This window comes from Dryobates pubescens, chromosome 7, assembly GCF_014839835.1.
Source record: "Dryobates pubescens isolate bDryPub1 chromosome 7, bDryPub1.pri, whole genome shotgun sequence".
Classification (NCBI taxonomy): Eukaryota; Metazoa; Chordata; class Aves; order Piciformes; family Picidae; genus Dryobates; species Dryobates pubescens.
In genome coordinates, this window is record NC_071618.1 from 44,718,677 (window position 1) to 44,824,416 (window position 105,740).

The 105,740-nt window shown below is 50.1% G+C and overlaps 2 protein-coding genes across 2 annotated transcripts; both read right to left on the reverse strand.

Moving 5' to 3' along the window:
• Nucleotides 1-8,408: 8,408 nt before the first annotated feature.
• On the reverse strand, nt 8,409-42,091 carry DHRS12 (dehydrogenase/reductase 12). The gene is made up of 10 exons (XM_054163133.1): nt 41,979-42,091; nt 40,952-41,085; nt 36,467-36,549; nt 29,671-29,763; nt 27,836-27,917; nt 18,928-18,989; nt 18,031-18,135; nt 16,538-16,628; nt 14,177-14,314; nt 8,409-8,556 (listed from the first exon to the last, which is right to left on the reverse strand). Exons 1-10 carry the CDS (start codon nt 42,032-42,034, stop codon nt 8,429-8,431), a joined length of 972 nt encoding a protein of 323 aa, XP_054019108.1. The 5' UTR covers nt 42,035-42,091; the 3' UTR covers nt 8,409-8,428.
• Nucleotides 42,092-52,366: 10,275 nt separating this feature from the next.
• TMEM272 (transmembrane protein 272) lies at nt 52,367-78,545 on the reverse strand. The gene is made up of 5 exons (XM_054163132.1): nt 78,514-78,545; nt 73,444-73,523; nt 64,454-64,513; nt 56,178-56,260; nt 52,367-52,823 (listed from the first exon to the last, which is right to left on the reverse strand). The coding sequence occupies exons 2-5, from the start codon at nt 73,499-73,501 to the stop codon at nt 52,461-52,463; spliced, it is 564 nt and encodes a 187-aa protein (XP_054019107.1). The 5' UTR covers nt 73,502-73,523; nt 78,514-78,545; the 3' UTR covers nt 52,367-52,460.
• Nucleotides 78,546-105,740: the final 27,195 nt, after the last annotated feature.

Consider the following 105,740-nt stretch of genomic DNA (forward strand, 5'->3'; position numbering starts at 1 on the left):
GAATGGAATGGAATGGAATAGAATAGAATAGAATAGAATAGAATAGAATAGAATAGAATAGAATAGAATAGAATAGAATAGAATAGAATAGAATAGAATAGAATTAACCAAGTTGGAAAAGACCTTTGAGAACATCAAGTCCAACCTCTCACCCAGCACCATCCAATCAACTCAACCATGGCACCAAGTGCCTCATCCAGGCTCTTCCTGAACACCTCCAGGGACGGTGACTCCACCACCTCCCTGGGCAGCACATTCCCATGGCCAATCGTTCTGTGAAGAACTTCTTCCTAACATCCAGCCTAAACCTCCCCTGGCTGCCTGGGAGAAGAGACCAACCCCCACCTGGCTACAACCTCCCTTCAGGTAGTTGCAGAAAGGCCCCAGCCTCTCACTCAGAGCTGGGACTATTCAGCCTAGAGAAGTCAAAGCTCTGGGGAATTTGATCAATATATATAAATCCCTGAAGTGAGAGTGCAAAGAAAGCAGCCAGGCTCCTCCCAGTGGTGCCCAGTGACAGAATCAGGTGCAGTGAGCTCAAACTCAAACACAGAAGGTTCCCTCTGGACCACCACAAAGACTTCTTTTCACTGTGAGGGCGACTGAGCGCTGGCCAGGAGGGCTGTGGAGTCTCCATTGTTGAAGCTATTTAAATGCCAACTGGACATGGTGCAGGGCATCTGACTCTAGGTGTCCCTGCCTGAGCAGGGGAGTTGGACCAGATGACCTTCAGCAGTCCCTTCCCACCTCAACCATTCTGTGATTCAAAGACCACTTAGTGCCTGTGTCTGCTGCATGGGTTAGAAAATAATAGAGAAGTCTCTTTCTTTACATCTAAAATGCCAGGGCTAATAACAAAGTAATAAATGGTTCCTAGAGAACAGAGTTAACCAGGTTGGAAGAGACCAAGATCATCGAGTCCAACCCATCACCCAACACCAACTAACCCATGGCACCAAGCACCCCATCCAGGCTCTTCCTAAACACCTCCAGTGACGGTGACTCCACCACCTCCCCTGTGTCTGCCCTCAGCAGTCCCAAAAAGGTGTGGGAAAGAACAGCCAAAATTCCCTCTTGCAGCACACAGGAAGCAGGTCTACAAGGTGAGGGTTTGTGGGGCTGTGTCCTTTCGGGGGGACCAGGCTTGCAAAGATGATTTAGAAGACTTTGTTTCTCTGTGTGACCATTGTGTGCAACAGTAACTTGACCCTTTTTTCAGGCTGGCTCAACCTGCCGAGTTCCTCCAGTGCTGACCTCTTGTGTAATGCTGAGGAAGAGGCAGACTTCTTTCACTTCAAGATTGTGTGTGAAAAATACAAGGGGGGAGGAAAGTGGTTCCTCTTTGGACAGTAACTCAGAGTTCTGGGATTCAAGTCTGAGATTAACTCTGTGTTGTCATGTGGGACCTATTTTCCCAGGTTTGGGGGATTTTCCATTGTGACCAAGCAGACTTTGCTTGCTGCAGGACAGCACTGTGCTGCTGGGAACAGAAAGGGCTTGAGTTCAGAGGCACTGGAATTGGTGCCATGTGGGGACATTGAACTCAAAATGAAAACAAGAGGGCATAGTCTACTGGCAAAGTCTTTGCAGAAGCAGAGATGCCAAGAGAGAATGCTATCACCACACAAACAAAGCCAGCAGTATAGGAATGGACATTCATTAGAACTGCACAAAGCAAAAGCATGCCCTGTCCCAGCACTGTAAGCTGACCAGCAGCCCTGGTCAGCATCCAGAAGCCACAAGGGCTGTGGAGTTGTTCCATAATGGGCTGATAGAGCCAGCCTGAGAAGATCTGACTTTGATTTCTTGTTGTTGGTTAGAACTGGCCAACAGTGTCCATCTACCTCAAGCAGTGCTGTGAGAAATGTGTAAGCCATTTGACATTCCAGTGATGGGGAAGAGACAAATCCCTTCTGAGCTGATGATGCAGGAGAGGTGCCAGGCCTTCTGAACACAGAGGTTTTGTGCTTGCCACTCACTTGTTGCTTAGGCATTCAGTAACCTGATTTTATTACAGGGTTTATCACTTTTGTACTTCCCAGCCTCCTTGACACACTTTTTCCATCCCTGTTCCCTGCCCCCTTTGCAGATACTGACCCACACCTAACATTGTCTGACAGGTCAGGGCTTCCCTCAGGCACAGCAGACCCACTTGGTCCTGTCCCAAGTAAAGCTGACGGAGTTGCCACCATCAAGCAGTTGAGAATGTTTCTGTGCAAAAGATGAGCTGCACAAACTTGACTCATCCTTGTCATAACTCGTCTGGGGTTTTGGTGATGGAGCCCTGGAGCAGGCTGCCCAGAGGGGCTGTGGAGTCTCCTTCTCCACACACATTCAAAACCCACCCGGGTGCATTCCTGTGTGGACTACCCTAAGCGGTCCTGCTTTGGCAGGGGGTTGGACTCGGTGATCTCTGGAGGTCCCTTCCAACCCCTCATGTTCTGGGATTCTGGTTTCAGGCACGATTGGCTTTTTCCCAGAGGCTGAGCATTGCTGCTGGCTCTCTACCTGGTAACTCCCCTTCAGAGCAGTGCCCAGCCTCTTGTGGCCTTTGCTTGCTTTCAGCAGAGAGAGATTTTGCATTTAAAGAGGTGATCACCTTGGCTGGTGTCTTCCAGGAGCACTGCTCGAGAACGTGACCATCTTTTCTGCTAAGCATCTTGCAACACTTTCTAGTTCTGTTCCATTGTGTAACTGAACAAACTGTGGTGGTTTAACCCCACTAAATTAATTTCTATCAGCCTCTGGCTGTTGCTTTCTCTAGGTGTGTGTCCATTTGCCTGTTGCAGGGAGTTTGGCTTATTGAGTTTTGACTGAGTTTTCTCCTTCCCTGTCTGTGGGTTGGCATAAAACTGCCAGTGACTGCATGGGCACGTGGGGGTCATTCCTTTGCCAGGACAAACTCCCAGCAGGGAGTGAGGAGCCAAGGGAAGGAGGGTGTTTGGGCAGCAGAAGAGTTGCACAATGTTCTGCATCACTCCAAGGCTCCCTGCTGATTATGGATTCTCAGGTGGAAAGTAAAGGGAAGGTACTCAAGATGATTTTTAACCACCAAGGAAAATGCCTCTTTCTGGGAGCTCCCTGAGGTTTGCACCAGTGCAGTTCCTCTTAGTCCTCTTCTCTAACAACGATTTTACACCACTGGCACTGCTGACACATTAGAGGTTTGAGCTGTTTCTCGTAAGGGCAGGCTGAAAACCTGGGCTGCTGCAGACCTTTGGCCAAGCTGACGCTGTGTGTCTTTGTAAGGCTGTGCCTTAGCATTTGCCTTGAGGAAGAGATGTTTCCTGCACAAGAGTACATGCTAATGTTTATCTGATGGCTCCCTCTAGAGAGAGGAACATAAACACTGGCCTGCTTCACAAAATGAAGTGCTTGGATTTGGCCACTTTCAATCCCAGAAGTGTTTGTGTTCCCCTGTGTTTTCCAGGCCTTCTCTCTCTCTGCCTAGAGCTGGGCTCCGCAGCTGGCTGCAGGGACACAGTTTTCAAGTCATCTTGTCTGCATTTCAAAACTACCTCCTGGAAGCAGCCACTGGATCTGTCCAAATGCACCCAGAACCACCTCTCCCCACAAAGCAAGAGATGCAAACCTGATGGGCCAACAGGCAAATACTCTGAGCAGAGCCAGAAGAGATCTGAAGCTTCCCACTGCTGGCCAGAGTGGGAACAGCTGGTTTGCAAAAGCCAGTAGGTGGATGCTGGTCAGCACTCACTTCTGAGGAGCAGGATCTGGTGGCATAAGAAGGGGCATTTCATTTCTGCAGGGAGTGAGTGAGCAATGCACACAGGGAAGGGGGAAAAGGCACAGCAAAAAGGAACCTGGATTAAACTGGCTGGAAGGTGTCCAGAGAAGGGCAACAAAGCTGGGGAGGGGTCTGGAGCACAGCCCTGGGAGGAGAGGCTGAGGGAGCTGGGGTTGCTTAGCCTGCAGAAGAGGAGGCTCAGGGGAGACCTTCTTGCTCTCTCCAACTCCCTGAAGGGAGGTTGTAGCCAGGTGGGGGTTGGTCTCTTCTCCCAGCAACCAGCAGCAGAACAAGAGGACAAAGGCTCAAGCTGTGCCAGGGGAGGTTTAGGCTGGAGGTGAGGAGAAAGTTCTTCATAGAGAGATTGCCCATTGGGATGTGCTGCCCAGGGAGGTGGTGGAGTCACCATCCCTGGAGGTGTTCAAGAGGGGATTGGATGTGGCACTTGAAGCCATGGTTTAGTTAGTCATGAGGTGTTGGGTGACAGGTTGGACTTGATGATCTCTGAGGTCTTTTCCAACCTTACTGATTCTATGATTCTCTAGAAGACTAACTCCATGTTCACTCTCTGCTGAGTTAAACATTGGTGAATGCAACCTAGCACTGCTGTGGGCTTACAAAAATGAAAAAGAATCCAAAACTACAGTTAGCTGTTGATGCCTGGCCCAGGGCTGTGCCCCACCAAATACAGCATGTACACTGAGGCTGCCAGCACTCAATCATAGAATCAATAAGGTTGGAAAAGACCTCAGAGATATCAAGTCCAACCTGTCACCCAACACCTCATGACTAACTAAACCATAGCTCCAAGTGCCACATCCAATCCCCTCTTGAACACCTCCAGGGATGGGGACTCCACCACCTCCCTGGGCAGCACATTCCAGTGGCCAGTTGAAGCCTATAGGAAAACCTAAGCAGGGCATGTTCAGCATTCCACCCCAGCCTCGTTTAACATGTAGGTGTGTCCCTGCTTGCATCTTGCTCCTAGTGAGTGGAAGAGTGTAAAGATGGAGAGTTAGGACAGCACAGAAGCTGGCAGTCATATTGGTGCAGGTGCAAACAGTAGGTGTTAGGGAAGAAAACTGAGTCTGCAACCAGTTTTGTAGGGATGCAGGACTTATGTGAATGAAAGACACTTTTCCAGTCCATCTCCTGAATAGCATAGCATAGAATAGAATAGAATAGAACAGAACAGAACAGAACAGAACAGAACAGAACAGACTAGAATAGACCAGGTTGGGAGAGACCTTCAGGATCATCGTGTCCAACCTATTATCCAACACCACCTAATCAACTAAACCATGCAACCAAGCACCCCATCAAGTCTCCTCATCAAGTCTCCTCCTATCAGTTTACTCCAGAAGGGTGAAGTACAAATGGGAATGCCCAGCTGTGCCCAGGGGCTGGCAAACAATTGTTCATCTCTTTAATCAGGAAGTTGTTTTGTTTTGTTTGGGTTTGGTTTTTTTTACATAGAATAAGCACAGCCCAGAAATAGAACTGAGAAGAGGAAATGCAGCTCACAAAATCATCTGGGACCTGGCACACTGAGCTTCTGAAGTTTCCACCCAGAAACACTTCGGTGCCCCTGCACCACTGCAGTCAGTCCTGCTGCGCTGCTGGTGGGCTCTGCCGGTCCATTAGGACAGGGGGAAAGGCCTCCACAGGAGGCTGCGGGGCTGCATTCCCCTCCCTGCAAAACTCCGGGTGGAAGCCTGCTGGGTAGGGTGACAAAGCGAAGGGAAACGTGGACACCTTCAGAATGTGAAAGATTCAGCAACAGAGTCAGAGTTGTGCAGGCCTGAATGCTGACAAAAGAAGTGTTGGGCTGAGGGTGGAAAGGGAAGGGCAGGGAGAGCAGCGGCCACGCTTGCTTGGCTCCTATAAACCCGCTGTGCACTGCAAGTCCTCAGCACGCACTACTTAGCAAGAACTTTTGCTGCCTTCTGTTCCTGGGAATCCATCACTGGATGCCATTTTTCTCGTGCCTCTGAAATTCTGTGGGTGCCACTGAATGCATTTGCTCACTCTGAGTCGCAGGAACACAAAGCATCTTGCTGTACAGCCACGTGCTGCGCTTGTGCCTGGAGGAAGGGCTGAAATAAAGCACCACTGGGGCTGTAGCTGCAAACTGGGGGAGACTCCAGAGGATGTTTTTAATCACTGCCCTGTGTTTTCATTCTCTTTGTATCAGAAGTGCTCTTAAACCACAGTGTGCTGGGACCAGACTTTGATTACAGCAGTTTACATACCCTTGGCTTTGTTTTAAAGCTGTGACTAGGAAGAAAAACATATTCCAGTATATCAGGAGTACAGAATGTGGACTAAACTACATGTTATATATATATGTGTGTGTGTGTGTGCATATATATGTGCATTTGGGGTTGTTTTTATGAGCTATTTCAATATCAGCCATTAAACTTTTCTTCTGCACTGCAGAGCTGAGAAGCAACTTGACTTAAATACTCCAGCATGCCAATGTTTTTATTAGCCTTGCAGCTAGTGGGTTGAGAAAAGCAGCCCTCTGTGTGCTTCCAGCCACACTCTTGTTTCCAGTAGCTGTATTTAGCAGCTTGAGCCATGTGAAATGCTAGCACCAGACTTCTAGGAAATAAATGTCTGTACAAGCCTTGTTGCTGGTCTCTTTCACTGTAGTGTGAGAAGGAGTTAAGTTTCTAGAATGAAGCAATAGTTTGAATGCTGATTCAGCCCCTTCAGGAAGAGCTGTGACAGCCTGACTTGGCTCAGCACTGCTTATCATGGGAAAGCTCATTTCAGGGCCTCTCTGACAGTAAAGCCTTTATTTCCAAGGAGACTGGATGAAAAGAGACTTTTCTAAACTGATACTTACCAGGATGTCTTTGAACAAGTGAATCAGGCAAGTGGGGTATCTTCTGGGAAACTTGAATTATGTAAAGCAGGCATAATGAGTGCCCTTCTTCACATCAGCATGACCTTCAGCTACCAGCCACTAGTAGGGCTCAAGAGTCTGTCCTCCTATGAGGGCAGACTGAAGGAGTTGGGGCTGTTCAGTCTGGAGAAGAGAAGGCTCTGGGGTGACCTAACTGTGGCCTTCCAGGATCTGAAGGGGGCTACAAGAAGGCTGGGGAGGGACTGCTCAGGATCTCAGGTAGTGCTAGGACTAGGGGGAATGGAATGAAGCTGGAGGGGGGGAGATTCAGGCTGGAGGTGAGGAGGAAGTTCTTCCCCAGCAGAGTGGTGAAGCCCTGGAATGGGTTGTCCAGGGAGGTGGTTGAGGCCCCATCCCTGGAGGTGTTTAAGCCCAGGCTGGCTGAGGCTCTGGCCAGGCTGATCTAGTGTGGGGTGTCCCTGCCCATGGCAGGGGGGTTGGAACTAGATGATCCTTGTGGTCCCTTCCAACCCTGACTGATACTATGAGACTAAGAACACCCCTGCTATATTTGTGTCTAGTTCTTTTCCCCCTACCTTACTAGTCCACAGCCATAAGTAAAACAGTAGTGCAGCCTGCTTGGCTTTTGTATGCAGTGTGCTATCAAACACACCCAGTGCAGGAGAAAATGTGTGACCACTGCTGTTAAGTCTCAGCTTTGCAGTAAATCTGAAATATGCAAGAGAATGAATGTCTTGCTCAGAGCTGACCATCTTCAGCAGCAGCAGCAGCATGCTGGAAGGTAGGTGCTACTTCTTAAGCTGCATCCAGTACCTCACTGCGAAGAGGCTGCTTTCTCTCTGGTCATTTACAGTGAGAATTCCAGAGAGAATGCCCACAGGTCAGGTAAGATGAATCCCATCCTCTGTGCCTGGAAATAAACAGCTCCAGGCAAAATACAAAACCCCCCAGCAGGAGGGGATTGCTACTCTAAAACCTGTGCCCCTCAGTGTTCCCTTCCCCCTCTTCATCCACCCATAACAATAATCTCTCAGAGGAAAGGCAAGCACATGTGGCTGAGCATGCTCTCCTTCTTCATGCAGTCATTTCTTCACTGGCTCCAGCCCTGGCTGGGTGTGGTATGTGCTGAAGCCTCCCCCTCGACGGTGTCGTGACATACCCGCCGGAATGTTCAGCCCTGGCTCTATAAAGACATCTGGCAGCGTTCCTAAATTCATCCTGTGTAAGCAGGAGGAAGCAGACCCCTTCTGCACTCCAGCACTGCCTTGCAGGACCTGCAGGCTGGGAGGCAGCCTTCCACTTAACCCAAGCAGGCAATGCAAGAGAGCTTCTGCGCTCCAAGTGATAGGTTTGAGCTCCGCCGCCCTCACGCAGCGAAGGAAGCCCCCAGCCTGTCAAGCACAGCCTTAAACCTGGCTTAAGACATTTACTGCTTCATTCCCCAAGCCCTTCACCAGGCTTACTGCAGACACACTCCTCTGCCTCTCTCTGTGCCCAGTGCTTTAAATGAGTGTTGAGCACCTTCACAAAGCCTAGAGCTTCACTTTAATCCCTCCTCATTCTGCTTCCAGTTCAGAGGAACAGACTCCCCCTGTGCCTTGAGCCAGCAGGTGCACATTCCCGACGGGAGAGACTCGCAGCAGCAGCAGCAGCATGCTGCAGGCAGCACTCTCCCCCGTGCTGGGAACACCTGAACACAATTTGTTTTCCCCAGGCCTGCTCCATCCCACTTGCCCCCGAGCAGCAGGCGCTCCGCAGCGCCGGCCCTGGGTAAGGAGCAGCTTTCTGCCTACGTTCGGCCAGCAGCGGCACTAAGTTCCTGCAGCAGTGGATCTGAACTTCTGGGAGAATTCTTCCAGCACCTCCATTAGCTTCTCCTCCTCCTCTGGTGGGCTGTGGGTGCTTGCCAGGGGTAGGTGTGTACTGACTGGTTGCCTGTCTGGAAGGCAAGGAACACAAATAAATTGTTGTGGGTGCATTAAGTTGCTCCTCTAGCACCAAGGAGATTGTTTGCTAGGCTCCATACTGCCCAAGCATACCTTGAAGCCAGGAAGCTTACCTTCTAGATGTCTCTTTAAAATGTCTTCCAAGCAGAAACTAAACTAATCTCATTGTCATTCTGGAGCTAGAGTGACTGTCCTTTGGCACAGCATGACTCAGACTGGGCAGCAAGACCTCGCTAGCAGCTAGGAACAGTATAAAAGAAGGCCTTAGTGTGGGGCTACCCTTGCTCACTGGCACTACTGTAGATACAGATCAGCAACCCAAGATTGCTGCTGCAGGTACAAATTGCTTCTGCAGCACGAGGCAGGATTTTTCCTTCCTTCCTGGGCCGTGTATGGAGTGGTACACAAATGCCCCAACCAAACTTGGTGCTTTGGTTTGTTTGCAACTTTCAAACACTTTCATCTTTTAAAATAATCATTACATTCTAAATGCTGAAGGACTTCAGTCAATTGCCCAGATGCTGTAAGCAGCAGCTGTCTGTGAGGGTGCCTGGCCACACTTCCTCAATCTGCTGCTAGAATAGAATAGAATAGAATAGAATAGAATAGAATAGAATAGAATAGAATAGAATAGAATAGAATAGAATAGAATAGAATAGAATAGACCAGGTTGGAAGAGACCTTCAAGATCATCAAGTCCAACCTATCACCCAGCACCATCTAATCAACTAACCCATGGCACCAAGCACCCCATCCAGTCTCTTCCTAAACACCTCTAGGAATGGTGACTCCACCACCTCCCTGGGCAGCACATTCTAATGGGCAATCACTCTCCCAATGAAGAACTTCTTCCTAACATCCAGCCTAAACCTCCCCTGGCACAGCTTGAGACTGTGTCCTCTTGTTCTGGTGCTGGTTGCCTGGGAGAAGAGACCAACCCCCACCTGGCTACAACCTCCCTTCAGGGAGTTAGAGAGAGCAAGAAGGTCTCCCCTGAGCCTCCTCTTCTGCAGGCTAAGCAACCCCAGCTCCCTCAGCCTCTCCTCCCAGGGCTGTGCTCCAGACCCCTCCCCAGCTTTGTTGCCCTTCTCTGGACACCTCCCAGCACCTCAACATCCTTCCTAAACTGAGGGGCCCAGAACTGGACACAGGACTCAAGGTGTGGCCTACCCTTGTACTCCTTGCTCACTCCCCAAAAGCACAGCATCTGGAGGCTAGGAACCTTAGGACAGTGAAGGCAGATGTCTGTGAAACTGCTGCCAGAACTCTGGTGCAGCACTGGCAGTCTGCTAAAGTCCAACTTTGCAGCAGCCAGCTGAGACTAAAAGAACAAGCTGTTGCAACTCTGGTCAGCAGACTTCCCTGAAACCTATCAGGCTGCAATCAGGCTTCCCAGGGGAGCAGAGCTGTTTGTTCTCCTCAGAGCAAATGTTGTAACTGGCTGCACACACCACATAACCTCTGCCCATGGAAAAATGAGGAGAGAGAAACATTCCCTTCTCTGTCACTGACCATGAACTGCTTCCTACCTAACTGTAATGCTTCCAGCAGCCTGGGCTAACGTCTGGGAGCTGTGTGTGCAAGCCAAGGCCAGCATCATGGAGAGGCTGACTCCAGCCTTTGCAGAGCAGGACTCTGGCAAACACTGTTCATTTCTTTTGGCAGATGCAGAGAGCTGTGTGTGTGACTTGTTGTGCAACTCATGCTCTCACTTCCCCTTTTTTTCCTCAGGAAAAAGAAAATAATTCTGCCTTTGGTTTTCACTCAAAGTGAGCAGAATAAAGGAGAACAGAGGGGACAGAGGAAAGGAAATGGCTGCCTAGGACTAGAACATCAGGATCTGTGTTAAAGGGCTTCAAGAAGGCCCACATTAAGCTGTGGGAGAGAGCAATAACTGACTTCATCATTTGATAAGCACAGGACACAGACATAGGACTTCTGTGGCAGCCCCAAGAGCAGTCATGCCAAGACCATAGCTCTCAAAAGTCAAGAGCTGTAGCTACAGAGCCAAGGAAAGTTCCCTGTTCACTACAGCTGAGGGTAGACAAAAGCCAAAGGCAAGAGCCTGGTGGAATTATGATCTAGAGAAAGAAAAACTGAGCAGAAGCATTAGGAGCAGAAGAAGGTGGTAGGAGTATGAAGAAGGCAAAGCCTGGCTCTACAGGCTGAGATGGTTGGGGCTGTTCAGCCTGGAGAAGGATCCAGGGGGACCTTATAGCCACATTTCAATATCCAAAGGAAGGCTGGGGGGGGACTGTGTAGAAGGCCTGGTAGTGACAGGATGAGGGGCAATGGTTTGAAACTGGAGCAGGGTAGATTTAGGTTAGACTTAAGGAAGAAGTTCTTTAGAGTGAGAATGGTAAAATAATGGAACAGGTTGCCCAGGAATGTGGTTGAGGCATTCAAGACCAGATGTGATGTGGCCCTGGGCAGCCTGATCTAGTTGGGGGTGTCCCAGGTCACTGCAGGGGGGTTGGACAAGATGACCTTTGAGGGTCCCTTCCAACCTGCTGCAATCTGTACAGACTGACTAGCTGGGATGCAGAGTTTCTGCATGCACCACATGAAGAAGGTCTGGTTAAATATCTGTCAATCAGCCTTCTTCAAGGGGACAGAAGGGACAAAGCCAACACAGCTCCAGGAATCTGACCTTCCTGCATCCTCTGCCTAGAAGCTCAGTGCCACATCCAACAGAAGAACTGAGCTTCTGTAAGCAGTTACCTTGTAAGCAATTTCTCCTTCTGGGCTGACCTGCATCACCATTAGGACATCTATGCTTCCAGCTGCTCCTACTGAGATGCCTGTCATCTGTCTAGGGGGAAAGAAAGCCTCTGCCCTGACTTTCCACTCCCTATGCTTACAGTGCCAAAAACGCCACTCTGCTCAAGCCTCTGCCCAGCACCAGAAAAAGAGGCAACTGGCAGTTTGAGCTAGCACAGAACGGAAGGAAGAGCCTCTCAAAGCAAAGCCAGCTCCCACTGCTCTGTGAGAAGGATGCTAGCACCAGAAAAGATGCTGTCTGACTGCTGTGATTCACCTTCCCTCGGCACAGTCCTGCACACAGCCATTCTCCTTCTAACTTCACCCCCCAAGTACTCCCTAAAGGAAGAGCTTTGAAGTCTCTATGAGATACTTCAGAGGACAAAAGCAGGAACATGAGCTGGCCAAGCCACTCTCCATTATTTTTCATCAGTCCTGGCTCACTGGAGAGATCCCAGCTGACTGGAAGCTGGCCAACGTGGTACCCATCCACAAGAAGGGCCGGTTGGATGAGCCAGGGAATTACAGGCCTGTCAGCCTGACCTCAGTGCCAGGAAAGATTATGGAGCAGGTCATCCTGAGTGCAATCACGCAACACTTAGAGGATGGCCAAGGGATCAGGCCCAGCCAACATGGGTTTAGGAAGGGCAGGTCCTGCCTGACCAACCTGATCTCCTTCTATGATCAGGTGACCCGCCTGGTGGATGTGGGGAGGCCTGTGGATGTAGTCTACCTGGACCTCAGCAAGGCCTTTGACACCGTTCCCCATAGCAAACTCCTGGCCAAGCTGTCAGCCCATGGCTTGGATGGGAACACACTGAGATGGGTTAGGAACTGGCTGGAGGGCCGAGCCCAGAGAGTGGTAGTGAATGGTGCCACATCCAGCTGGCAGCCAGTCACCAGTGGTGTGCCCCAGGGATCAGTACTGGGCCCCTTGCTCTTTAACATCTTTATTGATGATCTGGACGAGGGCATCAAGTCCATCATCAGTAAATTTGCTGACGACACCAAGCTGGGCGCAGGAGTTGATCTGCTGGAGGGTAGAGAGGCTCTGCAGAGGGACCTCGACAGGCTGGGCAGATGGGCAGAGTCCAACGGCATGAGATTTAACACATCCAAGTGCCGGGTTCTGCACATTGGCCACAGCAACCCCATGCAGTGCTACAGGCTGGGGTCAGAGTGGCTGGAGAGCAGTCAGGCTGAGAGGGACCTGGGGGTGCTGGTCGACGGTAGACTGAACATGAGCCTGCAGTGTGCCCAGGCAGCTAAGAGGGCCAATGGCATCCTGGCCTGCATCAGGAACAGTGTGGCCAGCAGGAGCAGGGAGGTCATTCTGCCCCTGTACACTGCACTGGTTAGGCCGCACCTCGAGTACTGTGTCCAGTTCTGGGCCCCTCAGTTTAGGAAGGATGTTGACTTGCTGGAACGAGTCCAGAGAAGAGCAACAAAGTTGGTGAGGGGTTTGGAACATAAGCCCTATGAGGAGAGGCTGAGGGAGCTGGGGTTGCTTAGCCTGGAGAAGAGGAGACTGAGGGGTGACCTTATTACTCTCTACAACTACCTGAAGGGAGGTTGTAGACAGACGGATGTTGGTCTCTTCTCCCAGGCAAGCAGTACCAGAACAAGAGGACACAGTCTCAGGCTGCGCCAGGGGAGATACAGGCTGGATGTTAGAAAAAAGTTCTATACAGAAAGAGTGATTGCACATTGGAATGGGCTGCCTGGGGAGGTGGTGGAGTCACCATCACTGGAGGTTTTTAGGAGAAGACTTGACGGGGTACTTGGTGCTGTGGGTTAGTTGCTTGGGCGGTGTTGGATTGGTTGATGGGTTGGACGCGATGATCTTGAAGGTCTCTTCCAACCTGGTTTATTCTATGTATTCTATGTATTCTATGTATAACATAAGCCATTGTGCCCTGTGCTCAGCACTGCTCAGGCCACACCTTGAGTCCTGTGTCCTGTTCTGGGCTCCTCAGGTTAGGAAAGATGTTGAATTGCTGGAAGGTGTCCAGAGAAGGGCAACAAAGCTGGGGAGGGGTCTGGAGCACAGCCCTGTGAGGAGAGGCTGAGGGAGCTGGGGTTGCTTAGCCTGCAGAAGAGGAGGCTCAGGGGAGACCTTCTTGCTCTCTCCAACTCCCTGAAGGGAGGTTGTAGCCAGGTGGGGGTTGGTCTCTTCTCCCAGGCAACCAGCACCAGAACAAGAGGACACAGTCTCAAGCTGTGCCAGCGGAGGTTTAGGCTGGGTGTTAGGAAGAAATTCTTCCCAGCAAGAGAGATTGGCCATGGGGATGTGCTGCCCAGGGAGGTGGTGGAGTCACCATCCCTGGAGGTGTTTAGGAAGAGCCTGGATGGGATGCTTGGTGCCAGTGGCTTAGTTGATTAGATGGTGTTGGGTGATATAGGTTGGACTCAGTGATTTCAAAGATGTTTTCCAACCTGGTCAATTCAATTCTATCCTATCCTATCCTATCCTATCCTATCCTATCCTATCCTATCCTATCCTATCCTATCCTATCCTATCCTATCCTATCCTATCCTATCCTATCCTATCTTATCCTATCCTATCCTACCCTATCCTATTCTATTCCATTCCATCCCATCCCACCATCCCATCCCATCCCATCCCATCCCATCCCATCCCATCCCACCCCACCCCACCCCACCTCACTCATTCTCTGCCTGCCCAATGCTCACTTGACCCTTCGCCTCGGAGCGATATTGAGCCACATTTTGCCCTTTGAGGAGGGGTTTCCTGGTGGAGCCTTCCTCTCCTCCCAGGCCAGCTGGGGACCAAACAGTTCAGACAGCTTAGGGATCTCCCCTGCTACACAGGGTGAGACACTGCTGCCTTACCTTGGAAGAACAAGCCGCTTGGGAACCTCGCTGCTTCGGAGGACACTGCCAACCACACCACGGTATCAGCTCCCTGGGCCTCTGTGCGCAGGCTGCTCCTCATCCTCTCGTAGAAATCTGGCATTGATGATCTCACAGCTAGAGACAATAGCAATGGAATGATGGCCTGCTGAGTGAGACCCTGTGTGGTCAAAAAGAACAAGACCAAAAACCCCACACAACCAACCCAAAACCAAACCAAAACCCCCAACCCCCACCAGAAAGAGCAGTTTGAAGTTGCCAGTCTGAGTGCAGGAGGGAGAGAAGGCAGCTCAGGGGCGGTGACAATGAGCATTTCCCCACAGCTAGGAGGATGATGACTTCTGGTGGGAGAGTGCTGAACTGCCAGATGACCCACCAGTTGTTTTCTTAGGTCCTAATACAGGGACAAAACTAGTGGGAGCTGAAAACAGGACCAGCAAGAGGGTCCTGAGCCAATTCCATTCTAAACTGCAAAGAAGTACAACATGGGGGGGACAGGAATGGAATAGAATCATGGAATGGGCCAGGCTGGAAGGGAGCTCCAAAGGTCATCCAGTCCAACCTCCCCACAGCCAGCAGGGACAGCCCCAACCAGGCCAGGCTGCCTAGTGCCTTGTCAAGCCTCACCTTGACTGTCTCCAGGGAAGGAGCCTCAACCACCTCCCTGGGCAAAACCAATACCATTCTAACAGGATTTTTATCTCATTTCCAAACCAGTTTTAGCCAGCCAGTTGCAGCATTATATGGAAAAACCCTGTATGGTGAACAGAACCTGAACCAACCAGAGAATTCATGTCCAAATCCAGTTTCTTTTCATTTTGTCCAACAGGTGATGACTGAAAGCCCATCCCACGCAGTGTTTCTCTTGGGAGGGGCTGAAGAGTCCTTGAACTAAAAGGTGGGGGAACTTTATGGTTCATTAGGTTTGAAATCCACCTCCCTTCAGGTAGTGGCAGACAGCAATAAGGTCTGCCCTGAGCTTTCAAACTGCCCTTGCCAACTAAATACCCCAGGGTTGCTTTTTCTTTAAAATAGATTCAGTTTTGCACATCCTTTGTGGCCCTGAGCCTCCTCTTCTCCAGGCTAAGCAACCCCAGCTCCCTCAGCCTCTCCTCACAGGGCTGTGCTCCAGACCCCTCCCCAGCCTCATTGTCCTTTGGACACCTTCAAGTCTCTCAATGTCCTTCTTAAACTGAGGAGCCTGGACACAGGACTCAAGGTGTGGCCTGAGCAGTGCTGAGCACAGGGCAGAATGACCTCCCTGCTCCTGCTGGCCACACTCTTCCTGATGCAGGCCAGGATGCTATTGGCCTTCTTGGCCAGCTGGGCACACTGCTGGCTCATGTTCAGCCTACACTCCACCAGCACCCCCAGGTCCCTTTCTGCCTGGCTGCTCTCAGCCACTCTGACCCCAGCCTGTAGCTCTGCATGGGGTTGTTGTGGCCAATGTGCAGAACCCAGCACTTGGATGTGTTCAGTCTCCTGCCCTTGGACTCTGCCCATCTGTCCAGCCTGTCCAGGTCCCTCTGCAGAGGGATCAACTCCTACCCCCAGCTTGGTGTCATCTGCAAACTTACTGATGATGGACTCAATGCCCTCACCCAGATCATCAACAAAGATATTGAACAGGATGGGGCCCAGCTCTGATCCCTGGGGGACACCACTGGTGCCTGGCTGCCAGCTGGCTGTGGCACCATTCACCACCACTCTCTGGGCTCAGCCTCCAGCCAGTTCCTGACCCAGCTCAGAGTGCTGCTGTCCAAGCCACGAGCTGCCAGCTTGGCCAGGAAAGCCAGAGGCTGGAAACACACTCTGGAGTGCAGCATGCATACTGGGTAACTGCTGCTGGCCTGCCTGCTGAGACACTGTCACTCCAGAAGTGCTGCAGCTCAGACAAGGGCTGCTTGGCCAAATGTGCTGCTTCTCCATGGCAGTGAATGCATAGAGGAAGAGCAGAGGAGCACAGTGATGCATGCCCCACTCTCCTACATGCCCTCCCAAATTCCCAGGGGCTACATGTTGGTACTTGGAGAGGCAGAAGCTCTATCTGCTCAACAGTCCCACTGCAAATGTAACTTCAAGGTTAGCTTAAAGCACTATGGCTCTGCTGTGCAGGGCTGGAACCATTCATTGCCCATTATTATTCTCTGGGTATACACAGATAGCAAACACTGTGCAGAGCAAAGCTACCAAGGGGGTACAAAACTACTTCAAGCAGCAGTTTGGGGCCAAGAAATCACTGCACCTGCTGGGCAAATCTACCAGAAAGCTTCGTTTCTCTCAGCTGTCAGACCGAGCCTGGAAAGAAACACACTCTAGTCAGCGTGAAGCAGCTGTTACCTGGAGTGTCTGCCCAGCCAGGGTGCATCACAGAGAAATGGATGTTCCTGTGAGCCTTTGCCCACTGTTCTGTCAGGACCACTTGCTGCCTCTAGGACAGGGCACAGAGAGTGAGAGTAGCGTCAGGGTCGGTAGCCTGCCCACCAAGCTAGCTCCCAGGCAGACAAACTACACCAAATGTGCTGTAAACCCCAAGGCATTTCCAAAGGGCAGAACTCCACCCTTCCCCCTCCTGACTGGATTTACTGGGCAATTGTGTCAGGGACCACTGTGGTCACTGCAATCCACAGCCCAAACAGGAGCTTGCTTTTGACGTGGTTGCACTGCTTTTCCTGACCACGTTTACCTGCAGGCAAGATGCTCTCTTACCTCTCCCAAAAGGGGTGTAAAATATATGCTAATAAATGCTCACACACAGGCCTGGGTAGCATTGGAAGGTGTAGATGGAAATGCTATTCATATCCACACAAACCAGTGCAATGCATATAAAATTGCACAAAAGCCATAGGCTGGGCTTAACACAGAAGCTCAGGAAGCCAAAGCTTCACACAGACCTCCCTTTAAACCAGGCCAACAAACCCATGCCTTCATGCCCCCCCCTTGCCTTTCTGCATCCAAACCAATGTGATGCAACATCACATTTGGCTTGGCAGCTATAAGCCCAAATTAGGCTGCTCCAGGCCTAATTGGCAGCATTGCCAAGGCTGAACTCCAGGCCTCAACACCCCTGCAAGGAGGTAACAACCTGCATGTCCTCCTGGGAGCAGGGGGAGGGGGACAAGGGAAGAAAGCTGAGTCTGCAACCAGTCTTGTAGGGATGCAGGACTTAGGTGAAGGAAAGACACTTTTCCAGTCCAACTCCTGAATAGAGTAGAACAGAACAGAACAGAACAGAATAGAATAGAATAGAATAGAACATAATAGAACAGAATAGAACAGAACAGAACAGAACAGAACAGAATAGAATAGAATAGAATAGAATAGAATAGAATAGAATAGAATAGAATAATGTTGGAAAAGATCTTTGAGATCACTGAGTCCAACCTATCACCCAACACCATCTAACCAACTAAACCATGGCACCATGTGCCTCATCCATCTCCAGGGATGGTGACTCTACCACCTCCCTGGGCAGCACATCCCAATGGCCAATCTCTCTTGCTGGGAAGAACTTCCTAACACCCATCCTAAACCTCTCCTGGCACAGCTTGAGACTGTGTCCTCTTGTTCTGGTGCTGGGTGCCTGGGAGAAGAGACCAACCCCCACCTGGCTACAGCCTCCCTTCAGGGAGGTGGAGAGAGCAAGAAGGTCTCCCAGGAGCCTCCTCTTCTCCAGGCTAAGCAACCCCAGCTCCCTCAGCCTGTCCTCACACAGCTGTGCTCAAGGCCTCTCCCCAGCCTCATTGCCCTTCTCTGGGCACACTCAAGAGCCTCAGTGTCCAAGGTGCACAGCAGAGAGGTGCTGGGCTTTGTTGCCAAGCCCAGGGGTGTACCTTGTTTTGTGCATACACCATAGTTCCATCAAAGGCCCCGTTTGCCGACTGCAGGTCAGAGAGGTTTAGTTTTTGAACCAGCATGCCCCCAGAAGAGACAGTTATCTGTAAGCAAAGGGGTGGGAAGCACATGGATGGGAAGCACATGGATGCAAACCAGAGGAATGAAAAGCAAACAAGTGAAAACCAGGACCAGGCCCTCCCCACGGTCACACTCATGCATGAAACGTGGAACACCTCGAGGGAGCAGGATGCCTCTGCATGCTCTTTGAACGCTGCTCCTGCTCACGTGTGGGGCAGAGCTGGAGATGAGGTGGAAGGGAAAAAATGCCTTTTTAAAGCAATTTTCCCTCAAAGCAAGGCTGTCTCCTTCAGGAGACTTCGTGCTTCTCCCTTTTGAGAGGTAATCAGGAGAAGGAAAACTGCAGAGCAGCACTGTTTGCTGGTTGCATGTTTAGCATCTCTAGAGGGCAATTAGCAAACAGGAGACTGCACAAAACGTGACATGGTTCATGTATAAAAGAACAGAGGAAGCTCCTGCCATCCTGCCATCCTGCCATCCTGCCATCCTGCCATCCTGCTCTACACCAAGGTCTGTGAGCCTCTTTTAAGCCCATGCTCCTGTTACAGGTATTGTGCACCGTGCTGCAGGGGATACCTTGCTCTAGGGAAATGTAAAGGGGAAGCTTCCAAAGGCAGTGTTCCACTCTGATTTCCAGTGGAAAGGTTGAGAGTAGCAGGCAGTGGCTTTGCCTTGGAGAAGCAGGTTGTTGCTAGCAAACTCCAAGAGACTCCTCCTAGAGATGCTTCCAGCATAATAACGAATCCTGTGCTGCTGGCACAGGCCTGAAGGCAAGAATAGCAAACCCCCTCTTGTCAGCAGCATTGCAGACTCACCACCCTGGCATCAGCTGCTTCTTCCAGGAGGGGCAGCAGGGCAGTTGTCAAAATGTATGTACCTAAAAGACAGGCAGGCACCAACATTAGCTTCTCTTTTTGAAACAGCTGTTTTTAGAATAGAATAGAACAGGATTAACCAGGTTGGACGAGACCTCTGAGATCATCAAGTCCAACCCAGCACCATCTCATCAACTAAACCATGGCACCAAGTGCCTCAGCCAGGCTCTTCCTAAACACCTCCAGTGATGGGGACTCCACCACCTCCCCAGGCAGTGCATTCCAATGGCCAGTCTCTCTGTCTGTGAAGAACTTCTTCCTAACATCCAGCCTAAACCTCCCCTGGCACAGCTTGAGACTGTGTCCTCTTGTTCTGGTGCTGCTTGCCTGGGAGAAGAGGCCAACCCCCACCTGGCTACAACCTCCCTTCAGGGAGTTGGAGAGAGCAAGAAGGTCTCCCCTGAGCCTCCTCTTCTCCAGGCTAAGCAACCCCAGCTCCCTCAGCCTCTCCTCACAGGGCTGTGCTCCAGACCCCTCCCCAGCTTTGTTGCCCTTCTCTGGACACCTTCCAGCAACTCAACATCTTTCCTAAACTGAGGGGACCAGAACTGGACTGGACTGGACTATTCCCTTCCCTTCCCTTCCCTTCCCTTCCCTTCCCTCCCCTTCCCTTCCCTGGGGGTGATGCTAGTGAAGAAAGAGGGCATGCCCTTCCCCTCCATGTGTGGCAGACGCACAGGTAACTGCACCTGGTCATGAGCAACAGAAGAAAACTGCTTCACACTTGCACTCCTTAGGCCATTCCATACACACTTAAGACTCATCCATTTTTGCCTTCTCACTGTGAAATCCCTCAGAGGACACAGACACTTTGGATTTGTGTTGCACCCAACCCCCTCCTCTTAAGCCCCCAGCATGACTATCGCAGAAGATAAAGAATCCTTTCAGGGGAAAGAACATATTAACATCGCATGCCCAAGGCTGAGCTAAGATTACTTGGAGCAACTTAACTGTGTCCTCTCCCACTTGAGTCGAGCTCATCTGGCACAGACTGGTAGGCACCACACCAATCCATTCCATTTCAGCTGTTACCAGGACCAGAAAAGTCTGTTGTTCAAAACACTGCTCCGCTGCCAGGGTGCTTGCTCCGGACACACCTAGTGATGCCTCACCCGCCCAGGCCCCACGCAGGGAGTTCTGTTTGTTTACAGCTCTTCAGAGATGTTTTTGCTTTTCCCCTTTAAGCTGTGTTTAAAAAACCCCTGTTTAATTCAAACAGAATCTATCCCCATTCAGTCTAGCGTTTCTGTGCCAAGCATGATACTTCTCCCACATCTCTTCGCACATGGCTCTGGTTCAACAATTCTGTGTCGGCGATGATCGATGTTTCCCCCCCGTGAGCTACCGAGGCCATGTTTCTCACCAGACATGAAGACTTCAGCATGTGTCTGTATAACCTCCCTTCCACAGAGGCAGCAGATCACACACAGTTAAAGTACAGCATGTTTAGAAATAGGCTACCCAAACAAAATGTGTTCCCCGCTCGGTGAACACACTGCTGGGCTCCCCCGCCGCTCAGAGCAGCCCTCAGCTTCTCCACATAATCAGAGGGAGAGCCACATGCACCCAAAATATGTAAACCCCTGGCAAATCAAACAAAGCCAATGCACAGCAGATGAGTGAATGCAGCCTGTCTTAATCAGAAAAGGCAAGCCAAGGCAGTTGCCAGTGCACAACGAGAGCCTCTGCATCTCCCATGGCGGTAGCAGGGAGACTGACCGATGACATCACCAGGAGAGGAACTGCTGCTGATTGTCATGGGAGACTGCTGAGATGTAAAACAAAGGAGTAACTTCAGTACAAGCAGAGAGCCTGGATTACATCTGATTTGCTATGGATGCTTCAAACACAAAGTAACATCATGTCTTGGTTAAATAAGCTGCATCCCCTAAAGGCACAGCTGCAATGCAGCAGCCAGGACGACGGTTGACTTTACTGTCCCACAGATTAATTTCCTCTCTGAGGGGCTTCACATTGACTTGCTAATTCTAAAGGGATGCAAGGGTTGAAGGCATTAACATTGCCTCATTAACAACTGAGTTTTGTTTTGGTTTCCAGCTGGATGAGAGAAATGGCCAGTGCCAAAAATCCTGCTTAAAGCAACTTCAGCTTCTCAGGAGTTCACGCACTTAGTTAAACCTACAAACTAACTGCAAAAGCAGTCTCTCCTCTCTCCCTTGAGTCTATGAAGAAGTCAACAAATCCCACAGAGCCAGGGCATCTTTGTGCCACACAAACCCACTCACTCATTTGCTTCCAGACAGAGTGCAAAAAGAGCAGTCTGGATCCCAGCTTCCTATGGCCAGCACCAGCACCTCGGAATACAGACACAACGCGTCAAGGCGTTCAGACTCCAGCATTTCATTTCTGCCACCGCTAAGTGTTCCCCCACCTGCTGTCCTTGTTTGAAAGTGTTGCAGTACAAACTCCAGGGTCATTTTGAAAAGATATATACTTGGGTAGTATCAGTTCTGCTTTGCAGGGGCTGGTCTGTCAGCCAAAACAGGCCGGACAAGGGGCAGCACCTCAAAGATGTGCAGTTTTGGGCCCCTCACTACAAGGACACCAGGTTGCTGGAGAGTGTCCAGAGGAGGGCAACAATGCTGGTGAAGGGTCTAGAGAACAAGTCTTATGAGGAGTGGCTAAGGGAACTGCTATTGTTTAGTCTGAAGGTGAGAAGGCTGAAGTGAGCCCTCATTGCTCTCTACAACTACTAGAATAGAATAGAATAGAATAGAATAGAATAGACCAGACCAGGTTGGAAGAGACCTTTGAGATCATCAAGTCCAACCTATCACCCAACCCCTCATGACTAACTAAACCATGGCACCAAGCACCTCATCCAGTCTCCTCCTAAACACCTCCAGTGATGGTAACTCCACCACCTCCCTGGGCAGCACATCCCAATGGCCTATCTCTCTTTCTATGAAGAACTTCTTCCTAACATCCAGCCTAAACCTCCCCTGGCACAGCTTGAGACTGTGTCCTCTTGTTCTGCTGCTGGGTGCCTGGGAGAAGAGACCAACCCCCACCTGGCTACAACCTCCCTTCAGGTTGTTGCAGAGAGCAAATGTGTGTATAGGGCACTTCATGATATGGTTTAGTGGCCAGAGTGGTCTTAGGCCGGTGGTTGGAGTCAATGATCTTAGAGGTCTTGTCCAGCTGAAACAATTCTATGATTCTAACAGTAGAACAGACACACCTTCAGAAGATCTGTTGTTGTGTGGAATACATCAGCAGCAGTTGAAACCTCCACACCTCTACTCATGCAAAAGCTGAAGAGTTACATTCAAACAAGCATAGGAAGAGTGCAAAGCGCAGGCAGCGCAGAGGCTGGGCGCAGCCCTGTCCCTCCTGGCATGCATCCTGCCCAGCACAGCTGGACTGCAGCATGCAGGAGGACATAAATTCATTGCTAACCAGAAGGGGAAGCCATGAATGAATGCATTGTGTGCCCCACTCGTCACAAAAACCCACATTGCATTCACAGTCTGAAACTAGACCAGGAGCTTCTCTGGTTTTACTAAAGAGGAGAAAGAGTTTTGCAAGGAAAGAAGAAACTGCATTCCCCTCTCCTCCTCCTCCAGGAAATCAAGACAACAGCCACACTGCTTAACCATGAGCTAATAATGAATTGATTATTAGTTGCTAATAATTTTTGTGCATCATCAAAGGAGAAACTTCCTCCCACTGAGCCTGGTTAAAAATGACAAAGCACACCAAAAAATGACAAAGCACACCAAAAAATGACAAAGCACACCAAAAACCTTTGATGCTTTATTAGTGCTGTGCTCTGACTGTGCAGACTGGTTCAGGGTGTGGGGGGGGGGTGTTTGGGTTTAACTTGTTTTAAAAGACAAAGAGAGAACAAAAGTGCATGGAGGGAGAATAGAATAGAATAGAATAGAATAGAATAGAATAGAATAGAATAGAATAGAATAGAATAGAATAGAATAGAATAGAATAGAATAGAATAGAATAGAATAGAACAGAACAGAACAGAACAGAACAGAACAGAACAGAACTGAACCAGGTTGGAAGAGACCTTCAAGATCATCAAGTCCAACCTATCACCCAACACCATCTGATCAACTCAACCATGGCATCAAGCACCCCCTCCAGTCTCTTCCTCAACACCTCCAGTGATGGTGACTCCAACCCTCCTGCCAAAGTAGGTTCACCTAAAGCAGGTAGCACAGAACAGCATCGAGGCAGGTTTTGCCTCCACCACCTCTCTGGGCAGGCCCTTTCAATGCTCCACCTCAACAGAAAGAAATGTCTCCTCACATTCAGATGGAACTTCTGATGTTCAAGTTTGTGCCCACTACCTCTTGTCCTGTCCCTGGGCACCACTGTAACACAACTGGCCCCATCCTCCTGACACCTACCCTCTGAGTATTTGTAAGCACTGCAAAGACAGCTGTCTTCTCCAGGCTGAAGAGCCCCAAGCCCCTCAGCCTTTCTTCTAACACTGGTGGTCCAGTACCCTAATGACCTTTGTAAGCCTTTGCTGAACCACCTCAAGCAGTTCCCTGTCCTTCTTGAACTGGGGAGCCCAGACTGGACACAGTACTCCAGATAAGGCCTCACCAGGGCAGAGTTGATGGAGACAACAATCTCCCTCAGCCTGATGACCACACTCCTCCTGATGCATCCCAGGACACCATTGGCCTTCTTGGCCACAAGGGCACGTTGCTGGCTCATGGTAATCCTATTGTTCACCAGGACTCCCAGGTCTTTTCCCAGCAGGTCAACCCCCAACTTGTACTGATACATGGAGCTATTCCCCCCTAGGTGCAGTACCCTACACTCACCCTTGCTGAACTTCCCAAGGTTATTCATCTGCCCAGCTCTCCAGTCTGTGCAGGTCACACTGGATGGCAGCACAACCTTCTGGTGTGTCACCCACCCCTCCCAGTTTGGTGCCACCAGCAGACTTGCTGAGGGTACACTCCATGCCCTCACCCAGGTTGCTGATGAATACATTGAGCAGGACTGCCCTTCTCCTGCCACTGAAAGGGATGTTGTCTACATGGCCCAAAAACTTGGCTCCCACTGGGTTAAGGGTGGAAAATGAAAGCTTGGGAGTGGTACTGTGTACCACACTTCCCTTCCAAAAGGAGTATGTGCTGTGCCACAAAGGAGGCCAGCAGGAGGAATTGAGGAGCTTGCTCAAAAGCAGAGGAAGGCAGAAGGGGATGAATAACCCTTCAATCACTGCCTTGCACAGGCTTTCATCTTGCCCTTGCTGAACTCTGCTGAGGTGAGGAGTTGACTAGAGAAACTTCCTGGACAAACTACAGCCCTCTTCCATGCAGTAAGTTTTGACACAGTACTTGCTGGCCAGGTTTTCCTCAGTTAAGGAGGCTCTTGGGATTGATGCACCATTCCTTTTAAAGATAAACATCCTCTCAACATTTTCTTTTCTTTGGAAAGCAATCCTGTCAATTCTGTGTTGAAGCCAGCTTCATAAAACAGGAAACCATCTCAATGCAGTGCTATGAAAACCTTTCTGCAACGACACAGCCACTGCTCCATCACACACCAGTCAAGCAGCTTTATCAGAGGGTGGATTGGACAGCATGGGTCAGCAAGCTGGGCATTGTGCAGAGCATGGCCAGTAAGAACAATGAGCATGGCACTTCATGAGGACACACTGGGTTCATACACCCTCCCTCCACATTTATGTTTACGTTTTAGGTCAGGCTCAATGATCTCCAAGGTCTTTTCCAACCTGGTTAATTCTACACACTGGCCACAACAACCCCATGCAGTGCTACAGGCTGGAGTCAGAGGGGCTGGAGAGCTGCCAGGCAGAGAGGAACCTGGGGGTGCTGGTGGAGAGTAGGCTGAACATGAGCCAGCAGTGTGCCCAGGTGGCCAAGAAGGCCAATGGCATCCTGGCCTGCATCAGGAACAGTGTGGCCAGCAGGAGCAGGGAGGTCATTGTGCCCTGCACTCATCACTGGTTAGGCCACACCTTGAGTCCTGTGTCCAGTTCTGGGCCTCTCAGGTTAGGAAAGATGTTGAGCTGCTGGAAGGTGTCCAGAGAAGGGCAACAAAGCTGGGGAGGGGTCTGGAGCACAGCCCTGTGAGGAGAGGCTGAGGGAGCTGGGGTTGCTTAGCCTGGAGAAGAGGAGGCTCAGGGGAGACCTTCTTGCTCTCTCCACCTCCCTGAAGGGAGGCTGTAGCCAGGTGGGGGTCAGTCTCTTCTCCCAGGCACCCAGCACCCCTCAAATCTGCTCTTTAAAACTAATTTCCAAAGAAAATGATGGTTTCAGCAGAAGTCATATTGTAGAGCCACTCCCTGTTTATAACATCTAGCTAATTGATGATGTAATTATTGGAGAGCCAAGTGTTTTGGTGGATTCCAGAAGAGTTTTTTCCCCTTGGTGTTCTATCTGGCAATTTGTGGTAAACTGTTGGCGAGGTTTTCAATCTGCTAACATTCAGCTAAGGGCAGGCAGCCAGCACCACACTCAGTGAAGTTTTCCATCTGCCTGAGCTTTGCAGTATTATTAGGAACAGTGTTGTTTCAACTGTGAAAAATAAGTGGGAACAGAAACCACCCCAACTTTTACTTGTGCAGGTTTCCATGGCTCATTCCCCTGGTAAAAAGCAGGTAAATTGGCTTTTCTTCTGTCCAACCCCAAACTGACATTCTTCCTTGACCTGGTTATCTTTCCAAGCCTTCAATTTATGGAGTTCCAAGGAAGAGACATCTCTGAGTCTGCTTCCCAGGTACAAGATCAGGAATGAAGATTTTAGTGTACTGCCTGTGAGGGTCAACTCCACCACGCTACCAACACCTGAGAGCATAAGGAAAGAGCTAATGAGCACCAAAGACAAAACAAAGGTTCACATTTCCCTTGACTTACAAAGCTCAGTTCAGTAAGTGTTCCTCTGTGTCCTGGGAACCCAGGCTTCAGTGTAGCTGGTTTGCTTGCAGTTATACTCAAGCCCATTCTTTCACAGAGCACCTCTCATCCAGAAGCCTCAAAGCTCCTTAGAAGGAAGATGGGTATCAGAGTCTCCTTTTCACAAGCAAGGAGGCCATCTCACCAAGGATCAGGCACTGACCTTGTGGCAGACAGAGCTGGCATCCAGGCTGCCTGACTTCCCAGTAGCTCAGCAAAGCCCTCAGATTCAAAACACCAGTCAAGTATGAGTAGGGAAGAGAACAACAATATCCATACAGGTTAGGCAGCTTGCCCCAGACGGGCTGCACCATGGCAGAAGGGTCTCTTATTTCCTCTAGCCCTACCCCTTCTTGCACAGCAAGTAAATGTATATGGCTATGTTATTAACACATCAGAGCACATCAGGCTGAAGAAAAGATGCATGCTAGGAGCATCATTGATTTGTCTCTGGGTGTGTTTTAGCACTCCCTTGGCTGGTAAGGAGCAAGATGTGCTGTGCAAAAGCAAAGGGAGGCAGGCTGCAAAACAGAGGAACAAGAATTGTTCCAGCTTCATTTCCAGTGCAGGCTGCTGTTGCCTCCCACTTGCCTCCCAGTGCTGACAGTTTTTCCTCCAAAATTACTGAATGCTGCTGATCTGAACAGTCTCTCCTGGGAGTTTTACTGAAACAAACAGAATCTATCTGTTTGTCTTCACTCTTTTAAGTGGCAGCTCTTAAGGCTGCAAAGTCCACCAGAGGAAATGATGCTCATCACTCCCCAGCTCTTGGGTGTAACCCTGAGTACAGGGCAACACCACACAAAGTAAAGATACACACAAATGAACTTTGCCTACCAGGATCAGCAGCTCCCCAGGAAGTGTGCCCACAGGAACCCAAAGGATCAACCACAGATGAACAACTGAACATTCCTTTACCAAACTAGAGCTGAGATCCAGGGTAGAAGCAAACAGTGAGAGGAAGATGGGAGGAATACCCTGCATGTGAACATCTCAAAATGGTTTGTGAAAGAAAAGCCATTCTCTTCTTTCTGCAGAGCTCAAGCAGCCATGAGTTATTGCTTCCTTGCTGTTAATGAGACAGACAACAGCAGATTTACAGAAGAGAGGTCCTGAGCCCACATCACCCTCAGGTTTCAGCTTTTCTGGGGAAAGGGGAAGAGGGAATTTAGTTTGTTCTCTCAGACTACATTCTAGTTTGCAGCCAACCTATAAATCAGCCTTATCTTTTGCAGGGAGGTCTTCTGCCCTGTGCTCAGCACTGCTCAGGCCACACCTGGAGTCCTGTGTCCAGTTCTGGGCTCCTCAGGTTAGCAAAGATGTTGAGCTGCTGGAAGGTGTCCAGAGAAGGGCAACAAAGCTGGGGAGGGGTCTGGAGCACAGCCCTGAGAGGAGAGGCTGAGGGAGCTGGGGTTGCTTAGCCTGGAGAAGAGGAGACTCAGGGGTGACCTTATTGCTCTCTCCAACTCCCTGAAGGGAGGTTGGAGCCAGGTGGGGGTTGGTCTCTTCTCCCAGGCAACCAGCACCAGAACAAGAGGACACAGTCTCAAGCTGTGCCAGGGGAAGTTTAGGCTGGAGGTGAGGAGAAAGTTCTTCACAGAGAGAGTTGTTGCCCATTGGAATGTGCTGCCAGGGGAGGTGGTGGAGTCCCCATCCCTGGAGGTGTTCAAGAGGGGATTGGAGGTGGCACTTGGTGCCATGGTTTAGTAGTCATGAGGTCTTTGGTGACAGGTTGGACTTGATGATCTCTGAGGTCTTTTCCAACCTCATTGATTCTATGATTCCAAGAGTTATTTTCCCTTTCTTCTTCCCTGGCATAGCAATGGTCCCATGCCCCTGAGCAGGAACACACACCTCATGAACCCAGCTGTGAAAACACACTTCCATACTCAAGATCAGTGTATCTCAGAGTGAGTCCCATTCCTACTCACCCAGAGTGTTTGTTGCAAAGTTTTTTTCAAGCCCATCTTCAGTTAATTCTCTGTTATTCACCATGCATCCTGCATTGTTGATCTGTAACAAGAGGACACAGTCTCAAGCTGCACCAGGGGAGGCTCAGACTGGATGTTAGGAAGAAATTCTACACAGAGAGAGAGATTGCCCATTGGAATGTGCTGCCCTGGGAGGTGGTGGAGTTACCATCCCTGGAGGGGTTTAGGAGGAGACTTGATGGGGTGCTTGGTGCCATGGGTTAGTTGATTAGATGGTGTTGGGTGATGGGTTGGACTCGATGATCTTGAAGGTCTCTTCCAACCTGGTTAATTCTATTCTATTCCATTCCATTCCATTTCTATCCTATCCCATCCCATCCCAGAGAACTCCTGTAAGCAAAGGTAATCTACACAAACACCTGCAAAGCAAGCCATGCATACAAGCAGTCTGCTCTGGTTTGCTGTCTTCTGACACTAAACACAAAGCCCCAAACTGTTCCAATAAACCATGCTATGCCAGGCCACACTACTCTGGCACTGACCACAGAGGCTTTTCACCAAAGAAAGGATGCTCAGAGAAGAGGCTCAGAGATGCATTACACTAACAGCCCACAAGCTTCTTCATGCCTTACTCCATGATTTTAAACTCCTCAAGAAAAGCAGCATGCAAACTGTAGGGCAGGTCTTAGACCATAAACACATGCTATGATTTGTTAGTCTCACCTGAGAGACCACACTGGCCCCACACCATCCACACTGTGTGGTGATGCATTCTCTGCTAGGGGAAAATTCACTGTGGGAAGCTGTGCAGCACACAGCAGAACACCCCCTGGGAACTCCCATCCTCACCAGATTCAATGAATTAGCTCCCAGTTTGGCAGATTAGCCAGGTCAGCAGGGTGCTGTGCCCTGGTTAGCCCTGAGAGGAGCAGAGAGAACCAGCAGAGGTGCTTTATACTGACTTTGTGCCCTGCTTGGAGGGATGCCAGCTTTTCTCTCTACCTGGCCATCCTGCACCCCCTGACTGCTCCACACAGCATGGATGCACTGCAAGGTAGAACCTTGTGAGGAGTCAGAAGGTTGAAAGCTGTATGCAGCCAGCACAGGCCCAGGCACTTCCTTCTCTGCCTTATCCTCAGCTTTTCTTTCCCACTTTGAAAAGAGATTTGCCCTTCCACCCTTCCTGCTCATTCACTGCCACTCCTCCTCTTAGACTGCAGAAGAGGAGGCTCAGGGGAGACCTCCTTGCTCTCTACAACTCCCTGAAGGGAGGTTGGAGCCAGGTGGGGGTTGGTCTCTTCTGCCAGGCAACCAGCACCAGAACAAGAGGACACAGTCTCAACCTGTGCCAGGGGAGGTTTAGGCTGGAGGTTAGGAGGATGTTCTTCCCAGCAAGAGAGATTGGCCCTTGGGATGTGCTGCCCAGGGAGGTGGTGGAGACCCCATCCCTGGAGGTGTTCAAGAGGGCACTTGGAGCCATGGTTTAGATAGTCATGAGGTGTTGGGTGACAGGTTGGACTTGATGATCTCTGAGGTCTTTTCCAACCTCATTGATTCTATGAGGGACAAAGCTATTAGTAATCAAAGTCAAACAGAAAATGAATGCTAAGAAGAGATGCAGCTGAAAAAAAATGACTGCCTTCCTCTTTCTGTAAGCTGTCTGCATGTAAACTGAACTGGGCAGAAGCAATCAGACCACAGTGACCACCCCAAAACCACTTAGAGACAAAGCAAGCAGAGAGCTGTGGGCAAAACTGTGAAAGCTACGCTGCCTTTTGGACACATGCATGGGCTGTGCACCAAAGAAAGGGAAAGGACAGAGGCATGAGACTTACCAACACATGCAATTTGTGGTCATTTTTGAACTTTTCAGCAAACTTCCAGATCTCCTTGGGGTTAGAGATATCCAAAATGTGCAGGAAAAGATTCTACAGGAGAAGGAAAAAAGAAGAAGAAGAAAAGGTAAGTTACACTCAGCAGGGACAGGGGGGAGAGCTGTCTAGGTGAAAAGGTTCTGAGAATCATAGAATTGCTCAAGTGATTTATTACTCATTTCAGCACAAAGCTCCATGCATCCAGGCCACTCCTTTGCATAAAGCACAACTCCTCCTCCTTCTCTTCCCAACTTGCCTTTCTTAAAGAGCCTGCATACAGGCTGGGCAGATGGGCAGAGGCCAAGGGCAGGAGATTGAACACATCTAAGTGCCAGGTGACCACAACAACCCCAGGCAGTGCTACAGGCTGGGGTCAGAGCAGCTGGACAGCAGCCAGGCAGAAAGGGACCTAGGGGTGCTGGTTGACAGCAGCTGAACATGAGCCTGCAGTGTGCCCAGGTGACCAAGAGGGCCAAGGGCATCCTGGCCTGCATCAGGAACAGTGTGGCCAGCAGGAGCAGGGAGGTCATTGTGCCCTGTGCTCAGCACCGGTTAGGCCACACCTTGAGTCCTGTGTCCAGTTCTGGGCTCCTCAGGTTAGGAAAGATGTTGAGATGCTGGAAGGTGTCCAGAGAAGGGCAACAAAGCTGGGGAGGGGTCTGGAGCACAGCCCTGTGAGGAGAGGCTGAGGGAGCTGGGGTTGCTTAGCCTGGAGAAGAGGAGGCTCAGGGGAGACCTCCTTGCTCTCTCCAACTCCCTGAAGGGAGGTTGTAGGCAGGTGGGGGTTGGTCTCTTCTGCCAGGCACCCAGCACCAGAACAAGAGGACACAGTCTCAAGCTGTTCCAGGGGAAGCTTAGGCTGGGTGTTAGGAAGAAATTCTTCCCAGCAAGAGAGATTGGCCACTGGAATGTGCTGCCCAGGGAGGTGATGGAGTCACCATCCCTGCAGGTGTTTAGGAAGAGCCTGGATGAGGCACTTGGTGCCATGGTTGAGTTGATTAGATGGTGTTGGGTGATAGATTGGATTTGATGATCTCAAAGATCTCTTCCAACCTGGTTAATTCTATTCTATTCTACAGCCATTCCAGCACTCTGGTCACAGCTCTCTAATGCCAGTGAGATCACAGCTCTGCACCCATGCATGGATTCCTGTTTCCTACGTTGTGTGTATTCATGTGCAGGCAGCTGAGAGGGTCTCCCAGTCACATTGCTTTCACAATGCATTCCTGCATACACACTCCATGTCCCCCTCACTCCACCATTCTTCTGTGCCTGGTCTCTTTTTCCCACTGAAAGCTTTAAGCTCTCTTCACTAGCTTAGCAAACTTCTTGGCAAAGAATTTTTTGCTCTACTCTGTCATTCCTGCTTAGCCATGCTCACTTCCCAGGGAAGGTGAAAGAGACCATAAGGGCCAAGTGACCAAGGCCAAAGTGAAGCCAGGTGCACATTCAGGTGTTGAGCTACAGGATGTGTATGCTACTACTTCCCTTTTACTGGAAGGATTTAGGAGAGCACTACTTGCACCCTTATGCCCTTCACCCTCTGTAAGCACTCCTCATGAGCTCATCTCTCACAATGTCATGAATGCCTATGTGGCACTAGTCCAAGGTCCAGACAAACCTCAGCAGACTCTCCACAATACCTTAAATCTGAGTCTCCAGCAAGTGACAAACCTCTCAGGATATCAGGCCAAGACTGCAGATGGGCACCTCCATCACCCACAGAAGGGAGCCTCCAGCCATTATCACCCAGCACTTCTTCCCAGTGGCAGTAATAGTTCAGGCTCATCTGTTTCCAACACCTCCCCCGACAGAGCTTGTTCTCCCCCATCTGTTACCATGGCACTTCACCTATCCTATCAATGCACATCTGCAGGCAGAGGACAAGCCTCCCTTCTGCTGCCAGCAGTCACAAGATTCCAATCCTCCCCATCACTGAAGTCTATACACCACTCATTCAGGCATGGCTTTCAGCTGTCCCTCCTTCCATGCACTGTGGGCTTTGTGCTCTTGTACTCTCTGCAAGGACCCTGCCATCTCCTCTTTCTGTTCCCTGCAGTTATGCAGACTGGTCACATCCTGCCATTGCTTCACCTGGCAGCCCAGCACCTTGACCACAGCAGAACTCAACAGACCAGGCCCCAGGCTCAGGAAAGAACGCCAGTCACCGCTTGCAGCCCAGCATCTGCCACATCGTTCCTCTGGAGCGGTGTCTGGGCCAGCCTCCCATGAGCCAGGCACAGTCACTGCAAGCAGGGCAGGAGAGTAGGCTTTCAGGTGCACCAATGCACCTCTCCAGCTGCCTGTGTGTGCCTTCTGCACCCCTTCCACAGTAACTGCTTCATTAACTGCTAAGTGCTTGTTAGCCACCCGAGTCACAGCAGCCTGCAGCCATGAACATGCATGTAGCACAACACAGAAGAAAAACAAGAAAGGGAGAGAAACATAGATCAAAGTCATCACTTTCTAAACCACTGAAGCTGGAAATGCTTCCTTCTCTCCAAAACATCAAAAGCCTTCTGCTGTTTGTTACAGGCAGCTCGGCTGCTGCGTGCAGGCTTGTGTTCTACCTGGGAGAAGCGCAGTGGCATTGAGCAGCACACAAAAGGCACCTCAGCTCCTACTCTTCTCCTGGAGAGCACTCAGTCTCAAAGATCGGCCACAGACTGTTGTGATGCCTCCCAGGGAGAGGCAGTTTGAAAGCAAATCTGCAGAGGACACGTTCTCATGCAACACAGCACACCATCATTAAAGGCTATCCTCTCCGTCCAAGTTGTGTCTTTGAGCACTCGTTATAAAAGCGAAGGAGAGAAGCGAAGAAGCTGAGACAATTACAAGGCATTGTTCCCTGCCTGTCATTCTGCTGCCCCGCAGATAAATGACAAACAGCACAACTGTCTCCCCAACCACTGGATTTCAGCTCCTGAGTTGGGGTAGGTCAGAATTTTGTCATGATAATGAAGATGTTGAGATGCTGGAAGGTGTCCAGAGAAGGGCAACAAAGCTGGGGAGGGGTCTGGAGCACAGCCCTGGGAGGAGAGGCTGAGGGAGCTGGGGTTGCTTAGCCTGGAGAAGAGGAGGCTCAGGGGAGACCTTCTTGCTGTCTACAGCTACCTGAAGGGAGGTTGTATCCAGGTGGGGGTTGGTCTCTTCTCCCAGGCAACCAGCACCAGAACAAGAGGACACAGTCTCAAGCTGTGCCAGGGGGGGATTAGGCTGGATGTTAGGAAGAAATTCTTCCTAGAAAGAGAGATTGGCCATTGGGATGTGCTGCCCAGGGAGGTGGTGGAGTCACCATCCCTGGAGGCGTTTAGGAAGAGCCTGGCTGAGGCACTTGGTGCCATGGTTTAGTTGATCAGATGGTGTTGGATGATAGATTGGATTTGATGATCTCAAAGATCTCTTCCAACCTGGTTCATTCTATTCTAGAATGTTCATTTCCTACCAATAACTTGACACAGCTCTGGTGTTTCTAATTGGATGCTCCTCTAAAAGCATTCTAGTTTTAAAGCTACTCCCATTAGATCATCTAAGGGTGCAGAGGAGCTGAAGCCTTTTGGGCAGATGTTCAATGCTACAAGTGATTTCACAGACTGGAAAACACCTGCATCACCACTTATCTGCTCAGGACTCTCACACTGGCTCAAAGAAAACAACCCAGAGGCCTGCTCCCTATACAAGCCTCAACAGTAGCAAGGGCATTTTCAAAGTGAGACCAAACATCCTTGACCAGATTTCCAGCAAGACAGCAGGAAAAGTTGCCAGTTTCCAGGTCTAGGCAGAGATGCCTGCAAAGCAACTGCATTTCAGCACTGAACTCTGGTGTGTGCTGCTGTGGAAGACAACAAAACAAAACCAAACATAACTTTGGCATGCACTGCAACAAGATCCCCCACCAGATAATCAGGAAGAGCAAGCTGAGCCTGGGTACAGCTTGACAAGTTGCAGCTAAAGCATTTTATTATCTCCCTGGATTGCTTCTGAATGAGTACTTATAAAGAAGGATGTTCTTGTGGCCTCCTTATTAAAATGACTCTTCCTAGCATGCAGTCTTCCATCCCCCAGGGCACCTTGCACAGCTCATCTAATACTTCACTGAATGCTGCTTTCTGTACGAGTGCTCTGTCCCCAGGGTCACAGAGGACTTGTGCAGAGCCCTCAAACTCTTTCATGACTACAGAAACTACAGGCTTGCAGCCTGCTGAAGAGTGTGAGTGCAGTAACTGCTGCTTCTGGAGGAAGAATGCTGCTTCTGGAGGAAGAATGCTGCTTCCCTCGAGTTTGTGGGGTTTTTTCCTACAAATGACAGAAAACAGAACATGAAGGAACCTCCAGAGGTCAGACTCACCCCTCTTCCCAGGCTCTCTGACTGCAGTCAGAAAAGGAGGTAACAGATAATCACCAGTCTTACTATAGCCATGGGATTGCACAGTTACAGACAGCTGGAAAGTGTCTCTACATAAGGACTGATCTAATTCACTCCATTAAGGAAGTGAAGGGCAGTGCTGGTTGTGTCACACCAGGGAGCTGAAGCCAAAGAGCAGGAATTCAGCCAACATGGTATCTCTAACCATAAAAAGTCTTCAGAACTTGGGATCAACATGAAAACAACTTCCACTGGAAGCCAATTCCCATGTCCAAGAGCCAGGCCACTCTCTAAAATGAAGATAGCTTCCCCAACCAAGTGCTGTGGGATAAACCTAGGCAGGCAGATAAGCCTCATACAACCACTCACTCACTCCCCTCCCAGGGGGGTAGGGGAGAGACTTGAAAGGGTAAAACAGACAAAACTTGTGGGTTGAGTTCAATAGGTGAAGCAGGGCTATGTGTGCAAGCAAAACAAAGGAATTAATTCACTGCTTCCCATTGTCAGGCAAGTGTTCAGCAGTCCCCAGGAAAGCAGAGCTTCATCACATGCAACAATGATTTGGAAAGCCAAACACCATAACTGCAAACATCACCCCTTCCTCCTACATCCCCTGGTTTTTATCCTTGAGCACAACATCATATGGTGTAGGACACCCCTTTGGTTAGCTGGGGTCAGCTGTCCCACTGCATCCCCTCCCAGTTTCTTGTGTAGCCCCAGCCTGCTCAGCACGAGAACCAGAATGGCCTTGATGCGGAGGGAGCACTGTTCAGCAGCAGCTAAAGCATGGATTGCCAACACTGGTTTAGTCACAAATCCAAACCACAGCACCACAGGATCTGCTATGAAGAGAATTAACTCTATCCCAGCCAAAACAAACAGGAGAGAAGGACAATGACTGCACTACTCATAGAATCATACAAGCAATAGGGTTGGAAAAGACCTCAAAGATCATCAAACCCAACCTATCGCCCAACACCTCATGACTAGACCATGGCACCAAGTGCCACATCCAATCCCCTCTTGAACACCTCCAGGGATGGTGACTCCACCACCTCCCTGGGCAGCACATTCCAATGGCCAATCTCTCTCTCTGGGAAGAACTTTCTCCTCACCTCCAGCCTAAACTTCCCCTGGCACAGCTTGAGACTGTGTCCTCTTGTTCTGGTGCTGGTTGCCTGGGAGAAGAGACCAACCCCCACCTGGCTATAACCTCCCTTCAGGGAGTTGCAGAGAGCAGGAAGGTCTCCCCTGAGCCTCCTCTTCTGCAGGCTAAGCAACCCCAGCTCCCTCAGCCTCTCCTCACAGGGCTGTGCTCCAGACCCCTCCCCAGCTTTGTTGCCCTTCTCTGGACACATTCAAGTGCCTCAATGTCCTTCTCAAACTGAGGAGCCCAGAACTGGACACAGGACTCAATAAGTGCACTCTGCTCAACAATTACATAGAACAACAGAGGTATACTGTAGAGTGATGTATGCAAGAGAAGGCAAGAGCAAAGGAAGAGAATTTAAGAAACAGAGATGTAAAGTATGTAGAGGATGCACCCTTAAACTTCAATGCTGTAAACTCACAAATGTTGTTGCAAGAGTGTTGCAATGCACTAACTTTTAAAACCCTTTAGCCACATAGTCAGGAATTATAAGTAGGACATCACCAAAGATACCAACAACAAACATTAAATAAAGCTACGTTCTGGTGGTGATGTTACTGCTCACCAAAACCGTCACTTAGTGAAATTAAATCACTCCAGAGCATACACTGGGTCTGGAACTGGCTGGAGGGCCGAGCCCAGAGAGTGGTGGTGAATGGTGCCACAGCCAGCTGGCAGCCAGGCACCAGTGGTGTGCCCCAGGGATCAGTGCTGGGCCCCAGCCTGTTCAATATCTTTATTGATGATCTGGAGGAGAGGATTTGAGTCCATCACCAGTAAATTTGCAGATGACACCAAGCTGGGGGCAGGAGTTGATCTGTTACAGGGTAGGAGAGCTCTGCAGGGGAGCTGTGCCAGGGGAGGTTTAGGCTGGATGTGTTGTGGAGAGGGTCTATAAAAATGTTAGGAAGAAATTCTTCCCAGCAAGAGAGATTGGCCATTGGAATGTGCTGCCCAGGGAGGTGGTGGAGTCACCATCCCTGGAGGTGTTTAGGAAGAGCCTGGATGAAGCACTTGGTGCCATGGTTGAGTTGATCAGATGGTGCTGGGTGATAGGTTGGACTGGATGATCTCAGAGGTCTTTTCCAACCTGGCTAATTCTATTCTATATGGATGATAAACTACATAGGAAATGCTATTAAAAACCACAACAACAAAGCCACACAATACTACAGCTCAAGGCTTCCGAAGTCTTTCACACGAACAGCCTGAGAGCAAAGAAAAGACTGGAAACAACTGACCTGGTTGCCGGTTTCCGCCGCTATCTCTCGCCTGGCGGCCTCAGCCCGTTCCTCGCTCCGGCAAACCAGATGAACCGTGCCACCTGGTGGATTGCGACAAGAAACACACGGAGTCATTTATTAGGTAACTCCTTGGGGCAGCCATCAGCCAAGAGGGAGGGCCAGGAAGGTCTTGTTTGGCGTTAGAGTCTGATACCATCCAAGCACGTCTGAAAACCCTTTTGTGATTGCGTTCTGGCTTGTGGGCAATCTACAGCCTGCCAGTAGCAGCGGCAGCGGTGAGCAGATGACCACCAATATACCCCAGGAGCTTCCCAGCAGGCAGAACGTCAGCCAACAGCCTCACTTCCCTGCTGACAAGAGCTGAAAAGTGCCTTTTTGTAAGGGCAGCTGAAGTTCAGGCCTGTGGAGCCCTCAGGGCTCCCGGGATGCCTGTTGATGAGCTGGAAACGGGGAGCTGGTTACAGCCATAGCACCCCAGAGCAGTCCCAAGTTCACCAGCCTTGGACCATCCTCAGGGACAAACTCCCCCCAGAAGGCAGCAGCCTAGCAAGAATGCTAACCAGGTCTGCCAAAAGACTGAGGTAAAGGTCCTTCAAACAAAAGGTTTAAGGCACACCAAAAAATAGATATAATAAGAAAGCTGAAAGATTTGTGCTTGGCTCTGGTCCCTGTGAAGGCAGGCAGGCAGGATGGAGAAAGCATCAGGCTGTAGCAGGGTCCTCAGACACGGCTACATGTGTGGCAAAGGACACTGCACTGTCCTGCTCAAGCCATTTTCTGCCACCCCTGCACACCATGTTTAGCCTCGATAGAACACCAGGACTATGCTGGAAAGTGAAGCTAAGGCATCTGCATTGTAAATGCTTCCTCTGGCACATGCTTTCAAGAGTTCAGTTAAGGGATTCAAAAGTACAAATGACTGGAATGAAAGCCAGGCATCAGAATTCTTCTCAGCAGTGGGAGATATGGCAAGGATCACGGCCACAAGCCACATCTTCAGAGGCACAAATCAGGCACTAAGAACAAGGAAGTTTTCACTACTTGTCATCTAAGCAGATCAGGGTGCTCCAAGAGGATCATTTCCACCCTCCTGAGTTTCAGGATCCAGTGAGTCAAAGCAATGGCTGTCTCAGTCTAGTGTTGGCAACAGTCCTGCTTCAAGTGGGATGCTGGACAAGATGACTTCTAAAGGTCCCTTCCAAACCAACCCTTCTATGAAAAGAATATAGAGGGCAAGGCTCCTCTCAAAGGCCTGAACCCTTACCATGAACTCATAAAATAGCCATATTAAAGAGTCTTCAGAAGAGGACTATAGGACAGATAGACATAATTCTGTCTTACTACACACAATGTGTTCATCTCAGTCACAGGAGCAGCTGAACTCTTCAATTCATCTGTTGTTAAACGTGTTTTAGGGATTGCCAGCAGCCCACCATCACCAGGAGGCTTAAGCAATCTCAAAAGACTGATAATAGAAACAATAGTGACAGGTCACTCTTCTAGCACCCAAACCCCAAATGCAAGACACCAAGTCTACCCTAGGGACAGAAGAGTCACACACTGCACAGTCCAGTCTGCAACGAAGGTGTTTCCACAGAGCACCACTGCAGCAAGCGGAGTTGGCACACAGCTGAGACAGGCTACAAGCCTCCAGGCTCTTCTGAAACTTCTTCCACTGCACTGCCAGCATGGGCTGGGTTGCTTTTACCAAGCACACAACTGCAGGCAGCAGTAGGAAACTCATGAATCAAGGATAGTCATACAAATGACACTTCAATGATGTTTCATCTTCGGTTTATGTTATGCATGTGCAGGGAAGGGACCACACACAAGACAGGCACTGAATACATTAAGATCAAAATGAAAAACATTGAGATCAAAACCACCTTGAGTCCTGTGACCAGTTCTGGGTCACTCAGTTTAGCAAAGATGCTGAGCTGCTGGAAGGTGTCCAGCGAAGGGCAGCAAAGCTGGGGAGGGGTTTGGAGCACAGCTCTGTGAGGAGAGGCTGAGGGAGCTGGGGTTGCTTAGCCTGGAGAAGAGGAGGCTCAGGGGAGACCTTCTTGCTCTCTCCAACTCCCTGAAGGGAGGTTGGAGCTAGGTGGAGGTTGGTCTTTAACAAGACCAGAACAAGAGGACACAGTCTCAAGCTGTGCCAGGGGAAGTTCAGGCTGGATGTTAGGAAGAAGTTCTTCCCAGCAAGAGAGATTTGCCGTTGGAATGTGCTGCCCAGGGAGGTTGTGGAGTCACCATCCCTGGAGGTGTTTAGGAAGAGCCTGGATGAGGCACTTGGTGCCATGGTTTAGTTGATGAGATGGTGTTGGGTGACAGGTTGGACTCAATGATCTCAGAGGTCTCTTCCAACATGGTTAATTCTATTCTAAAATGAAAGGCAGTCTTTGCCCCAGAGAGAACAGGTACAACAAGTGAGAGAAAAGGCAATCAGAGCAGGCAGTGTCCAGTGCTTGCCTCTCTGGCCATTCCCATTGTGACTGTAGGCTTCAGCTGCAAAGGAGAGCTTTAACTACAGATCTTAAGGCATTTAAAGATGCATATTTGCAGATGGTTAAGGAGCTCTACCCAAAAAGCACAAGTAATGTGTGCAGGTACTAATAAACATGGAAGCTTTCCAGCTGATCAGGAACACTTTCATAGCCCACAGTGGAAAAGGTTCCATGAAAACAGAAGTGGATTTTAAGGGCTTTGAGTATGAAGTTTTCTCTTGTTAAGGACAGAGGGAAGTTTTGGTAGGACCTATGGGCCAGGAAAGGGATTGAAAGATTCTTTCCATGGTAAAGATTGAAATTATTTGTACCTAAACAACACATGGGCTGGGTGAAGTCTGCATAAACTGGAAGTACAGTGCAAAAGACACACAGGAAAGCCCCAAACTTGCCATACCCATATGAACCTTGGTGATCCTGTGTGACACCAATACAGAGGAAAGCTGAATTCAGGCTAAGGAAACTGTCATGAAGCCTGTCAGCACAACGAGCTAAAGGTAAGGCCAACACAACTTGTTTATTCTTTCACTGAACCTGAATTCCTTCCTTTCTTGTCATGGTGTGCTTGAGAAGATGCAACTAGAAGCCAGAGCCCCAACAGCTGGTGCTGGGTTTCAGAGTGCAAAGATAGGATCAGGAAGACACTGAAGTCATTTTAACTTCTTAGGCAGTGCAACACACATCCAAGGTATCAGACTAGCAGTCTGACCCCAAGGCTGCTCTTTGGGCTCCAAATACTAGTCATGGTGACCAAATCCTGTGTGGATCTAGTCAGCCTGACAGCTTGCAAAACCTGGCCAACATCCATGGATGAGAGAAACAGTCAAAAGACAAAACCATGCTTACATGAAGCCATTCTACATAATGGCAGCAGTGGGAAGCTGAAATCACATACTGGCACCGAGAGGAGTCTTTAAACCCAAGGCTCTTTGATGCTAATAATTTTGAATTCATTTAATCAAGTTGCTACTTTCCTTGATAAGATAATTATGAAACCTAAGCAGGCAAAGAGAGAGCAAAGAGCCCCAGACTCCTCCCTTCCATTCCAGATGCCAAAACTCCACTCACTCTTGCACAACAGGAATTATTTTGTCAGCTCTGAGAGGGATTAGGGTTACCCTTCAACAGCAGCTAGTTTCAGTCATACCATTGCCTGGCTTACAAAGAGCAACATCAATAAGTTATTATATCATTAAGCTCAAGTACAACTGTGTTTCTCCTTTTATACTCTCATCTCAGCTTAGCAAAATCAACTGCTTTACATAGAATACATACATAGAATAAACCAGGTTGGAAGAGACCTTCAAGATCATCGCGTCCAACCCATCAACCAATCCAACTCCGCCCAAGCAACTAACCCACAGCACCAAGTACCCCGTCAAGTCTTCTCCTAAAAACCTCCAGTGATGGTGACTCCACCACCTCCCCAGGCAGCCCATTCCACTTTCTTTCACTGTATCATGAAAGGTACCATAGAAGATGATAATATGATGATCAATCACTGGTTTGAAATCATGCATTCTTCAAACTAGTTCAAACCAAACCAGGCTGCTGCCTTAAACAGACCTTGATCCATCATCAGCAACCTTAGATGCCACCAACACTGGCAGTTTCAGTCCATATGCACTTGAAGAACACTTTGCAGCTCTTCTCCACTAATTTTATTTCATAATCCCAGTTTTAACACCACTGATCACAATTAAACCTCTAACTCACACTAACAGCCCTCTAAAATAACATGCCTGACTCCCCCATCCCCAAAAGTTGTGTAGAATAGAATTAAACAGGTTGGAAAGGACCTTTGAGATCACCCAGTCCAACCTATCACCCAACACCATCTGATCAACTAAACCATGGCACCAAGTGCCTCATCCAGTTGCTTCTAAAACACTTTGTCTTTGTGCTGGAGGGCCCAACCTGCTTCCTTCCATCTCCTCTGTAACAATCCCTCAGGGCTCCTCAGGACAGCCTGGCTCACCTCTCCTCGCTATCTCTGTGGCTGTGGCCTTGCCAATGCCACTGTTGGCACCAGTGACCAGAAAGGATCTCCCAGCCACGTTCACCTCCACATCGTCTGGATTGAAGTGCCTGGATGCAGACTCATAGCCGCACCTGTGTAAACCAGAGACACGTGTGAGAAACTAGAAGCCAGTACTTCCTAAAAGCACAGGGGAGGGTTGAGAAGTGCTCACTCCTCCCGGCCCAGCATACGCTAAACTGCTCTACTCCATCACTTCCTACTCTTGGGACAGTCCACGCACAGCGCCAGTGACACAGCAACCAGCGGTGCAGCAACAGCTCAGGGCGTTCTCCTGCCGCAAGCACCAAGCTTTCCACCCTCGGGCAGTGCCCCAGCTGCAGCCCTAGGGCGGCTGCCCGAGTGGACCCAGGATGCGCCGAGGCAGCGCCACCGAGCAGCTCTGAACGACAAGGCATTAACTTGTCTGCCCAGGCTGGGTAGCTTCGATTACAACCCTAACAGCGAGTGGACCAGGCTGCGCCGAGGCAGCGCCACCGAGCAGCTCTGAACGACAAGGCATTAACTAGTCTGCCCTGGCTGGGTAGCTTCGATTACAACCCTAACAGCGAGTGGACCAGGATGCGCCGCGGCAGCGCCACCGAGCAGCTCTGAACGACAAGGCATTAACTTGTCTGCCCAGGCTGGGTAGCTTCGATTACAACCCTAACAGCGAGTGGACCCAGGCTGCGCCGAGGCAGCGCCACCGAGCAGCTCTGAACGACAAGGCATTAACTTGTCTGCCCAGGCTGGGTAGCTTCGATTACAACCCTAACAGCGAGTGGACCAGGATGCGCCGCGGCAGCGCCACCGAGCAGCTCTGAACGACAAGGCATTAACTTGTCTGCCCTGGCTGGGCAACTTCCATTACAACTGTACCAGCACCCTGGAAGGGTTAAGCGCCCGCGGGCGCAGAGAAACGCCCCCAGCCGCCCCGCCCGCCCCGCTCCGCAGCCCCGCACAGCCCGGGGGCAGCCGCCAGCCGTACCTCGTGTACTCCCGCAGCCCCTTCACGAACCAGACGGTGTTGCGGTACCAGGACATGGCTGTCCTGCTGCCGTCGCCACAGCAGTGCCGGCCCCGCCTCTGCCCTTACATAAGGCGCCCGGTCCGGCCCTGCCCGCCCGCGCTTAGGTAAGGGCCGGGCGCGGCCCCGCCGTGCGCTGCCCGCGGCCGCCGCTGCCGGCCGTGCGCACGAAGGGGAGAGCGGTTGCGAGAGAGGGCGATGTGTGTTTTGGGGGGGTGGGATTGTGCACCTGTCCTCCCTTACAGCGGTTCGTGGAATGCTTTTTCGTTTCGCTTCCTTTTACCCCCTTGTGCTGCTTTTAGACGTTCGATCTGCGAGCATCCCCGGCCCTGACAAGCGGTCAAAGGGACCCTCTGCAGAAACGAACAACTGTGTTGTGCCAGACCAAGTAGCATCATGTGTAGCAAACACAACCATGAAATTTCCAGCTCCTACTAACAGGGCGAAGCATAGCAGTAGGAAAAAGTGCACAAGTGGACATTGCAGTAGGGAGGGTGAAATGGACGGGAGGATTCAGTCCACCAAGTTTGCAGATGACACCAAGTCAGGAGAAGGTGTCAGTCTGTTAGGAGAGCTCTGCAAAGGGAACTTGGCAGGCTGGACAGATGGGCAGAGTCCAACAATATGAGGTTTAACACACTGGCCACAACAACCCCATGCAGTGCTACAGGTTGGGGTCAGAGCAGCTGGAGAGCAGCCAGGTAGAAAGGGACCTGGGGATACTGGTTGAGAGTAGGCTGAACATGAGCCAGCAGTGTGCCCAGGTGGCCAAGAAGGCCAGTGGCATCCTGGCCTACATAAGGATGAGTGTGGCCAGCAGGAGCAGGGAAGTCATTCTGCCCTGGACTCAGCACCAGTTAGGCCACACCTTGAGTCCTGTGTCCAGTTCTGGGCCCCTCAGATTAGGAAAGATGTTGAGTTGCTGGAAGGTATCCAGAGAAGGGCACCAGAACAAGAGGACACAGCCTCAAGCTGCACTGGGGGAGGTTCAGGCTGGATGTTAGGAAGAAGTTCTTCCCAGAAAGAGAGATTGGCCATGGGAATGTGCTGCCCAGGGAGGTGGTGGAGTCACCATCACTGGAGGTGTTTAAGAAGAGGTGTGCTTGGTGCCATGGTTTAGTTGATCAGATGGTGTTGGGTGTTAGGTTGGACTTGATGATCTCAAAGGTCTTTTCCAACCTGGTTAATTCTGTTCTACTCTACTCTATTCTATTCTGTTCTGTTCTATGCTATTCCATTTCACAGTTGTGTCTGTGAGCCTCTGGATATTAGGATTTTTCACACAGTAATGAACTCAGAATCCCAGTATTTTCTTGCAGCACAAGAGCTTGTCAGAAGCGCCTGCCAGGCCTGGACTGGACTGACATGTCAAACAGGCTTTAGAGCTGTCAAAGAGGAAGGGGTTTTTAAACAAATAACTGACTTGCCTCCCCACCCAGCAGCTGCAAATACTGATTTCTGTTAAGGGCTGTTGTTTTTCAGCATGTTTCATATTTTCTTCTCAGGGGACTGATGTAAAAGTAGTACTGAAGAGCTGAAAAGCAATTCTATATTATACAAGATGTTTAAGAGCAGCTTCAAGGCCATCTTGCCAAGCTCTTTTAATATGAGAGAGAGAGGGGCTAAAATCTCCATCTTAAGGATGAGCAGCTCCTTTGCTTGCTTCCTACTGGAGACCTGGCAGAGTGTTGTGCATTCTCTCCTTTCTTTGCACTTACCAATTTTCTAATTAAGCCTCTGTGCCTGCCCCCATTAAATCAATCAGAGCCCTGCCGCTGATTGCAGTGGGAACAGGAGCAGGCATTAAGGGCCAGATTTGCAGGAAAGCTCAGCATCTATAATTGGGGCCAGGTTTTCAAAGCCAGTAACAACCATGAGCGAGTTGCTGTTGGTGTGGGAGCCTCTTCCAACCCTGCATTTGCCACGCTGGCCCCAGGTCTGGGGGCAGAGCGCTCAAAGGCTCCAGCTTTCCTCTGCCCCTATCAGCGTAGTAGCAATCAAGAGCTGTCAGCAGCCTGGGGAGAGGCAGTCGGCACTCTGCCTTTTCCCTGGCTGAAGCGGAGGGTTTGGCAAGTGGTGGGAGAGGAACACCCGGATCCTGAGGTCTCAGGGAGGTGTCTGAAGTGCTTAGGCTGGTAGCACGAGGAGACAAGCACAGGCTGCTCATCCTAAATGCAGGGAGGGGTCAGGATGCTGGCCTTCGTGGTGCTTTTGTGAACAGTAGGGTATTTGTTTTGTTGTGTGCTCTTATACCCAAGGAATTACAAAGTTTGCCAGCCACTGTCATCAGCAGTGCTGCTTCCAATGAACAGGCTTGCCCCAGACCAAACAGCCTTTTGTTCTCCAGAAACAAATGTGGCAGTATGTAATCAGTTCAGCTCAATCACTCCATTTTACTGAGGGGCCAGTAACAGGAATCTCTCATTTTCCCTTCTCATAAGTACAGGTTTGCTCCACCAACTGCTCGGGGCCTCGGTCTCTGAGAGCCGGTGTGGCCTCCCAGGTACAGGCATGTCCTGGCAAGGAGGTGGACTGTCAGGTGTTCCCCCAAAGTGAAAGAACTGACTGGGAGAGGCAGCTCAAGCTGCTGCTAACCTGTGTGAAATACTTCATTCATGCTTTAGCATATAACTTCTCCCTTGCAAATAACCACCAGACCTGCTTCTTAAAGATCTTAGTTCACATGTTGCTGGGCAAGGGGTTGGGTTTGTTAAAGCCCATGAAAAACAATGAAGCAACCCTTTTTCTGATATATTCTGAAGAGAAATTTAATCTATGGAATAGAATAGAATAGAATAGAACTGAATTGAATTGAATTAGCCAGGTTGGAAAAGACCTTTGAGATCATCGAGTCCAACCTATCACCCAACACCATCTGATCAACTCAACCATGGCACCAAGTGCCTCAGCCAGGCTCTTCCTAAACACCTCCAGGGATGGTGACTCCACCACCTCCCTGGGCAGCACATTCCAATGGCCAATCTCTCTTGCTGGGAAGAACTTCTTCCTAACATCCAGCCTAAACCTCCCCTGGCACAGCTTGAGACTGTGTCCTCTTGTTCTGGTGCTGGTTGCCTGGGAGAAGAGTCCAACCCCCACCTGGCTACAACCTCCCTTCAGGGAGTTGGAGAGAGCAAGAAGGTCTCCCCTGAGCCTCCTCTTCTCCAGGCTAAGCAACCCCAGCTCCCTCAGCCTCTCCTCACAGGGCTGTGCTCCAGACCCCTCCCCAGCTTTGTTGCCCTTCTCTGGACACCTTCCAGCACCTCAACATCTTTCCTAACCTGAGGGGCCCAGAACTGGACACAGGACTCATACAAAAGAGTCTGTGTGGCTTAGGTTCAAACGTGGGGGCACAACCAGTCCCTGATGTAACTATTCATCTCAGCGAAATTGCAGCAGGGCTGATTGTAATTGGCATAACTGATAAATGTGAAGTGCCTTCACTTTTGAGCTCTGATCACACACACTCCTGTGCTTACACCGGTCAGTACCTTCCTCCCTGCACTTCTATGCAAATGAGACATTTGGTAGATCACTGTTATCAGCATGCAAAGTGATTTCCCAGAGCTGTGTGCAGTGACCTGTTCTGGCAATAGAACTCTGTTGTTTTTAGCAGATTTCTTGTACTATGCAGCACCAGGCAGCACTCATCAGCCTTTTTTATCTTTCCTCAAACAGTACACTTCCTAAACATGTTCTCTTTTCCCTCTGATGACCTGCACCTGTGGGTCTTAGTGATACTTTAGTGATACTGTGATACCTTAGTGATACTGATGCCTTAGTGATACTGTGATACTGTCTTTCATGTACTCCAGTAGTGAACAGGAACCTCAAAAATTCATAGAATCAATAAGGTTGGAAAAGACCTCAGAGATCATCAAGTCCAACCTATCACCCAACACCTCCTGACTAACTAAACCATGGCACCAAGTGCCACAGCCAGTCCCCTCTTGAACACCTCCAGTGATGGTGACTCCACCACCTCCCTGGGCAGCACATTCCCATGGCCAATCTCTCTTGCTGGGAAGAACTTCTTCCTAACATCCAGCCTGAACCTCCCCTGGCACAGCTTGAGACTGTGTCCTCTTGTTCTGGTGCTGCTTGCCTGGGAGAAGAGACCAAGCCCCTGGCTACAACCTCCCTTCAGGGAGTTGCAGAGAGCAAGAAGGTCTCCCCTGAGCCTCCTCTTCTGCAGGCTAAGCAACCCCAGCTCCCTCAGCCTCTCCTCACAGGGCTGTGCTCCAGACCCCTCCCCAGCCTTGCTGCCCTTCTCTGGACACCTTCAAGTGTCTCAATATCCCTTCTTAAACTAAGGGGCCCAGAACAGGACACAGGACTCAAGGTGTGGCCTAACGAGTGCTGAGTGCAGGGCAGAATGACTTCCCTGCTCCTGCTGGCCACACTCTTCCTGCTGGAATGTAAGCCAAGAAGCAACAAGGTCAAACTGCAGTCCTGGGGTAGCAATCCTTTTTGTCTGCGTGCAGAACGTGCAGGACTCTGCAGCCTCACACAAAGTCCCTATCAAAAAAACATCCAGGGAAGATGAATAACCAGAGATGAGATTCAAGATAACTTACAGAAACTGATCTGGGGTTGAATGTTGTATGATGTGTACAAGCCATCCCTGGTTTAATCTGGATGAGGGGATTGAGAGTACCCTCAGCAAGTTCTGATGGTACAGAACTGGAGGGGTGTGCTGCCATCCAATGTGACCTGGACAGGCTGAGAGCTGGGTGCAGGCAAACCTCATGAAGCTCAGTAAGGACAAGTGCAGAATCCTGCACCTGGGGAGGAATAGCAGCAGGCACCAGCGCAGGTTAGGAGCTGCCCTGCTGGAAAGCAGCTCCATGGAGAAAGACCTTGGAGTGCTGGTGGGCAGCAAGTTCTCCATGGGACAGCAATGTGCCCTTGTGGCCAAGAGAGCCAATGGCATCCTGGGGGGCAGCAAGACAAGTGTGTGCAGCAGGTCTAGGGAAGTCCTTCTCCCCCTCTACTCTGCCCTGCTGAGACCACACCTGGAGTACTGTGTCCAGTTCTGGGCTCCCCAGTTCAAGAGAGACAGAGACCTGCTGGAGAGAATCCAACAGAGAGCCAGGAGGATGCTTAGGGGACTTGAGCATCTGCCCTGTGAAGAGAGACTGAGAGCCCTGGGGCTGTTTAGGCTGGAGGAGATTGAGAGGAGAGCTCATCAATGTGTATAAATATCTGAGGGGTGGGTGTCAAATGGAGGGGGCCAAGCTCTTTTCAGTGGTGTGCAAGGATAAGACAAAGAACAATGGGTACAAGCTTGAACATCAAAGATTTCAGCTCAACAGGAGGAGAAACTTCTTCACAGTGAGGGTGACAGAGCCCTGGAACAGGCTGCTCAGGGAGGTTGTGGAGTCTCCTTCTCTGGAGACTTTCAAACCCCACCTGGATGCATTGCTGTGCAGACTGCCCTAAGTGACCCTGCTCTGGCAGGGGGGTTGGACTGGATGATCTCTGGAGGTCCCTTCCAACCTCTAACATCCTGTGATACTGTGATCTTCATAGACCTTTGCCTGTAAAGTCAAAGCATGTGGGCTCATTTACACCAACCTTCCATGCTCCAGGATCTGAGATGTTCAGAACAGCTCTCAGCACAACCTAGAAGTGCTCCTGCTGCTTTATTTTTTTCTGCAGAGTCACCCTGTGAGTTTCAAGCCTGTTCTGGAGCCTTGTGAAGCCCAGAGCAAGTGCTGTGTGAGAGAGAGCTGCTTCTCCAACAGCACCCCATCCTTCTATATACTCCTGAGGAGATGAGCTCTGTGGTATGCCTGATACTCATCTTTCCTCTCTTCCTTGGGCCAGCAGGCAGGAGCTGTCTTGTGTTCAGCATCTGAAATGATGGAGCCTGAGATTTTCCTGTCTGGCTGCAGCTTTTAAAATAGCTGTGGGAAGCTGCTCCCAAGAGCTCTGGAATATTGTGCCCACTGCTAGAGAAGGCAGAGCAGTGGGTGGGGAAATGTACTGTGGGCAATAAGCTGTAAGGAGTGTGATTTATTTCATGGCTGCCACATTGTATTTATGGTAAGTGTATGTCTAGAGTCTGTGTGTGTGTGTGCAGAAATGGGTTTGTGTCTTTCTATTATTAGGCTTGTGTAGTACTCTCAACCAGCAAGCTAGCTCACCCACTGCAATAATGCAGTGTCTTTCCTTTGACAGCTAGCAGTAGACCTTTGCAGTCCAAAGAGCAGATGCAACAGTCAGAGATGGCTTCCTGCATGGTTGTCAATACGTATTAGAGGTCATAATGACTGTCTGAAGGGTGTGTTTGGTACAGTTCCCAGAAGACATTTCTCTTGAAAAAGGGGGAGGTGGGGGGCCAAAAAAAGCAAACCCTAACAATAGCAACAGCTAAACCCTAACAATAGTAACAGCTCATGAGATTTTATTACAAAGAGAGCATTCCCAATCTGTCATTTTAGTCTAATGGCAACGTACCAAATGTTTTCATACATAGAATAAACCAGGTTGGAAGAGACCTTCAAGATCATCACGTCCAACCCATCAACCAATCCAACACCACCCAAACAACTAACCCACGGCACCAAGCACCCCATCAAGTCTCCTCCTGAACACCTCCAGTGATGGTGACTCCACCACCTCCCCCAGCAGCCCATTCCAATGGGCAATCACTCTCTCTGTGTAGAACTTCTTCCTAACATCCAGCCTGAACCCCCCCTGGCGCAGCCTGAGACTGTGTCCTCATGCCAAGGTGTGGGTTATATCTTCAATCTTTTGATGCTTGGGTCTTCATGACTTAATGCCCCCACAGCTCTTTGCTAAGGAGCTGTACCTCCTTCTCCAGGGACTGAGCAGATCTCTTGGACACCAGCAGTTTCTGGCATTTAAAAGCTGCTGCTTGCAAGTTAAGGTGCTGTGGACCATGCTCATGCTCCTAGCTTGCCTCAAAGTGAAATAAAGTGCCTTCAGTTCAACTGCTTTTGTCTGGACTTAAGCTGAGTGCTGTTATTGTTGTTGTTATTATTATTATCATTTTAATTTATTGAGGAGAAAGTTCTTCCAAGCAAGAGAGATTGGCCATTGGGATGTGCTGCCCAGGGAGGTGGTGGAGTCACCATCACTGGAGGTGTTTAGGAAGAGCCTGGATGAGGCACTTGGTGCCATGGTTGAGTTGATTAGATGGTGTTGGGTGATAGGTTGGACTCCATGACCTCTGAAGTCTTTTCCAACCTGGTCTATTCTATTCTATTCTATTCTGTTCTGTTCTGCTCTGTTCTATTCTATTGGATTGGTTGATGGGTTGGACGCGATGATCTTGAAGGTCTCTTCCAACCTGGTCTATTCTATTCTATTCTATTCTATTCTATTCTATTCTATTCTATTCTATTCTATTCTATTCTATTCTATTCTATTCTATTCTATTCCATTCCATTCCACTCCACTCCATTCCATTCCATTCCATTCCATTCCATCTGATCCAAGTGATGGAGAGAGTTCCACCTGCTGTTAGGCTATTTCTTAAACACTTTGGCATCTTAATGAATGGAAGATGCTCTCCACTGAAGGTAAAATCACTTAGGTCAGGAATGAGCAATGAGATGCAGGAGGCCAAATGCTGAGCCAGTGAGGTGTTTTGAGTGGGAAGGAGGAATTTCAGCATTCCACCATTGGCAGCAGTTGTGTTTCAGAAGTGTGTAGTATGTAGTGGAGCAGCTCTTGGCCTCTGATCTCTCCCAGATACAGCCTGAGGCCCACAAATAAACCCAAATATTTCCATTGGTCATATCTCCCTGCATGTAACTGAGCATGGCAGACAGCAGTGTTAGTCATTCCCATTCCATGGATTTCTGAGCAGGGACAGCCTGACTGTGACTCCCCCTGAGTGGCTCCTGCAGAACAGGGAACTTTGACACTGGTGCTGCCCTCTTGTCAGATTATTTTACCCTTTGTCCTACCTTCTTTAGCTTTCTGGAAATAAACAGTTCTTAAAACCAGAGCTTGAGTTAAAATTCTTGTGGACCAAATGTGCCCTTGGTTGTCAATGCAGCAGCCTCTGAGATGGAGAGAAAGGTTGGAGGTGGCTGCCACAGATGTCACGCTGTATTCAGCCCAAGTCCCAGGAAGGAAGGTTGCTTCCACAGCAGAGCCTGTTCAGCTGCAGCCTGCTGTTGAGGTCTTATGGATCTCACCCTTCCACAGGCAGTATTTAGCTTTCTCTAAAACCATAGGCTTCAGCTGTGGGGTTTTAACAGAAAAAATACCTAAACCACACATCCTCTTCCTGTGCCTGGGGCCACCCTCATGCTCAAATAGAGGGCAGCCCCTTCATTTTGACCATGTGAACAGAAATGCACACAGGCAAAAGCAGAAAGAGCACTTCTACACTGCATGCATCAGCACAAACAAATCTACCCATTCTGCCCTGCACTCAGCACTGCTCAGGACACACCTTGAGTCCTGTGTCCAGTTCTGGGCCCCTCAGGTTAGGAAAGATGTTGAGATGCTGGAAGGTGTCCAGAGAAGGGCAACAAAGCTGGGGAGGGGTCTGGAGCACAGCCCTGGGAGGAGAGGCTGAGGGAGCTGGGGTTGCTTAGCCTGCAGAAGAGGAGGCTCAGGGGAGACCTTCTTGCTCTCTCCAACTCCCTGAAGGGAGGTTGTAGCCAGGTGGGGGTTGGTCTCTTCTCCCAGGCAAGCAGCACCAGAACAAGAGGGGACAGGCTCAAGCTGCAGCAGGGGAGGCTTAAACTGGATGTTAGCAAGAATTTCTTCCCAGCAAGAGAGATTGGCCATTGGAATGTGCTGCCCAGGGAGGTGGTGGAGTCACCATCCCTGGAGGTGTTTAGGAAGAGCCTGGATGAGGCACTTGGTGCCATGGTTGAGTTGATTAGATGGTGTTGGGTGATAGGTTGGACTTGATGATCTCAAAGGTCTCTTCCAACATGTTCTGTTCTATTCTATTTTATTCTATTCTATGCTATGCTAAGCTATTCTATTCTATTCTATTCTATTCTATTCTATTCTATTCTACTCTACTCTACTCTATTCTACTCTACAGTTATGCCATGGTTTAGGTTCTGGATTTGGCCCCATTCCTGGGTGTAATTTTGACACAAGATTCAGGTATTGTATAAAGAACCCAAGAACCACCACTTTGCTTTGCAGTGTGCCCAAAGCAGTGGATTTGGCTGCTTGGTTTTTTTCCCAGTCAGTTAACTGAGCACTGCCCTAATGTTCTGAGCTTCAGTTGCTATACCAAGAGTGAAAGGACATTTTTTAAGGCCACACAGGTAAACTGAGGGTAATTTAGATGTCATGAGGCCATGGCTACAAATGTGGGGCTGTGCTGAACTGCTCTTTGCAAAAGCATACACAGGATCATGAGAGAAAGTGAAATTGTGTCTCATACTCAGTAGCTTGCTGTTTTGTTCTGCTGAAGACTTACATGTTGGCTTGGCTCTCTTCAAATATATTGGAGATCTATATATACACACACACACACATATATATATATATATGGATATGTTCAGACAATCTCTTTTAGCACCAAAATTAGATAGAGATGCTTCCTAATCCAAGTTTGAAAGAGACCTGAAGGCCATATTCAGACTGCTTTTTGTACATGCCCATATTGCTCTCATAGCTACTTATTGGCTGGTCTAACAGCACACTGGATAGATCTCTAGTGAACACCTAAGTCACTGGCAAAGTCATAGAATCAATAAGATTGGAAAAGACCTCAGAGATCATCAAGTCCAACCTGTCACCTAACACCTCAGGACTAACTAAACCATGGCTTCATGTGCCACATCCAATCCCCTCTTGAACACCTCCAGGGATGGTGACTCCACCACTTCCCTGGGCAGCACATTCCAACAGCAAATTACTCTTTCTGGGAAGAACTTTCTCCTCACCTCCAGCCTAAACTTCCCCTGGCACAGCTTCAGACTGTGTCCTCTTGTTCTGGTGCTGATTGCTTGGGAGAAGAGACAAACCCCCCCAGTCTGAATACAGCCCTTTATTTCCTTGTCTCAGCTCCCTCATGTGTAATGCAGGGATGGTGATACACCCCAGCAAGGCCATGGAGGTGTTCAGATCCCAGTGAGGAGGACAACATGGCTATTTTTGTAGGCAAATATGTACTATGCTGAAAGAATGTAGTTGTTTTAGAGGGGGTTGCCCTCTGCAAGAGATTATTCCAGATAGACCATCCAAGAGTTAAAATGGGACCATGGAAGTCAGCAAGAATGCACCCTGGCTTCTGGAGCATCAATTGGCATTGATTGTGCTGTACTCCAGCTTAGCCATTTCCAGATGGTGCTGGAGTTTACCATTTCCTCGTGCAGCTGGCTGCTACCATACACAGATACAGTGCAACAAAGATGTACACAAGGCTGAACTAGTGCCTGTTCATCGTTGTACACTCTTTCCCAGACATCTGTGACTTTATTTATGTGGCATTTAGTCTTCCTCAGAAGAGTACCTTTGCCTGGAAAAGCAATATATGCAGCAGCTACAGAAGACAAGGAGAAAGAGAACAGTGTGGCTGAGAATGAGGACACCAACGGCAAAGATGTACAGGGTTTTGTCACAGTAGTCCTGAGGCTGATGGAAAGGTGGGATAAAATTTGGCAGGTACACAGAAAAAACCCAGTAGTTCCCAAGAATGAACCAGAGGAAGAGGAAAAGGCTGAGGGTTAGGTGGATGTAGTACTTGTGAGCATTCTGCCTCCAGGGATACTCGTCGTCATCGTCGTCATCAATCACAACAGACTTGGAAAGCAGCTGCCTCATCCTGGTTGAGTCATACAGCAGGAGAGTCACCTGGAGGCATTGGGGGAGAAAAAGGGAATAAGTACATTGGCTGTGGAAAGTCTGAGCACCTTCTGGCCACGGCCAGCCTTTGGGCCAAGTTAAAACTGAGTGGGGGGAAATCACCTAAGAGAAAACGGAGGAGCCACAAACGGGGCAGATCCTGCTGGAAAACAAAGCAGTTTCCCCCTACAGTTTATTCACCAGTGAGATTCAGGCTGGATATTGGGATAAAAACCTGCCAGTGGCAAGCATGGAAAGGCATGAGAACAGATTGTGTAGGGAGATGGCAGCAGCTCCCACGCTGGAGACTTTTAAGAACAGATTAGAGTAACTGCTAAATGACTTAAGTAGAGTAGTTCCTGCCTTGTAGTGGGTGGACTTGTCTCTTCTAACTCTGTTTTCCATGGCTGTATAGGTGAATCATCTTCAATTGAAATATGAAGGGTCTAGACTTCAACCTAAACCCCTGGTAAAGTGTTTCAGATACCTGGAATGATTCTGTCACATTTTCTTCAATTAAGTGTAATTTTCTTGCCTCCAGCCAGGACCAGCAGAGGAATAGGTGGAGAACCTTGATACCAGAGGGTAGTGAAGGTCTGGTCTCCAGGGAAATGCTGTAGGGCTGATAAGCAATGCTTGGATTTCTGCTTTAGTCTTGGCAATACAAAGTATGTAGCTAGGCTGACTGTAGGGTAGAGAAACTTCCAAGCTCATTTCCCTGCTTGAAATGAGAGAGAAGAGCACCCTTGTTTTACACTCTCCCTTCCCCATTAGTCAGTGATTAATGGTGAGAACACTGGCTAAGGAAAGCCACTTGGATCTATATTCTGCCTGGTTCCTATTTTAGCCCATACGCTGCATTTCCTAGAGGCAAGGGTTAGCAGGAGGGTCTGGGGGATCTGGGAAGAGGATCATCTTGCTCTTCCCTGTGAAACTGTTTGATTGTTTACAAATTGTTAAATGCTTGTTCACAAACCCAGCTCTTTTTCTAGCCCAGATCTTGGTATCAGTTTGTGAGGAACAGAGATTGAAGTCCCAGCACCAGCACATGTGATAAGAACAGTTTCCACTGGGTAGCTTCACACCCAGCTATGCCCTCAAAATGGTCTGTCCATTCAAACCATCAAGGCATCTTCTCAACTGATCATTCAGGCAGGCTCATAGCACACAGAAGGGCTAAAGCTACCTGGCCAGTGTGTCTAAGGTTTCCACGTGGGGGTCTGTGACTCGACCTGCAGTGCTGTGCAACTCACTGGCTTTGAAGTGAGCTCAGCACATATGCAGCTGCCTCTGCTCAAACTTCACCGAGCTCAGCAGCAGGCATGGGGTTAAATGGCAGAGGATCACTGGTGTTGAGGGAATTGGAGAAGCCTCCCAAGTGGATTTATGGCCTCTCCAGAGGCTGTTCAGTTGCTTTTGTGAACATCTGCAGGTTGCCATTGCCTTTTGAAAGATTGGTGGTGGTAAGGACACAGATGAGCAGCCCACAGCTCTGGGCTGGTGACTTGCCATTAAATTATGTCCATCACAGAGCAGCATTCATTCAGGCTTCATCCTATACCCATTCTCTGACCATATAACTCTCAGAGGCCAAGCAAAGGTACAGCTCAGTGAAGCTGGTGCAGTGTGATGAACAGAGATGGGACAGGAGGAATTTGGCCACAGATCAAGCACTATGAGATGACATACAAGTTATGCCAGTCAAATTCTGACCAAGTGTACTGCCTGGCTGCAAGGTAGGCACTCCTGCTGCCAGCTGAAGCCAAATTCAAGACATTATTTGACATCAGCAGGGATATTAACTGACCCACTTAGCACCATATTATTTGGGGTGAGAAAAACAGGCTTTGAACCAGAAATAGCTAAGAAACAATCAACATTTGTGATGAAGGCTGCAATTCATTAGCATGAAATTTGCCTTTCACTTCTTCTCTAATCTGTTCTCAGCTGTTGTTGAATGAACCTTTGATTATACAGATGAGTCCACTGGTGTGATCAAATGACTGAGCATCTGATTGCAGAGCTCAAAGCACAGCAAATTTCTTATAACAAGATTAAGAACTTTCTTTTTCCCTCCAGTTACTCACTGACCAAAGGTCCTCGGGAGGGTGATTCATATCCCACCAATACAGTTTGGTTACCACTGTGACAGATTGCAGGGAATGCAGAGGCCTGAGAGGAATATTCTTTCCCCCTTCTTTTTATCCTGGCAAAGAAAAGGACTAGAAACAAAGGGGAACACAGCTAGGTCTTGCCTGCAGCATTTTTTGGCTCCGATATGCAGTGCTGTCAAGCCAGAGCCTAGCACATTTCCTTTCAAGGGACAAGCTGCCTGTACTGAAACATTAGGCCACAACCTATAAAGTCTGCTCTGCCTGCTTTGCCAGTGCTGGGCTCCTGGAAAGGCAGGCTGGGTGCCAGGTTGCTGCTGCCCCTGTTAGCGATGCAGGATGGGCCAAGCTGCCAATACAGACGTTCCCTCCAGCAGCGGCACTTGCTGTTCTTAGCCCTTCGTGCCCCAGAGGTGCAGCTCCAAAGCTTTCCTTTCAGCTCTGCCCCTTTTCCTTCCTTTGACAGCAAAGAACAGTTTTGCCTAATCCTGCTGAGAAGCTTAAAGTAGCTCTGCAGTCTGTTGTGACAAGCCTCTTCCCACCCACTGGCAGCCAGTTAAGACCATCTGCAAAGGGACTGTGGCAGCGGGGTGATCCTTCATCCTAGAGCCAACAGCTGCAGCTTTATAGTGACCAGGGTATAACAGGGATATGAGGGTGTTCCTACCTGTCAAGAAACCAGTCTCTGACTCAGTGAAGATGTAAGTCCACTAGAAGAGAGGTAGCTGTGGTTGGAAATGCTGTGCCTACCTTGCTGCTGTAAAGCAAGAACGTTTTTCATGTGAAAGCAAGCCATGCTGCTGCACAGCCACTGCTTCTGGCCAGGGACTTGGGAAGGACTATGTGCAAACACCTGTAGTTTTATGATATTCCCAGAACTAGGAGAGTAACTTCACTGTCTGTTCAGCTTCTGTGTCTGGAAACACAGGGAAAAGGTCTGGGAGGCTTGAAGGACTGCTTGTGGAGACAGGACCCCATTCACCACAGGCACCTATGTTATGCAGTAATTTCCCTGGGTTGCACAGGTTCTGTGATGCAGGAGAAGGTCACACCACGACGTAGGACAACACTGAACTCATTAGCATCCCACTTGACTGATGGATGCTTCAAGTGGTGGAACAAGCACAGTTCAGTCTCCATGGCACTCTTCACTACTGCATGCACATAGCTGTCTGGAGCCATCATCATGTCTTAGCTAGCGAGGCAAAGTCTAGTCACACAAAGTATTTTTCACACACAGAAGGCACATTACCTTTAAGCTGCCAATCACACCACCCACCAACAGATAGAGTGGAATTAGTGGCTGAACTGGGCAGTCTTCCAAAAACTTCATTCCTGAACAGCAAAAATTAATGTTTGTTATCTCAAGTGATCAAACAGTTCAACAGGCTGCACACAAAAAGTAAAGACAGTGGAAGTGAAGGGCAGTGCCTGGACCCAGCACCTACTGACAAGGGGGCTGGATTTGCAGAGGGGCTGCATTTCCCACTGCAGGACTGAAGATGATGAACAAGCAAGAAGGGAGGTTGTAGCCAGGAGGGGGTTGGTCTCTTCACCCAGGCAACCAGCACCAGAACAAGAGGACACAGTCTCAAGCTGTGCCAGGGGGAGTTTAGGCTGTAGGTGAGGAGAAAGTTCTTCCCAGAAAGAGAGATTGGCCATGGGAATGTGCTGCCCAGGGAGGTGGTGGAGTCACCATCCCTGGAGGTGTTCAAGAGGGGATTGGATGTGGCACTTGGTGCCATGGTTTAGTTAGTCCTGAGGTGCTGGGTGACAGGTTGGACTTGATGATCTCTGAGGTCTTTTCCAACCTTATTGATTCTGTGACTCTATGAAAAAGCAGCAGGAAGAGAGCAAAGTAGCAGCAGCATTAACTGTTCCAGCATTGCTGACTGGAGCCACAAACACAGGTTATTGGCTTCAACTACTCCCTCTTTGCATGGCTGGCTGAGCTGGACAGGAAAATTTCAGCAGCAGCAGAAAATTCAGTGAAAATCAAAACTGTCTGGGAAAAGAAGGAATTCCCATAAGCCTCTCCAAGGCCTTCCCTGTTCATTAGGTCCCATGACTGGGGCATGTTCTCGAGTCAGATGCTCTGAATATAGAGAGCAAGTGCCTGTGGGAGCTCCTGGAGCCGTTTTAGCTTCCCAGGCAGCTGATAGGAAACCACAGAAGCTCAAGTTTCCAGGCTGTTTGGGTTGCTGGAGGCTAAAAGCGTTGGTTGTTATGGAGCCAGGAATCTTGGCAACTCTAAGATCCACTGCTAGAAAGGGAAAGATGTGTAAGTCTGAGGGAAGGGAGTGCATGGTGCTGTAAGGACGTTGCTGGCAGCAGGCACTGGAGGCTGTGGTGCAGGTCTGTGGCAGTGAGACTCATCTGCCCAAATATAGATGTCTGCAATGCAGACCTCCATACCTGAACTGGTTCCCCAGGCTCTCCTTGCAGTCAGCAGGGAGTAACAGGCACTTTACAAATTCAATCCATCTCACCCCAAGATATGCATTTACTGCTGGTCAGAGGAGCTGGGTGCTGGAAGTGCCTCTTTCTCTCCATGGCTATGCAAACAATCTAGGCAGCCAGCTGTAGACCTCTCATGAGCTGCCATTCCTCTCCTGCCCAAGCCTCTTACCCAGTGCCATCTTTAGGCACTTTTAAATTGTCTATTACACTATAATTTTATTGTTATTGATTCCATGTTTCAGGCCTTCTCCTGATCAGTTGCAGAGGGTGGAAGGCATTTCCTGCTTTATTCTTGACGTGCAAGGTCCTTTTCAAGGAGAAACTGCCTTTTTCTGAACAATCTGAGTTAGCAAGAGGCAGGGCACTGCAAGCAATGTGCTGGTCCTAGTGCTAAACACCTCTCAGGGGGAATGCCAGGAAGGGTCAGGAGAGAAGTACCAATAGAAGGGGGGGTTAGGATAGGATAGGATAGGATAGGATAGGATAGGATAGGATAGAATAGAATAGAATAGAATAGAATAGAATAGAATAGAATAGAATAGAATAGAATAGACCAGGTTGGAAGAGACCTTTGAGATCATCCAGTCCAACCTATCACCCAACACCATCTAATCAACTCAACCATGGCACCAAGTGCCTCATCCAGGCTCTTCCAAAACACCTCCTGTGATGGTGACTCCACCACCTCCCTGGGCAGCCCTGTTTGTGACATTGGGTAGCTGTAATTTACTTTAGCTTGCTAATTTACCCACCAAATCCTCTGCTATTGCTGGTTTAGTTGATTAGATTGTGTTGGATGATAGGTTGGACTCAATGATCTCCAAGGTCTCTTCCAACCTGGTCTATTCTATTCTATTCTATTCTATTCTATTCTATTCTATTCTATTCTATTCTATTCTATTCTATTCTATTCTACTCTACTCTACTCTACTCTACTCTACTCTATTCTATTTAGCACATTGCTGGTGTGCTGAACCTCTCCTGTGCTCTTTGCTTAGCATAATAGAGGTGTTCTGGGTTGTGGCTGCTTGCTACAGATCTTGCTTAAGACACAGGACACAGGAAAGTGTTTTGTGATCTGCTGTGTGTAAGGCCTATGGAGTCCAGTTGAGTCCAGTTGACTTTTCTGCACCAAGTATTTGTTACCTGCCTGCTCATAATGGACAAGGACTGGGCTTAGATGGATTTGGTCTCTCTCCCTTTTTGTCCCATAGTGCAAGGCTGTACATTTTTTTGCCCATTTTGCCACTGTCTACCACTGAGACTTGCTCAGACTCCCAGCTTTGCAGGGGTGGGCAACAGGGGAGCCACCACAAATTACACAGCATGCAGAAAGCAGCTGCAAGGGTTTCCAGAGCCCTTGGGCCTGTAATAGCCTGCCACAAAAGCAGCTGGCCAGGGATCTCAGGGAATATCTTCAGTTTGGAAACCTTGGTAATTACTGTTTCAGTGTGTTACTGAGATTTTGATTGGGGGGGGCGGGGGGAAAGTCAAGAAAACATGCTTGCTATTTTTTTGTTGTGGAGTTATGATTGTGATTCCCAGACAAATCTGTAATGGAGGCCTCTCATATATGTAGAATAGAATAGAATAGAATAGAATAGAATAGAATAGAATAGAATAGAATAGAATAGAATAGAATAGAATAGAATAGAATAGAATAGACCAGACCAGGCTGGAAGAGATCTTTGAGATCATCACATCCAACCTATCACCCAACACCATCTAATCAACTAAACCATGGCACCAAGGGCCTCATCCAGGCTCTTCCTAAGCACCTTCAGGGATGGTGACTCCACCACCTCCCTGGGCAGCACATTCCAATGCCCAATCTCTCTTTCTATGAATAATTTCTTCCTCACCTCCAGCCTAAACCTCCCCTGACACAGCTTGAGACTGTGTCCTCTTGTTCTGGTGCTGGTTGCCTGGGAGAAGAGACCAACCCCCACCTGGCTACAACCTCCCTTCAGGGAGTTGCAGAGAGCAAGAAGGTCTCCCCTGAGCCTCCTCTTCCCCAGGCTAAGCAACCCCAGCTCCCTCAGCCTCTCCTCCCAGGGCTGTGCTCCAGACCCCTCCCCAGCTTTGTTGCCCTTCTCTGGACACCTTCCAGCAACTCAACATCTTTCCTAAACTGAGGGGACCAGAACTGGACACAGGACTCCAGGTGTGGCCTGAGCAGTGCTGAGCACAGGGCAGAATGTGACATGACAGCAGTCAGTCTTGGGAAGGGTTTGACTGACAGGCAGTGGTACCCTGTAGACTTTGGGAGAACATTGCAGGCAGATAGGGCAGCCAAAGAGGAGGGGACAGGGCTGACACAGTAGTGACTTTATAAACACAGCAGTAGGGATGAAGCTGCAGGCACGAGGAGTAGTACTGGGTTAAATTTGAATGGGGGGAAGATTTAGACTGCCTGCTGGGAAAACAAGGTGATCAGCTTTGCAGTGTGATTTAGCTAGCCCTGGGGAGCACTGCATATAGAGGCAGTCTGGCCAGCACACAGGAATGTGTTATTGAGAGCAATTCTTCACTAGCCCAGAGCTGAAATAAATAAATAAAAGTGTTAAAAAAAAAGCCCCAAAAGTCTGTGAGGTCCTTCCATAGTTGTCTATTTTGGAAGTGTTTAGGGGGAAAACAAAGTAAGAAAAAACATAAATGAATGAGATTTCTCTCTAGCAGGAAAGGTCAGGAATATGACTAAAATATCTGTGGCTTAAATGCTGTCACAGTTTCAGAGCTTGGCAAGATTGCTAAGTCCTTCCCATGCATCTTGACCTGTGTGCTCCACAGTACTACTGAGCTTCAGAGGTGTTTCCTGTTAGTGCTATAATTACTGCTGCTGCTACCAGTTGTTCATCTCTGAGTCTAAACCAATGTTGTCACAGTTAATTTGTTTTCCTCTGCAGCAAGCCTGTGCCAAAATGGCTGGAGGCACATCAGCAGCTTCCTCTCTGAGCTCATGGCAATGGGATATTATCAGAAAATCAGGGGGGTTTGCTTGGATAAAAAGCTCTCTGCATTTGCCTTGGCATTTCCTGCTCCTACAAACACCTTTCAGCTATGCAGCTCAGGAAGGCAATGTCCTCTGACAGCACTGTGTTACAGCAGCATTATCTCTGGATTTCAGCAAGTTCAGGTCTGTGGAGGCAGGTTGGACTTGATGATCCTTGGGGTCTCTTCCAGCCTTGGCTGTACTCTGATACTGTGATATATCTGATGTGGGAGATCCCCAGAACTCCAGGCTAACATCTTGCCTTACACTTTCCACTTCCCAGTGATAGGACTAGGGGGAATGGAATGAAGCTGGAGGTGGGGAGATTCAGGCTGGAGGTGAGGAGGAAGTTCTTCCCCAGGAGAGTGGTGAAGCCCTGGAATGGGTTGTCCAGGGAGGTGGTTGGGACCCATCCCTGGAGGTGTTTAAGGCCAGGCTGGATGAGGCTCTGGCCAGGCTGATCTAGTGTGGGGTGTCCCTGCCCATGGCAGGGGGGTTGGAACTGGATGATCCTTGTGGTCCCTTCCAACCCTGACTGCTACTGTGATACTATGATCTTAAAGATCTTATGCAATGTTCCTAGGAACTTATATTAATGAGTGGTCAGATTCCAGCCCAGAGTCCAGAGGCTGGCTGTCAATATGCATGCAAGCTCTACCACACTTGGAATCCTACCTTCCCAGCCCTGTTCCACAGCTCAGGCTTGTTCAGCCTGGGGAAAAGCTAAAGCCAAAATCCTCTTAAGGGATAAATAGCAATTTTAAGTTATGGATAAGCGTAAGAGCCTCAGTGTTGAGATGTAGCAGTTCAGTCTATTTCCCTGCTTCCTAATTGCCCCATAATCCCTCATTAGACCTCCCTAATTCCTAATTAGAACATCCTAATCAGAATCCCACCACAGTCATCATTGGCACTCAGAAGGCCCCAGATAAAGCCAACAGCACCAGCCTTGAGCTGAACACTTTCTTGGTGGGTTTGGCCAACTCTATGTGCCAGCAGGCTGGGTGTCCCAATTCCCTTAAAAGTCATCTCATCTCCATGCAGATGTCTGAAAGAGGGTCTGGGACTTTCACTGTCAGGAAAGCCCATTTCTCTTAACTGCTGGCAAGGGCAGCACAGCACTTGGCTGGGTTACAGCTGCATACCTTCCAAACCTAGGCAGGATGCACCTTGGCCACATCATCAGTGGTACTCAGCACTGGTTAGGCCACACCTGGAGTCCTGTGTCCAGTTCTGGGCCCCTCAGGTTAGGAAAGATGTTGAGTTGCTGGAAGGTGTCCAGAGAAGGGCAACAAAGCTGGGGAGGGGTCTGGAGCACAGCCCTGGGAGGAGAGGCTGAGGGAGCTGGGGTTGCTTAGCCTGCAGAAGAGGAGGCTCAGGGGAGACCTTCTTGCTCTCTCCAACTCCCTGAAGGGAGGTTGTAGCCAGGAGGGGGTTGGTCTCTTCTCCCAGGCAACCAGCACCAGAACAAGAGGACACAGTCTCAAGCTGTGCCAGGGGAGGTTTAGGCTGGAGGTTAGGAAGACGTTCTTCCCAGCAAGAGAGATTGGCCCTTGGGATGTGCTGCCCAGGGAGGTGGTGGAGTCACCATCACTGGAGGTTAGAATGGAAATGATAGAAATAGAAATAGAAATAGAAATAGAAATAGAAATAGAAATAGAAATAGAAATAGAAATAGAAATAAGAATAGAAATAAGAATAGAATAGAATAGAATAGAATAGAATAGAATAGAATAGAATAGAATAGAATAGAATAGAATAGAATAGAATAGACCAGGTTGGAAGAGACCTTCAATATCATCGTGTCTAACCCCTCAACCAATCCACCCCACCTAAACAACTAAACCATGGCACCAAGCACCCCATCAAGTCTCCTTGAGGTGTTCAAGAGGGGATTGGATGTGGCACTTGAAGCCATGGTGTAGTTAGTCAGGAGGTGTTGGGTGATAGTTTGGACTTGATGATCTCTGAGGTCTTTTCCAACCTTACTGATTCAATGGTTCCATGCTCTGCAGGTGGAATTCATTTGCACCACCTTTCAAGGTGAACAGCTTCTCAAGAACACCCATCTTAAGTGATTGTAAGGGCTCTTGAGGACATGACTTAAAATTCATAGTGATTTGGCAACATTGGTAAAAGACATCCAGAAATCTCCAAGATGACAGCTGATAAAGCTGATTCTGTGGCTAGGAGAGAAAACTTCAATGTAAATAAAAAATGAGGAACGTCTCATAAGGAGCCACATAACCAAAAACCATCTGGGCTCAAAATGCACCATAAGAGAAACTGGAGCCAATGAGCTGATGCAGAGAGAGCATCTTTCATTGTGAGGTGCATTCACAGGAATCCTGCAGGAACAGTGTGGCCAGCAGGAGCAGGGAGGTCATCCTGCCCTGTGCTCAGCACTGCTCAGGACACACCTGGAGTCCTGTGTCCAGTTCTGGGCCCCTCAGGTTAGGAAAGATGTTGAGCTGCTGGAAGGTGTCCAGAGAAGGGCAACAAAGCTGGGGAGGGGTCTGGAGCACAGCCCTGGGAGGAGAGGCTGAGGGAGCTGGGGTTGCTTAGCCTGGAGAAGAGGAGGCTCAGGGGAGACCTTCTTGCTCTCTACAACTCCCTGAAGGGAGGTTGTAGCCAGGTGGGGGTTGGTCTCTTCTCCCAGGCAACCAGCACCAGAACATGAGGACACAGTCTCAAGCTGTGCCAGGGGAGGTTTAGGCTGGATGTTAGGAAGAAGTTCTTCCCAGCAAGAGAGATTGGCCATTGGAATGTGCCGCCCAGGGAGGTGGTGGAGTCACCATTCCTGGAGGTGTTCAGGAAGAGCCTGGATGAGGCACTTGGTGCCATGGTTTAGCTGATCAGATGGTGTTGGGTGAGAGGTTGGACTTGATGATCTCAAAGGTCTTTTCCAGCCTGGTTAGTTCTCTATTCTGTGTTATTCTGCACTGCTTGTTCCTCAGGTCTCATCTGCAGCCCTGTGTTCCATCGTTATGTATTTGTTTAGGGGAAAACTGTAGTTACATTGGGTGGAGGCCAAAGGAAGGAGGCAAAAATGCACCAAAACCCTACAGAAACAGTGACCTGTGAGGTCAGGATGGAGAAAAAGCAAGTTTTTGTAGTCTCAGGGGGTGGGGGGTGGGGTGTGGAAGGTAAAGTGGTGTTAGAATAGCATCCTTCATACAGTTCAAAGGTGCTTTTGAGTAGGATGGGAACCAATCTGTCTGTGTGACCACGGTGGGTAGGACAGGCAGTAATCTGTTTAATTTGCCCAGGGGAAGATTTAGGTTGGATAAGGGGGGAAATATTTAGTCTGTGAGAGCACTAAAATGCTGCAATAGGCTCGTTGGGAAGCTGTGGAATTTCCTTGGGCAAGGGCAAGTCAGACATCTGTCAGGGATGCCGTGAGCATCAAGCCTGTCTGGCAGGGGGGGTGGGCTGGTGTTTCTCAAGGGGGGATTGCAAGGCCCACAGGGAGCAGTGAAGTGCTAGAAAGTGCTCATTAAAAAAGCACATCCATGCTAATGGTAAGGGAAAGGTGATGCTGGGGGGGAAAGGGCTTTATGCAGTTTAAAAATGTATAAAACTCTGCTGCTCAAAGGATTTTTCTTTCCTTTCTTAAATATTTGATCTGGAAATGCTACTCCCAAATCCAGCCTTTGAGGGGTTATGCAGAGACAGATCAGCCAAACCCCAGGTCTCACTTCCATAAAGATGGAGAAATAGCAGCCCACATCATCCCTTCCAGCACTACTCCTCTAAGACTTCTGCAGTGCAGTTAATACAGAGTGATTCAGATTAGTGAAATCTTCTCATGTGTCAGATTCTGAGCTTCCTCCCACAGACAGAGCCCTGCACCGAGGTAAGACACGTTGGGAGGGGGATTGAAGGCAAGCAATGCAAGCACTGCTTCCTCTCTGCCATGCAACGTGGGCTGGGATTGTGCCTGCAGCTCCAGTACCACAACAGGTCTAGTGGCTGAAAACCTGCAGTTTCCCAACTCCTTCCTCCTGCCAGGTGTGTAACCTGCTACACAGTGCTGGGAAGGCCCTGGTTTTGAATTGCTTTAAGAGTCAACTTACCTATAAAAGCCATGGAGAGTGGCAGGGCGAGGAAAGCGAGGAGCCCAAAGATGAAGCACGCTGGGGATAAGAAAAGAAGGATGGGGTTATTGGGGCTGGTTCAAGTCCAGAAATCAGCTCTACAGATGCTGTTTATCCATAGAGTTGTGTGATATGAAATGCAGTTGACTGGATTAAGGTGGGTGGTGTCTTTGCAAATGAAGAGTCACCTAGAGGGAGAAAGAACCAAGCAGTTGACCTTTAGAATAGAATAGAATAGAATAGAATAGAATAGAATAGAATAGAATAGAATAGAATAGAATAGAATAGAATGGAATAGAATGGAATAGAATGGAATAGAATGGAATAGAATTGAATAAGCCAGGTTAGAAAAGACCTTTGAGATCATCAAGTCCAACCTATCACCCAGCACCATCTGATCAACTAAACCATGGCACCAAGTACCCCATCCAGTCTCTTCCTAAACACCTCCAGGGATGGTGACTCCACCACCTCCCTGGGCAGCACATCCCAGTGGCCAATCTCTCTTGCTAGGAAGAACTTCTTCCTCACCTCCAGCTTAAACCTCCCCTGGCACAGCTTGAGACTGTGTCTTCTTGTTCTGGGGCTGGTCACCTGGGAGAAGAGACCAACCCCCTCCTGGCTACAACCTCCCTTCAGGGAGTTGCAGAGAGCAAGAAGGTCTCCCCTGAGCCTCCTCTTCTGCAGGCTAAGCAACCCCAGCTCCCTCAGCCTCTCCTCACAGGGCTGTGCTCCAGACCCCTCCCCAGCTTTGTTGCCCTTCTCTGGACACCTTCCAGCATCTCAACGTCTTTCCTAAACTTTACCTGTGTTATATGTAACAAAGAGTCCTCTGCTAAGTGCCTGCCCTGGGGTCTTGCTGTAACTCAGCAGGGTGCTCCCCAGAGACAGCAGAGGCTGAAAACAGCCTGAACGTCTCAACTTCCAGGACAGAGTGCAGGCTGAAAAGGCTACTGAGTATGAACATCTCCACTCAGAGAAGGGAGGAACCCAATTTACATGAAGATACCATGCTTGGTGCAGCTGGGGTTCCATGTAAAGGGGCACATGCAGCAGGCTTATTGGGAAGACTGTAAATTCTGAGTACCTCAGCCAATGGAGAAAGCTAGAGGGAAATTTCCATCCAGGGATTTAGGATAAAATGGAGGCTGCACCTTCCAGCAATTTGAGAGACCCCACAGGGATCTGCCCCACGGGCTCTCCCCTCATTTGAGTAAAGGTTTACAGGGCTCCACTGTCTCCATTGTGAAGATGAACCTCTAGCAGCTGACCAGTTTTCCTTACACAGTGGCATGGGAATATCATGTTTGTGGTGCAGCACTTCAAATGGTGGGACCACCAAATGGTTTATCACTCCCAAAGCTCAATGTTCTCATCCATTGTTAGGCCTTGTATCCCTGGAATACCAATGACAGACTCAAAGTGCTTTTGTGCTGCTACTTCTGGCCAGTGCCTCAGTCTGCATCAGTGCCTTAGCACTGCCAGGTGACTGGGCAGTAACAAGTAATGTTGCATCAGCTAATCCATGGCAACTGATGAGCCATGTCTGTTTGCTAAGCAAATAGCAGCTTCAATGCCATTCCACTCAGTTTTCAGTGATAGCTAAATAAACTGCCTTTATTGTGATGCAAACAGTTTCTGGCTGCTCTCACTCCCTTGGCCCAGCTCAGCTTGTAGACACAAAGCCAGCAGCCCTGCTGCAAGGAATGAGACCTCATCACTGGGCTAGATCAACTACAACTGCATGGGAGGATGCTCTCAGAGGGTGCACAGAGTGTTCCCACAAATGAGTGGACCCAAGGTGAGTAGTTACTCCCAGGGAGCTGCTGCTGTTTCTGTGTCCTGGTGTTCTCCCAGCACAGCCTGATGCTGCAGAAGGTGACTGCTTACCTTTGCAGACCGTGAAAAACAATAGCATCAAGAGGAGTGTGAGCAGCCTGTCCTAAAAAGGGCTGTCACCTCTGTGCCTGATCACCGACACTCAGCACTGTGAAAGTGAACCACTGCCCTGCAAAATGCAAGTAAAACACAATGAGGACGCTGTGTGGCAAGTGTTCCTGCAGAGCACTTCTGCCAATGGCTCGATGTGCCAGTCGATGCCTAGGGAGGCAAAAGGACCGTAAGTGGAGGTGGCATAGATTGCTGAGAGGCTGAGAAGGGCACGGATAAGAAAAGGAGTAGGATGTCTCCTTGGAGGCTTATGAAAAGAATGGGTTGGTTTGGAACCAGCCTTCCCTCAGGCAAACTGTGTCACGCAGTTCCCCATGCCAGAGACCCGCAGCCTCTGCGAGGAGAATGCCATCCTCCTCGCCGCCCCGGAGCGGGGACGCTGCCAGCGCCCTGTGCACAGTGCCTCTGAGAAACTCTGCAGCACCGCCAAAACATCACCCTCAGGGCGCCTCGGAGGAAAAGGCAAATGTCTCTGCCTCCATGTTACAGAAGGAGAAAGTGAGAGGCCATGGGAGCAGCATCCAGACTCCGGGCAGACGCACCGGGCTTTCGGAGCGGCAGGTACTTTCCTTGGGAGCACGCCAAACCCCGCAGGCTGGGGGTGTGTTCTCTGCAGGAGAGGATCTCACACTTCAGCGCTTGAGAGACACCTTTCTTCCTCACAAGTAGCATGTTTGTTATCTCTGTGAATTGGCAGAGACTGAAGGTGTTTTGAGCCCATGAAAGCAGTTCTGTTCCTTTGTGCTACCCCCTCCTCCTCTCCCTGTCGGCCAGTCTCTCTCACAGACAATTTTTGCTCAGGCTCTCCTGTCTCTTGAATGCTGTACAGACCAGAAATTCTTCCTCTGCTTAAATAGTGTCCCACACTCAACTAAGCTCTTTCAAACGCTGACAGCCTCTCATTAGAACAGCTCAGCTTAGAGTGTCCCTTTCCACCACGTCACGTTTCATGCCAGGTGATCTTGCTGTTGCGTTATCTAGACTATTACTTTCATGTTCAGAAGCAATGGTATTGTAGCTGAGTTGGGCTTCCAACACACCCATGAGCATCACCTGCAAATAGTGCCCACAGCCTGAGCAGCTCACATCCCTGATATCCCAAATGAGTGCGGTTCAGATCTGCAGGAGCTGCACTGACTGCCCGACAGTGCTGCCGCTGGGTTGCAGGTCTCCGAGCAACACCACCCCTCTGCCTGCAGCTTCATAGCAGCCTCCTGTTCCTGCTCTTGCTGCACAGGCTCAGGAGCCTGGCAGGAGAAGGCATCATATAATTTCTTAATCATGCAGCACATGGTCTGCCTGGCCCCCGGGGAGGGACGCTGCAGTAAGCGCTGTAAAAGGCTTGGCCGGGCCCACGTATATGTGATGCTGCACATCTGGCACACAGGTGTCTGTGCTCGGCTGTGTCTAGCATCTACCAATAGCTTGATTTTGGAGGGGAGAAATGGGAGATAGGGAGTACTTGGAGCTCAAGAGAAGAAGATAATGGTTCATTAATTCCCCTCCCAAAGCAGTCGCTGGGAATGCATTTACTCATTATCTCCCCATTCAACTACAGCCGCTTAGGTCTCGAATTGGAGGGGCAGATGCACAGCCTGGGAAGGCTTCCAGATCCATGTTTAACAAAGTGAGGCTCTCAGCAACCGACTACACAACTGGCAGGGCTATGCAGTCGCTTCCAATGCAGCTAGCAGCACTAAAGACTGTTTCCCCCGAAACGTGTGGGGTTTCCACCGAAATGCTCCTCAGCCGGGACGCCTCCCTTCCCCCTCCACCTCCTCTCCGGGTTTGTCTGGGTTGTGCTGCCCCGTTCTGGTCCTGAGACAAACTGCTCAAGGAAATGGTGTCTGCCGCAGGGTGCCACATGCGGGGTCTGTGACACCAGGGTGCACAGCCCTGCAGAGGACGCTGCTGTCCCACATGCGGGGTCTGTGACACCAGGGTGCACACAGAGGACGCTGCGGTCCCACATGCGGGGTTTGTGACACCAGGGTGCACAGCCCTGCAGAGGACGCTGCAGTCCCACATGCGGGGTCTGTGACACCGGGGTGCACACAGAGGACGCTGCTGTCCCACATGCGGGGTCTGTGACACCAGGGTGCACAGCCCTGCAGAGGACGCTGCGGTCCCACATGCGGGGTCTGTGACACCAGGGTGCACAGCCCTGCAGAGGACGCTGCGGTCCCACATGCGGGGTTTGTGACACCAGGGTGCACAGCCCTGCAGAGGACGCTGCTGTCCCACATGTGGGGTCTGTGACACCAGGGTGCACAGCCCTGCAGAGGACGCTGCAGTCCCACATGCGGGGTCTGTGACACCAGGGTGCACAGCCCTGCAGAGGACGCTGCGGTCCCACATGCGGGGTCTGTGACACCAGGGTGCACAGCCCTGCAGAGGACGCTGCAGTCCCACATGCGGGGTCTGTGACACCAGGGTGCACAGCCCTGCAGAGGACGCTGCAGTCCCACATGCGGGGTCTGTGACACCAGGGTGCACACAGAGGACGCTGCTGTCCCGCATGCGGGGTCTGTGACACCAGGGTGCACACAGAGGACGCTGCAGTCCCACATGCGGGGTCTGTGACACCAGGGTGCACACAGAGGACGCTGCAGTCCCACATGCGGGGTCTGTGACACCAGGGTGCACACAGAGGACGCTGCTGTCCCACATGCGGGGTCTGTGACACCGGGGTGCACAGCCCTGCAGAGGACGCTGCTGTCCCACATGCGGGGTCTGTGACATTGCTAAGTCAGCGATTTCCCCTCCCAGGCTGCCCAGGGAAGCCCCTGCGGAGCCACTCCCGGGACCAATGAACCGAAAAGGGCTGGTGGTCTCTGAAAACACAACACGGGGAAAGAAGCGTTTCCAGGCATGGCTAAGAAGGACACCTGCTCTGTGGGGCTGTTGTCAGGGCACCAGGCAGGAGAGCCCCCTGCTCTGTATCACCAGGGCAGCTCATGGTACTGCACTGGTAAAGCTCTGCTATGGCATTGGCAGGCGAGTCCTGATGCAGTGGGGAAAGGGAAGAATTCGTACCTGGCACCACAGCAGAGGAAGAGGAGAACAAGTGGCTGTGTATCTTGCACATTCCTTCACATCCATGGGCACAAAACTCAGATCAGGCAGTGGGGATTTGATGTCTCCTGCCCAGCAGGAGGGTCAGCTACATCTGCTGTCTGAGTTACTCCTGCCCCGGTGTCCCCAAGAAAATCCTCATTAGCACTGCAGCTGTATGGCACAGCCTCTTCTATCTGATGCCTGTGCCATTATGCCTTCCTTAGCTGTGGCCCTGCACTGCAGCTCTCCTCCCTCTGGCACTCCCTTCTTCTCTGTCCCTGGTTATGTGCACGGATGGCCTCGGGGCACGCAGCAGCTGAGCTGTCATCTGGCATGTGGGACAGCTCTGTGACACCAATTCACCTGTGGGCTCCTCAGACTTGATTTTTGCCTCCATGATTTTTCCAAGCACTTGTAGGTTCCAAATCAGCTCAAGCTGCCCCTGTTTACTTTGAAGGGAGAGAAAAGTTACTTTCCTTGCAGGTTAAGAAGGGTCCCCATGGGATTTCCAGAAGTGATTTAGGAGTGTAAATCTCACCTACCCACTCTTCTTAGGTAGTAGGCTAATAATGGCTGTGGCTCAACCTACTCAGCAGAGTGTGTGACAAGCTCTCTAATAATAAATACAGTAATGAATGACCTGTTGTGCACATTAGCATCGCTCTCCAATGTTGCTTGTTCTACAGCCTCTCAGCTTCCTCAGTAAGGAAAAAAACCAAAAAGGAGATGAGCTGCCAAACAAGTCCTGCAGGGACCTCACTGTGTATCTGCATGAGGTGAACAACTCCATGTGTGTGTTCACAGCACTCCCTTTGGCTGCCCCAGGGGAGCACTGAGATTTAACACATTTAACACAGGGAATTAACACATCCAAGTGCCAGGTGCTGCACTCTGGTCACAGCAACCCCAGACAGTGCTACAGGCTGGGGTCAGGGTGGTTGGAGAGCAGCCAGGCAGAAAGGGACCTGGGGGGTACTGGCTGATTGTAGGTTGAACATGAGCCAGCAGTGTGCCCAGGTGACCAAGAAGGCCAAGGGCATCCTGGTCTGCATCAGGAACAGTGTGGCCAGCAGGAGCAGGGAGGTCATTCTGCCCCTGTACTGCCCCTGCACTGGTTAGGCCACACCTTGAGTCCTGTGTCCAGTTCTGGGCCCCTCAGGTTAGGAAAGATGTTGAGTTGCTGGAAGGTGTCCAGAGAAGGGCAACAAAGCTGGGGAGGGGTCTGGAGCACAGCCCTGGGAGGAGAGGCTGAGGGAGCTGGGGTTGCTTAGCCTGCAGAAGAGGAGGCTCAGGGGAGACCTTCTTGCTCTGTCCAACTCCCTGAAGGGAGGTTGTAGCCAGGTGGGGGTTGGTCTCATCTCCCAGGCAACCAGCACCAGAACAAGAGGACACAGTCTCAAGCTGTGCCAGGGGAGGTTTAGGCTGGAGGTTAGGAAGAAATTCTTCCTAGAAAGAGAGATTGGCCACTGGGATGTGCTGCCCAGGGAGGTGGTGGAGTCACCATCCCTGGAGGTGTTTAGGAAGGGCATGGATGAGGCACTTGGTGCCATGGTTGAGTTGATCAGATGGTGTTGGGTGATAGGTTGGACTCCATGATCTCAAAGAGCTTTTCCAACCTGGTTAATTCTATTCTATTCTATTCTATTCTATTCTATTCTATTCTATTCTATTCTATTCTATTCTATTCTATTCTATTCTATTTACTCTACAGTCATGCCATGGTTTAGGTTCTGGATTTGGCCCCATTCCTGGGTGTAATTTTGACACAAGATTCAGGTATTGTATAAAGAACCCAAGAACCACCACTTTGCTTTGCAGTGTGCCCAAAGCAGTGGATTTGGCTGCTTGGTTTTTTTCCCAGTCAGTTAACTGAGCACTGCCCTAATGTTCTGAGCTTCAGTTGCTATACCAAGAGTGAAAGGACATTTTTTAAGGCCACACAGGTAAACTGAGGGTAATTTAGATGTCATGAGGCCATGGCTACAAATGTGGGGCTGTGCTGAACTGCTCTTTGCAAAAGCATACACAGGATCATGAGAGAAAGTGAAATTGTGCCCCTGAGCTTCAGGAGGGTTTGCATTTTAATGCACAGAAAATCAATTCTGGATGCCCTGGCTGAGCCACAGGTAAAGCTGAGCTGATTTTGAGCTTCACTCTAATGAAAACCTAAAGATAATGAGTTTCCTGGGTCAGTGTTTCCGAGCTGCCTCACTCATAGGTAACTTTGTGGGTATCTGAGAGGATGCTCCTGGTGTAAACCAACACAGAGATCAAAACTAATCCTCCCCTTTCCAATTTCAGAGAGATCATTGTCTCTCATCATTAAAGTCCCAGTGGCAATTTAACACCATCAGGGAGCAGTGACATTTTGCTTGTAACCCGTGGGAACACAACTCAGAGAAAACACCACTTCTGCCTTTTCCTTTGGTTGGGATATTCACCAATAGGCTCAGTCACCCCCTGCACATTCTTCCTGTGAGCTAGGAGGGAGCCCAGCCAGCCCAGGCCTGCTCCCTGGGGCTGCTTGGGGTTTAATGACAGCACTGCATGCTCCATACCCTTCAGTGTTCATCACTCCTCAGCCCTCCTTTCCCCTGGGGCAATGATGAACATGAACAAGCGGGCCAGACAATGTCCTCTCCTTACTTGCCTGTGCCAGGTGCCTTTGAGCAGGACTGAACCCAGGCCAGGGCTCTCTGTCCCCACGGGCTCAGTTTTCTCTGAAGGGTCGTAAAGCATCGTGGAGTTAAGAGACTCAATCACTACTGAAGGTTTGTTCTGAGCTTTGAGAACTTTCCAACTGAAGCAAAAAGCAGGAATATAAAAGACCCCAAGGTAACAGCCCTAGGCTGGCAAGTGCAGCAATTAGTGTGGGTGAAGTATCAATTATGATGAGTGGTCAAGGGGTTTTCTTCTCCTCTTGGGAGTGGAATTAGAAATTGCTACTTCCTAGGAGTGAAAGCCAAAGGCTCTTGCAACTCAGAGTGAAAAGAAGCAGCAGCCAGTGGGAGTAAGCTGCTTGAAAACCCTTGGATTTTAATCTCCTGCCAAGAGCACTGCTCCCCTGGACTTACAAAACCTGCTCCTGAAGCATGTGTCTCCTGTGCCTCTTCATGTAGCTTGCATAGCCCCCAGCCCAGGTCAGCTTTCTGCTGTGTTGCTTCTCAGAGGGCAAGACCCAGACTGTTTACCCAGCCTGAGAGCTGCCAGCTCATTACACTCCTCTGCATCCTCTACCCTGGCTGGGAAAATCAGGCTTTATTAAGCCAGTGGGTCCAGCCTGTCATGTAAAAGACCTCCATTCACATGATTGGTGCTTCCTACTCACAACAAGTGGCCACTTCTGAGGGCTACCTGCATCTATGGTGTCTGCTGTGCCAGGGCAGGGGCAAGCAGAGGGAAGAAGACCCCGTTCCAAATGTCTCTGGGTGAAAGAGGAGCTATTCCTGACCATACTCTGTCCTCCACCTCTTGTGCACATGCCATCACACAGGCAGGCAGCAGCTTTGCTTTTCAGGAATCTCTCCTGGGGCAGTTTGCTCCCAGGCTGGCTGTGCTGCCTGCTCTTTACCAGGTGGCCTTTCCCTGCAGGCACTCCTGCTGGACTGCATACAAGGCACCACTTGAAACCAAACACAAATACCTTATATTGCTGAGGCTGTCTGCTGCAGCCCACATTTAGGTACTTGGCAGTGTTTGTGTTGGTTTGACATTTTACACTGCCCTGCTGTAGTGCAAATACTGCAGCAGGCAGGTGCTGGTGGGATTGAGTTCCTCTGGTGTGTGTGCCATCAGTGCCCAAAGGTGCCTAGGAAAGGAAATACTGCAGAAGGGAGGAAAGAAAATGGCCACTTCAGTGGAAGATTCCCTGCAAGCTGATATCATCTTAGTTCCTCTCCACACCTGGCTTAGTGACAGGGCTGCTTAAATACCGAGGAAGGTTACTACCAGAACTGCCTTACCATTGCTGGCAATTTTAGATATGCAGCGGTGGCAGGCTTTCTCCAGGCCAGCAGTCATTGTGAAGAGCCTCCTGAGCTGTCTGTGGGGACACAGAAATGAAAATGGTTAAGAACAGTGACTTTAACTGGCTAAATGTCTTGACTCAATGTCAGTCATGCACCTGAGCAAGCTTTCACTACCCTCAAAAAAATCAAGGCATCCACAAGCCCAGAGAGCAGCCATCCCTGTGGAACAGAACAGAGTAGAGTAGAATGGAGTGGAGTGGAGTGGAGTGGAGTGGAGTGGAGTGGAGTGGAGTGGAATGGAATGGAATGGAATGGAATGGAATGGAATGGAATGGAATGGAATGGAATGGAATGGAATGGAATGGAATGGAATGGAATAGAATAGAATAGAATAGAATAGAATAGAATAGAATAGAATAGAATAGAATCAACCAGGCTGGGAAAGACCTTCAAGATCATCAAGTCCAACCTATCACCCAGCACCATCTAATCAACTAAACCATGGCACCAAGGGCCTCATCCAGGCTCTTCCTAAACACTTCTGGTGATGGTGACTCCAGAGTCAGATATGATTTCCAGCAGCTTGGAGCTTGCCTGCTGGTGATGCTAAGGGTTTGAGGTCACAGGAAAGCTGGGGAAGAGGTATTAATGCTATCTTCCCAAAAGCTACAAAAGCCCTGTGAGGAGAGGCTGCAGAAGAGGAGGCTCAGGGGAGACCTTCTTGCTCTCTGCAACTCCCTGAAGGGAGGTTGTAGCCAGGTGGGGGTTGGTCTCTTCTGCCAGGCAAGCAGCACCAGAACAAGAGGACACAGTCTCAACTGTGCCAGGGGAGTTTTAGGCTGGAGGTGAAGTTCTTCCCAAAAAGAGTAATTGGCCATTGGGATGTGCTGCCCAGGGAGGTGGTGGAGTCACCGTCCCTGAAGGAGTTCAGAAGGGGATTGGAGTCCTGGTTTAGTTAGTCAGGAGGTGTTGGGTGATAGGTTGGACTTGATGATCTCTGAGGTCTTTTCCAACCTTGTGTTCAGAATAGAATAGAATTAACCAAGTTGGAAAAGATCATCAAGTCCAACCTCTCACCCAACTCCACCTAATCAACTAAACCATGGCACCAAGTGCCTCAGCCAGGCTCTTCCTAAACACCTCCAGTGATGAGGACTCCATCACCTCCCTGGGCAGCACATCCCAACTGCCAATCTCTCTTGCTGGGAAGAACTTCTTCCCAAGATCCAGCCTAGACCTCCCCTGGCACAGCTTGAGACTGTGTCCTCTTGTGGATTCTATTATTCTCTGATTCTGTCATGCCTGTGATTGGGGTTGGGGCAGGCCACAGTGGATTGACCTACGCTGGGGACACCCCGTGAAACAGGTGAAGTTTCACTGCACAAATCTGTACAACAATTTGGTGAGCTAAAATAAATCAAAGGAAAGGGGAGAGGAGAGGATGAAAATATTTTTGAGACTGAGAGGATTCTGAAGAGCTTCATAGAATGAAAGCTGCAAACCACAGGGAGCCAGAACAAAATGCCTTTGACACAAAAGTAACCGAATTAGAAAGCAGCTCTTTGTAAAGGGAAGTTTTCATGAGGAGGGGTGAGGGATGAGCCAGCAGCTGGTCACCCAAGGTCTGGGCACCAGACAGCACCAGTGGCCATCAGTGGGAGAGTGGAAAGCTCACTCACAGCCCCCCACACCCCCACCAAGTGACTGATGAAGCTGTGTGTGGAGGAGGCCAGAATGCAGGGAGCTGCTTTGCTCCACGTACCTCAAATTAGCCTCTAAATTTGCTAGTGATTAAAGAGCATTACTTTAAGCTCAGCCTCATTCTGGTCTAAGCTGACATGAAATCCACTCTAGTGGGATTTCTTGTCATGCAATGCTGAGCCCAGCTGGCCCAGAGCCTACTGGGGACCACAGGGCCCTGGAGCTGTGTTGAAGATGAAAACAAACTCGTACCACTCAGCTGGTATGCAGCCAAACTCGCCTGCATAGCCTTTCCAAGCCCTACCAGATGTAGCTGAGCAGAGCTGGCTCCTAGGGGCCTGCTTTTTCCTCCATGGCCAGAGACCCATTAGTGGCAGCAGCACAGGATGCTCTGCTGCCATGGGGAATGGGATGGGCTTTGCTTCTTGCATGCTGGTATTGAAGTCTCTGTTTCCCAGCAGTGATGGCAGTGATAGAGGCAGGTCTGGTTTTATCTGCTGGTGAGCAGCCAAGCAAGTAGCAGGGTTTGACACTTTCACAGACATCCCCCTGAGTCAGTAACCCATGCTGAGACACTTAGATGTAGCAGCCAGACACCAGGGTGTGTATCCAGGTCTGTAGTGTGCCTCATTACATCAAGTGCCTCGTGTGTTTTAGCTCTTCTTCTCCAGCACTCATCTTCATACCATGCCAGAAGCCTCACTGGATGGATGCTACTGCTGTAATAAGCCTTGCAAATCCCAGTGGACATCTCCATCAATGCTGAACAATGGGCTTGAATGGAGATGACATGTGAGTGCCTGACCTCTGGGGCAGGCAGCCTCTTTGTCCCAGCAACCCAACCTGCAGCAGGACAACAAACACTGCTCCTTTGGGCTGCAACTAGTGACAAACATTATGAGGAAGGAAATGAGCACTGTTGTGTGCTCAGGGAGAATGGGGAGGGGGAAGCACACCTGGCAGTTTCCACAAGCAGGTAACACATTCAAACTTTTGGTGCAGGCTTGTTCCTAGAGAGTGCACAAAGAGGCTTTCATTTGGAGTGTGCTGTTGGCTACTGACAAGCAGGCAGAGGCTGGTAATGTTCAGTCTTTGTGTAAATGCTCATGACCAGGATTAACTCCAGAGCAGTAAGTCTAAGGAAACCACATTGACAAAACCAATGCCATGTTAAAAACTGGTGGAACACCAAATTGTCTTGAGCAGAACTGTGTGTGTGGCTGGAAAGGCTCCACTTCCATCAACAGAGGGTACAGCAGGCATTTCCTCTCCATTTACTGTTATTTTACACTAAGGAAAGGAAAAAAGACAAACTGAAGGAGGATTTGGTATCTGGGAGCATGTCACCATCTAGTGATGGAGACCAGAAATGGCTGTGAATCAAAGCTCTCTGCAGGTCTGACAGGTGAGCTAAAGCAAACCCATGATGGCTGCACACAAACCACCTTTGTGCAAGGACAGAACACACACAGCCACCACACGATGGCTTCAGTCCCTCCTGAGAGTGAGACTGAGACTCTTACCAGGCTGACAAATCCCTCAGGGAAGTCATGTTTGCTGGATACATAGGGTAGAACCGAACCGAACCGAACCGAACCGAACCGAATAGAATAGAATAGAATAGAATAGAATAGACCAGACCAGATTGGAAAAGACCTTTCAGATCATCAAGTCCAACCTATCACCCAACACCACATAATCAACTAAACCATGGCACCAAGTGCCTCATCCAGGCTCTTCCTAAACACCTCCAGGGATGCTGACTCCACCACCTCCCTGGGCAGCACATCCCAATGGCCAATCTCTCTTGCTGGGAAGAACATCCTCCTAACCTCCAGCCTAAACCTCCCCTGGCACAGCTTGAGACTGTGTCCTCTTGTTCTGGTGCTGGGTGCCTGGGAGAAGAGACCAACCCCCACCTGGCTACAACCTCCCTTCAGGGAGTTGGTGAGAGCAAGAAGGTCTCCCCTGAGCCTCCTCTTCTCCAGGCTAAGCAACCCCAGCTCCCTCAGCCTCTCCTCACAGGGCTGTGCTCCAGACCCCTCCCCAGCTGTGACAGATGTTGTCCCTTTCCCCCAGCCCTTTGGTGCTTCTGCAAAAGCTGCTCTGTGTGTGTGTCTGTGTCTGTGTCTGTGTGTCTGTCTGTGTCTGTGTGTGTGTGTTGAAGGTGAGTGTTACCCTGCGTGTCAGTGCCTGAGGCTGCCGAAGTGCAATTCAGCAGCTGGGGAATGGTTTTGTTCCCCAGCTGAAGCAGGGAGCCGGCCACTGGAAGCTGAAGTGCACACAGTGCAGCATGCAGGCTGGTGGCATGCCAAGGCAGGGAGAACGTCCTGTCACACGCTGCCCTCTCCCACTTTCTGCTTATGAGCTGGGAACATCACATGGCACATGGAAATCAGCCACAAACAAAAGCAAGGTTAAAGAGCAGAGCCAGTTGCTGGACCTCCACCCTTCAGTCCTTTCCTAGGGTCATCTGCCAGAGGTAAAGGATCTGATCTTGTGCTACAAGGGCCAGGAAGGAGTTTCTAAGCCCCTTGTGGGAGGCTGGGGCCGCTCTACGCAGCTGTTTTTTGGGGTGGCAACCCAGCCAGAACACAGCCACATCGTCCCCGTGCCCCCCCCCATCCTGCCCAGCACTTCCCCATTCAGTGCCCTCTCCCCTGGTGGCCTGCAATCAGGTTTGCTCCAGAGTGCTGGCTGCTTCCCTCCTGGAGCCCACGCTGTGCCCCACATCGCTGCCTTCCATTGTAAGTTAGCTGTTTGTCGCTGCAAAGCAGCAGTGCTAAGTCTGCATGGCACAGACTCTCCATCCAGGCTGTTTGGGGGGGTTTTTCAGTCAGTTTTACCTTTGACATATTGTTTTCTGGTCGTTATTCTCACCATAACTGTTCAGGTAACATGAAGAGGAGCACTGCCTGACCCCACACCTGACCCACAGCAAAGCTGAAGGGCAGCTCCGCGCCGGCGCTGCCGCGCGTCAGCCAAAACGAGAGCCACCTCCACGCTCCACCTACCGTGTTCGGTCTTCTCAAACTGACCTCTGCTCTCCCCCACCTCCAGATGCCCCACTCCACACTGACAGCAGGCAGTCACTGGAGCTTTCCAAGACCCCAGTTCCTACTGGATGGCTGCTGACTGCCGGGGGATCCTGCTGGGACATGGTAGGTGCACGTGGGCCAGCAAACCCCTCTGGACCAGGGGCTGTTCTCTACAGACTGCCAGAGGGAAATGGCTTCTGTTTAGTTTGCTCAAATACTCACAGCAAAGTCCTCTTCCAGAGCCATTTCTTTCCAAACACACCACAAAGCCCCACACTGGCTCTCTTCCCAGTACATCACCCACCTCCCAGCAAATCCCTCTTACCTGAGAGTGCTGTGGGTGCCAAATGTGTTCACCCCTCCACGTGGGACACCAGGAAGAGGAACCGCAAAATCCAACCTTCAGGGAAAGCCGACTGGAAGATCCCTCTCTGCTGGGACCCCACAGCCACTCTTGGCTCCCCAGGAGCCTGCCTGCGGGTGGTGAGGCTGAGGGGCAGCTCAGTGGCTTTTATTGCCTCTGGCTGCCCGCTTGCACACCTCTCCACGGCAGCACCGTGGGAGCCGCGGGCTGTGGGAGCGATTGCCAGCAGAGCCCATCCTCATTAGTTTCCCCACTCCCACAGCTGGCTGGAGCCACAGCCCACCCTGCACCATTTCAGGGTGTCAGCAGGGGGAAGCAAAGGACCCCACACATCTGTGACTGGCAGAGGCAGAAAAATTGATCTCTTTCCCAGTGGCTTTTATTCCAGAACAAAACCCCGTCGGTTATTCAAAGAGCAGGAGTGAGTGCTAAGGAATCGGCTCATTCTTTGTGCTGTTTCCCCCCTTCCTATCAACACTGCTGACAGAGCTCTGTGCAAACTGCCACATACCAACCCTGAGCTGCTGGCTGGTTTGTGTGCCTTGCACCACCCGGGCAGAAGGCTGTTTGCTAGGTGGTTACTTACCAGGTCGCCTTCCCATCAGCAGGTGACAGGTTGGTATCTCAGGAGGTGCAGCATCACTTTCTGGCAAGCTGTTGTTTCTGTAGGAGAGAAAGTGGGTTGAGGGAGAGCACCTGTGTGGGAGAAGTGACAGTGCTCATGAAGGCTGACCTGTGTTTCAGTCCTTTTGGAAAGGCCCTCCAGAGAAACTCTAGGTTACCTGCTGTGTCAGTCACCAGCAGGGAGCTGACAAAGTGCCTGCTATGGCTCAAGAGGAACAATTCTGCTGTCAGCTATCAGGTTTGCACAGTTTGTAGCCAATGTCTTTTCTAGTACAAAAGGACTTGCACTAAGAAAAGGAAGGCCACACTGGGGACTGCCAAGGGGTGGGAAACGATGGCTGGCCTGGCATGCTGCTGGGTCAGCCAAGCACACATGCCTGCACACAAGGGCAGGCTAGTTTCCATACCTGCCATGCTCTTCCTTGCTGCATGGCCACGTGCTCTGGGAAAAGCACTGACAACATGGTTGTGTGGCTGCCACTTTTCCATAGCCTGGCAGAGCTGACAGAGGTGAAACACTGAGCTCTTTGCCAGAGCTTCATCCCCTGGATGCTCCTATTCTGAGCACAGGTAACAGCAGGCAGGAAGGAAGCTCCTACCCACAGCACTGCCTGCCCCACAGCTGCTCATTCCAAACTAACACATAAACCATTGTGCAATCAAAGGTTTTGCTTTTCTGGTGTGGTTCACTGGGTCACAGCTTTCACACATAACATGAGAGGGGGCTATGTGAGCCAAGGAGACCCAGTGCAGGCATGGCACTGTGGGAAGGTCACCAAATATCATGAGATATCTTTGATAAAATGGAGAGAAATGCCAGCACTCACAGCAATGGACCAAAAACCAGCTCCAGCCTTGCACATCGACAGCTTGCCACTTCCATGAGCCAGCAGCTCCATGCAAAAAGGTAGCAGCAGCTCTTAGGGCAGGTGAGAAGTGCAGCACATGGGGTTGCAGTGAACAAAGAACAGAGTAAAAGCTCAGCTAAAGCTGTTTCTGCAGCTACAGAGCAGGATAATTTCAAAGAGAAACAGGAGCTTTGACAGTGTGTCTTCAGGGGCCAGCTCCCCCAGCACTCATGGATGCAACCCACCAGGGCCCATGGATTTGTACATGTTTACTCCAACCAAGCAATCTCTAACCTGACCACTAACACTAGCCTCTAACACTGACCACTGGAGAGTCTTCCTCCCTCCAGTTTTGCTCTTTCACCTTCAGTGTCTGAGAGTTCTGAGGGCTGGTCTCAGCAGTAAAGACTGAGGCAAAGAAGGCCTTCAGTAGCTCTGCCACCTCTGCATTGGCTGTCCCCATGTCTCCCCCCACACTGAACAATGGCCTCACTTTGCCCTTACTCTTCTTTTCACTGTTGATGTATTTAACAGTGCCCTTCTTGCTATCCTTCACCTTCCTAGCTAGGTTTTGTTCCAGGAGAGCTTTGGCCTTCCTTGCTGTGTTTCTGTAATCCTCCCAGCTGCCCAGACCCTTTTCCCAGTTACTGCAGACTTCCCTCTTTGCTTTGAATCTTTCCAGCAGCTCCTCTCTTACCCTAGCTCCTGTACTGGGTTTGTTTTGTTTCCAAGGGTATGTGTTTTTCCTGAGCTTGGAGGAGGTGGCATTTGAATACAAAGCAGCTCTCTTGGACCCCTTTACCATCTCGAGCCCTAGCTCATGGGACATCTCATAGAATCATAGAATCAATACGGTTGGAAGAGACCTCAGAGATCACCAAGTCCAACCTGTCACCCAACACCTCAGGACTACTAAACCATGGCACCAAGTGCCACGTCCAATCCCCCCTTGAGCACCTCCAGGGATGGTGATTTCTAGGTAGCTCTTTGAACAGGACAAGGTTAGCCCTCCTAAAGTCCAGGGCAGAAGTGTTGCTATTTGCACTTAAGCAGGAGGTTATCTGAGCACTGAAACAGGGAACCCATCTCCTCCACACAGTCAATGAAGAGAGCAAGGAGAGAGCTCTGGAAGACTCTTGATGCTCTCCACTGATGCTGAAGGGACACAGCAGGAACTGAGACGTGACAGACAAGTGGCCAAACTGGACAGCTGGGCTTGATGTGGTCCTAGTTCTTCTTTGCTACAGACTAATAAAGCTCCTTCTTCCAGCAGAGGAAGCCACTCTTCCTGCAGTGGCTGCCAGGCCAGTCCTCGGCATGGGACATCAGCAACCATTTCAGTTAACTCCAAGGTCACTGCCTTCTTTCTGGGGTGCTTTTTCTTGCCCTCTGTGAAGCTCTGAGGCATGCTTTGGGCTGCCTGTGGCTGCTGAGGCTGTGACAGTGGCCACACATCTTAACCTACAGCATTCCAGCTTGTGCAATGATCTTCTTCTGACTGCTGAGGTTACTGGGCTGAGCTGAGCAAAGGGACTCTGTGACAATGCCACCCAAACCACCAGCCAGGGCATGGTCTTCTCAAAGATCAGCCTTGCCTCAGACCAGGAGGGACTTTTACATCCCTCCCATAATGCACATTTGGGATTCTTATGCCAGGTGCCTTTGTGGAAGCAGCATCATCACCATCCCTGGAGGTGTTTAGGAAGAGCCTGGATGAGGCACTTGGTGCCATGGTTTAGTTGATTAGATGGTGCTGGGGGATAGGTTGGACTTGATGATCTCAAAGGTCTTTTCCAACCTGGTCTATTCTATTCCATTCCATTCCATTCCACTCCATTCCATTCCACTCCATTCCATTCCATCATGGATTTTCTGGGCTCCTTAATAATAAGTGTGGAGAGGGAAAGGGCCCTGTAGAGATGCTGTCTGTCTTCCCCAGTTGCTTGTATTGTCACCCTCCATACAGGACGAGTGCTTTCACCACAGGACTTTCTCCTACCTTGATGACTCATAAGTCAAAATCAACATAAAAATAGTCCTCCATCTCCTATGCCATTTTGCTCTTTTCAAATTGCAAAATCTCCTGGCTGCATTCTGAAGTGCTGCATGCAATCAGGAATCTTGGATTTTCTGGTCTAAATTACCCTGCTATGAATTACTGAGACACAAACAGCCCCTGGAAAAGAAATTCAGCGTGCGTTTCGTTCCTTCCATTGTTCAAGGCAACAAAACACCCCCATACACATCTGCTGAGAAGTGCTCTGCTTATGCAGGGGAAACCAATCATCAATACTGACTTACCAACACTTCAATGATCCCCTGTGGGCATCCCAGAAATTATAATACCCAATCACCACATGAAGATCACAGATAAAACTAAAGGGCCCTGAGACTGTGGCAAGTGCAGCTGGCGCTGGCAGTGACGCTCCTGGGCTATCACCAAGCTGCCTGGTTCTGTGGAACTAGGAAGACACTGAGTCTAGAAATGCTCTCAGTGCAGCAAAGCACTGTGTGCCCAGTTCCCTAAGCTCTGGGAGCCAGGAGGTAATGGCCTCCATGTGTAGTGGGATGGTCTGGAAGCTGCAGACTTCAGTGCAGGGCAGGCACTGTGCGATGCTTGAGCCTGTCACAGTCTCACAGTATCACCAAGGTTGGAAGAGACCTCAAAGATCATCAAGTCCAACCTGTCACCACAGACCTCATGACTAGACCATGGCACCAAGTGCCACGTCCAATCCCCTCTTGAACACCTCCAGGGATGGTGACTGCACCACCTCCCTGGGCAGCACATCCCAATGACGAACGACTCGCTCAGTGAAGAACTTTCTCCTCACCTCCAGCCTAAACCTCCCCTGGCACAGCTTGAGACCGTGTCCTCTTGTTCTGGTGCTGGTTGCCTGGGAGAAGAGACCAACCCCTTCCTGGCTACAGCCACCTTTCAGGTAGTTGGAGAGAGCAAGAAGGTCTCCCCTGAGCCTCCTCTTCTGCAGGCTAAGCAACCCCAGCTCCCTCAGCCTCTCCTCACAGGGCTGTGCTCCAGACCCCTCCCCAGCCTCGTTGCCCACACACATGTCGACACACACAAGAGCAGACCCAGTCCTTTCTTCTCACCCACATCACTGAGGAGGATGTTTTTGTGTGGCTGTCACAATTAATTACAGAGCTGTGTGAAGCCTGCTGCTGTGGATGTTTCTGTTCCTTGGCTGCTTCCTATAAGACAGTCCTGGGGAAGGGAGGTTTATGTGCAGCAGTTTACTTGGCCGGTGCCCAAGAGGCAAGGCAGAAAATGAGAGCATATCAGACTGCCTGCTTCATGGCTCTCCTAACTCAGGACAGTTCATCATAATGTAATCTAGGCCTAAGGAACAGAGAGACAAGGGACAAAATGTGCTGGGTAACCAATGGGGAGTAGCTTCATTAGATCTAGTAAGGGGTAGCTGCTCTTGCTGCAGATTTCTCTTAGCTGAGTTGCTTAGAGGATCTCTTTCTGGAGTTGAGAAGAGGAGGCTCAGGGGAGACCTTCTTGCTCTCTCCAACTCCCTGAAGGGAGGTTGGAGCCAGGTGGGGGTTGGTCTCTTCTCCCAGGCAACCAGCACCAGAACAAGAGGACACAGTCACAAGCTGTGCCAGGGGAGGTTTAGGCTGGAGGTGAGGAGAAAGTTCTTCCCAGCAAGAGAGATTGGCCATTGGGATGTGCTGCCCAGGGAGGTGGTGGAGTCACCATCCCTGGAGGTGTTTAGGAAGAGCCTGGCTGAGGCACTTGGTGCCATGGTTTAGTTGATTAGATGGTGTTGGGTGATAGGTTGGACTTGATGATCTCGAAGGTCTCTTCCAACCTGGTTTATTCTAGTCTAGTCTAGTGTACTCTACTCTACTCTATTCTATTCTAGTCTAGTGTACTCTACTCTACTCTATTCTAGTCTAGTCTAGTCTATTCTATTCTATCCTAAAGAAAGGATTAAAAAGTCTTATTTAATTTTTATTGACTCAAACTCAATAAATTGATCAAAGATTGTCCCCCCCACATATAAACCTCAACAAAACCCCCAACAAACCACCAGTCATCTGTTCCCTGCCTACTCACCCAAGTGGCAAATTGAGCAGGTCAATATGAGCCAAATGTACCTGTAAGACCAGAGTATGAACCAGGCAATGGCAGTGCTCTCGAAAGCTGCAGTGAGACAGAGTGGCTAAAAGCATACAAGCCAGAGCCCCCACTGCTCTCTGTGCATCTGTTGTGTATGCCACCGAACAGTGTGCTGGAGCAGCGTGCAGAGTTTGTGAAATCCTTTGGGAATCCCTGAAAAACGAAGTGGGAAAAGAAATACTAGCTCCTCACACAAGGGCATCATAAAACTACTGAACATTTCTGCCTTCACTGTGCTCTGTGCTAGAGCATAAGGGAAAGCTCTCACAGCTGAGTAAAACGATAAAGCCTCCTAGCAGCAGAATGCCTCCTCTAAAGGAACAGCAGGAATACACTTCTCACTTCTGCTTGATGAAAAAGGGCTAGTAACTCAAAAGGTTTCACATACACTAATGAAATCAAAGCCTATAAAGTTACTATGTATAAGATATGGTAATGTGAATCAGTGCCATTTGCACTGCTGCAGATGAGAGCTAACATTCTGCCTGCAGACAGTCACCAGGAAATGGCCAGTTCCACTCTTCTGTGTGCAGAGGGAAAACACCACGCATTTTCATTGCTTCTATTTCATTTTCTCGTCAAATCATGTCTTCTCCCACCTTCCAGTGTATTTATCCTCCTCAGCTGGATGGTACCAAACCATACGTGACACAGGAGCTGTTCAACAAAACTGAGAACACTTAGAGAATCATAGAGTCATAGAATCAACAAGGTTGGAAAAGACCTCAGAGATCATCAAGTCCAACCTATCACCCAGCACCTCAGGACTAACTAAACCATGGCTTCAAGTGTCATGTCCAATCCCCTCTTGAACACCTCCAGGGATGGTGACTCCACCACCTCCCTGGGCAGCACATCCCAGTGGCCAATCTCTCTTGCTAGGAAGAACTTTCTCCTCACCTCCAGGCTGAACCTCCCCTGGTGCAGCTTGAGACTGTGTCCTCTTGTTCTGGTGCTGGTTGCCTGGGAGAAGAGACCAACCCCCACCTGGCTACAACCTCCCTTCAGGGAGTTGTAGAGAGCAAGAAGGTCTCCCCTGAGCCTCTTCTTCTCCAGGCTAAGCAACCCCAGCTCCCTCAGCCTCTCCTCACAGGGCTGTGCTCCAGACCCCTCCCCAGCCTCATTGCCCTTCTCTGGACTTGTTCAAGTGTCTCAATGTCCTTCTTAAATCTTGTCTTATGCAACTCCTTCACATCCCATAAACTAGGGCTCACTGCACTGGTTCCTGATCCCCATTGCCTGCTTACAGTCCCAGACTGCAGCTGAGAGGTTCGAGATGGGAGCCCAGGCTTGTGGGATGCTAGTAAGGAGGGTGCTTCAGGGGCAGCCAGCCCCACGACATCTTGCATCTGTGTGTTTCCATGCACAGAGCATCACCTCATGGCTGGAGAAGAAGGTCCTAGAGCAGGCCCTTAGCCCTTTGTAAAGACAATGCCTTCTTTAAAAGTGATGTTTCCTGCCAGGCCAGTTTCTATTTGAGCAAGAGCCCAATGGTATTGCTTGGCAGCCTGGGACCTTCCTCCACAAAGAGGAGGTGGCAGCAGCTCTCCATGAAGCTGATGCAGTATTGTCATTGCACAACAAACTCAATGCCTGGAGCTCCCTTTGGGTGTGTTCAAGAGCTCGCTGTGTCCTGGGCTTCAGGTGCCAAAACCGACAATTCTGGAGCTAGTTTCAGGGGAAGCAGTTGGGTTAGGAGCCAGCCCAGAGCTGCATGCTGATGGCCTGAGCAAGCAGGCTCATTCATGCAAAGGAGCCATTTCTGGTGAAGTGCTAGGCCCGGCATTGCCTCTCATGACAAAGATGGGTTCCAGAGGGGGGCTGGTATTTAAGCCCAGTTTTAAACTTTCCTGTGCCAAGGGCTTTGTGAGATGTGACGTTATTTGTTGGGGCTGCAGGAGTATCCCAAGCCTCAGCAGATGGCACTGTGCTCAAAGACTGACTCTGGGCAGCACAGGGAAGGAGAGGATGTCCAAGTAAGAGGTGCAGAGGGGTTCACATGGAGCATAGGTACACAAACAAGTTCTCAGTAGCTGGCTGGTGAGCTGCAGCTGCTGGTGCACAGCCTCAGCATGCCCCAGATGAGCTCCCACTCAAAAACTGGGGAAGATTTTAAACCCAGTCACATTCCTTGCACGTGGGTGGGGCTCCAGCACAGCCCCTGGGGGAAGCACCATGTCCCATGCATAGAGCATCCCAGATGGCAACCCCATTCACATGGCATCTTGTGTCCTCACACTGTCTCCTTGGGCAGCACTGCCAGAAGCCTTCCTCGGCTGAAGCGAGCAGCCAGGCTCACACAGCTTAGCACACCAGGAGCAGAGACTGAGTGCCCTCAGAACAAGGCCTGCCAGAGCTCTGCTCATGGCTGTGTGCCACAGGGGTGACAGGTGAGGGGGGGCCTGGAGGGAGGTCTCTGCACTGACAACAGTTCTTACCTCCCTAATGCAGGCACCACTGGAACATCACAAGCCCTGTGAGGAGAGGCTGAGGGAGCTGGGGTTGCTTAGCCTGGAGAAGAGGAGGCTCAGGGGAGACCTTCTTGCTCTCTACAACTCCCTGAAGGGAGGTTGTAGCCAGGTGGGGGTTGGTCTCTTCTCCCAGGCAACCAGCACCAGAACAAGAGGACACAGTCTCAGGCTGTGCCAGGGGAGGTTCAGGATGGATGTTAGGGAGAAGTTCTTCCCAGAGATTGGCCCTTGGAATGTGCTGCCCAGGGAGGTGGTGGAGTCACCACCACTGGAGCTGTTCAAGAGAGGATTGGATGTGGCACTTGGTGCCATGGGTTAGTTAGTCATGAGGTGCTGGGTGCTAGGTTGGACTTGATGATCTTTGAGATCTCTTCCAACCTTATTGATTCTATGATCCTGTTGGACTCTGCCACCTGCCCAGCCTGCCAAGGTCCCTCTGCAGAGCTCTCCTACCCTCCAGCAGATCAACTCCTGCCCCCAGCTTGGTGTCATCAGCAAACTTACTGATGATGGACTCAATGCCCTCATCCAGATCATCAATAAAGATGTTAAAGAGCATGGGGCCCAGCACTGCTCCTTGGGGCACACCACTGGTGCCTGGCTGCCAGCTGGCTGTGGCACCATTCACCACCACTCTCTGGGCTCAGCCTCCAGCCCTGAAACAGAAAAAGCTGGACCAGATTTCCAAGGGTTATCTCCTAGCAATCATGACACTCTTTAATCAGGTTTATGCCACAGTTCTCTCAGTGCATCTCATTCTTTCTGCCTGTCCTCAGCTGCTAGCTGGATAGTTGATTTTATCATCAAACAAGCTAGATTAGTGGCAGGAGTTTGACTCAAGGTCTTACAAAGAGAGGTCACCGAGTGTCAGTGAAGCACTGCTAAACATCATCATACAGCTTTAACAGAGACAAGTTTTCTGCCAGTCAAGGGCAGTGTCAGGCTGGGTTGCACTAAATGCATTCACAGTGTTTGTAATGAAAGCTTTGCATGCCCCCATGGTGAGGAAGTTCAACTGACCAGAACTCCAGAGGCTAGGAAAGTAAATCCACATCACAATACCTACTATACAAACAGGTTTGACTTTCAGATCTGCTCATCCACCACTTCTCCCCAGTGATTTCAGTGGGAGCAGCCCACTTAAAAGCCAGGGTAGTCTTCTCAAGCAAGTTTCAGGTAGATGTTTCAGGTAGATTTATGGTCACAGGTTTGCCTTTTACAACCACCTGGCCTTGGCTGTATCTGTGCCTCATCATTTTCTTTCTGTTCAAATCACAGGATTACAGGATCACAGGATGTTGGAGTTTGGAAGGGACCTCAGGAGATCATGGAGTCCAACCCCCCTGCCAGGGCAGGACCATAGAATCTATTGCAGGTCACACAGGAATGCATCCAGAAGGGTCTTGAAAGTCTCCAGAGAAGGAGACTCCACAACCCCTCTGGGGAGTCCATAATGACACAAGACACAGCATCCCTTACACTGGGTGCCAGATTTAGACACACAACCATAACAACACAATCAAAGCATCTGTCTAACATTTGGTGTAAGGGCTGGTCATGTCTTCCAGGCAGTTTACCTAAAGAAGGAGGGGGGCTAGCAAGGGTAATGTAACCCCCAGATGGGGGGTCTTCAGGGACAGCCATCATGAAAATGAAGCAAAGCATCATGTGGTTGAGTTGATCAGATGGTGCTGGGTGATAGGTTGGACTTGATGGTCTCAAAGGTCTTTTCCAACCTGGTTAATTCTAGTCTAGTCTAGTCTAGTCTGCTCTACTCTACTCATGTGTGGCTAATACTCTTCCAGGAGACTAGTAATTCCTTCCAGGTCCACCCAGAACCACTTGACTGTCAATCAGTTCTTCCAAACTGTGTGGAACTGCGTCACTTGTAGATGACCAGCGGGTCACAGGCACCAGTGGGTGTCAGAGACACAACTCCCATAAGCACTGCACTTCTGCAAGCGTTGTGTGTCTCTGCTACAGAGTTTTACAGCTGCTGAGTTTTCACTAATTACTGAATAACTTCGGGAGTTGGTTTGGATGGTAAGAGATGGTGGGAGCAAGAAGAAGAGTCACACCAAGTAAAGGCAGCCCTTTCCATTTCACTTTACATCTATAAGCCCTAAGCCCTCACTCTAGCATCAGACTTGTTAGCCATTAGTCCTGCACCCTCAGAGATGTCTGCAGAAACCCAGGGACTGTCATTCTGATGGCAATTGAGAGTGTTTGCAGACTTGTGGAATAAAATTGTACCAGTTAGTCATTTCCTGAGAGATAATAATGATGTTCTAACTGAAAATTGTACCCTGATAAAATTATCCTACATCTTTAGGATCTTGCCCCAGGAGTGCAGCAGAAGAACAAATGGGAATATTTTTACTGCACCATGTGAGAAAAGGCTGGCAGAGCTTTATTTGTGCCACTTGCTGCGTGCTCAGGAGACAGAAGCTTCACAAAAGCAAAATGATTTCCTGATTTGGCCTCCTAATCTCTTGGGACAGGATCCAAAGGAAGCTGTAGCCACATATATCAGAAACGTACTTGGAGGGCAAACTCAAAGCCACACATGGGCACCCCCTGCCCTCTTATGCATTGGGGTATAAGGATGGGATGGGATGGGATAGCATTAACCAGGTTGGAAAAGACCTTTGAGATCATCAAGTCCAACCTATCACCCAGCACCAACTAAACCATGGCACCAAGTGCCTCATCCAGTCCCCTCCTAAACACCTCCAGTGATGGGGACTCCACCACCTCCCTGGGCAGCACATCCCAATGGCCAATCTCTCTTGCTGGGAAGAACTTCTTCCTCACCTCCAGCCTAAACCTCTATCTCCCCCAGCTTCCACCTCAAAGGACAGCTCCCAAAGGACTGAGGTCTCCTCTGTGTTATCTTCTGGCAGGTTACCTGCAGATGCACCATGCATTCTGAGTGTCTAAAATGGCAGAGGATGAGTCTCCTTAGGGACATGGGTTGCTGCCTCCACGTGAGTCAAATTTGTTTTCCTGAGGAGTTTTCCTGCTGAACCCTGGATGGGCAGGAGGGAAGAAGAAAAGTCTCTCTGTTTCTCCCTGCCTTGCATCGCTCCTCCTCCTCTGCCATGTTTTGAAGAGCAAGTCTTCTTTTGCAGCGAAATCAGTCTGGGGCTGCTGTGCAGGGCAGGCTGTCCTCAGAAGGGCTCAGGCTTTGAATCTGTCAGGCAGAACAGAAGACAATCACCTGTGATTTCCCTGGGGGTTAGAGCTAGAAGATCCCATTTTTGCACACAGGTTTCTGGGACCATCCTTCTGTCAAGCAGGAATCTCTGTGCCTGCTACAGCTCTTGCTCTTCAACTCCCTTAAAGCAGCATCACAGAATCACACAATCACACAACGTTAGGGGCTGGAAGGGACCTCAAAAGCTCATCCAGCCCAACCCCACTGCCAGAACAGGATCACCAAGACCAGATCACACAGGAACACATCCAGCTGGCTTTTTAGTATCTCCAGAGAGAGAGACTCCACAACCCCCCTGGGCAGCCTGCTCCACTTCCAACACCACCAGTGACCTGCAAGCACCTTTGTCCTCTGCAAGGGCCGGATCCAGCAGGGCAGCGTCGGCGCACTGGGACCCCAGCTGCGTTCACAACTTACCCAGACTACAGAGCACAGCACTAAGTCACCAGTAATATGTTCTGGGCTAATGACCGTGGCAAAACCAGCTGATCAGAAGTGGCATCACCTTCATTTCAAAGGTGAGACTGTATTGGAGGCTGTTAATGGGCTGGCAGCCATTGCTGGAGTTCGTAGGGATGGCTGGAACTGAATTGCCGTTGCCCTGCTGGCTTCCAACTTCGGTCCCAGGGAGCAGAAGTTCAGCACATCCTATTGCCTGACACTTCTGCTGTGGATGAAGAGGAACTGCCCACTCAGGAGCCCCACAGAACCCTGTTTGGTGGAGAAGAAATGGCTGCTGCTTCAGCAGGTGCTCTGATTCTCAAGTAATAACAGGGCCCTGGCAATTAGGTTTTGGCACATTGACTCTCACCTTTTTTCTGGCCTTCCAGGTACATAGTGTGGTACTCCTGACCTCCTCAGATGAGAGCCCAGCTGAGAGTGCACATGTCATGCTTTTGGGATCCTTTTCACTCTAAACAGAGACAAACTGCTAAGCCCAGGAGCATCATGAGAGTGAAGTGACCGTGGAGATGGGGAGAGGCAAGAGTTGGCCAGATGTCACTAGAAGACTCCTTGAGCATACCCATAACACTGAGGAAGAGGATAGAGCCCTGCAAGCACCCAGCCCAACTTTTGGAGCAGAGAGGACGCCTGGATGAGGTAGGTCTCTGAGTCCAGCACAACAAAACTGTGATGACAGCATCACACACTGGTAGACACAGGGCCACGAGGGGCAGCAGCTTTGCCAGGGTCCATAGGCAGCCTTGCAGCTTGGGCTGTCTGCCCATCCTGTCCCTGTACCTTGGAGCCATCACACAGGCTCAGGGTGCTCCCTGCCTTCTCCTTCCTCACACAGAGCAGATGCATATTGCCATTAGCTTCCCTGCATCCACAAAGACCCCCAGCAAGGGATAGGCAGGCTTGTAATACATTAATAATCAGGAGGGGTTTATTTATAAGGCAGCCTGCTCCCGAGCTGGAGGCCCTGGGCAGTAAGTCCCAATGAATCAAAAGAAACAGTGTAAGTCAGTCACCAGCTTTCATTCTAGCTGCAGAGTCATTAGGTAGGTTAGTGAGTGGGAAATGAGGTTTTTCTTTGCTCTTTGCTGCTCAAGTTTCCTGTGACTCTGGCAGCTGTGAGGGGAGCAGTCTGTGAAGGGGCAGGGGACACAGTCGAGGGTCAGAGAGGTGAAAGTGCCTCGAGCACAGGAGAGAAAAAGGCAGAGGTGTCTCTGTCCTTCAGATCACAACCCACTGCTGGAGCTGGGGTGGGAGCAGCACAGTGCTGAAGGCACAGCCCCTTGCACGTCCCCAAAGCAGTAGTGCCTGGAGGCGTGGCAGGAAATGGCTTAGAGAAAGCTCAGCCTTTGCCCTGAGCACACAGCTTGAGTCTGAGCTGCCACTGCAGCTCCTGCTGGATGAGTCCTGCTCAGGGATCTCCTTTTGCTCAGGGTAAATGTCTTCGCTTGTGGTGCAAGATCATCTCAAGCCAGCTGTGACACGTGTCTGGGTGATGTCCTCACCGATGCCCACGACTCCCCTCTCTGCTAGGTCACAAGCTGAGAGGTGGAGGGAGCTGGACTGGGTCTCTGCCCAACCCATCAGTGACAAGCAGTGAACCAGAGCTGGTGTTCTGCCCTTCCTACTGCACCTCTCTCAGGCTGTGCCAGGGGAGGTTTAGGCTGGATGTCAGGAGGAAGTTCTACACAGAGAGAGTGATTGCACATTGGAATGGGCTGCCTGGGGAGGTGGTGGAGTCACCATCACTGGAGGTGTTCAGGAGGAGACTTGATGGGGTGCTGGGTGCCATGGGTTAGTTGTTTAGGTGGTGTTGGATTGGTTGGTGGGTTGGACACGATGATCTTGAAGGTCTCTTCCAACCTGGTTGATTCTATTCAACAGAACCCCCTCAAGAAGCTGCAGGCTCAGAAAGCCTTTCAGGAGGCAATTCAGAGTTTTCATGAGACAATGAAGAGCTTTTGGGAGAAAATCAAGGGCTTTCAGGAAAAAGTCAGAGATGTCAAGATGGCCAACCAAGCCCTCTTGGAAGAGGAAAGCCCATCTGGAAGGAGAAAGCTGCCTTTTGGGAAGAAGAAAAGCCTATTAAGGAGGAAGCAGAAACCTTCCTGAGGGTGTATTGTGGCTCCTGGCAGGACTGTAAAGCTTTCTGGAAGGAGGATAAGGATTTCTGGAAAGAATAGCAGCTCCTCTGGGAGAAAGACAAGGTCCCTCTGGATGAAGAGAGAGTCCTATGGGCAGAGGAAGCAGCAGCTCTGTGAGCAGATGCAACAGCTCTCCTGGAGGGGAGAGCACTCTCTGGAAGTATGAGGATGCTCACCAGCAAGATGGAAAAAACCCTCAGGAAGTATGAAATGTTGATCTGGGAGGGCAGGGATTTCCAGAGATGCCACTGTGCCCAGATAATTATTCTGCTGGGCTCAGAAACACTGAAGGCCTTGTGTACTGATGTGGATGCTTCACTGAAGCAGTGCTGTGCTTCAGCCAGTTCCCCAGTTCTTGGGGTAAATCAGAGCAAATGTGGTGTGGGTTACAGCCACTGCACTGATGTTTCTAGGACAGCATTCTTTTTAGGTCCTGCAGCCTGAGGAAAGGGGAAAACCTGGTTTGCTGGGCTGTCACCAGGACACGTGTGGATGGGTAAAGCCTTAAGGAGATGAGAGCTGAAGTCATCTTGTGGAGCTCAGAAGAGTTCACCTAACTCAGTGCAGTTTGTATCATCTGAGTCAGTGCCAAAATAAGCTACTAATAAACTATACTTCCAGATGCCCCATAGTTAAGAGTCACAGTTAACACTCCTGGCTCTCAATCTGACAACTCAGTCGTTCCACCAGGTTTGGGCTTTCACTTTCCATTGAACTTCCCACTGTTCTTGGAAGCCTGATGGGAAGATTGACCTGCTCAGGTGAGCCCCCTGCACCCACTGTCTGGCTCCCAGCAGCTTTGGCAGCAGCCTTCCTGCCACAGGGAGAGGATGAGGAGTGACAGGGAAAGGATTACAGAAGTCAGCAGCACGTGGAGGAAACTGCAGGCTGGAGGGGAAATTGGCAGCAAGTCCCTCAGCAAGGGTGAAGTAAATTTAGCAGCATGAGTATGTATGTGTGTAAAGGCAGGAGAGAGGCCACACAGGGACTGGGATTGTTATTCAGCTGCTGCCAGTGCAGGCACAGAAGCCTCTAGCAGGCAATGCTCAACAGCTTCGGCGCAGCACATGGTCAATACTCAGCAGTACTTCACGTGACATGAGAAGGGAGCCGGTGCCTAGTGCTGAGCTGGGGCACCAGAACTGCCCTTTTCCTCTCCTTCTGAGAAGCTGAACTCCAGTGCTTCATGTTTTCAGAGCTGTGAAGGCTGGTCTACACACAGATCTGCTTTGTACCCTCTGTACAGAATAGTGGTGGCAAGATAGCGGGGGGCAAGAGTAACAGTGAAAAACACTCCTCTGGGTCAAACCAGACACTGCATTTCCCTCTGCTATGGGAGCATTAGAATTGCAGAACCATAGAAGGGACCTCCAAAGGTCATCTAGTCCTGCAGTCATCAGGGGCATCATCAACTAGACCAGGTTGCCCAGAACCCTATCAAGCCTTACCTTGAATCCCTCCAGGGATGGAGCCTCAACCACCTCCCTGGGCAACCTGTTCCAGCAGCCTCGTGGTAAAGAACTTGTCCCTAACATCCAATCTGCATCTACTGCATCTACTAGAGAACATTGCCCCTTGTCCTGTCACTGCAGACCTTTGTCAACAGTCTCCCTCTGTCCTTGTAAGCCCCCTTCAGGTACTGGAAGGCCAGTGTCCCCAGAGCCTTCTCTTCTCCAGGCTGAACAACCCCAGCTCCCTCAGCCTGTCCTAGCAGAGGTGCTTCCACCCCATGACCATTTTCATGGCTCCAGTAGTACCTCAGTCTCCTCCAGTCTGGAGAGAAAAGGCTCAAGGACACAATGTAAGAAGCCTGTACAGCTGCTGTTGAAGGATCTGATGCCTCCTGCAAGTGTCAGGCCTACTTAGGCTGTCACTCAAGCCTGTCAGTCAAATCCAGTCTCTAGTCATCTGCTGCAGGGTAAGGCTGCCTGTCCTGTTTAATTGTGCTCCAGACAAATCATGCACCATGTCTCTCCTGAAAAATCCATGAATATTTATTGCTCAGTGAATAACCAGCCCATTAAAAAAGCCATCTGATTCAGCCAGGGTAGGAAGGTTTTGCAACCCTTGTTATTCTTATTCTATTATTACCCTGTAAGCCAGAGATGAAAAGGCTCTATCAGACCATTCAGCAAATTCAGGACTCAGGGCATTAGAGCTTTATTTTTGGATGCCATGGAGAGAAAGAACCTTTCAGAAAATAACAGTATGCAGAAAGCACTTGTCACTTAACATGTTTTAATGCCAAAAAGCCAAGAATTGATCTCAGTTGTTCAAATCCACATGTCAAATTAACATAATTTGAAGTGAAATGAGGCGTGCTTTCTCTTGCAAAGAACCTGAGGCACATGAAACGCTCCAAGTCACTTCTTTCCCAGGAGAGCAGAGCAGTGTTCCCCTGGTGAGACCATTGTCAGCACAATACAACAGCTGTGAAGTGTAAGGCATTACCCAGTGCAGCACAGAGCCAGAGGTTTGTCCACAGAACAGCATGTGCCAGCATGGGCTTAGACTGCAGGTAGCTCCCCTGAAAATTTCCTAGCATCATAGAACTATTTTGGTTGGGAAAGACCTTTTCAAGGTCATCAAGCCAACCATGCTCCAACTCCACCAAGGCTGGTGCTAAACCACAACCCTCAGCACCACATCTGTGAGTCTCTGAAACACCTCCAGGGATGGGGATTCAGCCACCTCCCTGGGAAAAACTTCAGGGGCAGGAGAACCTCTGCCTCTTCCCCTGGCATGGCTGGAGCTCACCAACCTGCCACAGAGCCATAAGCACTGGGCACCTCACTTTGGCCTCAACAAGGCTCCCATCTCAAAATGCTCCATCCACCCAGCAGCTTGGGTGGCAGTGCTGGAGAAAGGCCACATGCAAAAGGCTGTAAGCTGGGCACTTGAAGTGGGAAGTTAGAGGACATCTGCTCTGCACCCAGCAGCTCTGGGCTGAGGATGAATTTCAGTCACAAAGCCAGTGCCTGCTAACTCTCTGTGAAGTAACAAGGGGAACAAATAAAACACTGCAAGAAAAAGCCTGCCTACGTTTGCCACCTCTGCAAGAGGCACACAGAGGTTTGCCAGGCATGAAATTCAGAGTGAAAAACATCCATAACGACCCCTCTCTTGAAAGGGCAAGTCTGCTCTTCTGGCACAGGGGGGCTGTAGGGAGCCAGAAAGAGCTGGGCACCTCTGAAGAACTGAAGGGGTTTGAAGCATGGGCTCATCTAGAGTGGAGTGGGAGAGCACAGAGAAGCTGCCAAGCCTGTCTGTGCCTCAAAAGCAGCCATACCTGTCATGGTCTGTGCAAACCTTTCTCTTGTCTGGTTCCCAGCATCAGTGTTGCACAGCCACCACTTTCTCTCTAGGGCCTTACTTAAACTGAGTTTTTTTCATGTTATCCGAGGTGAATCTTCCCAATAGCAGATTTGACTTCTTATCTGTAGTCCTGTCCACAGTGGGCATGGGGAACAGCCCTTTCCTTTGCCTTGTAGTTATCCATATCAAGCCTGGTATTATCTTCTCTGCCCAAGTCTCCCTAGACCAACCCACTCCACCTCTTCCTGGCCTCCTTCACTTGCCTCAGTGCTGTAGCTATCTGGAAGACTTCTGTCTCTCCCTCCAGAAGACTGAACAAATAAGATGATTTGCAGCATCCAGATACAATCCCTGAAGATCATAGAATCAGTAAGGTTGGAAAAGACCTCAGAGATCATCGAGTCCAACCTGTCACCCAACACCTCCTGACTAAATAAACCATGGCTCCAAGTGCCACATCCAATCCCCTCTTGAACACCTCCAGGGAGGGTGACTCCACCACCTCCCTGGGCAGCACATCCCAACAGCTAACACCTCTGCTGCACAGCCACGTGGCAGTGCTTGTTTCACAGCAGAGATTCAGCCAGGAGCCATGCAGCTGAGCCCTGTGGACTCCAAACATCAGTGCCAAGAGGCACTGGTGCCAGTGGGTCCTTCTGCAGAGTGATGCCACTGCTGTGAGCCCTCTCCTGTGCCCTGGAGTGTCTCAGCCCTCTGTGAATGGAGAGCACCCCTGGGACTCATGCAGTGGCACAGAGTCAGGCAGAACAGACCCTGACATAGCTTTAGACCACAGTCAAACCTTCTGCAGTTGTTGTTCCAATAAAGAGGCATTAAAGGTAAGAGCAGAACCATGAGTGGAATGTCAGAGTAAGCACAGGGATAAACCCCAAATACAGGGAGACATGGGGATCCCAAATGGCCATTCTGCATTGGTAATACAATTGATTTAAAGCCAATGAGCTGTATCCACTCAGGGAAGCTTTGGAGGCTTAGCAAGTGCTGCATAGAGCAACCTGGCAATGGGATGCACAAATCCGAGGGACTGGCCGGGCTGCATGCCTGGATCTCACTTGCTTTCTGGGGTAGGTGAAGCATTTCTTGCTCTCCTCCAGGGGACAAGAATATGGAAATACTGTGGAAGATACTACAGGAAATGTGTGTGGGGGCAGAAGGATCCCACTTGATCCACACTGAAAGGCAGTTCTGGCCTTACTCACGAGCTAATGAAGATGGTGATAAACATGACATTCATATTCCTAGGTGATACCCAAGAGTAATGTCTTTCAGAGCATCTCCTTGAGTGATTCACAGAGAGCTATTTTCTGCTCCAGGCCACAGCCAAGACAGAAATTATGACTGCAGCTTTGCACCTCGAAAAACACAAAACCTCCCAAAGCCCAGAGTGTCTTGCAAGAGGGATAGCAGAAACTCCCCCACAGAGCAATAAAGAGCTTGAGTCATCAGTGCCAAGTCAGCACAAATATTTGAACAGGAGGAAAAAATAGCTCCTGAGCTCACCTGCACAGTTTGACAAAGCAGCATTGCCATCAGAGAGCATTCCTGACACAGGCCTGGAGACAGCTGGTGGGAGAGGCAGCGCTCAGCAAGGGGCAGAGTCATTTAAGTCAGCTGCATGTGTCACAGGCTGCCAGGGTAAGAGGGGCAGAAGAAAATGCAGTTTGCTCAGTATGTGGAGCCATGGCTATAGTTTCCTGCTCTGCACGTCACTCACTGCACAGGAGGAAGGGAAAGCAGCTGAGAGGCAGGTCTGTGACTCACGGGAGCCTGGAGAGCATCCAGCCACAAATACAAATCCCACTGCTGTTGTGCCAGGGAGCCTGGCTGAGATGTTGAAACGTCAGTGCAGAGGGTGCTGCAGAAACTGGAGGAGGAGATGGAACACTGTGGATGAAAATATCAGGTGGGGAAAAAATAACCACACTGTCGTGCTTCAGAAAGTAACTGCTAATGTGGGCCAAAGAAGAGAGCAGCCATGAAGGAACTGTATTGATAAACCCATTCTATGATGATGAAAATCTCTGTCTCAGTTGCTCTCTGTCTCTCACCTTCTTTCTTTTTCTTTACCTTTTTGTCTTTTTTCTTTTCCCTTTGGGGACCTTACTGCTGTCTATGACTCCCTGAAGGGAGGTTGTAGCCAGGTGGGGGTTGGTCTCTTCTCCCAGGCAACCAGCACCAGAACAAGAGGACACAGTCTCAAGCTGTGCAGGGGGAAGGTCAGGATGGAGGTTAGCAAGAAGTTCTTCACAGAGAGATTGCCCACTGGAATACATAGACTAAACCAGGTTGGAAGAGACCTTCAAGATCATCACATCCAACCCATCAACCAATCCAACACCACCCAAACAACTAACCCATGGCACCAAGCACCTCATCAAGTCTCCTCCTGAACACCTCCAGTGATAGTGACTCCACCACCTCCCTGAGCAGCCCATTCCAATGGGCAATCACTCTCTCTGTGTAGAACTTTTTCCTAACATCCAACCTAAACCTCCCCTGGCACAGCTTGAGATTGTGCCCTCTTGTTCTGGTACTGGGTGCCTGGGAGAAGAGACCAATCCCCACCTGGCTACAACCTCCCTTCAGGGAATTGTAGAGAGCAAGAAGGTCTCCCCTGAGCCTCCTCTTCTGCAGGCTAAGCAACCCCAGCTCCCTCAGCCTCTCCTCACAGGGCTGTGTTCCAAACCCCTCACCAACTTTGTTGCTCTTCTCTGGACTCATTCCAGCAAGTCAACCTCCTTCCTAAACTGAGGGGCCCAGAACTGGACACAGGACTCGAGGTGTGGCCTAACCAGTGCAGTGTACAGGGGCAGAATGACCTCCCTGCTCCTGCTGGCCACACTGTTCCTGATGCAGGCCAGGATGCCATTGGCCCTCTTAGCTGCCTGGGCACACTGCAGGCTCATGTTCAGCCTACACTCCACCAGCACCCCCAGGTCCCTCTCTGCCTGGCTGCTCTCAGCCACTCTGACCCCAGCCTGTAGCACTGCATGGGGTTGTTGTGGCCAATGTGCAGAACCTGGCACTTGGCTGTGTTCAATCTCCTGCCCTTGGCCTCTGCCCATCTGCCCAGCCTGTCGAGGTCCCTCTGCAGAGCCTCTCTACCCTCCAGCAGATCAACTCCTGCCCCCAGCTTGCTGTCATCTGCAAATTTACTGACCAGGTGAGCTCAGTGCAGGACTGTGCCAAGATACCTTGCATGCCATCCCCTGCATTAGTATCCTCTGCCTCTCCATGCTACTCAAGATCAGTATGTAAAAATTAAGGATCCCATTTCTCTGGTCCAAATGGAAGCACAGCTGTCCAGCCTCCACCTTTTTAATGTGAGCTGAAGTGATTTTGTGATCCTGCAGTGCAGCTTTCCGAGCGCTCTGGGCTGGGAGCCTTCCCTGCAGAATTGCTGTTGTTGTTGTTATTCTTTAAGTGAATGCCACATTTCCAGAGCTCTGCTCAGCTAGCCTCAGAGCACTGAAACAGAGATTGGGTTGAAAAGCTGTTATTTGTCAGTAAGTTTCCCATTCACGTGTGGGTGTTTGCCCCTGCCTTTCACAATCCTCCTGTGGGTTTGTGGCCTGACTGGCGTACTGCAGGTGGGAGGACAGGAGTGTGAACCAAGGTAAAGGCTCTCTGAGTGCACAGTGGGTGTCTCTTTTGTAAGCATGCTCTCTCCTTCCTGACTCACAACATCCACCCCCCTCCCCCCCCAAAAAAGGAGCAGCAAATCGTGACTCCAGAGTTTCAAGCTGCAGCCGGCACACGTGAGGCCCCACTGAAGAATAATGAAGATGTTAGAATAGAATTCACCAGGCTGGAAAAGAGCTTTGAGATCATGGAGTCTAACCTGTCACCCAACACCATCTAATCAACTAAACCATGGCACCAAGTGCCTCAGCCAGGCTCCTCTTAAACACCTCCAGGGATGGGGACTCCACCTGGGCAGCACATCCCAATGGCCAATCTCTCTTGCTGGGAAGAATTTCTTCCTCACATCCAGCCTAAACCTCCCATGGCACAGCTTGAGACTGTGTCCTCTTGTTCTGGTGCTGGGTGCCTGGGAGAAGAGACCAACCCCCTCCTGGCTACAACCTCCCTTCAGGGAGTTGGAGAGAGCAAGAAGGTCTCCCCTGAGCCTCCTCTTCTGCAGGCTAAGCAACCCCAGCTCCCTCAGCCTCTCCTCCCAGGGCTGTGCTCCAGACCCCTCCCCAGCTTTGTTGCCCTTCTCTGGACACCTTCCAGCAGCTCAACCTTTTTCCTAAGCTGAGGAGCCCAGAAGTGGACACAGGACTCCAGGTGTGGCCTGAGCAGTGCTGAGCACAGGGGCATGCTCCCCTAACATCACCCAGTTGTTTCATACCTCTCACATACACTGAAGTTTCAAAGTGACTTACATTGACTTCACTTCACACTAAGACACAGACTACTTTCTTCTTCTCCGTGGCACTCAGATTTGCATCTATGCAATTAACAGCGATGTTTAATTTAAAACCTCAGCCCGAGGAGCAGCCTAATGGACAGTAATTAATGCTGCAAAATATCTGAGTGAAGAAAAAAACCAATTCAGTGACCTGCCCTCTCACGGCGATCAACTGCCCTTCCCCGAAAGCAAGCAAAGGCTGGAGGTGGAACTGATTAGCGGGGTGGGTATCGCTTGAAGCACCCGTCCTTCCCAAGGCTGAGGACAGGAACTCTGTGGAAACTGATTGTCTTGCTAATGAAGGCATAAATAAAGTCTGCAGGGGTCCCTCCGCAGGGAGCCATCAGCCCCGCACCAGCCTGCTGAGAAGCGGCAGCGGCAGGAGGGTGCTCTGCACTTCGGTGATACTTCCCTGGCGCTGCCTGTGCAGGGGACTCGGAGCACCCCACACCTTCAGTGTATTTACCTTGCAGCTCTCGAGAGCCGTGCAGAGGATGGTACTGCCGTTGTAACCAAGGGAACACAGAGAGGGTCCGAGAGGTTAAGGCTGACAAAGGATTTCGTGGCACATCCAGGCGATGCAGTTCCTCCTCCCGGGTCTCCACCCATCCCTGCCAGCAGGCAGCCAGCAGCTCTTAACACGCCCACGGGTACTCCATCGCAAAAGCGTGGTGGTGACTGGGTGTTTTAATCCATACCACCGTCCCTTACAGCTCCTGGCATACATCTCTCTGAGACAGATAGGAATCTGGTGCTTTTTACTTCTGACCCACCCTGTTCGCAGACGTTTAGCTACTGGGAGCTTACAGAGTGTCAGGTATGTTCCAGTTCCTTATTCTGGTGCTTAGACCATCAGTTGGGGTATATCCTTGTTTTCCCTTGGAACAAGCCAGTTTCTGGCTGCTGATACCAGATACAGCTTTTTCACAACCCCTTTAACACCAAGAGGTCTGCAAGAGAAGTCAAGAGGGACCAGCCTGCACTGGAGTTCTAGTCCACTCATATCCTAGAGCCATAGAATCAATAAGGTTGGAAAAGACCTCAGAGATCATCAAGTCCAACCTATCACCCAACACCTCAGGACTAACTAACCCATGGCTCCAGGTGCCACATACAATCCCTTTCTGAACACCCCCAGGACCGGTGACTCCACCACCTCCCTGGGCAGCACATCCCAATGGCCAGTCTCTCTTTCTATGAAGAACTTCTTCCTCACATCCACCCTAAACCTTCCCTGGCACAGCTTGAGACTGTGTCCTCTTGTTCTGGTGCTGGTTGCCTGGCACAAGAGACCAACCCCCACCTGGCTACAACCAGGAAACAAACCAAACCACCAGGAGGAAGTTCTGGCTGGGAAGAGAGACCCACATGGGCTGGAGCTACAGCCAGTACAACCCCCCTCAAGATGTGCTGCTTTGCCACCAACAGAGAACAAGAGGGACAAATCCATGCAATGCCTCATTGCCAGAATGATTTGTATTGTAGATGGGGATGCTGGAGTCATCAATTTCATGCTGGCATGTGAAGCTACCAGCTTGCAACCTACAGCACAGAGACAATAAGTGGTGAGGCACACATTGTCAGTGCTGCCTATTTTTAGACCCCTGTAGGCGTTTGTAGTCATCTCAGAGTGCCTTGATGGTTTTTCACATTCCTCCAGCAGGGATGAAGAGGACTTCCTGAGCAGAAGTGTAATTACCAGTGGGCAACGAAAAATAATGACCAAGTGACTGGATTTCCCCCCTCAGGTCAGGAAGGATTTGGGGAGGACAGAAGCAATTCTGAGGCTGCACACCCAGAATGCTAGCCAGAAACATTTCTCACGAGTCTGTGTGTTTTACCATGCTCTGAGGCAGGGGCATGCTCCTCAGGGGCTGCAGGCAGGTTTCACTCCTAGGTTTAGGCATAGGCTGCTTTGCTCCCTTGCACTCCCTGAAGGCATGCTGTCCCTGGGACAATGCCAATCAAACCTGGAAGCCTTCATTTCATTATAACAGAAAACCTGTGAACATTTTACTGTAGTAGGTAGCAGGCCCACAGTGCCTTTGAGATCGGTGCCAAGTGGCTCAGGGAATGGGGTTGGGTTTCTGCACGCTCCTGCAGGGAGCAGTGGAAGGTGCGGAGGGCAGCACTCAGCTCCTTGCAACTCACTCACATCACAAGGACAATCAAAGCCAGCAGCTTTCCTGGGGCAGGGAACAGGTTTCTAGGATGATACTGAGGCTATGGTTTATCTCTGCTCAAATCAGAGCAAGGGATGACCCCATTACCTGTAAGGCATTCACCATCACAGAGAAGCTTGCACGAACATTCCTCATCTCCAGGTTAAACAGTAAGTGCCTCAAGGTAATGATTGCATCTTGATAGCTTTTAATCACAGAATCAACCAGGGTGGAAAGGACCTCAGAGATCATCAAGTCCAACCTATTACCTGATGCCTAACACCTCCTGACAGCTAAACCATGGCACCAAGTGCCACATCCAATCCCCTCTAGAACACCTCCAGGGATGGCGACTCCACCACCTCCCTGGGCAGCACATCCCAATGGCCAATTACTCTTTCTGGGAGGAACTTTCTCCTCACCTCCAGCCTGGCACAGCTTGAGACTGTGTCCTCTTGTGCTGACGCTGGTTGCCTGGGAGAAGAGACCAACCCCCAAGCCACGTTTTTATTAGAGCCTGGTAGTTTTGGTAAAACCATTAAATGTTTGTGTTACTCCCTCAGCAAAAGCATTCCTCAGCAATATCAGCAAAATGTTATGGGTTCCTGTGGAAGAGACAGACCTCAGCATCAGTAAATTCCCCTTGCTTGGATTATTCTATGTCCTAAGCAACCCCTTTGGTGTCACTGCTTCTTGTGGTAGATGCTACCAGTAATTCTGCCTCCCTCATTCATCAGTTCCTGTTCATAATGAGAGTTACCCAACCAGTTTATCTCAGTAAGCAGCTCTGCTGTGTTTGTCATCACAGCATCTCAGCATCCGGTGCTGCTGCTGCAATCAAAGGCAGATACAGAGACTATCCATGGTGTGATTCTTCCCTCATTCCCCAGAGCAAGCCAGAAGAAAACAGCAGTGAGAAGCTTCTGAGGAGCTGAAGAAACAGACCTCACTTATGAAACTGTAAATTGCTGGTGCCATAGCCAGAGGATATTATGTTGGAGTCTTCACATTTTACTACATGAGTTCAGCATTGATAGAATAGAACAGGACAGGATTGAATTGAATCAAATTAACCAGGCTGGAAAAGACCTTCAAGATCATCCAGTCCAACCTATCACCCAGCACCATCTAATCAACTCAACCATGGCACCAAGCACCCCATCCAGGCTCTTCCTAAACACCTCCAGGGATGGGGACTCCACCACCTCCCTGGGCAGCACATTATTTTAACCCAATTTGACAAAGTCTGGATCCTGACTGCTTGCATCAGCTAAAGTCTTTAGGACACGGGAAGCACACCCAACCAGACGTGCCCATTTGTCTTTGTGTTAAAGAAGCGCTGCAGAGGTGGAATCCTTTCTCTCCCCCAAAACACTTGCAAGGAGCCAGGCTGGAAGCTGGTTACAACCCCTCCCTGATGCTGGCAGCTTCTGTGGTTGTTGAAGAGCTCCTGGATGTTTTGCCTGCAGTAGGAAGCAAAGGCAAGTGCTTACCAGCACTTACTGCATGGGAACGTCCAGATGGCAAAACACTCCATCAGCAGCGAAGCTGCATTCGTCGTCTGCTTGCAACATAGCTGCTCCAAAGCACAGTTAAACACAGTGCAACTGGCTGCTTCTGATGGTTTATGGGGTTTCCCAAATACCTCAGAAGAGTAACTATGGGCACAGATAGAAATTAATAATGAGGGGAAAAGTTGTGTTTTAAGGCCACGCCTAAACCTTGCTACAATCTTCTTTCTTAAAAAGGACTTTTAAAGGACTTCATAAACACTTAGAGCTTTCAGTGCATGCACTGCCTGCCTGGGGAGGAGGCCCTGAAGACCTCCAGCAAGGACCCTCCAGGATTGAGCACACCATCTGAGGAGGATGCCAGCCCAGAGCTATGCCACAGGGAATAGGATAGGCTAGACTAGACTAGCCAAGCCAGATCAAACAGAATAGCTGTGCAAGTGTCCTGTACAAGCATTTCTTCACTAAGCTGCTGTGCATTAAAACCTGCAGCACTCATCAGGGCAGCACCGCCTCATGCTCCTCCACATCGTGGTGAGCAAGCCTCAAGACCTTCTACACTGCAGCTGGGCTCTGACACACGAGTGTAACCTGGGAATGTGGCAGAGAGCAGGGTGACCTGCACAGTTTAAAGGCAAACCAGGCAAATCTCAAACTAAGAGCTGCTTGGGAGTTCCAGTGGCGACCAAGAGAGGCTGAGGGAGCTGGGGTTGCTTAGTGTGGAGAAGAGGAGGCTCAGGAGAGAGCTTATTGCCATACACAACTACCTGAAGGGAGGTTGTAGCCAGGTGGGGCTTGGGCTCTTCTCCCAGGCAGCCCATGACAGAACAAGAGGACACAGTCTCAAGCTATGCCAGGGGAGGTTTAGGCTGGATGTTAGGAAGATGTTCTTCACAGAAAGAGATTGGCCATTGGAGTGTGGGCTGGAAGGGACCTCAAGGATCACCCAGTTCCATTCCCCCTGCCATGGCCAGGGACACCTCACACTACAGCAGGTTGCTCACAGCCACCTCCAGCCTGGCTGCAAACACCTCCAGGCAGGAGGCTTCCACCACCTCCCTGGGCAACCTGTGCCAGTGTCTCACCACCCTCATGGGGAGGAACTTCTTCCTAACATCCAATGTGAATCTAGCCACTTCTAGTTTTGTTCCATTCTCCCCAGTCCCATCACTCTCTGACACCCTCAGAAGTCCCTCCCCAGCTTTCTTGTAGCCCCCTTCAGATACTGGAAGGCCACACTGACTGCTCATATCAGTTGAAGTCTGTAGGACATGAGAAGCACACCCAGGACCTGGGGGGGGCTGGTGAACACCACTCTTCAATCCCGTGGATCTAACTGCTGCCCCCAGTGTGAGCCCTTGACATATTGCTCTTTCTCATCACAACTCTCCTAGAAATGAAGAACATGGAGAAGCAATGCTCAATGTTGTTTGACATTCATGACCTCTTTCCAGTTCTCAGCTTCTGGGGGCAGGAGCAAGCAATGCATTCTTTTGAAGGAAGAGGAGAGGCTCTGGGAGTTATCCCCAGCACAGCACAGCGATCCTTGGAACGGGACCAGCAAGGGCAGAAACAGCGCCTCTGGTGATGTCCACAGAGGCTTTTGCGGCTGGAATGCATTCCCCAGCTGTCTGAGGCCATGGGAAACGCTGCTTCCTGGCTCTTCCCGCAGGCAAGCTGCTCTTCCTGAGCAGCAAAGCCACCTCCCAGCTCCCTGGTAGTCGCTTTTGTGGTAAATACAGCGGGGGCTGAGCAACGCTCCCCAGGATGGCTGCTCAGCAATTAATTACTTGCAAAATGAAGTGGGATTCAGCCAAGTGCTAATGAAGTCAGAAACAGCAGCCATGCCATGCAC

Excerpts from the sequence above, each read along its gene's own strand:
- DHRS12 (XM_054163133.1), bottom strand. The coding sequence starts at position 42,034 with ATGTCCTGGTACCGCAACACCGTCTGGTTCGTGAAGGGGCTGCGGGAG. Across the intron at positions 27,918-29,670 it reads ACCACAAATTGCATGTGTTG|ATCAACAATGCAGGATGCAT; the intron begins GTAAGTCTCATG and ends CTCTTGTTACAG. Across the intron at positions 18,136-18,927 it reads AAGCAGCTGATGCCAGGGTG|ATAACTGTCTCTTCTGGGGG; the intron begins GTGAGTCTGCAA and ends CTTTGCTTACAG.
- TMEM272 (XM_054163132.1), bottom strand. The coding sequence starts at position 73,501 with ATGACTGCTGGCCTGGAGAAAGCCTGCCACCGCTGCATATCTAAAATT. Across the intron at positions 64,514-73,443 it reads ATCTAAAATTGCCAGCAATG|CGTGCTTCATCTTTGGGCTC; the intron begins GTAAGGCAGTTC and ends TCTTATCCCCAG. Across the intron at positions 52,824-56,177 it reads GTGTGATTGGCAGCTTAAAG|GTGACTCTCCTGCTGTATGA; the intron begins GTAATGTGCCTT and ends CAATGCCTCCAG.